Source organism: Coenobita brevimanus, chromosome 11, assembly GCF_032717465.1.
Source record: "Coenobita brevimanus isolate Jiangsu-jjx chromosome 11, ASM3271746v2, whole genome shotgun sequence".
NCBI classification, from domain to species: Eukaryota; Metazoa; Arthropoda; class Malacostraca; order Decapoda; family Coenobitidae; genus Coenobita; species Coenobita brevimanus.
In genome coordinates, this window is record NC_136964.1 from 5,124,254 (window position 1) to 5,268,432 (window position 144,179).

Sequence of the window (144,179 nt, forward strand, 5' to 3'; positions counted from 1 at the left end):
GATATACTTTGAGATACTTTAATATATAAAATCTGCCAGAGTAACCTAACAGCTGCTGCCATTGCTACTTGTATACTTTGTAAATGTATTGTAATTGTAAACTCTTGTAAAACACTAAAGATAATAAAAGAATCAGCTGTATATCAACTTTACTTTGCCCTTTATGGTATTACAAATGACTAAAATACAATATCACAGAAAAAGTAAAGTATGCAAAGAAAGCATACATTGCTATACTCTAGTTCCCAAAGACACGGAACAGAGTCCACAGTAGACTCCAGCACAAGTTAACTTGCTGGTATAAACTCTTGGGTATAAAAACCCACAATTCAACTTTGACTTTATACCAGTTCCACCATCTCGAAAAATCCTAAGTCCAAAAAGCACTCCAATTTGGACTTAGGATTTTTTCGAGTGACTGGATCTGGTATAAGTCTTAAGGGCACCAAAACCCTTACTTCGGACTTAGACTTTATACCCACCAGAGAAGTGGGTATAAAGCCTAGGGATATAAAAACCCCTACTTCAACTTAGAAACTGTGACCAAAAGAGGGGGGGGACCTACTTTACCTTTAAAAACTCTACGGATGTTAAAAAAACCCCGTTTCAACTAAAAACTCTACGGATGTAAAACCCCTATTTCAACTTACAATATTTTAGGGCTATTGTGTAAAATCTACGGATGCAAAACCCTTATTTCGGACTTAGACTGTGCAGACCCCTCCCCCAGGTAAAGCAAAACCAGTACTTTGGTCAGCTATGGTTTATTGATGGGTAACTACAGTATTTGTACAAGACTGACTAGCTTCATTACTTAGTGCAATTAGCACTGCCTTGACTAGCAGTAATAGCCTTATTTCGGCTGTTTATAATCCTCCAGAGTTATTTCCTCTGGTGCCTGCAGTTTATTCATGTTACTGCCAGACTGTTTTATATATACTCTGGTGCTGAAGCTCCTGTACACTGGCCCTCCAGGTCATCTTGCTGGTTGGTAGTTTTCATAGTACTTCTTACCTTAGTGTTCTCCATTCAGGTTTTTTCCCATGTGTACTTAAGGTATCTTGATAAGGAAACCTGCAATGAGTGTACTACAGACACACTGCATGTAAGTCTGACCAGCTATTGTATCCAGTGTAGGTAATGGTGTTCTTTACCCATGCCCTATTTCAGAGTAGATCCAGATACTCCTATGTATCCCTTCACTAGTGCTGTTATCAAAGCCTTCTTGCCAGCCTGTCAGTGAAAGTTCTAAGTCTATTGTGCAGTCAGGTTTACCCCTTCGTTAAAGTCCAAATGAGGTACTGAAGTGGGTATACTGCACCTTTATCAGAGTTCATCAAACCAGATCTAAGGACTATCAGTTCTCAAAGCAGCCAAGTTAAAGTATGAATGCTTGAGTGCCATAGGTGATGCTATGTTAACATGAAGGCCTGAATGCCATAGGTAGTGCTAAGTTCATATGAAGGCTTGAATGCCATAGGTAATGCTGTTAAAAATATGAAGGCTTGAATGGCATAGGTAATGAAGGGAGGTGCAACTCACTGGGTACTGATTCACTATCCTTTGGTCCTATTCACCCCTATTTAGTAACCCATGTGGTAGGTAAGGTCCAGGGATAATAGGTAAAGTATCTGGATCTCCTATAATGGGTTGAATAAAATTACTATAATTTACTGCATGTGTATAGTGTATAGATAAGCTGGTCAGTTACAGTATTTGTACATGGTTAAGTGTCCTATTCAGAATAAATTTTCAAAGTAAAACATCAGTGGGAAATAAGCTTTGTCTCTGGATCCTAACTCTGCAGTTCATATCACATTGTTGTTTGTTGTCAGCCTAAGTAGGTATTTAACAACAGTCCAGTCCTTTATTTCGTCAATCTTTACAAGGTGTTTTCCTCTTTAGGATAAATAGCGTCAGCAACCGTAGTCCTAACTAGTTGGTTCATTATTTCCAAGTGTCATTTATCCGATGCAAATTCTTGTGTTTCCTCCAAGACCAAGGATCTTTCTGGCCAGAACAGGTTTCTCATCAGGTGAAAGGCGAAGAGAGGCAGTGTGTGGAGGTCCAGTTTTATTGTACCCATGTCATATATAATCTGGCCAAAGTTCTTCAAAGTCTTATAATCCAAGACTTAAATGGGCATCTCTCAGGGCAGGGTGGCGAATTCTGATCGGCTGAATGGCGAAGAGGCGAGTAGTGGTGGTGTCATCGATGGAGTGGCTAAGACAGGCGAGAAGTGGAGATGTGGATGGAGTGGCGAGAAGTATGGCCTCTGGAATGTCGGTCTGGCTGCTGTCTTCCCACGCGACCACACCTGCGGGAGAAAGTCTGAGGAGATCACACTGCACAGGTACAGAGTTTGTTTTTAGTTATAATGTTTTCATCAGTGTCTGCTTCCTCCACCTGTACTGAAGCCAACTGGGGATTAATATTCCAGGAGAAAGTGTTTAAACTGTGAGAAATTTTCAGAGTAAAAGGAAAGAATCAGTTATAATAGTCCTAGAGAGGGCCCTGGGGTGTGGTGAGGGGTAGGGTGAGGGGGGTGGGTTGGGGTGAAGAGGGGGGTGGGGTGAGAGGGGGTGGGGTGAGAGGGGGGTGGGGTGAAAAGGGGGGTGGGGTGAAAAGGGGGAGTGGTGGGGTGAGAGGGGGGTGGGGTGAAAAGGGGGAGTGGTGGGGTGAAAAGGGGGAGTGGTGGGGTGAGAGGGGGGTGGGGTGAAAAGGGGAGTGGTGGGGTGAAAAGGGGGAGTGGTGGGGTGAGAGGGGGGTGGGGTGAAAAGGGGGAGTGGTGGGGTGAGAGGGGGGTGGGGTGAAAAGGGGAGTGGTGGGGTGAAAAGGGGAGTGGTGGGATGAGGGGGTGTGGGGATGAGGGGGTGTGGGGGTGAGGGGAGGGGGTGTGGGGGTGAGGGGGGAGGGGTGGGGGGAGGGGAGGGGGACGGTGGGGTGAAGGGGGAGTGGGTAAGGGGGGAGTGGGTAAGGGGGGAGGTGGGGTGACGGGGGAGGTGGGGTGACGGGGGAGGTGGGGTGACGGGGGAGGTGGGGTGATGGGGAGGTGGGGTGACTGGGGAGGTGGGGTGACGGGGGAGGTGGGGTGACGGGGGAGGGGGGGTGACGGGGGAGGTGGTTTGACGGGGGAGGTGGGGTGACGGGGGAGGTGGAGTGACGGGGGAGGTGGAGTGACGGGGGAGGTGGAGTGACGGGGGAGGTGGGGTGACGGGGGAGGTGGGGTGACGGGGGAGGTGGGGTGACGGGGGAGGTGGGGTGACGGGGGAGGTGGGGTGACGGGGGGTGGGGGGGTGAGGGGAGGTGGGGTGACGGGGGAGGTGGGGTGGGGTGAGGGGAGGGAGAATAGGGAAAAGGAGAGGGAGGGCAAGGGGTGGGGGAGTAGGAAGAAGCCAGCAGCTAGACGAAAGAGGGAGAAGGGGAATAGGCATAATCCATTCCAGTACAGTAATACACAGTCCAACCCATCCACTGTATCCAATCCAGTCCATCCCATCCCATCCCCACGACACTCAACCCAGCCCAACCCAACCCCACGACATCCAACCCAGCCCAAATCAACACCACGACATCCAACCCAACCCAACCCAACCCAACCCAACCCAACCCCACGACACCCAACCCCACGACACCCAATCCCACGACACCCAACCCAGGCCAACCCCACGACATCCATCCCTACCCAACCTCACGTTAACCATCCCAACCCAACCCAACCCAACCCAACCCAACCCCACGATATCCATCCCAACCCAACCCAACCCAACCCCACGATATCCATCCCAACCCAACCCAACCCCACGACATCCCTCCCAACCCTCCACAACATCCAATTCTTCCTTCAGTATAAAGCCCTTTCAACCAACCCCACCTTATATAACCATCTCAACCCCACAATATCCACACCAACCCCACATCAAATAGTTTTCAGGTATAAAGACAAAGATATTTGAGGTATGATAAAAGATTTCCAGATTTTATTAAACAAAAGTAAGTTTTATTTTGAGCTGGCTTCATCAATCGAGTTGTCAGCGATCAGCAAGGCTCTGGTGGGTTGGTGGGTTGGTGGGTAGGTGGGTGGCGGGTGGTAGTTGGGTGGCGGGTGGTAGTTGGGTGGCGGGTGGTAGTTGGGTGGCGGGTGGTAGTTGGGTGGCGGGTGGTAGTTGGGTGGCGGGTGGTAAATGGGTGGCGGGTGGTAAATGGGTGGCGGGTGGTAAATGGGTGGCGGGTGATAGGTGGGTGGCGGGTGATAGGTGGGTGGCAAGTGGGCGACAAGTGGGCGACAAGTGGACGACAGGTGGCAGGTAGGTGGCAGGTGGTAGGTAGGGGGCGGGTGGGTGGTAGTTGGCATGTGGCAGGTGGTTAAGTTACATGTGGGTAGTTGGGTGGTAGTTGGCATGTGGCAGGTGGTTAAGTTACATGTGGGTAGTTGGGTGGTAGTTGGCATGTGGCAGGTGGTTAAGTTACATGTGGGTAGTTGGGTGGTGGCAGGTAGGTGGCAGGTGGTAGGTAGGGGGCGGGTGGGTGGTAGTTGGCATGTGGCAGGTGGTTAAGTTACATGTGGGTAGTTGGGTGGTGGCAGGTGGGTGGTGGCAGGTGGGTGGGTGGTGGCAGGTGGCAGGTGGCTGGCAGCTGGTTAAGTTACATGTGGGTGGTTGGGTGGTGGGTGGGTGGTGGGCGGTTGGGTAGTGGGTGGCAGGTGGGCGGTGGGTAGTGGGTGGCAGGTGGGCGGTGGGTAGTGGGTGGCAGGTGGGCGGTGGGTAGGGGGTGGCAGGTGGGTGGTGCATAGTGGGTGGCAGGTGGGTGGTGCATAGTGGGTGGCAGGTGGGTGGTGCATAGTGGGTGGCAGGTGGGTGGTGCATAGTGGGTGGCAGGTGGGTGGTGGGTAGTGGGTGGCAGGTGGGTAGTGGGTGGCAGGTGGGCGGTGGGTGGCAGGTGGGCGGTGGGTGGCAGGTGGGCGGTGGGTGGTAGGTGGGCGGTGGGTGGTAGGTGGGCTGTGGGTAGTGGGTGGATAGTGGTGGGTAGTGGTGGGTAGTAGTGGGTAGTGGTGGGTAGTAGTGGGTAGTGGTGGGTAGTAGTGGGTAGTGGTGGGTAGTAGTGGGTAGTGGTGGGTAGTAGTGGGTGGCAGGTGGGTAGTAGTGGGTGGCAGGTGGGTAGTAGTGGGTGGCAGGTGGGTAGTAGTGGGTGGCAGGTGGGTGGTGGATGGCAGGTGGGTGGTGGATGGCAGGTGGGTGGTGGATGGCAGGTGGGTGGTGGATGGCAGGCGGGTGGTGGGTGGCAGGTGGGTAGTGGGTGGTGGGTGGCAGGTGGGTAGTGGGTGGTGGGTGGTGAGTGGCTGGCAGGTGGGTGGTGAGTGGCTGGCAGGTGGGTGGTGGATGGCAGGTGGGTAGTGGGTGGTGGGTGGTGAGTGGCTGGCAGGTGGGTGGTGAGTGGCTGGCAGGTGGGTGGTGGATGGCAGGTGGGTAGTGGGTGGTGGGTAGTGGGTGGTGGGTAGTGGGTGGTGGGTAGTGGGTGGTGGGTAGTGGGTGGTGGGTAGTGGGTGGTAGGTAGTGCGTGGTAGGTAGTGGGTAGTGGGTGGAAGGTAGTAAGTGGTAGGTAGTGGGTGGTAGGTAGTGGGTGGTAGGTAGTGGGTGGTAGGTAGTGGGTAGTGGGTGGTGGGTAGTGGGTGGTGGGTAGTGGGTGGTAGGTAGTGGGTAGTGGGTGGTAGGTAGTGGGAAGTGGGTGGTAGGTAGTGGGTGGTAGGTAGTGGGAAGTGGGTGGTAGGTAGTGGGTAGTGGGTGGTAGGTAGTGGGTAGTGGGTGGCAGGTGGGTGGTGGGTGGCAGGTAGGTGGTGGGTGGTGGGTGGCAGGTGGGTGGTGGGTGGCAGGTGGGTGGCAGGTGGGTGGTGGGTGGTGGGTGGTGGGTGGTAGGTAGTGGGCAGTGGGTGGTAGGTAGTGGGCAGTGGGTGGTAGGTAGTGGGCAGTGGGTGGTAGGTAGTGGGCAGTGGGTGGTAGGTAGTGGGCAGTGGGTGGTAGGTAGTGGTCAGTGGGTGGTAGGTAGTGGGCAGTGGGTGGTAGGTAGTGGGCAGTGGGTGGTAGGCAGTGGGCAGTGGGTGGTAGGTAGTGGGCAGTGGGTGGTGGGCAGTGGGCAGTGGGCAGTGGGCAGTGGGCAGTGGGTAGTGGGCAGTGGGTAGTGGGCAGTGGGTAGTGGGCAGTGGGTAGTGGGCAGTGGGTGGTGGGTAGTGGGTAGTGGGCAGTGGGTGGTGGGTAGTGGGTAGTGGGCAGTGGGCAGTGGGTGGTGGGTGGTGGCAGTTGGTGGTGGGTGGTGGGTGGTGGGTGATAGGTTGTGGGCAGTTGGTAGTGGGTGGTAGGTAGTGGGTGGGTGGTGGGTGGTAGGTAGTGGGTGGGTGGTGGGTGGTAGGTAGTGGGTGGGTGGTGGGTGGTAGGTAGTGGGTGGGTGGTGGGTGGTAGGTAGTGGGTGGGTGGTAGGTAGTGGGTGGGTGTTGGGTTTTGAGTGGTGGGTGGTGAGTGGTGGGTGGTGAGTGGTGGGTGGTGGGTGGTGGGTGGTGGGTGGTGGGTGGTGGGTGGTGGGTGGTGAGTGGTGGGTGGTGAGTGGTGGGTGGTGAGTGGTGGGTGGTGAGTGGTGGGTGGTGAGTGGTGGGTGGTGAGTGGTGGGTGGTGAGTGGTGGGTGGTGAGTGGTGGGTGGTGGGTGGTAGGTAGTGGGTGGTAGGTAGTGGGTGGCGGTAGGTAGTGGGCGGTAGGTAGTGGGCGGTAGGTAGTGGGCGGTAGGTAGTGGGCAGTAGGTAGTGGGCAGTAGGTAGTGGGTGGTGGGTGGGTGGGTGGTGGGTGGGTGGTGCATAGTGGGTGGGTGGGTGGTGCGTAGTGGGTGGGTGGGTGGTGCATAGTGGGTGGGTAGTGGGTGGGGGTGGGTGGGGGGTGGGTGGGGGTGGGGGGGGGTGGGTGGGGGGTGGGTGGGGGGTGGGTGGGGGGTGGGTGGGGGGTGGGGGGTGGGGGTTGGGGGGGGGTGGGGGGGGGGGGGTGGGGTGGGGTGGGGGGGGGTTGGGGGGGTGGGGGGGGGGGGGTGGGTGGGTGGTGGGTGGTGGTGGGTGGGTGGTGGGTGGGTGGTAGGTGGTGGTGGGTGGGTGGTGGGTGGTGGGTGGGGGTGGGGGGGTGGGGGGGATGGGCGGGGGTGGGGGGGGTTGGCGGGGGTGGGGGGGGTAGGTGGTGGGGGGTTGTGGGTGGGTGGTGGGTGGTGGGTGGGTGGGTGGGTGGGTGGGTGGTGGGTGGTGGATTGTAGGTAGTGGGTGGTGGGTGGGTGGTGGATTGTAGGTAGTGGGTGGCAGGTGGGTGGTGGGTGGCAGGTGGTAGGTGGCAAGTGGTGTGTGGTAGGTGGCAAGTGGTGTGTGGCAGATGGGTGGTGGGTGGCAGATGGGTGGTGGGTGGCAGGTAGTGGGTGGGTGGTGGGTGGCAGGTAGTGGGTGGGTGGTGGGTGGCAGGTAGTGGGTGGGTGGTGGGTGGCGGTTGGTGGCAGGTGGGTGGCGGGTGGTGGCAGGTGGGCTGTAGGTGGTGGTGGCAGGTGGGCTGTAGGTGGTGGTGGCAGGTGGGCTGTAGGTGGTAGGTGGTGGTGGGTGGTGGTGAGTGGCAGGTGGTGGGTGGTGGTGAGTGGCAGGTGGTGGGTGGTGGTGAGTGGCAGGTGGTGGGTGGTGGTGAGTGGCAGGTGGTGGGTGGTGGTGAGTGGCAGGTGGTGGGTGGTGGGGTAGTGGCAGGTGGTGGGTGGTGGGGTAGTGGCAGGTGGTGGGTGGTGGTGAGTGGCAGGTGGTGGTGAGTGGCAGGTGGTGGGTGGTGGTGAGTGGCAGGTGGTGGGTGGTGGTGAGTGGCAGGTGGTGGGTGGTGGTGAGTGGCAGGTGGTGGGTGGTGGTGAGTGGCAGGTGGTGGGTGGTGGTGAGTGGCAGGTGGGGGGTGGTGGTGAGTGGCAGGTGGTGGGTGGTGGTGAGTGGCAGGTGGTGGGTGGTGGTGAGTGGCAGGTGGTGGGTGGTGGTGAGTGGCAGGTGGTGGGTGGTGGTGAGTGACAGGTGGTGGGTGGTGGTGGTGAGTGACAGGTGGTGGGTGGTGGTGGTGAGTGACAGGTGGTGGGTGGTGGTGGTGAGTGACAGGTGGTGGGTGGTGGTGAGTGGCAGGTGGTGGGTGGTGGTGAGTGGCAGGTGGTGGGTGGTGGTGAGTGGCAGGTGGTGGGTGGTGGTGAGTGGCAGGTGGTGGGTGGTGGTGGGCGGCAGGTGGTGGGTGGTGGTGGGCGGCAGGTGGTGAGTGGCAGGTTGGGCGGCAGGTGGTGAGTGGCAGGTTGGGCGGCAGGTGGTGAGTGGCAGGTTGGGCGGCAGGTGGTGAGTGGCAGGTTGGGCGGCAGGTGGTGAGTGGCAGGTTGGGCGGCAGGTGGTGAGTGGCAGGTTGGGCGGCAGGTGGTGGGTGGTGGGCGGCAGGTGGTGGGTGGTGGGCGGCAGGTGGTGGGTGGTGGGCGGCAGGTGGTGGGTGGTGGGCGGTGGGTGGTGGGTGGCAGGCGGTGGGTGGTGGGTGGCAGGCGGTGGGTGGTGGGTGGCAGGCGGTGGGTGGTGGGTGGCAGGGGGTGGGTGTAGGGTGGAAGGGGGTGGGTGGAGGGTGGGGGGAGGTGGGTGGTGGGTGGCAGGCGGTGGGTGGTGGGTGGCGGGGGGGGGGTGGTGGGTGGCAGGCGGTGGGTGGTGGGTGGCAGGTGGTGGGTGGCAGGTGGTGGGTGGTGGGTGGCAGGTGGTGGGTGGTGGGTGGCAGGTGGTGGGTGATGGGTGGCAGGTGGTGGGTGATGGGTGGCAGGTGGTGGGTGGCGGGTGGTGGGTGGCGGGTGGTGGGTGGCAGGTGGTGGGTGGCAGGTGGTGGGTGGCAGGTGGTGGGTGGCAGGTGGTGGGTGGCTGGTGGCAGGTGGCGGGTGGCTGGTGGCAGGTGGCGGGTGGCGGGTGGTGGGTGGCGGGTGGCGGGTGGCAGGTGGTGGGTGGCAGGTGGTGGGTGGCAGGTGGTGGGTGGCAGGTGGTGGGTGGCAGGTGGTGGGTGGCAGGTGGTGGGTGGCAGGTGGTGGGTGGCAGGTGGTGGGTGGCAGGTGGGGGGTGGCAGGTGGGTTGCAAGTGGGTGGTGGCAGGTGGGTTGCAAGTGGGTGGCTGGTAGGTGGGTTGCAAGTGGGTGGCTGGTAGGTGGGTTGCAAGTGGGTGGCTGGTAGGTGGGAGGTGGGAGGTGGGAGGTGGTAGGTGGGTGGTGGGAGGTGGTAGGTGGGTGGTGGGAGGTGGTAGGTGGGTGGTGGGAGGTTGCAGGTGGGTGGGAGGTTGCAGGTGGGTGGCAGGTGGATGACAGATGGGTGCCAGGTGGATGGCAGGTGGTAAGTGGCAGGTAGAGGGTAGGAAGCTGAAAATAATTCAATACATGGTTTAAATAATCAAACATTTCACAGAGTTGTCTCTCCGTGGGCGTAAAGCTTAACTGGACCAACTGAATCAGTAAATATAATGACAGTCAGTTAACGTATGCAAGTACTAGGCCTGTACTGACAAAGGTACTGACTAACTGGTAAAACGAATACTGACAGAAGTGAAGACCGAGGATGTGGTCTACCTGAATCAGCTAAATGTGTGGACTGACTGACTTTGGGTGTGGACTGACTGTGTGGAATGACGTAGTGGATTAACTGATTAACTCAACGACTGGACGATGGGTCTGGATTAACTGATCTGGACAGGAGTGGACTGAGAATGTGGACTGAACTGGACTGAACTGGACTGAATTTTGGGTGTGAATTTACTGAACTGAACTGGAGTGGACTGTGGATGTGGATTGACTGGATTGGACTGAGGGTGTGGACTGACTGACTGACTGGACTGAATGGGGGTGTGGACTGACTGTGACTGACTGGACTGACTGGGGGTGTGGCCTGACTGGCTGGACTGGACTGGGGGTGTGGCCTGACTGGCTGGACTGGACTGGGGGTGTGGACTGACTGACTGGACTGGACTGGGGGTGTGGACTGACTGACTGGACTGGACTGGGGGTGTGGAATGACTGACTGGACTGGACTGGGGTGTGAACTGACTGACTGGACTGGATTGGGGTGTGGACTGACTGACTGGACTGGCTTCTGTGCGTGGGTGTGGATTGGCTGGACTGTGGGTGTGGATTGGCTGGACTGTGGGTGTGGATTGGACTGGACTGTGGGTGTGGATTGGACTGGACTGTGGGTGTGGACTGGCTGGACTGTGGGTGTGGACTGGCTGGACTGTGGGTGTGGACTGGCTGGACTGTGGGCGTGGACTGGCTGGACTGTGGGCGTGGACTGAACTGGGCTGGACTAAAGGTGTGGGTATAGGTGTGGAATCGATTGGACTGCAGTGAGTGGCTTGAACTGTGGACTGAGTGGCTAGGACTGTGGACTGAGTGGCTGGGACTGTGGACTGAGTGGATTGAACTGTGGACTAAGTAGACTGCACTGTGGACAGAGTAGACTGGAGTGTGGAGTAACTGGATTGGACTGTGGACTGACTGGATTGGCTGAATATTGACAAATGACTGAAGGATTAAAATGCCTGATGCTGACTGCCTGATGCTGACTGCCTGATGCTGACTGCCTGATGCTGACTGCCTGATGCTGACTGCCTGATGCTGACTGCCTGATGCTGACTGCCTGATGCTGACTGACTGATGTAGCTATGGTATGGACTGTGACGGTATGGACTAAGTGACTGTGTGAACTGAGTGACAGGGTGTGGACTGTGACAGGGTGTGGACTGCGACAGGGTGAGAACTGCGACACGGTGTGGACTGCGACAGGGTGTGGACTGTGACTGGGTATGAAATGAGTAACATGGCGTGGACTGAGTGACAGGGTGTGGACTGAGTGACAGGGTGTGGACTGAGTGACAGGGTGTGGACTGAGTGACAGGGTGTGGACTGTGACAGGGTGTGGACTGAGTGACAGGGTGTGGACTGAGTGACAGGGTGTGGACTGAGTGACAGGGTGCGAACTGCAACAGGGTTTGAACTGCAACAGGGTGTGGACTGCAACAGGGTGTGGACTGAGTGACAGGGTGCGAACTGCAACAGGGTTTGAACTGCAACAGGGTGTGGACTGCAACAGGGTGTGGACTGCAACAGGGTGTGGACTGCAATAGGGTGTGGACTGCAACAGGGTGTGGACTGCAACAGGGTGTGGACTGCAGCAGGGTGTGGACTGACAGGGTGTGGACTGACAGGGTGTGCACTGATTGAGACAGGGCACAGACTGACGATCTGACAGTGAAATATAGCTGGGGAGTCTGATTGGCTAAGGGGTTGGACTGATGGATCATAAAACTGGACTGACGGGGTTTACAAGGTCGTGGACTGACAGGGGTTTACAAGGCCGTGGACTGACAGGGGTTTACAAGGCCGTGGACTAACAGGGGTTTACAAGGCCGTGGACTAACAGGGGTTTACAAGGCCGTGGACTGACAGGGGTTTACAAGGCCGTGGACTGACAGGGGTTTACAAGGCCGTGGACTGACAGGGGTTTACAAGGCTGTGGACTGACAGGGGTTTACAAGGCTGTGGACTGACAGGGGTTTACAAGGCTGTGGACTGGTGGGTTTACTAAGCTGTGGACATATGGGTATACAAGGCTGTGGACTGATGGGTTTACTAAGCTGTGGTCTGACAGGGTTTGCAAGGCTGTGGATTGACCGGATTTACAAGGCTGTGGACTGAATCAGTAAAGGTATGTAGTGATGGAGGCTGTGGACTGAATCGGTAAAGGTATGTAGTGATGAAGGCTGTGGACTGAATCAGTAAGGGCTTGTGGTGATAGTGGGTGTGGACTACCTGAGTTTTTGAAGTTGGGGACTGTCCATGGGTGTAGGACGACTGACTAGTTGTGGGTGTGAATCACTGACGTGTTTATTGATTGAACTGACCTACTACCAATGACTGACTGATGATGAGGACTAACATAGGGTGTGGACACACGAGTCAGCGGGGGCTGTGGACTGACTGGGTCAGCTGTGGACTGACTGGGTCAGCGGGGCTGTGGACTGACTGGGTCAGCGGGGCTGTGGACTGACTGGGTCAGCGGGGCTGTGGACTGACTGGGTCAGCGGGGCTGTGGACTGACTGGGTCAGCGGGGCTGTGGACTGACTGGGTCAGCGGGGCTGTGGACTGACTGGGTCAGCGGGGCTGTGGACTGACTGGGTCAGCGGGGCTGTGGACTGACTGGGTCAGCGGGGCTGTGGACTGACTGGGTCAGCGGGGCTGTGGACTGACTGGGTCAGCGGGGCTGTGGACTGACTGGGTCAGCGGGGCTGTGGACTGACTGGGTCAGTGGGGCTGTGGACTGACTGGGTCAGTGGGGCTGTGGACTGACTGGGTCAGTGGGGCTGTGGACTGACTGGGTCAGTGGGGCTGTGGACTGACTGGGTCAGTGGGGCTGTGGACTGACTGGGTCAGTGGGGCTGTGGACTGACTGGGTCAGTGGGGCTGTGGACTGACTGGGTCAGTAGGGCTGTGGACTGACTGGGTCAGTAGGGCTGTGAACTGATTAAAGCTGTAGACTGACAGACACTAAGAGTTTGGAGTACTGGAAGATGTGGAGTGAATCAGTAAGGGTTTGTAGTGATGGATTTGGGCTGAATCATAAGGGTGGAGTGATAAAGTGTGTGGACTGACTAGAGTGAATGTGATCGACTAGAATGTAGACTGACTGACTGTGCCGACTGCTGATCAGCGAGTCAATTAGTTAAAGGTACTGAGAGGCAGAATCAGTGAGTGTGGAGTGACTGAGCCTGTGACTGCCTGACTGACTGGGGGTGCAACAAAGAGGGAAGATGGTTAAGTATTCAGGACGGGGCGTGATATGAATTATAAAGGGCCAGTGATGAGGTAGGACTTAGCTAACCAACTGACAGGAGAGGCAAACAGTCTGAGTTATTTTTTAAAAAAAGCGCAAAGGTGTAAGCGAGGCCATAATGTTGTACACAAATTTATGAAACACCGTTAAAGCCTGGATTCCACAGTATAGTGTAGTCAGCAACGATACAGAAAAGCCAAGCATTTGTTACATTTCAAGAAGTAAATAATATGGGTCATGTCTACACCTTGGCGCTCTTGTAAAATGATACGACCCTATGACAGAACTGACGACGACTAAGGGGTGACCAAAGCCAAGATATGATTAACTGAAGGCCGAGTGTTTGGAGGTATACCGAGTCGTGAACTAAATTTACTATATCCTGACTAACGATTGATTGGTGTAAAGTCAACTAAAATATTGTGAGGTTCAAAGTCCTCGTACATTACCGGATAAGAAAGATGAGGATACTTCTGGGTAGGCAGAGCATCCTCGGAGGGGTAAATTCAAGACGAGGTTATCAATGGCACCGAGCAGTATGTTGAGGTGGTACAAGCTGGATGATTTCCCTCCTGTAAACGCCATATAAAATTAGCAGGACTTACAACAGTGTATTGGTTATTTCTGACTGTTTCTTTGTTGAAAATATCCACACTTATTTTATCGTCAAATATGTTTACATTATTTAGGCTTTGTCAATTACTGTACCAGATATTTTGCCCTTGTTATATTGTCTCATCGTACGTAGTGTTTTGCGAAGTACTTACCTAATCTTCCCTTCAGATGAGGTTCTTTGTTGAGGTCCCTCCCACGGTCACGGTCGCATCATCCCTCGCACGGTCCCGGGCAGCCTAGTCTTTCCCACGGTCAGCATCACCAGTGTCCCTCCACCATCTGCTTCTCTCCAGCATCCCAGCCTTCACTCCACCTGCCAAGTAGGTATCTTATTTATTTCAACAGTTCATTCGTCAATTTGGGAGATTTTTTTTTTTTTTTTTTTTTTTTTGCGGCCATATTACGTAGCTCAGACAGACTACGACAGTACTACGGTGTTACACATCAATAACACTTTTTCTTAACTGGCACATAGTTCTGTGTTAATTATGCTGCAACTTATCAGTCAAGACGGGGATTCAATTTTGAGCCAAACTAAAATTACTGTATCGTCTCCATAAATTAAACATGTCAGATGCAGCCATTCATTATGTCAGCTTGATTCCAATATTTGTCTAATACATTAAAAACTAGAAATTCAAGAAACTAACAGTTTAGTTTAAAGGTAGCAATGGAAACTTGACTGAAGCAAAATCTTCCTAAATAACTGCAATGTAACAACCAAGAACGTTGAAAATGCTCTCTATGGCGAGGACTTCCAGTTCTTTAATAACTGTACTGAAACTATATCTTATTTAACTCAGGAAATTTTCAAGGCCGAGACATGTAAGCATTTTGGAGACGAAACTAAATTGCTGATCAACGTATGCAACGGTATAATCGTTATATTAAACAGTATAATGAATCAAATGCCATACCTGTATCAAAAGCCATAACTAAACTGTACTTGGCGTGATGAAATGCCAGCACTGCTCTGGCATCCCGGTTCAGTTATCCTCTCATTTTATCTCTGACCTCTTGTGTCATAGGCATGATATCTTGTATTCTTTGCTCATCTCGTCCTCTGGCTTCCTCTCGTAGTACCTTCTTTGCTGTTCTGGCCACCTCAGTAAGTGCACTTCTGCTCACACGTCCCTCCCTGTAATACCAGTGTCGATGAATAGACAGATCTTTAGTCCGATAAGCTATTTCAGAGTTATTTCATCTGCTACATAAACTATTTTTTCCCATAATTATTCGCCATCTATGACTGGACATGGAATCTGAGCGGTAATCTTGTTGGTCTATTTCATTAACACCTCTTATGACAATAATGATATCTTAAGGAAATTGTTGCAAATTACTTAATGACACTAACAGTTTCAGTTATGCTGTAAATATATCTATTTTGCACATAAAAGTATTAAAGTGACAAGTAAATCACTTGGGAAGAGGCACCAAGTCCATTAGGCCAACAAGATTACCTCTGTCAACAAAACTGTTCATCATTGCAACTGTAAGCAATACCACAGCTTCCATAGGCCCCGACGACGCCCCTACAGGCCAGACGTATTTGTAACAGACATCCAAGTTATTTTTCTACATGGCTGTTTATTTTCACTGTCGTGCAGATATTTAATGACCAAGACATGTAAATAGAGTCAGATAACACTAAAACACATCTTACCATTTACAGCTTCCACAGTTCCCCACGCTGACGCTTCATCTCCCGCCCTCATCTAATCCTGGCGACATCACAGCTCTGTCTCGGCAGCTCCTCACCCCCTGCAAGATGAACGTACTCTCAGCAGCAGTTCTCTTAAGGTGTTTGTATGCACATGAATGTTTTAGTTACACATGCAGATATTTTAAGATGTTCTTAGGTCATAAGTTAATTTAGTGAAGAACATCAAATCATACCATTGCAGCATACGAAGCTTACGCACACGCCATAGACCACGCCCACTCCGACGTCGTACAGTAGGTGCGCCGCCTCCGTCCCTGTGGAACAATAACATTGCCACATCATTTCTTCCCGTAAGTTACTTTATTTCAGTAAATTAAGTCATTACTTCATGGGAGTGCCTTTACGTTTTTCTGCAAGGCCCTTAGTTTTATGCAAAGATTGTACATGTGGTCTTTAGCTGACGCATTTGCAAACATAACTTTTGAAAACTTGTCTCCATAAAAGTGAATTTATGCTAATTTATGGTAGTTGCTCGTATTTTTTCTTCACCAATTTTCGCCCTGGTTTGCCAAGTGTTTGGTACCTCAAGTTGAAGGTATAAACAAGTAGTCTTAATAAACTGAAGCTCAAGACTGAATACAGTGTGATTTCTTACCACTGCAGCTGCTGTCGACGTATTTGCCGAAGTTCCACACACGCTGCAAGTCCCACGCCCACGCCGACGCCGACACAACGACCTGACGACGAGGCCACAAGTCTCACTCCGAAACAACAACCCCACCACGCCGACACAAGCCACCACGCCGACACAACAAGCCACCACGCCGACACAACAAGCCACCACGCCGACACAACAAGCCACCACGCCGACACAACAACCCTACGCCGACAAACATCCCTCGTCGCCGCTCCCCCCTCTCTCCGACGTCGTAGGTGCGTCGTCAGCATCACTGTGGAAGATTAACATGGTGAGAGCAACAATTCTCAGTTATAATTCTCTATTGTTTGTATTTTTTCAGTATATTTCAGTGACAGCATACAGGGACGTTCTCGTGAGCTTAGAGTTCTTTATGCCTTTTAACGATTTTGCATGATTATTGCACATTAAGAGTTCCCTAAACTTTGTCTTATATATATACATAGCATGCCTTGGTAATTTATCAGAATATAATGTTCCTTATCTAAAAGTAACATGGTAAGTAGAGTTATTATAGTCTGTTTTCACCCGACAGAACTGGACCACTCCCGCAACTTGATCCGTATGTCCTGGTTGCATCAAATTCTAAGTTACAGAACAGGAATGAGTATCGATTAAAAACAGAATCTCCAGTTTGGGCACACTTAGCTATCAACCGACCATATCGAGTCAATGTCAGGTTAGGGTAAACTCTATAAACTGCTGAGCTGACGAGAATAGGGTCAAAAATGAAAGGGTTGCCAACAGCTTACTTACCAGCATCCCGTTGAAGTAATGCCTGGGCTTGGTTTCGTCCTTGCTTCCCTCTTCGTCCTCGCCTTCTCGCCCACCCTCATCCATTCTCTCGCATTCTCGCCCACCCTCTTGCGTCCTTGTCGGTCCTCGCCCCCTCATCCGTCCTTACTCGCTCAGCACTTCAGGTCCAGGGAAGCTGGGTGGTCCACGCTGTGTCTCCGCTCCTCTGTGCTCGTCTGTCATAACAGAACCACTTAATTATCAAAACCTAATCTGCTTTAAGTGCTGTTTTATAACTAGCCCAGTAAAGCCACACTTGTTGAGGAATGCACCATATCTGACATGTATGTTAGCTGTTGAGGTAGTTACTCTTCAAATATTTAGTCATTATTGAAACTCTGTTGGTATGTTACATTTGGCTAATTTCATTTATATTTCAGAAATATCCAGTTACCTCTCTTGTTGCTGAAGTTGCTACTGCTGCTGCTGACGACGACCACGACGACGACAACCACGACGACGACAACCACGACGACGACAACCACGACGACGACGATGCTGCTGCAGATGCTGTCGCTCCTTCGGTGTTATGTATCGCCGCTCCAACAACCTGTCGTGTCTCAACAACGTCGACAACCACAGACATGACCGGCCGGACAACCATACAACACCAACCAAGTAAGCTAAACAGATGACCTAAGACCTCACTCCTAACTTCACCTAGCCTAGAAAGCCAACCTAGATGACCATAACTTTGCTGCCTAACCCACCTAAGCTTGCCCCGTGACCCTCCCTGCTCCTGGCTACCCCCCACCCCCACCCCCACCCCAGCCAGCCCTCCACCCTACCATCACTACACACCAGCGAGGTAACCTGTGGGGAAAAAGATTAAACCATATAAGTATAAAAGGTTAGGGCATATTATTATAAGAGATTATTAATAAGTGCACGTAAAGGATAAAGTAGTGCATTCAAGAGTTTACTCGTTTGTTCATATAATTATAAATGCCCACTTGCAACAACGATTATCGCAAAATTATAAGCAAATATAATAGCAATTTACAAAATTATTGCATATACCTGTTGCTGAAGCTGCTGTGTTGACCCTTCAGTACGATGACTCCTGTATAATTGTATTCTGGCTGCCTCTGACGGATTAATTCAGATCAAGAAGGGTGTCCAACAGAAGGGATTAAAAGCAGCCTCCATCCATCCATTTTGGTGCTGGAGAGGGACACCATGTGGTGGCACTGATAGTACCAAAAGGATGGTGGGCTGCAGGACGGGTAACTTCATGGTTCATAAATGCATCTCTCGTAGTGAAGGTGTTAATTCTTGCTTGACATTCACTCCTCACTGCTGCTGAACATTGTGCCAGCGAGCGAAGTAGAGCCTGGAAAAAAATGCAGAGTTTAGCTAATTTGTGGAGACGAAGATTGAGGCGAAATACGAATATGTCATTTATATTACTGAGCCTTATTTAGCCATAGCATTTTCTATTTCTGCCACTGAGCTTGGTGACAGAGGAAGTAAAAGAACGATATTGTGGACCAGATTAATGAGAGAACTGTTATAAAAACGACCCAGAAATCAAGGTATTATTGCCAATTATTACAGTCAAGTCCGTCGGGTATTCTAGCCACTTCTATGACAAACTCCTCAAATTAGAAGAGGAAGGGGGGTCTTCTCTATGACACATCCTTCGCAATCCTAGGTTAGGGGTTAAGTTTGATTACGTTAGGTCAGGTTAGGTTACGTTAGGTTAATTTAATAAAGAAAGAAATAGGCGAGAATTAGCCTCAAAATTATTCGAAATATGGGTAAATTCTGCCCCTAGTGAAAAAAAATGGAAAAACTTATCTCGGTCGATTTCAAGGATTTTATATCGCATTTGACATCAACCCTAAATAGGTGTTAGGCATCACTTGTGGTGGAAATTAATCTAAATCATTCGAAACAGGGGTAAATCCTACCCCTAGTGAAAAAAAAAAAAAAAAATGAAAATACACCGACTGTAATAAACGACAAAAAATCCGAAATCAGTTTCAACCTCTTCAGTTCTATGACAATCTTTTTTGTTTGGAGCATGCTGGCTTCAGACGATTTTATTGAACATAGGACTTGTAATAGTGAAGGGGTTAAGGCTGTATCAGACCCCATTAGACCAAATTCTCTAAGCTGATTTAAAGAGTTTGGAAATAGAGGGAATAATAGGCAAAATACACTATCTTAAAGGGAAGCATATCAGTGGCAGAAATTGATTCTTTAATAAACCCATCCAGTCCAATAACCTATCAGGCAACTACAAGACGCATTTATTCAGCTTAAGGGATGTCTCGGTTTAAGTGTTAATGAAGGCTGTGTCCAACCCCTCCAGTTCGAAAAATGTCTAACTCGTAAAATTAAGGTAAAATTATCCTCAGATGCGAGGAATAAAATAGGATAATTAGTCATCGGTTCACTGGGGTTAACGGAAGGATTTAATCACGATCAGGCACCAACATACGTGGCCTATTGCCAGCCTTACTGTTTGTGGCAGAGTAGGAAAAATTCTTACTATAATAATATGTATATTAAAATGAATTATGGAGACAGCAGGCAGTAATGAGGACAGTCTTGGTGTTGAGAGCACTGATATTTCACTAAGTTGGAAATACAGTCTGCCGGCTTCCTTCATCTCACTGGCAGACATATTGCAAAGACCGGTAAAATTCTTAGGAATATCTGGCTATTTCTTAAAAAAAAATAATATAAATTAAATTCGAGCTTCTTTTCCGCCGAAAGCCACCAAAAACTTGGAAAATAAGTCACACTTGAAATAATACACTTTTAAATTCCCTTAACAGACCTGAAATGGAGAGGAAAAATCGCCAACGTCATCAGCTGGGCAGGTGGAGCCAGGAGGTCCGTCCTGTAGGGCGTCTGGGGTTCAAATGAGAGACAGTGGTCGCCGCCATAACGTCATCAGCTTGGTTAGTTCACCACACCGCCACCAAAGCCACACCCGCCTCCCCAGCACCACCTCCGCTTGTTTTCCGCCATTTTAAGGTCAGTTTATGCTTTTATTACTACTTCTACTGCTATATTCCTATATTTTATCGTAGAACTAATACAGCTGACTTAGATCTCGTGCAAATCATATCCTAGGTTAAATAATGGGATTACATATTGCCTTGAAACCAGTGTTACGAGTCGAACTCCATCTTGTACACTTTTCCATTCGTATATTAATTCCCAAGCTCATGATTCTTCTTTCTATATTATTTGCTGTTGAATATGCCCTACCAACTTACTGATACTAAGTTAAACAGATAAAGTTAATAAGCTTCGTTTCACCTTATCCTTCGAAGCCTCATATTTGGATCGTTATTTCGGTACCGTTTTACTCTTTTGATCTCCATTCCTAACTCTGTATAAAACTAGGCCATAAGAGCATATTTCTAGAGCATTCTTCTAGAGCATACTTCTTCCCGTACTGTCATAAGGTGTGATTTTAATATATAGATTATTTTGAAACATTTTTAGGGAGATAGTACTATCTTAGATATTTTATACAAGCATTCCTATTGTGCTGGGCCTTCTTTCCTTTATTCTAGCTAACTAAGACTATTTCTAGAGCTTAGATAGAGTCCTAGGAGCCTGATAGTGTTAATACTGGTACCATTAACCATGTCATGGTCGGGACAGCTCCTATTCTAGTCAACATCAGGTTATTTTATTAAGCAGAGTGAGTGAATGTGGTCTAACAGTGAGGGTGTTTGTGGGTGCTTGGTGAGTGTGTGGGGGTTGGGTTTGTGTGTTTGTGTGTGTGTGTGTGTGTGTGTGTGTGTGTGTGTGTGTGTGTGTGTGTGTGTGTGTGTGTGTGTGTGTGTGTGTGTGTGTGTGTGTGTGTGTGTGTGTGTGTGTGTGTGTGTGTGTGTGTGTGTGTGTGTGTGTGTGTGTGTGTGTGTGTGTGTATGTGTGTGTGTGTGTGTGTGTGTGTGTGTGTGTGTGTGTGTGGTTGTGTGTATGTGTGTGGTTGTGTGTGGTGTGTGGTTGTGTGTGGTGTGTGGTTGTGTGTGGTGTGTGGTTGTGTGTGGTGTGTGGTTGTGTGTGTGTGTGTGTGTGTGTGTGTGTGTGTGTGTGTGTGTGAAGTCATGGTATAGATGTGTTATGTTTATACTGTGTCGATGGAATTTCACATGATCTTTATCCCCAACAGCACCAGGGCCTGAACCACAACACAGCCAGCAACACCACCAGTCTCATCACCCAGGGAGGTATGCGCTCCAGGAACACATCCAGTGGGGGGAGAAGTAGCTTGTTTGGAGGGCCTTGTTCTCGTCACGCATACCATCTCACTCAACGGATGGAGGTATAGTGTATGTTGTTTTTGTGCGTGTGTGTGTGTGAGAGAGAGAGAGAGAGAGAGAGAGAGGGAGGGAGAGAGGTTGGGAGGTGCATATGTTAAAGAATGATACAGTATATAATTATGTCAATGGTGTAAATGACGATGGTATGGTGTAAAACAGTGTTTGTGTGCGTGTATGAGAGACAGACAGTGCGATAGAAATAGAGATAGACAGCGACAGAGATAGAGACAGAGACACAGCGAAACAGAGCCAGTGAATTTGGCAGAGTAGAGCTGCACACCAGACCCCACACCACGGAGGTCTGGCTGCAACTGATGTCTTTCTTGCTGCCACACTTCCCCCGACTCCACTCTGACCCCAGCTCAGAGGATTTTCCAGTCTATTCTCCTTAATTTGTTTGTAATTCCATCAGATTTTCTACTATAAGGTAATACACTAGCGATAAATTAATGTTTTTAGAGGGATTTTGATAATTTGGTAAAGTTATTGCGTTATGTATGCTGTACGATCAAGTGCCTGAAAGATTGGTTTGCCAGACGTACAACGGAAAGTTGGATCAATAATTGACGTATTTTTTACTGTTTATATTTATTTAATGGGTAGTTTTTGTCCCAGCACAGCACACCATATCACCACACACACAATACATGCACCACAACACACCCCAGCGCGCCACAACAGGCGGTACAGCTGCCAGGTCACATAACCATCCTTAAACGGCCCCTGTCTCCCTACAGGAGGACGGTGGACTTCAGGAAAGGGAAAATTCAGCCTGCAGTCCACTGGGATCACGTACAGACCAACCCACGACCACAAGAACAGCAGTAGCAACAGCAACAAGGGGTGATTAAAAAGAAGTCTACGAGTGTGTAATTGATTTTATTGCAATCTAATAAATGGAATACACCACAGAGTAACATTCATTGCACCCTCAGTAGCGTAGGAACCCGAGGAGAGGCTTTTAAAAACAATAAATTTATTCTAGTTACACCTTTCTTAATCATAGAAAACGGCTGAGTTGGAAATTTTAGGGGTAACAAAAAATATTTGGGTCTCCCCTCATCATCATCATCATACGACACATGATATCCGAAGCAGTGTCCACCATAGTCAACGATAGGTGTGTGTGTGTGTGTGTGTGATGACGTCTCGGTTCAGAGGTTATGACAGTGAAACAGCTGGCCTGGCAGCTTAGTTCTTTGTCTGACGTAGACCAGATTACTTGGCCTGTCACTCTGGCCTGGCTCCTCTCTATCGAGGCAGGTAGTGTTCTTATGGGATTATACAGTGTCCCAGGATTTATTTTGGGGCGTTTTATTTTTCCGAGACCCATCAGTTGTGCCCCGTATATTCTATCAATCCAACTTTGTCTTGACTTTAGTACAGTTAGTCCTTTTGATTATTATTGATAAATCTATAACTTTTCGTGTTTTCGTAAAATCTAGCCAATCTGACCTTTTTTCGATAAATCCAGAAAGTCGGGTATTCAAAGACACCATTTTGTCGTACATGGGGGTCAATAACATACTCAGAACTCGTAACATAAATTTTATTGGTTACAATTACTCGTACATCTGAATGTAATGACTTAATAATTACATGTTGAATTATGGCTCACGTTTTCACTAAGTAATTAATAGACTTAGATCTGTACCTAACAACTGAGGCTCACATAGGCTTCAGAGACTTGAACTGAGTGAAGACTAGCATAAGTTACCTCTTTCCTGATATAAAATACATCACTATAACTAAGCCCTTCTAGCCTTGGGTCCCTAAATGTTAGACTTATTCACTTGGTTTAGTGTGGATATAAGGTACATATTTCCGTTGTCTGAGACTCCCTAGCACCTCTTTCTTGCCTTGCCTGTTTTGCATATTACACATTAAGATACACTAATAACGTACGTAGAAATAATCTTAAGAAAAAGATGCTACAAGGAACAGTGCCAAGATGAAGTTTCTGCAATGTAAGATTAAATAACTAAAGCTAACACTGATTTGAACTAATACACATCTGGTCCACAGGTCGTGCTGGAGTCTGCTGCCTTGACGCTGCTTCCTTGCCACACTGGTCATACCCTGCTGAAGTTTGGTCTGCCCTGCCGTGAGAAGCCTAACGGCGGTGGTGTGGTGTCTTCCCCTACTCTGAGATGCCTGGTGGTGGTGGCGGCGGCGGCGGCGGCGGCGGCGGCGACGGCAGGGTGTCGTGTCTTCCCCAGCCGTGAGATTACTTGCTCCTGCTGCTGGTGATCTGCCCTGACCTGCCGAGAGAAGCCTGGTGGTGATGGTGTGATCTGCCATGCAAGTCGGGTCGCTCCCCTCCAGGATGTTCTGTGGGCAAATGCTACTTTTGAATGCATATTTTATATTGCTGTCTCTATTAATGTATTCTATACTGAAGTATTAATAATGAAAACTCAAATTTTCTGTCTTGTTTCCTTAAATTTTTAACTTTGGCTTTGACTTAATATACTGTAGGTGATAAGTATATTGCGCTCTGCAGTCTTGTGTGTTGTGGGGACGGCTTTTGTGATGTGCTAAGACATTCTGATTGCTTCACCAAATTACTGGTCAGCCGTGTGATCAGTGGACATAAAAGATTATACAGTACAATGATATACAGCTAAGCATAAAAAAGGTTATGGGAATTCTCCACCATGCAATCAGTGGACCTAAATTAAAGCCTACACAGTATTATAAAGCTAAGCCTGAAGAGGGTTAGGGGAAGTAGATAATGATGCAGGATAGACACTGGTAATGTTCACTGAGCCGTGCCCGCAACACACAAAAACTGGGTGGCGTAATATATGGACCACCTTGTATAATGAGAGGCCGTAAGTGTGTGCTGACTCACAAACTTGCCATCAATGCCCCGTCATAACTATTATTGTGTTTTGTAGGAAGCACAAAGAAAACAGGCCACAGAATACCTCCTTGTCTCTTGTTCTTCCTACACAAACATACACGCCTTTCACTTTAACTTGGCACAGAGTTTCATTTAAAACATGCGAGAATGTGAGAGACTGACGAGGAGAGTGTATGTGAGTGAGGTGGAGGGGGAGAGAGGGAGGGGGAGAGAGGGAGGGGGAGGCCGAGGATGAGATGGAGGGATGGAGTGGAGAGGTATATGAGAGAGGGGGGTGTGAGTTGGGAGCAGGGCAGTGAAATGGCTGGGGACAGGGTGACGTGGAGGCGATTTGTTTCTGGCCACCCCGTACGGGATTGAGACGTCCGGCAATAGATAGATAGATAAAGAATGTCACGCAGATCAGTAACAGAAATAGACAATACTACAGCCCCACATCCTTTCCACAGTACTCATTCGTGACTAGCATCACATTCTAGTGATAACTATCGCTACTACTCGGCAAACAGTATGGAAACTATTTATAAGCTATCTGTCTATCCATCTATCTATAGCCAGATGCCTTAATCCCTTAAGAGGTGGCCACAAACAAGTCGCCTCTATGCCACCCTGTCCCCTGTCATTATGCATCACTCCCCCTAATTCACATACACCCTCTCTCATATACATCCCACCTTCATCCTCCACTTATAAGTAATCAGTTAAAACAACCGTGAATTACTGTCGCACAAGTTGAACCCTAATCTTACCCAACACAAATACGAAGAAGCTTTAAAGAACAAAACAATACCTTGATAGCAGAAGACACTAAGCCCACAAGTACTGACATCCTACACCAAGAAACATAACTAATTTCAGTCAGAGACCAAGTGAATATGAGAGGCAAACAGTTCATCACTTCAGCTCAAGATCCGTCCCACCCTTGTAACCTTATGTTGCATCATCCTCTTCACAAAGAAACAAAATTGAACAACCGCCCAACATTACACAGATTATCTTTGCAACATGTCCCCTTCTCCACCCGACTCTACACTTCCCAGACACATACATAAACTCACAAACACCCCAGCCAGCCAAAACTTTCTATACCAAGCATATATAAACACACAGACACCCCAGCCAGCCAAAACTTTCTACCAAACACATACAGAACACATAGACACCCCAGCCAGCCAAAACTTTCTATATCAAACACATACACAAACACACAGACACCCCAGCCAGCCAAAGCTTTCTGCCAAACAGCATCCTTCATGTGCCACCACCAGCCATACACCCTTCAGACACCACCGAACCCAGAGACACGAGTACACCAACCTTCCCTGCTACAATACTAATACAAAATATAACACACATACAATCCCCTGTGCTCATACTGCAAAGTGGCACCCCCACACCACAGCACACCCACTCACTTCCTGCACCACACTACCACAACACAGACAGTCCTTCAACATAGCACTGGGTTCACATCCAGAGGAGCCTAAGATGTAACAAGAAAAACAACAACAACTCATGCCAAGTTAAAGTGAAACGAGTATAGTTACGAAAGGAAAATTATTGCAAGTTATTTTGTAAGTGCTTCGGGTACAAAAAGTTACAAGGTCACAGGGAACGGACTGCATACCCAGGGTTATAATACTGTGGCTGCTTAGGGGGCTTTATACCACCTTTTCTCCAGTGCTGTATTATTCAAGCGAGCGAGCGAACAGGGCAAGCGAGCGAGAACACTTTATGACATGGTATAATAGGGTGGCAGAGAACAGCGCCAAGACTGTGTTGTCTAGGAAACTATTAAAGCAACAACGGATCTATGGACATCATTAGAAACCTAGTAAAAAAAAAATAATAGGAGTTACTTGAGGGACTTTTCTCAAAATCTGCCTAGCCAGTTCTCATAAAAGGAAAATAACAGTACCAAACTGAGCACCAGAACCGTGTTATTTTCGAAGTTAAAAGCTACTGCAGATCTGTTCAGACAGCTGGAAAGCTTATGAAGACGCAATTTGTACTACTTAAGTTAAATAGACTTAGTTTTTAACATCAAGCGAGATGGATGGATGGATGGATGGATGGACGGATGGATGGATGGACGGATGGATGGATGTGGAATCGTGGATGCTTGGACCGATGGTAGAGTTCCTGCTGTTTCGTCCTTCCACATGCCGGCAAAAACCATCATCAATATCATCCTAATCATCATCGTCATCATCATCGTAGTTGTCGTCCTCTCTACCACCATCATCATCATCATCATTATTATTTACACCGACATTCTCTTTATCGTTACCATTCACATCATCATCATCATCATCATCATCATCATTATATTCATAATATTATCATCATCACCTACCTATTTATCTATATCTGTTTATCTATAGCCAGACGCCTTAATTCCGTAAGGGGTGACCACAAGCAAATCGCCTCCATGATGTACTGTCCTCTACCATTTTGCTCAAGTATTCCACTAATATGTCTCTACTCTTTCCCTCCATCTCATCATCGGTCTCCCCATCCCCCTCTACCCTTCCAGCTAACTCATATGCACTCATCTACTCATTTTCTTATTCACCATGATCTCTACATGGCCAAACCATCTCGAAGTATTTCTCTTAACGCTTCCAATCTCATCCATATCAGCATCACAACGCTCCTTCATTTGTCTGTCTGTCTTTCTATGAACTCCACATGCTCCACTGAAGTAGCTCATTTCCACTGCTCTCACGTGTGGTGTGGGAGGGTGGTTGATGTGTGGTGTGGTGTGGAAGGAGGATTTTTTTGTGGTGTGGTGTGGGAGGGTGGTTATGTGTGGTGTGTGGGAGGGTAATTATGTGTGGTGTGGTGTGGTGTGGTTGTGGGAGGATGATTTTTTTGTGGTGTGATGTGGGAGTGTGATTTCGTGTCGTGTATAGTGAGAGATTGGTATGGTGTGGTGTGATACGGTGTGGAAGGGTGGTATGGTATGGTGTGGTGTGAGAGGGTGATGGTGTGTGACTTAATGTGTGGGGCTGGTAGAACGTAACTTGGTTTCACTATAATCCTAAAGCCTATATGAGTACAACATCTCTCATCCGAAAATGGTTAGTGAGAAGCAGACGGTCAGGGTCGGTCCTAGAGCTACTGCGATGAAATGTAGACAATCATGTGTTGTATCCTTAAAGCTAAAAAGAATATGTGAGATTAATTCTTCCCATTAAATAAAGACCAAAATATATGTATTACATCACTCATATTCATCCACTTGCTAACGATACATAAAGAGACGGTGATCAGTGACTTATGAAACCCTGTGCTGTGGTCTATGGGATGTAATAAGCTTTTCAGAATATTGCGTAAGTGTCTCGTAATTGTATAGGTAATAGGTCCTATATTCTTGGCGTAATATTTACCCTTGAAATAAAACTATTAATGTGTGGAAATAATTCTGCCATTTGAATAACTATGGTATCATCAACCAAGATATACATACACGAACAGAAGCAAGCGCGCGCACACACACACACACACACACACATGCCCAGTCACCAAAACACGAAGTTAAACAGAAAGGAAAGGGAGAGGTGATTCAGCCAATGACTTGAAGATCGTGGTCGTCATCATCGTCGTCGTCGTCATCGTCGTCGTCGTCTTCGTTGTCATAATCATCACCATCATCATCTTCCTTGTCGTCATCATCATCATCATCATCATCATCATCGTCATCAGCAGCAGCATGTCATCATTGTCCCAACGCTGTTAAAAATGTAGTACAAAAGTTATATCAATATCATCACAATTATCATCAAATACATCACTATCATCTAACCATATTCAAGAGTTTCCATCAACATCATCATCATCATCATCATCGTCATCATCTTCATCATCATCAGCCTGTGACACACCACTGCAGGATAAGGACCCCTCTCACCTGTCTCCACTCCGATTCTTTGGTTGTTAGCTTGTTCCATCCCAGCTCGGTGGATCTGCGAGTATCATCTCTATCTTGTTCTCTGTGTGCCTCATCCTCTCACTCCATCTCTGGTCTGCCATTTAGTTACGCTGGCTGTCCATGCGTTACCTGTTCTGTGGAAGACGTGACCTAAGGACTGCGTGTGGACTGACCTGTAAACAAGAGGACAAATATACGTGTGTTGCAGCATCACTACTATACCCTGTTCACTCTAACTTGGCGTAAAATTGCAATCTCTTTCTTAAATTTTGTGTTTTGACAAGGGGTTAACACTAGAATGGTGCTAGTCACGAAGAAGTGGTATGGAAATGACGTAGAGCTGTAAGTTCAATTCTTTCACTGAACAACGAGAAATAAGCTGCAAAAAAAGACTATCTCGGCCTTGATAAAATGAAGGAACAACACCACAATATACGTGTACGTGTGTGTGTGCACATGTGTGTGTCTGTGTGCGCTTCAGGACAAAATAACTTATGTACAATATTTTTTTTTCCATCACACTGTCCCTCTGAAACCTGATTCGCACTTATTAGTTTACATTCAGGTCCCAAACTGTACTGCAGAGTTGCCGTGAATTGCACACTGGTTGTGACGTCATTATTGCACACGTTCTCGTTTAGTAACCAGGATGACAGAGGATGTATTGTTGGTATAACTACCATAAAATTTGGTATACTGTGATTATTGGAAGAGAGGGTATAATTAACGATGTCAGACCTATTATGATTCAAGTGTAAGGACATTAAATGATTAAGAGAGTTAATAAGTCAGCAAATGTTAATTAATAACCAGCCAAGAGACAAGTTAGTTTATCCACATCCAAGTTTTCTAGTATATTAACTGTACACGATTTACAACATTGTTTCGGTATTTCTTTAATATTACAAAGCAAGTGTGACTGCTAATGGTTGGCACGTGTCTTGTAAATATATATATATTTTTTTATGACATCGTCGGATGGGTAGAGGTAGACTGTTCAACGAAGTATTCATCATTGTTTTAAATGACAGTATTATAGACAAACGCTACATATTCGTTGGTTTAACTGTGAAGGGTCTGAATAACAATACATGTTAATGCCTCCCAATCATGACAAAATCCCCCTTATTCCTACAAAATAACTAGAACAATTAGTGTGGGAAAAATTTCACACTAGTGTGGAATGACGTCCGCCTGCCTACATCCATGCTCGTCGTTCATCTGTTTTTCCACATTAGCAGACGATTTTCCACAAAACGGTAACACTGGACTACAAGGCCTCCTCATCTCCCTCACACGAACAGCCTCCTTGTTTCATCAGAATTAGGTCTAGTAGCCTTATAGGCACTATTTCTTTGGGCCATGATACTTCCCGGCTGTCAATGCGATATCCTTGTGTCCTATTGTAGTCACCTTAATGGCTAAAAACAGCAAATATCCAACACTTACCTCAGGGGAATGATGCAACAGCAACACACACACACCCTCGTCCTTCCACTGTCCGGCGACAACTAGCAAAAGCAGCCAAGTAGCGACGCCTACCAAGACGAGAACCTTGTCCAGCTACTTTTACAACCACTAGATGGCATCAGGGCCCTCTCATGGTACGAGAGACTCTAGTATTTTATTCTAGGTACTGCTTGGCGATAGCATTCAGTTGAGTGAGTCATACTACTATAAGAGTGATAATGCTGTCTCTATTAACTCTCATGATTATACAGCTCTCTTTACCAGCCCTACCCAAAAATAAATTGTGTGTGTGTGTGTGTGTGTGTGGATGTGTTGTGTGTGTGTGTGTGTGTGTGTGTGTGTGTGTGTGTGTGTATGTGGATGTTCTGTGTGTGTGTGTGGTGGGAGGTGCCTGTGTGTTACCATGGCAACCTCCCACATCACCACAGTTGCATAAACACATTTCCCCATCAGCAAGTTCCATCAGAGAGTTTTGTGTGTGTGTGTGTGTGTGTGTGTGTGTGTGTGTGTGTGTGTGTGTGTGGGTGGGTGGGTGGGTGGGTGAGTGGGTGGATGGATATGTTGTGTGTGGGGGGTGGGGGTGAATGGTTTGATGTGGTTGCTGTGTGTGTGTGTGTGTGTGTGTGTGTGTGTGTGTGTGTGTGTGTGTGTGTGTGTCTGTGTGTGTCTGTGTGTGTGTCTGTGTGTGTGTGTGTGTGTGTGTGTGTGTGTGTGTGTGTGTGTGTGTGTGGGTGGGTGGGTGGGTGAATGTGCTGTGTGTGGAGGGTGGGGGTGAGGGTGAATGGTTTGATGTGGTTGCAGTGTGTGTGTGTGTGTGTGTGTGTTTAGGTGAATGTGTTGTGTGTGGTGGGTGGGGGTGTATCGTTTGATGTGGTTGCAGTATGTGTGTGTGGGGGGGGGCTGGGTGGGGGGGTGAATGGGTAGGTGGGTGGGTTTGCATGTGTAGTGTGTGGTGTTGGGGAGATGAGGGGTGTATGGTTTGATGTGGTTGCAGTGTGTCTGTGGGGGGTCAGGGAGGGATGTGTTGTATGTGTGGGGGGTTGGGGAGATGGGGGGTGTATGGTTTGGTGTGGTTGCAGTGTGTGTGTGTGTGTGTGTGTGTGTGTGTGTGTGTGTGTGTGTGTGGATGTGGGTTGGTGGATGGATATGTTGTGTGTGCAGGGTGGAGGGTGGGGGTGAATGGGTTAATGTGGTTGCTGTGTGTGTGTGTGTGTGTGTGTGTGTGTGTGTGTGTGTGTGTGTGTGTGTGTGTGTGTGTGTGTGTGTGTGTGTGTGTGTGTGTGTGTGTGTGTGTGTGTATGTGTTGTGTGTGGAGGGTGGGGGGTGGGGGTGAATGTTTTGATGTGGTTGCTGTGTGTGTGTGTGTGTGTGTGTGTGTGTGTGTGTGTGTGTGTGTGGTGGGGGGTGGGGAGTGTATGGTTTGATGTGGTTGCTATGTATGTGTGTGTGTGTGTGTGTGTGTGTGTGTGTGTGTAAGGGTATTTGTTGTGTTTGGCGGGTGGTGGGTGAGGGTGAATGGTTTGATGTGGTTGCAGTGTGTGTGTGTGTGTGTGTGTGTGTGTGTGTGTGTGTGTGTGTGTGTGTGTGTGTGTGTGTATGTGAATGTGTTGTGTGTGGTGGATGGGGGTGTATCGTTTGATGTGTGTGTGTGTGTGTGTGTGTGTGTGTGGGTGGGTGGGTGGGTGGGTGGATTTGGATGTGTTGTGTGTGTTTGGTGTTGGGTAGATGAGGGGTGTATGGTTTGATGTGGTTGCAGTGTGTGTGTGGGGGGTGAGGGAGGGATGATTTGTATGTGTGGGGGGGTGGGGAGATGGGGGGTGTATGGTTTGGTGTGGTTCCAGTGTGTGTGTGTGTGTGTGTGTGTGTGTGTGTGTGTGTGTGTGTGTGTGTGTGTGTGTGTGTGTGTGTGTGTGTGTTAGTTAAGTACTTGTCAACGAACCTTGGTTATACATAAATATGCTACTAAAGTTAGGGCACAAATATAATGTAGTATGCTATGAAGTCAACTACACTCATAATAACTTCAGGATTCTTCTCCCCTGTCGTGTCTCCGTTCTCTGCATCTGTCTGTCCTCTATCTGTTTGTCTTTATGCCTGTCCCTTTATTTGAAACCACAAACAACTCTCAACTGTCCACAACTTCCTAGAATATCATAGTATCCTGCATTATATATACTACAACGGTAACTTGACTCTGATTTTCGTCCTTTTGCCGCTTACTTCACATGAGTCATTGGCAGAAAAGGGCAACGCTTCGGCTCCTCTTCAATAGCACTTTTTTGTGACTTAAACATTCTAGTATTAATCTATTGCTACAACTCAGTATTCAAGTTCGAGAGATGGAAATTTTAGGTCAAATTAGAGTAAAATGGGTACAGAATTAATAAAGTCAAACAGCATACCTTTGGTGGGTGCAGAGGGAACAAGGCGACAGATCGCAGGCAGGAGGACAATGGCGGGAATATCCAGCAAAATCTAGCCACCAGCTTATGAAGTGACGCCAACAACACTGGCGTCTCACAATCGGTTGAAACGCCCGTCCACTTTATCAATAAACACCTGTGGTTCTGAAGTATGATAACAGAAAATAAAATAATCGTGTAGACGTGATGTACTGATGCACTCTCTCCACGGAGTCTACCTCTGACCTACTGTTTATTGCTTGTTCATCACAGTGCTTCGAAATTGATGAGCCTCGCGTTCGGACATGACGGCTGACTGAACCTTTATCCTTGTCTTGTACCCCTGACCTTTGACTGAATCCTATAAAAAAATAAAAAAAATTACTTAGTCCTAACCTAACTCAAAGTCTAATGACAGAGTTGATCTGCTCGCTTGACTTCTCCGAGCACCTTTTGTGACACCACAGATTAAGTCTGGGTGGGCTTCCTATTCAGAGAAAGCAGTAATATGGATGGGTAACTGCGAAAAATTTGTCAGTCACTGTGCGTTGACTCTTTCTGCTTGGATTCCAGGAAAAACGTTCCGAGTTTGTAAGGGTTTGTATAGAATGGTAAATTCAAAATCAAAATAAAGAAATAAGATAATCTGCTGCCTTTTTCCTATAATCTTGCAAATATACAGGCAGGCAGACAAAGGCAGAGACAGGCAGACAGGCAGGCAGGCAAAAAGGAGGCAGACATGTAGGCAGGGAGACAGGCAGACAGGCAGGCAGGTAGGCAGGGAGGCAGACATGTAAGCAGGGAGGCAGATAGGCAGACAGACTGATGGATTTTTAAACCCAGCCAAACACATAGCTTCATCGCTCTTTATCGGTTGGTTGTAATAACACCTTCCAGCAGAAAAAAAAAAAATTTTTTTTTTTCGCTTTTCTCGTTACCCATTTTTTATTTCACTCTTATTCGTACCGGATCACATTAGTCAGCAATGATGTGCGTATTTGGGGATTAATAAAGCTTTAGTTTCATTTTCTATATGAAGGAAAAATTCAGTGAAAATATCGATAGTATCCCCCCACAGTCTGATACCACAGCCTTCTCCCATTCGCCTCTGTCTACGTTTTTTCCTTTAACCATTCTTTTCCCCAAATGGAGAGTTGTGGCAGACTCCTGTATTCCATAAACTAGCATGTTATTCGCTCTACGTACAGAGTATTATGCGAAAATCTTGCTCGACATTGGCCACGAGATTTTTGGTAAAGAGATTTTAAAGTGATGTATGGGCTGAGAACTCTATGTTGACTGCTTTTGAGCTGGGAGTTTACTGTTAATAGTAGTAGTAATAGTAGTAGTAGTAGTAGTAGTAGCAGTAGTAGTAGCAGTACAGGTAGTAGTAGTAGTAGTAGTAGTAGTAGTGGAAGTAGTAGTAGTGGAAGTAGTAGTAGTAGTAGTAGTAGTAGTAGTAGTGGAAGTAGTAGTAGTAGTAGTAGTAGTAGTAGTAGTAGTAGTAGTAGTTTGAGAGATCAGCATTCCATATTTCATTGACGAATATTATGGAACCTTCAGGCTAGAAATGTCCGGTAGAGTTACGACATCTGAGCAGTGTCTGACTTGATCGGTTCCTTTTAATTCAATAGACGAATTTTTTGAGCATTATTTCAGCTCCTGGTATCACTGCACTTCAAAGCTCTCGAAGTTTTCCGACCAGATTTTCATATAGTAGTTTGTCTTCAGGTGCGTCCACATTGGCGACATTTGGTGGCCAGACAAGTTGAAAACACTGCGCTATACATCGCAGTCGACATTTGGATACATATTTTCAACAATGTATGTAACAGTGCATGTAAAAATACTTGCAAAATGTTGGCAACAAGAGGCGACTTGGTGAGGCCGTCCACACTTGTCTCCGTAGACATGAAGATCATGTGGGCATGCAAGAACGCCTTGGCAACAGCTGCAGCAGTAGTTATTTTGTGTGGGCATCGGAGGAGACGCCGACGTAGAGTCGAGGTGAGACAGTCCTTATTACATAACAGGAACAGTGCGGGACAGCTGGGTCTCGTGCACAGTTTGACAGAGGATGATGCCTGGCTTTTGCCATCTACAGTACAAGAAAAAGGAGTATTCCATAATTTCTTTCGTATATCCAGATCTGAGTTCGAGCATTTGTTGCGCATGATTCGCACACATAGAAGTAAACATGACACAAACTTTAGGCAGCCAATATCGGCCAAGACCGCCTTGCTGCGACATTGCTGTATGCCAGTATTTCCAACTGTGTATTGTTTAAGTAACCAAAGCAGTGTACTGCATATGGGACAAAATATAATAACTGTAGTGCAATGATATACATATTTTCATACCTCGATTCCAGCGTCGTATGTCCTGTGTGGCTTGTGTTTGTCTGCCAGAAACAACATGTTGTTGAATGCAAACCACTGGCTCCTGTACGCCTCATTAACTCCATCACCAGATTTTCTCTCTTTTTTTTCTTCAGTTCTCTTCTTAACTGAGTAATTAAGTTTCATTTTTTTTCGGTCTCACCTTTCTCCACCTTCAGAACTTCTGCAATCTCTCACCACGCATCTGCCCTGTTAAATTTGTGCTTGTAAAGTACATGGGTGGGATCCCAGAGTAGAGTGTGTCCCTGTTAACTATCTATTAATTGTACCGTCTGCTCTCTGGTCCACTCTATAGAGTGCTCCGTAGTCCAGCCTGAGTACCTGACGCCGCCGCTGTTGGTGTGTGTGTGTCTGCTTAGATATCTCCCCCAGCCACGTTGACTCGTCCGCATCAGGGTTGCCAACATATCACCTACAGATTAGTACCAACATGTCTGCAACACTGTATCATTAACAATGTGACACGTTGTTGCCTACTATGTTGTATTTTGTGTTGCCGACGTGTTTTGTCGCCAGTGTGGACGCACAATTAAGGGTACTACTGAGCCTTCACGACTCACAGATAGTGGAGTACCAACATATCCAGTACTCCAATACTAGGGAGGCCATATGGGGTGCTTTTGGTCATGCCTGAGTTCGCTGGCTTTTCTTTGGTTTGTCCTGAAAATATGGTGTCCTCAGTTCACCCATTATGTACTCAGAACATTTTCACAGGATGCTTATCTAATTAGACTTGTTATTTACGGCTAATATTTAACCCTGTTAATATTAGAAGAGGGTAATTATACAAGATTGTGATTATTTGTTTGATTACATGCTCAGGTTAGGAAAGAAACTCAGACGTAATTCTATTTCACGTTTATTTGTATCAACATCTACACTTCGTGGCTTTGTAAAGACAATGTTAGGTCGTTTCGAAGACTGGTGAGTAGAGAGGGACTGGCGGGGATGTGTGATGGTGTGAGGCGGGATATGGTGACACACTGCAGTAAAGAAATGCCACATAGCTCTCTGTTGGCTGCTCCTGTTACTGGCCTCTCGTCATCACTGGGAAAGGAATAATATCTTTGTTAAGCTGCACTGCCAGAGATCTTTCGTATATTAAATAAAATCGTCTTGAGGTAGTAAGAATATAAAATATGATCTAGGATTCATTGGGTTAATAATCATAACACAACCAGGGTCTTCTGTGTCATATTTTATTCCATGTGACTTTCAAGACTTTGACGATGTACCTGTGTGTGTGTGTGTGTGTGTGTGTGTGTGTGTGTGTGTGTACAAAAGGATATTAACCAGCCTTATGAAAATATATCGTTAAGAAAATGTTTGCTTGACTGATGGGAGGTGCCTGTGTCATGTCAACCTCCCACACCACCACAGCTACATTAACATATTTCCCCACTAGCAAGTTCCATTAGAGAGTACTGTGTGTGTGTGTGTGTGTGTGTGTGTGTGTGTGTGTGTGTGTGTGTGGAGGAATGGCTGTGTCTAAGGTGGATCTGCATGTGTGTAAGAGCAGTTCTGTGTGGGACAGTGTGGCCTTATGTGTTCAGGGATAGCTGTATATATGAAGGTATGGCTATGTATATAGAAACAGAACTCTGTGTGTCGAGTTATGGATATGTATGTGTAGATGAATCGACATTTGTGACGATGTAATAGTGTACAAATGAGTGGAGGTGGGGCTACTTTTGTTGAGGTGAACTACGTGTGAGGAGGTCATGTTGGGGTTACGTAGATGTAGGTAGGGCAACGTTTGGAGGTTTGGATATGTAGAGGCGTGGGTGTTTGTGTGGAGGGATGGTGTGTTTTCTTGGAGGCGAGGCTGTGCAGAACTGTTGCTGTGTGTCTGGAGGTGTGGTGAGATACTAGTGTGGTTCTGTGCTAGGTTGTGTTTGTCTCTGTGTCTGTGTTTGTGAGCATGTGCATGTGTGTGTGTGTGTGTGTGTGTGTGTGTGTGTGTGTGTTTGCATGTGTGTGTGTGTGTGTGTGTGTGTGTGTGTGTGTGTGTGTGTGTGTGTGTGTGTGTGTGTGTGTGTGTGTACAAAAGGATATTAACCAGCCTTATGGAAAAATATATCGTTAAAAATCTTTGCTTGACTGATGGGAGGTGCCTGTGTGTTACCATGACAACCTCCCACACCACCACAGTTACATAAACCCCAAGGGGAGAAGGGACAGATCCTCACTGCACCACACCACACGAGGGTCAACTGCGCAGTATAATCAGTGACATCCGCAGCTGGGCCCGACTGCAGAGCTGGTTTACCCTGCCACATCATAATGGACAAGTCATAGTATACAATTTACTTACAACTTTTCACGCATTAAAATGTAAGTAACTTTGTATCAGAACAATAAATTATTTTTTACGCATCACTACACACAGAGCGAACGGAGCAACTCAGTGGCTTTACACATGTCCAAGCCGTGGATGCAACTTCTTTCGTTGCGCAGTAGTTCATTTCTTACAGGTACACAAATATCTGAGGCGGAACTAGAAAAAGGTATACGCAGGGAAATGGTATGCTTTACTACAACGAGGTTCACATGACCCTGCAGTGATTATCAGTGAACCACCATGACCATCCACTGTCATGGTTAATAACCAATCTGTGACTAGCTAGAGAAGGGTGGGTGGTGAACTGAATGAAAGGAAGGCAATGATAGATTATGTGTGTGTGTATGAAAGGATGCGAAGATGTGTAATGGATGCAAGAGCTTATAGAGGTTGGGGGAGTGGACACTCTGACCACTACTTGATGGTGGCCAGAATTAGGATACAAGTAAGATGGAGGAATAGAAGAAGGGAAAGACGAGAGGAAGGAGTAGTTGCAAGGAGAGTGGAAAGGTTACAAGAGGATGAGAAAAAGGCAGAGTATATGAGAGAAGTGGAGGAACGATTGGGCAAATATGAATTGGAGCAGATGGGAGACGTGGAAGGTGTGTGTAGGATTTTTACAGAAGAAATATGCGCAGCATGTGATGTGGTGTGTGGAAGGAAGAGAAGACGGAGGGAGGTGAGAGGAACAGCGTGGTGGACTGAAGAGGTGAGACAGGCTGTGGCACAAAAGAAGACAGCATATAATGAATGGATGAGAAATAGGGGCGTGGAAGAAGTTGAGAGGCAGAAGAGAGAGTTATATGTAGAAAGAAAGAGAGAGATGAAAAGATTAGTAAGAGAGAGTAAGAAGAGAGTGGATGAGGAATTTGGAAGGAATTTGAGTGTAAAGTGGAGGGACTGTAAGAAAAAGTTCTGGAAAGAGGTGAAAAGAGTAAGACAGGGTGGAAGTGAAGTTAGCAGGGAAGTGAAAGATAAAAATGGTAGATTACTAGTGGAGAAGGGAGAAAAAGTGAGCAGATGGAGAGAACACTTTAAGGAATTGTTGAACATAGAGGATGGAAGTAAACCGAGTATAAGTGGTTGGGAAATGGCTGGGTGAAGGAGGGAGGTGAGAAGACAGGAAGAAATCAGTAGGATAAAAGTTGTGGAAGCAATGCAGAAAGTTAAATCAGGGAAAGCCCCAGGAATTGATGAAGTGTGTGGTGAAATGCTGAAGAATGGGGAAGAGATAGTAGTAGAATGGATGTGGAAGATGTGCAGATTGGCCTGGGAGGAAGGTAGAGTCCCGGAGGATTGGAAGTCAGGTATAATTATTCCCTTGTACAAAGGAAAAGGGGAAAAAGAAGTGTGTGGTAATCATAGGGGCATTTGTCTTCTTAGTATAATAGGAAAAGTGTATGGTAGGATACTTATTGACAGAGTTAGAGAAAGAACAGAGAAATTAGTTGGAGAAGAACAGGGAGGATTTAGGAAGGGAAGAGGTTGTGTAGATCAGATATTCATTCTTAGATCTTTAGTGGAAAAGTTTCTAGAGAAGGGAAAGAAGTTGTATGCGGCTTTCATGGATTTGGAGAAAGCATATGACAGGGTGGATAGACAAGGATTGTGGAAAGTGTTAAGAATATATGGAGTAGATGGGAAGTTGTTGAATGCTGTGAAGAGTATGTACGATGGTGCGAAGGCTGCAGTGCGTGTGGATGGTGAACTGAGTGAATTTTTCTCTTTGAAAGTTGGGTTGAAGCAGGGATGTGTCATGTCTCCATGGTTGTTCAATCTTTACATGGATGGGGTAATAAAAGAGGTACAAGGTAGGGTAGTGGATGTTGGAGTGGCCCTGGTGAGAGAGGATAGAGTTTGGAAACTCCCTGTTCTGATGTTTGCAGATGATACTGTGTTGTTAAGTGAAGACGAAGGGGAGCTGCAAGGCTTGCTGGATGAATTTGGGAGAGTGTGTAAGAAACGGAATCTAAAGGTGAATGTAGGGAAGAGTAAAGTGATGGTCTTTGAGAGAGGTGAAGTCAGTGAATGTACAGCGAGGTTGGATGGTGAGGAATTGGAAAATGTGAGTACGTTTAAGTACTTGGGTAGTGTGATGAGTAAGGATGGAGGTTTGGAGGGTGAAGTGCTTGAAAGGGTACAGCAGGGAAGAAAGGTTGCTGGTTCTTTGAAAGCAATGATAAGAAACAGGGAAGTGAGCATGGAAGTGAAAAAGTTACTACATGACAATATTGTGATACCAACTCTAACGTACGGAAGTGAAGCTTGGACGTTGTTGGAAGGACACAAGTCAAGAGTGAGAGCAGTGGAAATGAGTTATTTAAGAAGAGCCTGTGGAGTCACATGGAGAGACAGGCTGACGAATGAGGATATAAAGGAGCGTTGTGGTGTGGGTGTGGATGTGATAGGAAGCGTTATGAGGAACACACTGAGGTGGTTTGGCCATGTGGAGAGGATGGAGGATGAAAGACTGACGAAGAGAGTGTATGTGAGTGAGGTGGAGGGGGGAAGAGGGAGGGGGAGGCCGAGGATGAGATGGAGGGATGGGGTGGAGAGGTATATGAGAGAGGGGTGTGTGAGTTGGGAGCAGGGCAGTGAAATGGCGGGGGACAGGGCGACTTGGAGGCGATTTGTTTGTGGCCACCCCAAACGGGATTGAGGCGTCTGGTGTTGATACAGAATAAGATAAGCCGCGTTGTTGATGCTGACTGACGAGTATAATGGAGAGAGAGAGAGAGAGAGAGAGAGAGTGCTATCTCTGCAATTTACACTGTGAGAGACAACAGTATTCGCGAATTTCATCACGTAGGATTTCAGCGATCAAAGAAAAAGCCATCCTCCCAGTTCTGTCGGAAGAAAAAATACAGTTGGCGATATACAGTGAAAACCCCATCTCAACTAGACTGTGTTGCAGATGGTTTAATATTTCCAGTTATATACTGATCACAGCTTGGGTAAATAGTGTGTCTGTTCTTTATATACCCACCTAATGTAATAAATTTGTACAGAAATATTTTTAAAATGATCATAATCCACTACTGATCAGAATTTAGGATTTCTTAGAGGCGAAACTGAAGAGTGCAGAGAAGCCTGCCCTGCTCAGCTCAAAAGTCACATATAGTTGTGGAGGGGGAGGGGAAGGGGGAGGGGAAGGGGGAGACCAAGGATGAGATGGATGAATGGAGTGGAGAGATACGTTAGTGACGGGAGGCCACATCCTCTCTTGCCCTTCCTCTATCAGCACCTGACAATATTCCATTCACACTTCCAGATTTAGACAATTCTTTCCCTTTCATCTTCGTTTCACTCAAAGCTCTCACATCCAACTTTCTTCTCACAGACATTCTCCCAATCTCCTCCCTTTTAGCCTCAATCGTACTACATCCACACACATTCATAGACCCAATCTTCGGGGTACGGGGGTAACTCAATCCCCCATCCCGTACTATGGCCTGTCTCTTTTTAGGAACTAAAAAACAGAGGAGGGGGTCCCTCGGCCCTCACCTCCCTCCTTTTAGTCACTTTTACGACACGCAGGGAATACGGTGGCAGAATTCTTCCTAACACAACCTGGCTGCAGAGTAGTAGTACCACCCTATAGTGCGGTCAAATTGTGTCCCCCCCGCCACAGGGGGGGGGTACAATCTGGGGTTAATTTAATGGTTTAGAGAATAAAACAGCTAATGTCAAGGTAATACGCCAAGGTCAACTTAGAGTTTTCAACCGATGCAGACTAAAGTTTGCTGAAAAGCTCAAGTACAAAACAAGGAAGGATGTTACAATCAATCAGTGAAAGTTCAAGGACACGGAATGAACAAAGATCAAGGTCAATGGGCAGAGTCAACCCAAACAGGTCTGAATATGAACTAAAACTGATTGAAAGGGTAAATAATAAGCAAAAATGGAATATTTCGAATTTGGGATTAATCACTCGATGGTCAAGATCACAGAACAGAATCAAATATCCGGCTCAAAGACCTGTTAGGGGAAGTGAGTTTTGCTGTCTCTGAGTCTTCACGTTACTATAAATATGCGTGTTATAACGTGGATCTCTCTCTCTCTCTCTCTCTCTCTCTCTCTCTCTCTCTCTCTCTCTCTCTCAGAAATAGCAGATATTTTTAGTGGAACTGTGGCTATATGAATAATAATGTAACTACAGTATATACAAACTACACTGAGTTGGTTTCTTTTATACAGGGATGCCGAGTGTCCCATGTTTATCCGTGTACACAAATGCATCTAGAAGTAGAAGGGAATCATTATTTTCCCATTCAGCTTTAAATTTAATTGAGGGAACCAGTGCATTTACTTTTGTGGGAAAATTGTCAAAGTTAGTGTATATGTCTGACCAGGAGGAAAACACAGCATCAACATTCCTATACCATGTTTAATTTTGAGAGGATATGGTTGTAAGAAGGTTGGATTCGAAATATTCCATGTACAGGTTACTAAGAATGGAAAAGAGGGGCGAGCCCATACCCATACCAAACTTTTGCATGAAAAACTGAGATCCAAACGAGAATGCATTACACTTCACACACAGTCTAATAAATTGGAGAAAGACACCATGTGGCATGCCGAGATCAATGTTACAATTAGGTAATTGTTCCTCCAAGAAACTAATTACATCTTCAATAGAGACTTCAGTAAAAGCGAGTCTACATCAACACTAATCAACCTGCCACTGGAGAAGCTGAGGGACTTAATCTTATGAATAAAATTAGTAGAGTTTTGGACATTGGATTTAGAAAATGTGCCAACCAATGACGCTAATTTGTTAGTCAGAAATTTTGAAAGTTTATGAGTGAATGAGGCACACCGTGAGATGATAGGGCGGAGGGGAATCTGTTGTTTATGGGTCTTTGGTTATCCATAAGTGTAAGGTAGTTATGGATTCATTTGAATGAACTTACTTGCACCAGTGTTTGGCACATGCTTTAAAAGGGTTTGAACTTTCTTATTAAAGTCTGTGGATAACCTCGTGAGAGGGGGTGACACAAGTTTTACTTAAGTAGTGGCATCACTCAACAGGTGACTCATCTTCTCCACATAATCAGGTTTGTCTAAAATTACCACAGAGTTACTTTTGTCATCTTTTATAACAAGAATAGAATAATTTTTCTGGAGGCTTTCATGGGCCAAACGAAAGCGTCGTGGTATGGAGTCACTAGAGTCGAAATTTCTTATGGAACTGCTAGTTATTAAACCAGTAAGGCACGGGATGTCCAGCTTGCTGTTTGTGGTGGAAGAGACAAAATCAGGTGCTTCATCACTTCCTGATTTCAAGGCAAAGGACAAACCTAAACTTAACACTTGCTCCTCGACACGACTCAGTACATACGTAGAAAGATTTAAGATGGAATTTGGTAATATTCACGTACTCCATGGACTTTGGTTACACAGATCACTAAGTTTTTCTTGCAATCGGATACGTGTTAAGAAAGTTTCTCTGCTACAGCTGTCGCCGAAACTGTTTGGAAATACATCTTTTTCGTCTGCCAGTGAGGGTTTTTGTATCCTGTTTCATGGTCACGATAGTGTGACTCTTCAGCTGATATTTAAAGACAGTGACCTTGTGTTAGCGGTAGTGCTTGTGTTAGCGGCAGTGCTTGTGTTAGCGGCTTTGCTTGTGTTAGCGGCAGTGCATGTGTTAGCGGCAGTGCATGTGTTAGCGGTAGTGAGCTTGTGTTAGCAGCAGTGCTTGTGTTAGCGGCAGTGAGCTTGTGTTAGCAGCAGTGCTTGTGTTAGCGGTAGTGAGCTTGTGTTAGCAGCAGTGCTTGTGTTAGCGGTAGTGAGCTTGTGTTAGCAGCAGTGCTTGTGTTAGCGGCAGTGAGCTTATGTTAGCGGCAGTACTTGTGAATTTTAAGTGAGGAGTGTGGAAGCCGTAACGGCACATCCCCAAACATTTTTCTGCAGTAAGCTTCACTAAATCTTCAACTGCTGGCCCCCATGTGATCCATTCCTCCATCCACTTGGCTACCACCTCCCCCAGTGCTAACAAAGATGGTTTTATTGTGCATCTGGCAGGACAAGAAGCTCACACGCCGCCTCAGCAGATGTCGTTGAAAGAGACAGTTGGTGGCGTGCAGGTGCTGAGGGGAGTTGTGTGGAAGGTACTGTGTTGTGAAATATTTAGCCATGAGGGAAAACACACACACACACACACGCGCGCGCGCGCATATTATATACTCGTGTATATGTTTTTTATGTATGCATATATCTAACTATATCTAATCTCCTCATTGTCATATTTTCCTCCATCCACAGTCTACACCACATTCCTAAAATGTTTTTTGTTTCACCATCACACACTATGTCATTTAAATCTCCCAGTACAGTAACTTTATCTGCCTTTCATAAACTTACTCAGCTGATCCCCAAGTATTCTATTGCCTGCCATTCCTTTGCCATTTTCTTTCTTCACAGGTGCAAATTAATGTGTAAATTATCTTTTATCCCTACTTGGCACTCCTACCACATAGGATGCTATTCTCAAAAGTTAAGGAAGGTCCCTAATACCTCTTCCTTAGCGGTTTGTTTAGGATATTTGTTGGTTAATATCCTTTTCTTTGTTATTTACTCAGAGTATGGCGATATTAGAAGGATTTATGCAACACTGAAGAGGACATTAAGGTGTAATAAACAAAATGAATCACTGAGGAAACAGTTTTAGACAGCTTCCTTAACCGACGGGAATACCGGCCATAGCCTTGCTTCAGCACACACACACACACACACACACACACACACACACACACACACACACACACACACACACACACACACACACACACACAAGGAGCTGAACTTGAATATACAGACGAAAAAAACAGAAACACGAACATTTAACATTCACCTCCGAGAAACGTAAGGGTAATAAATGGTGAAATTCTCCAGTGTGATCAATTAGTTTAAGGTCAAATGCAAATGCTCAGAAAAGCATTTAAAAAAACGAATATCGGCTGGATGGAAAAACAGGGCACTGAAACTAAACCGTAGTTATTGTGAAACCGCAGAGTTGTAAATGTATCATCTGAGTTTTGAGCTAATGTTGATACAGAAAGAGATTAAACAGCGTTCTTGATGCTGACTGACGAGTATTCTGGAGAGGGAGAGAGAGAGAGAGAGAGAGAGAGAGAGAGAGAGAGAGGTGAAAATTGCACCTATGTCAAACAGCAATATCAGCGAATTTGGTCCGACAGGCACTCAGTAATCCAAGAAACAACCATCCTCCCAGTTCTGCCTGAAGAAAATATACAGTTGGCGATATACAGTGAAAACCCCATCTCTACTAGACTGTGTTGCAGATGGTTTAATATTTCCAGTTATATACTGATCACAGCTTGGGTATATAGCGTGTCTGTTCTTTATATACCTACCTAAAGTAATAAATTTGTACAGAAATGTTTTTATAATGATCATAATCCACTACTGATCAGAATTTAGGATTTCTTAGAGGATAAACTGAAGAGTACACAGAAGCCTTCCCTACGAAACTTAAAAGTCACATATAGTTGTGAAGGGGGGGGGAGGAGAGGAAGGCCAAGGATGAGGTGGATGAATGGAGTGGAGAGATACGTGAGTGACGGGAGGGGGTGTGAGTTGGAGGGAGGGATGGAGGTGATTTGTTTGTGGCCGTCCCTCACGGGATTAAGGTATCTGGGAATAGATAGACACATAGATGAATAGATAGATAGATGGACAGATAGATGACATCTCTAACATTATGCTTTACAGTAACACTAGATGTGCTGTCTACCATACCAGGGTTTTTTTTATTGCCTGTGTTCCTCTGACTTTTTTTTTTTTTTTTTTTTTTTTTTTTTATGTGTCCGACTCTGGGCATAGGCTTTACAGCCTGCTATCAAGGCCCAGCAGTCCTCCTACATACCATACACCTCTACATGTCACCACTTCGGCGCTAACACCCACCGTCCATATTGAATACATGCTAGGGCTGTCTCATACAGGACTGGTGTATTGGTATTAGCGGGGGTATTTTTACGACATGTCGGCGGGTCTTCTGGTAGATCAGTAAAGCCTGATTTAATGAAATTCAAATCCTTAAACTGTTCCCTGCCCCAGCCGGGATTTGAACCTGGGCCCGTTAGGACCGCACGCCACCACTCTACCTCTGTCGAGGTGGCACGCAATGTTTCAGAACCTGGTCCAGTGTATAAAAATCGTATGTGTTACAGTAATGCTTCAGAACCTGGTCCAGTGTGTAACAGTAACATGTTTTGATTTCCCAGTGTTCAGCATTAACTTTGTACCATTACTCAAAAAATTATCCATACACACCTGACCACAAGACCCCACAATGAGTACAGCGATTCGATTCGAGCAGTGTCGGTATTCCATATTTCGTAGTCCCTTGTTTCAAAATGACCCATGTCACTTTAGTAAGCATACTTTTGTGGCGAGCGTACAAAGTGGTTGGTAAGTAACGCACCACTAGAAAATCACCAGGTGGTAGCCTGTGTGTTGCGGGGACGGTTTCATCTGCTGGTGTGGGCATAGGTGTGGCAGTGAGATTTGGAGATGAGTAAAGGCTGCTGGAGAAACTGATTTGCGCTGACTGAGCCGGCACCGCAACGCTCGAAAACCTGCAAGGCAGAGTGGAGGCAAGGCGTCTTATATGGACCGTCCTGTCTTCCCTATCAGGCCGTATGTATATACCTTGTCAGAATAAAAGAAATAAAAGTACATGACAGAATCATATGATAACCAATATGCACCATCAGGCAACTCGTCTCTTAAGCCCCCCCCCCACCCACCTTCTAAATAGTGGGAGGCCATAGCCTTGAGGCCACGACTTCAGGAAGGGGGCGGAGCTTAACAGACAAGTTGCCTGACGACGGGTATAATTAATGATTTAAACACCTGAAGTTGGGTGGAACCTGTGGTCTGATATCCGACCCTACTTTTCATTCTCCAACTTCGATGTGGACGGTGTATCAGCTTTGCTCATTCTTTACCACGGCTGTCAGACTGGCCACGTAGCTGTTGTTTATCGCAAGGCATATGATATTTTTAAACAGATGAGTAAATGGCTAAGTTCAATGAACTTAACTCTCTTCTTGCATCCCTCCTTCACTAAGGCGAGCGGGTAGCACCTGTATGGCAACAACTCTCACCAATTATTCTGTCCAGCTCTCTGATGCAACAGTTAACCGATACTCCCAGTTCTTCAGGTATGTAACAGGTCATCTCTGGAACTGCCTTTCCCTGTCTACATTTCCTTCTTCCTATGACTTTTAGTCTTTTAAATGCAATGTGTCCAGGCATATCAACATTACTGGACCGTGAATTTAGCTCTGTTGCCTTTTTTTAACAACTTGAGGGCTTATGGCCTTTGGTTTCTTTTTCTTGCATTTGCAAAGATTATGATAACAAACATACTGTACCTCGCCGTTCACTGCTTCATGTCGCGTCACTGAACATTACATAATAAGTACATCCATAACTATCTACCGCCGTCATTTAACTCTTATGTTTGTAACCCTTCTGTCACTAAATTAAATGCCATGCCTCTCTCTTATTATTGGCACTGTGATTCTCAGACTGAGGGTCGCGAGAACTCAGAAGAAAAATTAAGTGACGAACAAGTGTGTGTGTGTGTGTGTGTGTGTGTGTGTGTGTGTGTGTGTGTGTGTGTGTGTGTGTGTGTGTGTGTGTGTGTGTGTGTGTGTGTGTGTCCCGGTGAACTATTGATTTATTTCAGTATTCACGTTCTGTCCCTGCTGCATGCTTGAAAGCACATTTTTCTTTACATCCATGTAATCCGTTTGTTTTTTCCCTGTCTGTCGTCTGGCCGCTTTTCTTATTTTTTCTCTTTAATCAGGTTGTTTTTAGTGAAAATCAAAGCCCACAAGCAAAACGTCCCATTATGTGCAGTAGATGGCCCTCACCCCAAGTAAAGTATAAACGTCCTTCAGCTTCCCCCCATATCTCCAGTAAAAGGACGATAGTGGAATTCAGAAGAAGGGATAATTCAGAGTGTGTTCACTGGGTTAATGTCCACTTGAACCAGCGTCAACAGTGTTACTAATTCGGGAATTTAAGCGTGGGGAGGGGGGGATATGTTGACCAAGGCGAAGGGAAGGCGCGACCCGAAAAAGGTTGAGAACCGCTGATGTAGCATTTTTGAAAGAAAACTACGTAGCAGTATTATTATTATTATTATTATTATTATTATTAATTATTATTATTATTGTCTTCAGCAGATGACCCTGCAAGTTAGCTGGTGAAGAACAAACAAACGCCCCCCCCCACATAGATATATATATATATATATATATTTGTATGTATGTATTGCCTTCCGTTCCGCCCTTCACACATACTGTAATGTACACTGGACCGTAGCAGGTGGTTTAAGTCAGTCCTACATATGTGGTGCCTCAATGCCTCACCTTCCCCCGCCTCCAGCTCTTAGTCACTGACAGTCTAGCACCTTCACCTTTACCAGTAGCAAGTGACAGAGACGAATTTCCGGCGGTAAAACTGAGCCAGCACAGATGTTCTAAGGAGCAAAAGCTGGTGTGTGGACGGATGATCTGAACAGGACGGGGGTTCACTAACTAGGAGTAGCTTTGATCATTTCTAAAACTGGTGCCTAAACCTATTTCTGTACAAAATTAAAGACACGGAATTAGCGATAGCGGTACAGTACATCACTTGCTATCTGCCGTGAAGGGTACTTTTCCAGCGATTTGGTGTATTTAACATTCTTGTTGCAGGGTTTGCCATTTTAGTCTTACGATGCACTTAGAAAGAAAGCGCGAAATTATATGACAATAAGACTGTGTACCATCATTTGATATGTGAAATTAAGCCTCATATTGATGCTTCGTATTTAAGCTTCGTATTTAAGCTTCATATTTAAGCTTCGTATTTAAGCTTCATATTTAAGCTTCATATTTAAGCTTTATATCTAAGTTTCATATTTATGCTTTGTAGTTAAGCTTCACCTTTTAGTTTCATATTTTTCATTCTTCGTTTGCTGACGATAAAATGGTAAATCCCAAGAGACAGCTAAAGAAAGGGCACATTGGCCACATTGCATAATCACTTCCCCCCGACACACACACACACACACACACACACACACACACACACACACACACACACACACACACACACACACACACACACACACACACACACACACACACACACACACATCTCATTGTCACCATCACTCTTCACGTTCAGCACCTGTTACCTCTAAGATCTGGTCCGCCACTCAATAATGGATATACAGCTGAGAGAGAGAGAGAGAGAGAGAGAGAGAGAGAGAGAGAGAGAGAGAGAGAGAGAGAGAGAAAATAATAGGTATGTCAATGTTACCCTGATTTGTTGGATGCTCAAAATAATCTTAAATATACTGCAAAAAGACAAAACTTTGGGCCAGGTTAAAGTAAAACTAGTATAGTCACAATTTTCAACTTCTACTCTTTCTGTTGACACTAAAATATGATGCTAGTCACAAAGAAGTGCTATGGAAAGGATGTAGAGCCGTATATTCTTTCAGCTTGACCTAAAATTATCATCTCCTCATTGTGAATGCAGAATTATAACCATACATTAACACTGACATATGATGCTAGTCACGAAGAAAAGCTGTGGAGAGGAGGTAGAACCACAACATTGTTTTTTTCTGCCACCCAGTTACATAAAGCAAGCTGCACAATGCTCTTAATTTGCCTTTCCGAAGTGTATCATTCTTCTACCTTTTCTCTTTCTTTTTTCTTTATTCTGACCTAAGAACGTATTCTTGTCTAACAGATTAATTTAACTGCACAGCAAATCTAACCTGATACGAAGAACCCAAACCTAACTAACGTAAACTCACTTGGATTACAGGGAAAAAAAAAAAAAAGTTCAATGATGGTACACAGAATGAAATCATCAATATTGATAAAAGTAAAAATGGTGCATATGTGTCTGTACAGTACCATGGGACAGTGACTAATGTGCAGGCAATGAGGCGAGGAGAAGATAGCAGACTACAAAGATAACACAAATCCGCAGACAATGATGCGATGAGAAGACAGCAGACAATAAAAACAACAGCAATCTGCAGACAATGAAGCAAAAAAGACAGCAGATAAGGATAAGAAAATCCGCAGACAATGAGGCAAGGAGAAGACAGCAGACAATAAAGATAACACAAATCCGCAGACAATGAGGAAAGAAGGAAAGAACAGGCACTAAAAACTATACTCAGCCACCGACGTCATTCCTCTGAACAGCTATCAATTTCCCCTGCACTCAAAAGCGTTGGAAATATCAGGAGGAGTTGCTCAGGCTATGGATTCCTTTGCTTTATCAGTACTGAGTTGCATTTCCCACTGTGCCTTCACAAACAACTTCCCTTGTATCATTTGAAGCTGTAAAAATTGAAAGACCTTTGCAATCTAAGCATCCCTCTCAAGCTAATGCGGTAGGTGTGTGTGTGTGTGTGTGTGTGTGTGTGTGTGTGTGTGTAGACATCAGTGTGAGTGTGTGTGTGGGGGGGTGTTCGTGTGCGTGTGTGTGGGGGGGGTGTTCGTGTGTGTGTGTGTGTGTGTGTGTGTGTGTGTGTGTGTGTGTGTGTGTGTGTGTGACATGATGATAAATGCAGAGAGACTGTAAAAGGTGGAAGGACGGGAGCAAGTGAGTGTGGTAGTAGAAGAGAGGTAAAAGGTGAATGAAGTTACGAGCAAAGACCAAGGAACTGCAGTGACTTGCCGTGAATAACTTCTTCCTCTTCTCCTTCTCCTCCTCCTCATCATCCTTCTCCTCCTCCTCCTCATCCTTCTCCTCCTCCTCCTTTGCCAGCGCTCTTCATTACCTAGTGTTTTAACAAGTTTGAGTGAATATCGGTGTGAAAGTGAATAGATCAGTGTATAAGAGTCCAGACATATTTACCCTGCGTTAAGTATAAAATTGCTTGCATGCAAAAGTTTTGGGGCGTGTTCAAGGTGTAAATCGTTCGCCTGTCCGTTGTCTTCATTGACTTACCGCCCTCATTATCGTTTCCCCACCTTTATTTTTTATCTGTCATTCTAGAGTATATTTTTTTCACAGCTCAAGGTAAGTTAGAACAGTATCATAGCACGTAGATTATCTTTTCTTACTAGTAAATTGTGATAGTATATTGAAATTGTATTAGAGCTTTCTTTGTCTTGACTGTGTTTTCCAACAATCAGCTGTTTACGTTTAGCACTGTTAATTCTAACTACTTATAGATGAGTTGTTTGCTGTTTTAGTGCAAGTGGTTAGCTGTCTTGTGTATAGAGATACAACTGTGTGTATACTGTTTCACCAGTATAATAGTTTATATACTGTATAAACTATTGTTTGCTGAGTGAAGCTAGGTTTTATTCTGATTTTTCCCACCATTCTGTTGATGTTATTTTTATTGTTATAATTATTTTCACCGTGAATCAGTTCATGGTCTATTTCTGCAATTGAAGGTAAGTTAAATATCATAGCAAGTACATTTTCCGTTCTTTTTACATGGTAGAAGAAGATAGTATTGTATATAGAAAGTGTGTCTCCCAAGATATTCAATATTTCATTTATAGAGTAAATTATCACTTTGTGCAATAATTACATCCAGTTCTACTGTATTTTCGCTTTCTTTTTTTCTTTTTGTGGTATTTTGGAAATATTACCTCAAAATGCCGTCAGTATTGAAGATCTGCCTGGAGTGTACTGGTCGTTTTGCTCCTTTGTATTTTTCGGATTACTTTTCGACACCTGTGTGCAAACTATGCATCATGAGAGTGATCTAGAAAAATAGTTTAGCTGAATCGCGGAGAAATTACAGGGAACTCAAGGCAGACTTTGAGACACTGAAATATTTCGTAGCAGCAAACGTAGTAGTTAGTGACAACACTCAAGAGGGAAGACGTGTACAAACCGAGCCCGTACCAGACCGCGCCCATCAGGCAGTTACATTTAATAGTGTACCTTCCTCACCTAATGATTCCGTACTTCCCTCGCCAAGTGAAATCCCCCTTACTACAGTAAGAAATGGAGCAAAACCTGTAAAAGGTACGAGGAATCACCTTCCCATAACTACGTACAATTGCTATCAGATCCTTGCTGAAGCGGTTGACGAGACTGAAGAAACAAGACTTATTGGGACTTCGTTGTCCGCGGTCAGCTGGAGAAATATTGTGGACACGCCCCCAGCAGCAGAAAGAGGTACCCTACTGTTTTCCAGGAGGTGGACTATGTGATATTTTAGAAGCCTGGGAGGGGGTCACAAAAGATGCAAATGATAAAACTCTTTATATACGTGATTCATGTTGGTAAAAATGATTTGATGCGCAACAGATCAGAGGAATTGCTATAAAAGTATCATGAATACTCCTAAGGATCAAGGCAGAGAATAGCTTTTACGATAGCCATCTCAAATCTCTGCACACAAGGAGTGGACTTTGTCAATCTGTGGGACCAGTTCTATGAGCAAGATACTCTTTCCCAGAAAGATGGTCTCCATTTGAACTCAGTAGGAGCGGCACAGCTAGGTAGGCATTTACATGATAAAGTTGCCCTCTTCAAATAAAAAAATGCTGAGCGTCTGGGAGCAGTAACCTCAACGTAAATACCTGTAAAGCCAGTTCATAAACTGACTGGGATGAAATTACTTGTAGAGTCTGCTATGTTAACGCATGTAGTCTACGCAATAAGTTTGAGGATTTAGAATCTCTTATCTACATAGAAAATTTTGACATTGTTGGCATCACAGAGTCTTTGAATAACACATCTGACCGTGACTTTTAGTGGAATACTCATTAACAGGGTACAATATATTTAGCTGTGAGCGACCACACTGAGCTGGTGACGGTGTTCTACTCTACATGAAAACTAGTCTCCACCCCCTTGTGCTATCCAAATCCAGTATTACCAACATAGATGCTAGTTACATTTAACTGAGTATTAAATCGCACATAATAAATATATGTCTTCTCTATCGTCCTCCAGCACAGTCAACTGACACAGATGAAAATTTTCTTGATCAAATTGTGGATATTTGTTGTCAAGAGGATAGCGTGATTTTTGGTGACTTTAATCTACCAGTAACAAAGTGGGGTGAACTGCTAACTGCACACTCAGGACAAGAGCTTTTCATGAATCGTTAAGAAAGCGTCCTTTATGAACAAGCAGAATATCCAACGAGAGGAAACAATATCCTAGACATCATCTTAATTACAAATGATAACCTAGTTCCAGTGATCATCGAATTATGCAGTGTAATATTTGTGCTGAAAAAGTGAAAGAAACAGAGAGCAAAGAAAGCCCAGACTATCGTAGAGCGGACTTCACCAGGCTCAGAGTGCCACTTACAACAACAGATTAGAATCAAATGACTGAAAGTGATGACATATACCAAATGTGGGAAATTTCACCAAAAAATTTAATGAAGTGGTAAAGTCATGTGTGCCACAATGTAGCAGGTGTCCGTCTGGTAACAGTAAACCAAAGTAGTGATCCAGTGTATATAAAAGTAGCTTAATAGCCAAAAAACAGGCTTACCATAACTATAAAACCACACAAAATAACGCTGATAAATTAGTGTACAATAATCTGTGCTGCATATCGAAAATAATTATCAAATGAAGCAAGAGAGCACTGGAGATCCACCTCGCTTTATACGTGCGAATCAAATCCTGAAGAATTTTATAGCTGCATCAGAAAGGAAAAGGTTATGACTATGTAGTGCCAGCAGGTTAGGTTAGGATTTAGTATATGTGAAATATAAGTATAATATTATTGTAATTTGGTAATTAAGAACAATTTAGTATAAGTGTAAGTAATTGTAATTTAGTATAGTGTAATATAAGTTTAGTTTAAGTGTGTTTTTTGTATTGTAGAGTTAAGGTAGGAGGTAAACATCTATGTATTATGCAATTCACGTTAAGTATTGCATCAGTAGGTTAGCCTCCCCCCCCCCTTCCATGAGACACGCAGGTAACAAAGATTTGGCGAACATTTAAATTAGCCGAGACTTCATAGTTTTCCGACTGAGTAATTCAAGGATCCTTAAGCCCTAATCCATTTCAGTGATAAAACATTAACTGACGAGTATCAAAAAGGGTGAAGCGATCCACCATACCCTATGAGATGTTAACCTTGAATTTCTGACCACTGCGTACTCGTACATACCCAAGCCGCGTTAACCGACACAAATAATGTCCAAACCCCACAACGAAAACTTAGCATTAAGTGATGAGATCATTATCAATACTTCTCAAATTTGTACCATCGTCGTACAATTTTTGTGAAATACTATAAGCTCAAACGCATCAATTACAGAGCAAACAACTCGTGACGTGCTTGCTAAGGAATAACTGAGTAATCGGGGAGTTGACATCCTCTGATATGTAATCGGACTAGTCCCCCTAGCCTATATAAGCCAGAGCACGCATCGTGCATGTTTTGTATATACAAGGATAGTGGAAAGTGTTAAGAATATATGGAGTAGATGGAAAGTTGTTGAATGCTGTGAAGCATATGTATGATGGTGCTAAGGCTGAAGTGCGCATGGATGGTGAACTAAGTGAATTTTTCTCTTTGGAGATTGGGTTGAAACAGGGATGTATCATGTCTCCATGGTTGTTCAATCTGTTCATGGATGGGGTAATAAAAGAGGTACAAGGTAGGGTAGTGATGTAGGAGTGGCCCTGGTGAGAGAGGATAGTGTTTGGAAACTCCCTGTACTGTTGTTTGCAGATGATACTGTGTTGTTGAGTGAAGACGAAGGGAAGCTGCAAGGCTTGGTGGATGAGTTTGGGAGAGTGTGCAAGAAACGGAATCTAAAGGTGAATGTAGGGAAGAGTAAAGTGATGGTCTTTGAGAGAGGTGAAGTCAGTGAATGAACAGTGAGGTTGGATGGTGAGGAATTGGAAAATGTGAGTACATTTAAGTACTTGGGTAGTGTGATGAGTAAGGATGGAGGTTTGGAGGGTGAAGTGGTTGAAAGGGTACAGCAGGGAAGAAAGGTTGCTGGTTCTTTGAAAGCAGTGATAAGAAACAGGGAAATGAGCATGGAAGTGAAAAAGTTATTACATGACAGTATTGTGATACCAACTCTAACGTATGGAAGTGAAGCTTGGACGTTGTTGGAAGGACACAAGTCAAGAGTGAGAGCAGAGGAAATGAGTTATTTAAGAGGAGCCTGTGTAGTCACACGGAGAGACAGGTTGACGAATGAGGATATAAAGGAGCATTGTGGTGTGGATGTGGATGTGATAGGAAGTGTTATGAGGAACACACTGAGGTGGTTTGGCCATGTGGAGAGGATGGAGGGTGAAAGACTGACGAAGAGAGTGTATTTGAGGGAGGTAGAGAGGGGAAGAGGGAGGGAGAGGCCGAGGATGATATGGAGGGATGGGGTGGAAAGGTATGAGAGAGGGGGGTGTGAGTTGGGAGTAGGGCAGTGATATGGCGGGGAACAGGACGACGTGGAGGCGATTTGTTTGTGGGCACCCGAAATGGGATTGAGGCGTCTGGCAATAGATATATATAAATATATATATATATATATATTGTTACGGAACAGAGAGAGATAATGAGCACTTTAAGTGAGAATACTATAAATCACTACTGTCCCGCAAAGTTCCAGATTCAAAACAAAAGAGTTAGGTAAAATTACAAGTTAAAGTTTAATGCTCAAACTAACAACTAAACATTCAGGATTCATAAGGATAATGTAATGGCAAAAAACAGGTTAGATATATGGTTAACTGCAATAGCCGCTATTAACACGAAATTAGCAAGAGTAAATTTATCTAAGTCAGCCCTGATAAAATGAGAAAACCGGATAATGCTCAGTTAATGCAAGATATATTATTACAGATACAAAATATTATTACTACTGGCTGACAGTAGAAACTTCACACTAATCACAAAAACCTCACTAGGCCTACGAATTAACACCTTATGCTATACAGTACAAGAAAAAATGTAATAACACTTATACTCAAATTACACAGCAGCTAGATGGTTGGAGACTTCCTGACCACTCACAAAAATAATAACAACTGTACAGGGGAGGACAGAGATGTGAACAAAATGAGTAATAGATCTAAGTGGCAATTAATGCAGAGACTGAGCTCATTATATAGGGGCCGGCAGAGCTTGATACAACTTGTAAGAAGGAAGCGCAAATGAAGCGATAGGGGACAAAGAGTTGACAATCCTGCTCTGAACAACAGAAAGAACGACTTACTCTACTATAAGGGAGGAGGGGGGGAGTGAGGTAGAACACGCTCGTGATCAAACATGCAGCATACTGTACGTTAGAATTATACAAAGGATGATGAAATCAAAGGCTATGTAACACCTCCCCACAAAGAAAAAAAAAAAATTACAAAGGAAATTTCTTATTACTCTAAAACAATCTGTCTAAAGTCTAGATAAGCAATCCGCAATAACATTTTCTTTCCCCTTGACATGTTGTATGTCTAATGTATACTCCTGAAGAAGTAGACTTCATCTTGTCAATCTCTGATTTTTATCTTTAAACTTACTAAGGAATTTCAGTGGGTTATGATCGGCATAAATGACTATGGGGTCAAAACCAGAACACAAATAAAATGGAAAATGCTGTAAACCCAAAATCAAGGCCAAAAGCTCTTTCTCAATAGTTGAGTAGTTCTTTTGAGGTGGAGTGAACTTCTTACTGTAATATGATACAGGGTGTTCAATACCCTGATCATCCTCTTGCAGCAAAACAGCCCCAGCTCCTGTATCACTTGTGTCAACAGCCATCTTAAAAGGCTTGGCAAAATTTGGAGTAGCGAGCACTGGCTGACTTAATAGGATAGCTTTAAGTTTGCTGAAAGAGGATTCACAGTTATCGGTCCAGACAAATTTAACTCCCTTTTTCAGTAGGTCTGTAAGTGGTGATACAAGAATTGAAAAGTTAAGAACAAATCTCCTGTAATAACCTACCATTCCCAAAAATCTTTGTAGCTCTTTCCTACTTTTTTGGTCTGGGAAGATCACTTATAACCTGAACCTTAGCTCCTGGTGGTGCAACGTGTCCATCACCAATTACGTACCCAAGGTACTGAACTTTAGCTTGACCAAACTCACACTTTGATAAATTAGCTACAAGATTAGCCTGAACCAAACGCTCAAGAAATTTACTGACATGGCATAGGTGATCTTTCCAGTTGTCACTGAAGATTAATACATCATCAATATAAACAACACACCCTGCCAAACCCTCTGTTACAAAATTCATGAGCTTCTGAAATGTGGCTGGTGCATTCTTCATACCATATGGCATTACAGAACATGCAAAAATCTTTCCTAGTGTTACAAAACATGAGATCTCCCTAGCACGTTCAGTCATAGGTACTTGCCAGTATCCCTTTAACAAATCAAACTTACTTATGTACCTAGCCTTTCCGATCTTGTCTATGCAATCTTCCACGCGAGGGAGAGGGTAAGTGTCTGTTTTGGTTATCTGATTAACACGTCTGTAGTCGATGCAAAGCCGCTGTGACCCACCTGGCTTAGGGACTAGAGTGACAGGAGAACTCCACTCGCTCTGACAGGGCTCAATCATCTTGTGGTCCAACAGGTAGCCAAGCTCCTTCTGGATGAGAGGAACTTTCACTGGGTTCACACGGTAAGGAGGCAGTTTAATTGGCTTTGCATCTCCAACATCGACATCATGCATCAACACAGTGGTTCTTCCTGGAGTGGCACGGAACACTTGCGGGTACTCCTACAGTAATGCCGAAAACTCCTGCTCTTCCTCGGGAGCTAGATGAGAAAGCTTAGTCTGGAGATCATTCATGATATCAGGATTCTTCCGCAAACTATCACTCAGGCTCATGCTGCATGGGAGAACTTCACTTGCAGACTCGGGTGGAACAGCTACAGTGCAGACTGGGTTATTTTCGTCCCGCCTGTGATATAACTTCAGCATGTTGATATGACAAAGTTGCTTGTTCTTTCTACGATCTGGTGTGGCGATGGCATAGTTGACATCACTGAGTTTCTTCTCCACGAAATAAGGACCACTAAACTTGGCTTGAAGAGGTTGCCCATGCACCGGTAGCAGAATCAAAACCTGATCTCCTGGCTGAAAGTGGCGTAACCTGGACTTCTTATCATACCAAGTCATCATCTTCTCCTGAGAAGCTCCTAAATTCTCTCTCGCCAGCTGTAAAGCAGTGGACAGCCGTTCTTTGAACTTCATTACATACTCCAGCAGGTTGACGTCATCTTCCTCCGACAGCCAGCATTCCTTGAGTAGCTTAAGGGGTCCTCTTACTTCATGGCCAAACAGTAGTTCAAAAGGTGAGAAGCCCAGTGATTCATTTGGAGATTCTCTTGCGGCAAGTACAACGAATGGAAGACCTTTATACCAGTCTTTCTGATGTTCCAAACAGTATTTCTTGAGCATCGATTTGAGTGTTTGATGATATCTCTCCAACGCTCCTTGGGTCTGGGGATGGTAAGCTGAAGACGTGATCTGGGTGATGCCCAACTCCTTCAGAGACTGCTTGAAAACATTTGACATGAAATTACTTCCCCGGTCTGACTGTACCTCCTTGGGCAGACCAAACTTTGTGAAGAACCCTAGCATTTCCTTAGCCACATTCTTTGCTGAGATATTTCTAAGTGGAATGGCTTCAGGATAACGAGTAGCCATATCAATCAGGGTCAACACATAAGTAAATCCTGAAGAAGTCTTAGGAAGAGGGCTCACAATATCCACCAACACACGGGTGAATGTCGCCTCAAAAGGAGGAATGGGAACTAGAGGTGCAACCTTTTCTGTCTGATTACACTTCCCCACAACTTGACAGGTGTGACAAGACTTACAATACCAGGAAACATCCCTGAAGATACCTGGCCAGTTGAAGTGTTTCAAAATGCGTGCCACAGTCTTCCTCACTCCAAGGTGTCCTGCCAAACTGGAATCATGAGCCACTCTAATGATATCCTGCCTACAAACACGAGGGATGACAACTTGATGTACAACCTCCCATTCACAGTCGGCTGATGCTGTTGGAGGTCTCCACTTCCTCATAAGTACTCCTGACTTTATATAATAACAAGTAGAAGCACCAGCTGACTCTTCCTCACTGCAAGCAGAGTTAGCCAGACCTTTCAACTCAGGGTCAGCAACCTGCAACTCAGCCAACTCTTGACGAGACAAATTATCAACACTACGGGGTACTGCCTCATCTGCTGAGTGGTCCAAATTAGCAAGAAAAGTGTCAGCTGGGATAACATCATCATCATCATTATCCTCTAAGTCACCAGTAACTTTAGACTTAGCCCTAGTGACAGCACATACAGAGAACACATCAGGGACATCACAATCCTGGGTCGCAGCCACTGGCTCCCTAGACAACTGAGGAGCTGGACACACTTGACTTCCACCAATATCATTTCCAAGTAAGAAAGTTACACCTGACATTGGGAGTGTCTCAACCAACCCAACCATAACGGAACCATTAACAAAACCAGACTCTAAATTCACTCTGCACAGAGGGACAGAGAAGTAATTATTCCCTACACCTTGTAAGATTACAGTTTCATCAGAGGAATTAACATTAGAGCCTAAAACACTGGTCAGCATAAGGGATTGGCAAGCACCTGTATCACGATATATTTTAACTGATTTCCTGTCATTACTGTCCAGAGGACTGACAAAACCATCAGACAGGAAATTAGCACATGAACTCTTGAGAATGTCACCCACGTTACTGCTCAAAAGAGGAGCTTCATCATGAGAATTTAATTTACCCCTCAAAGCAGGTTCAGTTAACTCAGTTAAAGAATTCTGGGAACTCTCAAGGGTGGACACTAGACCAATTGACTGAATATTTAAAGACTCCTTTTTGTTCACATCACGCTGTCTCCTGAAACATTTCTCCGTAGTATGACCAAGCTTACTACAATAAGTACATTTACTTTTCTGAAATCTAGAGGTGAAGCTGGTATTTACTTCCTAAGAAACATCATCTTTATTCTCTTTCCTGTTACCTGTACTCTGAGTAGAGGCAACGTACTTACTCTCAGCTTTCCTTTTTTCTTTAGAATATCTCTTGTGAGTGAGAACATATTCATCAGCTAAAACTGCAGCATCAGACAAATTATCTATTCTTTTCTCATCAAGATATAGGCTTACATCATTATTAATACACCTTTTGAAGTCCTCCAGCAAAATCATCTGCTTAAATTTACCAAAATCAGAATCCACATTCTTAGAATTTAACCACTGCTCCAACAGATCTTCTTTGATTTTTGCATACTCAACATGGGACTGCTTATTTTGCTTATAAGTTGTCCTAAATTTTACTCTATGGGCTTCAGGAACAAGCTCATAGGCCTTAAGAATCAAGCTCTTAACTACATCACAATTATCAGATTGATCCTAAGGCAAAGATGCGTAAGTTACTTGAGCTTTACCGGTGAGAACAGTTTGAAGGAGTACTGGCCAATACTTTTTGGGCCAATTAAAACCTGTAGCTACGCTCTCAAACAACTGAAAATACTTTGTTAAATCAAATTCATTAAAAGGAGGGACAAGTTTAACATTTTTAGCCACATCAAAATCATCAGAGCGAGATGATCCAGTTCCACCTTGTTTCATGCAATACTCATGGTCTGCCTGAATCCTAGCAATTTCAACTTGTGCCTCAGCCTCCTTAGCACGAGCCTGAAACTCAGCCTCCTTAGCATTTGCCTGAAACTCAGCCTCCTTAGCACGAGCCTCCTACAGGGCTAGCTGTAACTTAGCTATTTCAATCTGCGTTTGCTCATTTGGAGGAGTTACATTAAACAAGCTTTCATTAATCATGTCAACAATTTGATCTTTAGAATGATGAGAGTGAACTGCAATTCCCAATTGTTGAGCAACAAGCTTAAGTTCATTCTTTGTTCTGTTTTCTACATCACACACTGTTTGCTCATTTGACAAAAAATCTTTGGCTTCATCAAGAGTAGTAATAGTAGACATCATGAATAAATCACAGTCACAAAATATCAAGCAATATCCTTATGATAATATCCTGAATATCCTGATAAGAGGTCGCCAAATTTATGTTACGGAACAGAGAGAGATAATGAACACTTTAAGTGAGAATACTAAAAATCACTACTGTCCCGCAAAGTTCCAGGTTCAAAAGAAAAGAGTTAGGTAAAATTACAAGTTAAAGTTTAATGCTCAAACTAACAACTAAACATTCAGGATTCATAAGGATAATGTTATGGCAAAAAACAGGTTAGATATATGGTTAACAGAAATAGCCGCTATTAACACGAAATTAGCAAGAGTAAATTTATCTAAGTCAGCCCTGATAAAATGAGAAAACGGATAATGCTCAGTTAATGCAAGATATATTATTACAGATACAAAATATTATTACTACTGGCTGACAGTAAAAGCTTCACACTAATCACAAAAACCTCACTAGGCCTAAGAATTAACACCTTATGCTACACAGTACAAGAAAAAATGTAATAACACTTATACTCAAATTACACAGCTGCTAGATGGTTGGAGACTTCTTGAGCACTCACAAAAATAATAACAACTGTAAAGGAGAGGACAGAGATGTGAACAAAATGAGGAGTAGATGTAAGTGGCTATTAATGCAGAGACTGAGCTCATTATATAGGGGCCGGCAGAGCTTGATACAACTTGTAAGAAGGACGCGCAAATGAAGCCATAGGGGACAAAGAGTTGACATTCCTGTTCTGAACAACAGAAAGAACGACTTACTCTACTATAAGGGAGGAGGGGGGGAGTGAGGTAGAACACGCTCGTGATCAAACATGCAGCATACTGTACGTTAAGATTATACAAAGGATGATGAAATCGCGTTGAGTACACCGCTTCCCGTCCGATCAGCGAAGTTAAGCAACGTTGGGTCTGGTTAGTACTTGGATGGGTGACCGCCTGGGAACACCAGATGCTGTTGGCATCCCTACGTGTCAAGTGGGGTTGGTGGAGGATTAGTGCCCCTCCCTGTAAAACAATTAACTCTAAGCCCTTGACCACCCCGTCTGGGATACATGGCGTCTGGCAATGAACGAATGAATGAATGATGAAATCATAGGCTATGTAACAATATATATATATATATATATATATATATATATATATATATATATGTGTGTGTGTGTGTGTACATATATATATATGGCCTTATTGACCAGGGGCTTCGGCCCCAATGGTCGATAGGCAAAAAAAAAAAAAAAAAAAAGTGCGTGTGATTCCGTGACCATCTGTCGTCTCGTTCACATGTCAGTGCTTAAAGTCCTAATATCCCCCCCCCCCAATTATTTCCACATTAAGTTTGTTATTTACGTTGACCATTCCATTCATATTGTGAGATGTGGAGAATAGAATGAGTATCAGTTGTAATCGTTAGCATAAATCTTGATTTGTGATTCCGTGATCATCTCTCGTCACATTCACAGGCCACAACACCAACCAAAATCTTAGTCTTGCCAGCCACGTTGTCACACACTAATTTACGCTTCCCGCCCCCCTTCTCTGTTTGGGCCAAATCTAGATTTAGTTTGGGATGTGATTGGACAAAACATCTTTCCTTACTTCAATGAGGTATAAGAGTGTGATTGTTTATATAGGACTGAGAAATTTCTTTACTCAAGGGCGGGAAAAGTAATCAGAGCAATTTGTTATTTTTTTTTCCCTTAGATTCGGGAGTTTGTAAACAGTAAGCCTGTTGTAAAATTTGAGTCTTCTTGTCATCTGGACTGGCTGATTTATAGACATGTCTCATTTTTAGTAAGATAATGGTGATTCACAGTTCTAAGCATCGACCCTCCCCGAGTCCACCAGTGACCAAGGAGGACTGCACCCGATGTTGTTCATTAGATCATCCAAGAAGACCATTGTGAGAGGAATCAATAATCAGAATATTGTGAAATAGAATTTATTAACATTAGAGGTACCATTAAAGGAAATGTAACACCATAGCTTAGGTTTTCCAACTACCTTCTCTAATCAGCATGGAGTGGGTGGCCCGCAAGGTGTACTAGGGAGTAAATGGACCGTAAATCCAAACCAACATTAAACTCACGCATCCCCTTTTAAGTGGGAATTCGAGTCTAACTTTTTTTTTTTTTTTGGACACGTCTTGACTAACTAGTTTGGACCTATCAGAGAATAGGCAAATAATTCACTCCAGTTAGGCTTGGATTTCACGGTCAAAGTTAAGCTCAGTACCCCTAGTGGCAACCACGTTGGTAACTTAAAAAAGATATATCAAGGTCAGTACACTGATGACCAAATTGCCACCACTACAACTACGTCTATAGGCCCTCTAGAAAAGCACAATAGCAAACACACAGAAAATGAGGTTGAAATGGTGAACATTTTCAACAATTACTTTGCGTCTGTTTTTACAGTAGAAAACACCACCAGAAACCTACTGTCACCCATAGACCAAGCAAACAGCACCGTCCTCAGTTACTATACTATCCACAATAGCTATATCCCTTCAGACATAAATAGTACAAGCATAAACAAAACTCTTGGCCCTGATAAAATATCACCGAGAATTCTCAAAGAAGCAAAAAAAATGAGTTACTGATGAAACTCTCTATCTTATTCAATAAATCATTAAATACTGAGAAAGTCCCATGTGAATGGAAACTAGCAAATGTTACACCAGTTTTCAAAAACGGAAATAAGTCGCATCCAGGAAATTACAGGCCAATCAGCTTGACATCAGGGGTATGCAAATTAATGAAAACAATCATACTAGACAAAATAGTTAATTATCTACAAGAAAATAATTACAGACTCGCAACATGGATTCAGAGATCGTCGTTGATGCTTAACTAACTTACTGGACTTCTTCCATGATGTTTATGAATATGACGACTGAAGAGCAGTAGGTATAATTTACCTCGACTTTCAGAAAGTATTTGACACTGTCCCTCACAAGTGCCTTCCAGGCAAAATAGAAGCCCTTGGAATAAAAGGAAATATGCAGCAATGGTTACAAGACTAGATTTCAGACCAAAAACAGTGAGTTGTGATAAGCAGAAAGGAATCCAAGTGGTATAATGTGATTAGTGGCATTCCCTAGGGCTCAGTACTTGGACTGATTCTTTTTATTATCTACATAAACGACACAGATGAGGGTCTAAATTGTAAAATATCCATATTTGCAGACGTTGCTATAATAACCAATAAAGTAACTTCAAATTTACAGTGGCAGCTGTTACAAAATGACCTTAATACTTTTGCAAGCTGGGTCGAAAATGGCAAATAAAATTCAACATAGAAAAATGCAAAACCCTCATATTGGACGTAACAATATCGATGCAAATTACAAAATGAATAATATCCAGTTATCAAGTACAGACAATGTAAGGAATCTTGGTGCGATAATAAAAATCGACCTAAAACTGAGTAAGCAGTGCACCGAGGCAGTTAAAACTGCAAACAAGCTGGTGGGTTTTATTGGAAGAACTTTCGAGTTTAGATAGGAAAAAGTCATACTTGCCTTGTACAGCTCACTGGTGCACCCCCCTCTCTAGTATTGTGTGCAGTTCTGGTCTCCATACTCCAGGAAAGACATAGAAAAAAGAGAGAGAACTATGCAGGCTAAGAGGTGACCTTACTGAAGTTTTCAAAATCATAAAGGGATATGACAACTTAGACATGAATAAATATTTTAAAATAGACCAGTCGAGTCAAACAAGAAGTAATGGCTGCAAAATTATGGGAAAGCGTTTCCAATCCCATGAAGCAAAATACTCTCCTTCAACAGTCGTAAACATCTGGAACAGATTACCCTCAGATACCGTGAACAGTATCTCAGTTAAGACATTTAAAAACAAAGTAGACAAGTACTTGCATCTTTTTCTGTCAGAATAACTTACTTCTACCAGCTACGTATAAGTTCATTCCCCTCCTGTCTACAAGACACCCCGTAAAAGTAATGTACCCGTACATAGCATCGCGTCACATCGTTATTTATTTTTCAATTTATTCAATGCAAATAAGGCAATATAAGCACAGATTAGGATCTGCACAGATAACCTTGAGTTAACAGTCACTACTCTTACTTTAGACCTGTGATGGGCTGTGGATCATTGAGGGTCCTTGTTAGCTAAGTGACCACCATGGGTATTTTTTTTAATGTACCAGGGTCACTGCTTCAGGAGGTAACTTGTGAACTTGTCCTGCTTGGAAGAGTTCCTTGTCTCAGTAGAGTGAACGGAGTTGCGGCCTAATTGACTACTTCCTACCTTAAAAGCGTCAGGCAGTGCTGCCCCGCCACCCCTGAACATCCACATTGTTCAGTGTGCAATTTCCATCCAGTGTCTATAGAGGCCCTGTTAACTCAGCGCACGCAAACATGTCATGCCGTAGTTATTTGTTTATTTGATTATTTTTTCTGTCAGGTTATTCAGACTGGTAGCTTACAGATATAGTATTGTGGAATGTAACTTTTCCTTTCCAGACTTTCCTATGAAATTTCCATGTCAGTTTTTCCATGCTGCATGGTGGTTCTTCCCAAATTTTCCTGATGGGTTTGGAGATGGGGGAGCCTTCTTGCTTTACTACCCTTATTCTTGAGCATGTTGTGTTAGATCTTGTAGTCACAGTCTACTCTGTAACATGCAGCCTTGAAAGGACCATAACGTCTGTTGCTGTCTGCTTTTCTTTGTATTTCTTTGTATACTCTGTAACAAGCGACCATAAAACGACCATTAGGTCTGTTGCTGTTTGATTTCCTTTGTTTTCCCTTTGTATTCCTCCTCCTCCTCATCATCATCATTATCATCATCATCATCATCATCATCATTATCATCATCATCATCATCATCATCATCATCATCATCATCCATCTTCTTCTTCTTTTTCTTTTTCTTCTTCTTTTCTTCTTCTTCTTTCTTCTTCTTCTTCTTCTTCTTCTTCTTTTACTTCTTCTTTTTTTCTTTTTCTTCTTTTTTATTTTTCTTCTTATTATTCTTATTCATCCTCCTCCTCCTCCTCCTCCTTCACCTCCTCCTTTTTCTTTCTTCATCTCTATCATCTTCACCTTCGTCTTCGTCTTCGTCTTCTTTCTTACACCCCTCTTGTTTGTAAATTGTAATGCGATCACCTTTTTTTTTTTTTTTTTTTTTCACCGATGGGTTTCATATCCACTGTGTCGGAAGAGCGATAAATGATGCCCGAAAAGGGTCAGAGATAACTGGTCGGGAACAGGTCTACTTTTGCAGTTTTTTTTAGATAACACTCACTAGAAAGGTAAAGGGTGAGGAAAGGATGAAATACTTTAATTTTGAAATCAATCGGTCAATATTTTAGACTACGGAACAGTGTCACACCTTCGGTAGTTTAATTTCAAAAGCGTTATTCAACTCGGATTTAACTGGGCGGAACGATTTAGGGCCAGAAATATATTAAACTGTTCAGTTTTGAGAACAGTAAGTCAAAGGTCAAGGTCACAGGCCTAAGTCAAAAGATAGGTAATGGACGTATCGCAAGGCGTGGGTGGTGTTGTCTCTCAGTGCTACTTGGTATTTTCTCCATAATATTTTATTCAGCTCAAGAGAGACTTTTCACACAGTAGCGGGTTAGCCACAGCCTTCATTAATCCCTTCACCGCTACGACGCTCGTGTGTTAAGTGACTTAGAAAAACCTTCGGAGGTTTCTTACATACAGGCTTTTAAGAACTAGTAAAACCATATAAAATGTATGAAGGTGTAGGTACGGCAGCGGCCCAAAACCTTGGGAACGAGGTCAAGACAGAAAAATGACATGTAATTCCATGCATACATTTTTCTGTGCTCAATCGGTAGAGAGTTGGCCTGCAGTCCTGACGGACCCGGGTTCAAATCCCGCTGAGGCAGGGAACAGTTTAAGGATTTGAATTTCACAAAATCAGACTTTACTGATCTACCAGAAGACCCGCCGACATGTCGTAAAAATACCCCCGCTAATTCCAATACACCAGTCCTGTATGAGACAGCCCTAGCATGTATTCAATATGGACGGTGGGTGTTAGCGCCGAAGAGGTGACATATAGAGGTGTGTGGTACGTAGGAGGACTACTGGGCCTTGAAAGCAGGCTGTGAAGCCTATGCCCAGAGTCGGTCACATTAAAAAAAAAAAAAAAAAAAAAAAAAGATCATTATGGTGTAGTATAAGTACACCCAAGAATGTATGGATAATAATATAACTATAACCTAGCCACGTAGTACACTAAGACATCAACAAAATAAATGTAGGGATGGGATTACATGTAGTTTTACTGCTTCCACCTTGTTCCGATGGTTTGGGGCACAACGCCATACCTACAACTTAATACATTTTATGATTTTTTGTTGCTATTCACTACAACCACAATATATAATTCACCACAACCACACAATATTACTCACTACAGCCTCACAATATATTCACTACAGTGCAAACTATTTCCCTCAGAAGGAGGTATCTTGTGTGTAGCTGTATATGCGCACCTTTTAACATAGTTGTCCTTGTTAAAAAGCAGAGGAATTTACCAGAGAACGTACAGTGCTGGTTCAAAGTAGTGTAATAACTCAGGGATTTGCTCTAGTTTGTGGTTAATAGTCTTTTTTATTAATAAATTAAATGCTACTGCGTTTAAATTTTTATGGACAATTATAATGTAAATTGGTGTATAAATTTCCCATAATTATAGGAATATTCCATGTACATGACTGCACATGCGTGATATGGTGACTTGTAAAATGGAAGAACCTCTTATATATCTTAACGATGATAAAATGAATACTTGGCTTTGGTTTTTATTTAAAACTGAAATTAACTTGTTAAGTCAGACCTTCCATGTAAATTTCATGAAGTAGTTCATTGTATTTAAGTAATTTTAATTAAATAATATTTAGCATCTCTGAATCCATCTAGAAAGCACTCAGTGAGCTCATATCTCTACTCATGCCGTTGCCACTAAAAAGGATCCGAATCCTGATCCGTGGAGACAGGATCCGGATCCGGATCTGCCTCAAAATTCAATCAATTCTTTTTTGGCCCGTGACCCACCCTTCCACAAAGTTTAATTGAAATTCATTGAGGACTTTTGGAGATATCGTCTGGACAACAGACAGACAGACAGACAGACAGACAGGTGAATACATATCCTCCTCCAGCTTCGTTGGCGGAGGTAATGAAGGAGAAGGAGGTACACCATTTTTAGTCCAGTTCAAGTCAGCCAGCTAGCTGGAGAGCACTGTATATACAGCACTTAAGGACGCTTGGATTTGACCCACGCAACCAAACCAAGACCACAAGATTGGGTGTGCTAAGCCGACTCCGCTCTTTCTTTACCCCTGCACAATTGTTGACTTTATACAGGGGTTTTATCCGCCCCTGTGTGGAGTACAACTCTCATGTGTGGGGAGGCTCCCCACATACAGCTCTTCTCAATAGGGTGGAGTCAAAGGCTTTTCGTCTCATTAACTCTCCTCCTCTTACTGACTCCCTTCAACCTCTGTCTCTTCGCCGTACTGTTGCATCTTTATCTCTTTTCTATCGCTACTTTAATGGTCACTGCTCCTCTGAACTGTCTGCTTGCATTCCTCCACCTCTACGACGGGCTCGTAGCACCCGTCTGGCAGCAAACTCTCATCCCATTTCTGTCCAACTCTCTAATGCAAGAGTTAACCGTTACTCCCAGTCTTTCATTTATGCAACAGGTCAGCTCTGGAACTGTCTCCCTCTGTCTGTATTTCCTGCTGCCTATGATCTCCAGTCTTTCAAACGCAGTGTGTCCAGGCATCTCAAAATGATCGGATCTTGAATTTGGCTCTCTATTGTATTATGTTTTTCTCTTGGAGGGAACTGTTACTGCGGGCTCATGGCCTTTGGTTCCTTCTTCCTCGCGTAAAAAAAAAAAAAAAAAATTATCTGTCAATCCGACTTAGCCAGCTAAGTATCCTGTTAGATTTGGCCAAATCAAGGGGAGCCAGGTAGGATAAAGGAGATATTAATAGGTGAGTTTGGGTGTCAGTTTATACCCCACTCATAAAAAGAGACTTCTATTACTTTAATTTTAACATTTGTTGTCGTGACAGAAGAATACCCTCAATATTTTATTACAACTATAACCACACAAGTCCACCGCAGCCACACCATATTATTCACTAGTCACAATATAGTCAGCTCAGAGAAGACATGCCACTGAAAGGCATATTGGAGTTAATAATATCTTTCAGTTATATATTTTGTTTCATTGATTTCTCCTACCTCTGTTCTGTTATTTATAAAAAAAAAAAAAAAAGTGGTATGGACGGATTCCTAGCAACTCCTACTATGCGATTTATTTTACATACTACCACTGGCCATGTGGAGAGGATGAAGAGTGTGTGTGAGTGAGGTGGAAGGCGGGAGAGGGGGGGGGGTGATGCTAAGGATCAGATGGAGGGTTGGAGTGGAGAGGTGTGTGAGGGAGGGGGGAGTGAGTTGGGGGGAGAGCAGTCAAATGGCGGGTGACAAAGCGACTTGGGGGCGTTTTGTCTGCGGCCACCTTTTGCCGGATTAGGGCGTCGGGCTATAGATAGATAGATTTTTCCTACCTCTGTTCTATTATTCAAGAAAAAAAAAATGGTATATATGTATTCCTAGCACCTCTTACTAAGCAATTTATTTTGTATATTACCCCTTAACAGTCCCTTCTGTGTTGTTTTTGTCGTTTTTATATTGTTAAACTTTCCAACAGTGACATACAACAGAATGCTAACGTGGCAGGGGCAGGTTAAATCCCTAAGTGAAGACGTTTGGACACCTACAATACCCTTCATTCCTTCACTATGTTCCTTTTATTCTAACTTGGCCTAAATTTGCCATCCTTCCATCTTGAATGAGGAGTTGTAACAGGAAGCCAATTGTAGATTACGGTGCCAGTCACGAAGATGTGCTATGGAAACGATATCAAGCCATCCCACTGCCCTTCCCTGCCACTAAGCTTCGTAAGATAAGCTGCAAAAGGACCAGGTTAGAGCAAAGTAGAATAGAGTGGTAGAGTAAAGGAGTAGTGGTAGAGTAGTTGTCAATCTCTACCCTAAATAAAGAAATATTGTCTTCCCGCAGAAAGAAAAAAAAAATAATAATAATAATAATAAAGTATAAGTCATCGAACTGGAGTCAAAATGAACTACTTACGGAAATATTACGGATTACGGGAACGGTGCAGTCTGCTGGTGTGGACGCAGGTGTGGCATTGGGCGTAAGAAATGAATAAATGTTGCAAGTTAGACCCTGATAACGCTAAGCCGTCCCCAGAACACACGAGAGGAGCGCTATACATGATCTGGCTTTTACGTGTTTCTTTAATTTTTCAGGTGTCTGTGAGAGGCAGGATGGCAGGAAGAGAATTAAGCTTCAGGTGGGTCACAAAAACCTGGTGTCAGGGGTACCAGCTGGGCCCGTGTTCTCGTAGGTAAGGAGGCCCCCTAACACCTCTTCCCTAGCGATTTATTTGTGCATTTGGCTGGTTAATATACTCCTGTACGTTATGCTATATATGTAGAGTGTGGCGATATTAAAAGGATGTTTTTATCACAGAATATGACAGGTGTAACAAGCAAAATGAGTCGCTTAGGGAAGGGTGTTAGGGGTACGTAAATACGAGCCCTGGAGTCTTGGTTCCTGTTCCGTCCCTGTACTTTTTGTTTATTTCTTTTACTGTTACTTGGCCTAAAATTACCCTGTCTGTTTCTTGAATGCTGATCTGCAACAACACATTAACACTTGAATATGATCCTAGTCACGAAGAAGTGCTGTTGAAAGGATGTACAGCCATATACCCTTTTTACTCTAACTTGTCCTAAAACTGTCCTTCATCTTGAATGTTGACCTGCAACAATAGACTGACACTATGATGCTAGTCACGAAGAAGTGCTGTTGCAAGGATGTACACTACAGCTTTTTACTCTAACTTGGCTTAAATTAGCCCTCTCACTGTCTTTAATCCTAAGTTGTTACAATAAATTAATACGATGATGCTAGTCACGAAGAAGTGCTATGGAACGAGTAGATTTTCAGTACCATCCTTTTTCTTTTTTCTTTATTTTTTGCCTCTGAGCTATGTGAAATAATCTATAAAAAGAAAAAACTAAAATCTGGCCCAGGTTAAATTAAAAGAACTTAGCGGAGTGAAAAACATGTCGTGCATGAGGCTTGAAGTCCTTTGGGTCGAAGAATTACCAAACTTTTACACAAGATTCTGAAAAGTTTGACGGATTTCGAGGATAACATGGCTAAGTTTCAGAAGTCATTGCTCACCGTCATGCTATTTATCGTTAGGCAGTGGATCGATATTTGAGTCCTCAGTAATACATGTGGTTGAGAGCTTTAAGGATAACACTGAGAGTTGGTTTGGCCAGGTATGGGGATTGAGAGACTGACTTGAAGATTGTGAGTGAGGTGGAGGGATTGAGGGGGAAGGGAAGACCAAGGATGAGATGCAAGGATGAAGTGGAGAGGATGGGGATTGAGCGACTGACCAGAAGAGTGTATGAGTGAGGGGAAGAGGTAGAGGGGGGAGGGGGAGACCAAGGATGAGATGGAGGGATGGGGTGGAGATGTCGGGGTCGTACAGTATTGTACTGTAGGTATCTAGATAGGCAGATGCCACCACTGTCAATAGGTACATTACAGCTGCTGCCAAATGTAGACAGTAGTCATAGCTTAGGAGGTAGAGAATATAGTTACTGATTGGCAAGGCACCTTTGTCACCAGTATGGGCTGCTGCCAATGTAAAATCGTGAGGCGTTGGATAGCGTGGAGATTATAGCCTATATATCAAGGTAGGTCTTTCTCTGTCTCACTCTCTCCTCTGTCTATCTTGTAAATGAAGGTGAGGTAGAGACACCCTGGGGTTTAAAAGGTTTTATTGTGACACAGTTATATTTGTGCACTGCCTACCCCTGCACTTGTTTGACGAATTATCAGAGTGACAGCTAATCTCTTACTGGCTGCCTCTCTCAGCTCTCTCCAATATCCTTCTGCCTCCTTGTCTTCTAATCTACTACTTTTTCTGACTCTTACACCTGATTTCTGGGTATGCATTACTGCCTGGCCTCCTGCTGGATGACGTGTGTGTGTGTGTGTGTGTGTGTGTGGGTGTGTGTGTGTGTGTGTGTGTGTGTGTGTGTGTGTGTGTGTGTATGATGTTTAGCACGCTTCCTTCACGTGGCTTGCTGGCTTCCATGAGTTGCCTTGCTTGTTTATTACCTATTGTGCTATGACTGTATTAATGCCTATAGAGAGGTATACGAGAGATGGTGGTGTGAACTGGAGTGAGGGCAGTCATATGGCAGGGGACAGGACGACAAGGAGGCGATTTGTTTGCGGCCACCCCTTACGGAATTATAACGTCTCTTATGGTGATGCTCTTTGTACTGTAGAAAAAGACATGTGACCATACGTAGATTGATAGCCTATCTGCCTCTCTAACTATCTACTTCGAGATGCACTAGTACCGTAAGAGGTGGCCACAAACAAATCATCTCCACGTCGCCTTATCCTCTGCTTTGGCTGCCCTCCCTCCAACTCACACACCTTTTTCAATTATATCAATCTGCTTCATTCCTCCATCTCATCCTTGGTCTCCTCCGTCTCCCCCCTCCACCTCACTCTCATATACTCTTCTAGCCAGTTTCTCTTTCTCCATCCTCTCCACCCCATCCCTCCATCTCATCCTTGATCTCCCCTTCTTCGTCTCCCCCTCCACCTCACTCACGTACACTCTTCTAGTCAGTCTCTCATTCTCCATCCTCTCCACATGGCCAAACCATTTCAAGGTACTGCTCTGTCTCACGTATCCCCTCACGTCATCGTTTCATCTCATCCTCGGTCTCCCCCTCCCTCTCCCAAAACCATTTATTTTGCTTATTAAATCTTACTGTACTCTTCTGTGTTACGTAGACCCTTCCAATATCGCCATACTCTGCATACATAATGTAAAAATGTGTACTAACCAACTATATCCAAAAATAAATCGAGAGGGAAGAGGTGTTAGGATAGTAACCAGCTATATCGCTTAGGAAGAGGTGAAAGGGAGCCTCCTCAACTGACATGAATACTGACTTCTTGGCGAGTGTAAGGCGACAGTAATTTTAATCTTAAGCATTAACCCGCTTGAAATAAATGTGAAGAAATATTACTGATTCCTGTACTACGCTTTGTGGAAATGTTGGTGGGAGAGAGAGACAGGTTAGAGCTAGATTTCTTTATTTTCTTTATCTTTTGGGGCTACACAGAACCCATTAAATCTTCAATTCTTTACTTCCTTTAACGCTTTAGGCTACACAGAAACAATTAAGTCTCCAATCCTTTATTTTCTCTACATTTTAGGCTACACATAACCCATTAAGTCTTGATTTCTTTCATTTCTCTAACTTTTCGGGCTACACAGAACCAATTCAGTCTTCAATTCTTTATTTTCTCTACATTTTAGGCTACACAGAACACATTACATCTTCAATTCCTTATTTTCTCTAAACCTTTGGGCTACACAGAACCCATTAAGGCTTGATTTTTTTTCTCTAACTTTTGGGCCTACACAGAAACCATTAAATCTTCAATTCTTTATTTTCTCTATATTTTAGGCTACACATAACCCATTAAGTCTTGATTTCTTTACTTTCTTTAACTTTTGGAGCTACACAGATCCAGTTAAGTTTTCAATTCTTTATTTTCTCTAACTTTTGGGGCTACACACAACCTATCTTCAAAGTCCCGTGTCTCAAAGAGAGAGAGAGAGAGAGAAAGAGAGAGAGAGAGAGAAATCAAATTGCAACTTGTGTCTCTCTCCCACCCAACATTTCCACTTGCAATGGCTCATCTCCACTTTGTGTCTTCAGAGTGCTGTTGCTGAGTTTGGTGTTGATCAATTCGGCCATCATTGCAGTCATTGTGTGTTTGCAATTGCACGGGAAGGCGTCATTAATGCATCTCTTGACCAAGTACCAAGTCCTCCACTGGGATCACACTAGCAACAATACAAGTCAGGGTGAGTACGAACACCTTTATCTCAGCGACTTATTTTATTTATTACACCTCACTGATCTTTTGCCTCACTTTGCCCAGAGGTTAAGGCCCTTATTTTGATAAAGTAAGGAAGCTCCCTAACACCTCTTCCTTAGCGATTTACAGTATATCTGGAAATGGCTGGCTGATATCATTTTCTTCGTCAGTTATGCATAGTATGGCGATGTTTGAATGATTTATTTAACAAAGAATAGGAGAGTCGGGTGTACTAAGCAAAATGAGTTGCTAAGGAAAAGGCGTTAGGGAGCTCCATAACCGACAACAATAAGTCCAGGGAGGAAAAGACATAACTTTGGGAAATAATAGATGTGGTTGAGGAAGCTCCCTGATGTAGAGGAATAAAACGTCATAACACAGTACATAACAGCTAGAGACACTAATATGCTGTTAATAGGTAACATGGAGGTTTGAGGAAATCGTGCCTAAATTTGAGAGAGGTTGAGGAAACAGCAGTGGAGACTCAAGTAAGGGATTGTCTCACACAACACAATATACGTCATGGAAAGTCATACAACACACCTGATGGAAATCACCATACGTGGCCACACACATGACCCAACCACTAGTATCAGGGGCAAATTGGAGAGACTGGTCAGAAGGGGTTGGGACGCGATAGGAAACAGGAGAGGCACTGTGGAAAAGGCAGGAGTAGAGGGTACGGGGTTAGCCAGCATAAACCACCCTCGCCTTAGTATAACTTTTGTCAAGATAAGTCCCTTGAGAATAAAACTGCAATCAAACCCCAGACTTATCTTCATCTTTCTCCTGCCATCCACGACAAGACTAACTTGAAAATTCTCTCCTACAACAACCCTACAATCTAACATTTTTGGAGACGACTCGGCTGCAGCTACGAGATATTTGGTGGCAGCGGTGGGATGAAATAGCTTCCTTACCCTTGCCTCCAAAGGAGTTAAACCAGACTCATTGGCCCTCATTTTCATAGGGTGAGGAACTTCAGTAACACCTTTTCTTTAGTGATTTATTTTCATGTCGCATCTTACTAGTCTCTTGTAGCATAATCATTCCTTTGTAATATTGACCTAAATTGCATAAAATAAAGATGGATGTGGAAGGGGGGAGCAGGAGGGGGAGGCCGAGGATGAGATAGAGGGACGGATTGGAGAGGTATATGAGAGAGGGGAGATGTAAGCTAGAGGGATGGCAGCAAATAGGCAGCAGACAGGGCGACATGGAGGCAATTTGTTTGTGGCCACCCATTACTGGATTAAGGCGTCTGGCTATACCGTATAAAGATAGATAAAAATTAAAGAAAATATTAAAGTGACACATGTATAAACTGGTAAGGAAAAGGTGTTAGGGAGTTTCTTATCTGACGTGAGTGTCCTTTCTGGTCACACGACAAATCCAGTAAGTGTCTGGCTCTGGGAATAGACTTCAGAGCCCTTTCCCTGAGGCCCAGCAATCATGTCACCACGTCAGAACTAACACTCACCTTTTATATTGAGTACATGCTAGGGCTGTCATATAGGGCTGGTGTATTGGTATTTGCGGGGATGTTTTCTGGCATGTTGGTTGGTCTTATGGTAGATCAGGAAAGTCTGTTTTAAAGAAATTCAGATCCTTAAACTGTTCCTCTCTCCAGCCGAGGATCGAACCCGCGTGCACTGGGATGCTAGGCCACCTCTCTTCCGATGCGGCCACCACCTCCCCCTAAACTGCGTGCTTACAAACGTCGATCCACACGTCAATCGTGTGCTGCATTTGAGAAACCACCCGAATTTAAGCTTCAAGAGACATATGTGGGAATGAAATAAACTCGAAATTTAAGCTTAGAGACATATACAGGAATGAAATAAACTCACCGACAATTGAGCTTCAGGTGACATATACGGGAATGAAATAAACTCCCCGACATTTAAGCTTAGAGACATATACGGGAATGAATTGTTGTTCTTGCACCCGCTGCGGTGACTTGGAATCACTGGTGAACTACACTGATTCAGCAATTATGCCATACTGGATAAAGGACGGTATTTTTTTTCTCCTATTTACTTTTATCTCAAGATTTTATCCTGGCTATGGGGCCACCTTAGGAGAAAAGGTTATATAAACAAACCTTGTATCTAAAAGGAATGATTACCAAGGAGAATATAGCCCATCCCACACTAAAAATATGCTAGTTCTAAACGCTGGGTTCAGTTATGCATAATCCCTGAATGAGATCGCTTTCAGAACTTCATGTAACTGTAACTTATAAAAAAAGAGATTACCATATTTCACTATATTATTGTTTATCAATAAGGGATGTGTTCAGACCAGAGGCAGCTGAATTACGTCAACACAAGTCAGGCTGTACCGACGGAGTGCAAGTGTCGTCTAGTGATGAGGACCAGAGTAGCCCAGAAGACGGTAGTCCAGCTGGACAAGCACCTAGACTGGCTCAACATCACCACCAAAGACCACTTGTTCAAGCATCACCCAAACATCCCCGTTCACTTCATCTACAACGCTAGCAGTAGTAAATCCTGTAGCCTCATACCTACGCTCTCTGGGTAGGTAATGGCATTAGCAATATTACAACTTTCTTCTTCGTTGGGCAAGCTGTCTATTGAACTAATGATACTACTTAAGTCTGAGTAATGGCTTGTTTTTATTAATGCACATAAACAGTAATGGATGTAATGGATAGAGAGGGATACTAATGGGTGAAGAGGGAAAATCCAAATGACCATATGCTTTAGTGATTACAAGGGAGGGATGCATGACAGAAACTATGCAATGTTTACATAGGTCTTAGTGTTTATATTATGTACCTTCTCTCATTGAAAAAAATGCAGACGTGAATTATAAAATGTGCTTGATTTTTTATGCATATGTGAGAGATAACTGGTGAAGCTTCCTGTTCCAGAATAGAATGGAGAAATCGCTACTGGCAAGAGGTGATAATAGACGAGGACACCAAGTTATATCTTTACTCAGCCACCTATGACCCCAATCCAAGTGAGTTATTGATGTGTGTGTGTGTGTGTGTGTGTGTGTGTGTGTGTGTGTGTGTGTGTGTGTGTGTGTGTGTGTGTGTGTGTGTGTGTGTGTGTGTGTGTGTGTGTGTGTGTGTGTGTGTGTGTGTGTGTGTGTGTGTGTGTGTGTGTGTGTGTGTGTGTGTGTGTGTGTGTGTGTGAGTAAATTGGGAGTGTGTCGTCCTGTCTCGGCTACTTCCCTTCCTCTGGGGGAAGCAGCCTAAGTATATAGGTAGATAGATATACAGATCTATCTGAAGTGGCCAGATGTTTGTAGTCCATTGGGTTAATTACAATGTGTGTCATGAGCCGCAATAACAAAAAGAATACAACACTGAGAGCGCATACCTCCTCCAACGCCTGTACTCGACAACTCAGATCATCACCAAAATTTAAGCAACTTTTCCTTGGCCCATGACCCACATATCCACAACATGTCATAGAAAACCATCAATAAAATTTTTAGGTATCTCGTGGACAAACAAACAGACAGAAAAACAGAGGTGGATACATAATAACGTGTGATATTATCAAAGGATCTTTTTTTTTTTTTATGCATGGTTTTAACTGTTTTGATGTTAGACGAAGTAGTGGAAGCGATGAAGAAGATTAAGCTGGGAAAGGCCCCAGGAATTGATGGAGTGTGTGGTGAAATGCTTAGGTATGGGGGTGAGATTGTTGTGGAGTGGATATGGAAGTTGTGTAGATTGGCTTGGGAAGAGGGAAGGGTTCCAGAGGACTGGAAATCAGGTATAATTGTTCCTTTATATAAAGGAACAGAGGAGAGGGAAGTATGTGGTAACCATAGGGGTATTTGCCTTCTTAGTGTGACTGGTAAAATATATGGTAGAATACTCATTGATAGGGTTAGGCATATGACAGAGGAGCTAGTCGGAGAAGAACAAGGGGGCTTTAGGAAGGGAAAAGGGTGTGTAGATCAGATATTTGTTCTAAGATGTTTAGTGGAGAAGTATCTAGAGAAGGGAAGGAAAGTGTATGCTGCCTTCATGGACTTGGAGAAAGCTTATGACAGAATAGATAGGCAAGGTATGTGGAAGGTATTAAGAATATATGGAGTGGAGGGGAAATTGTTGAGTGCTGTGAAGAGTATGTACGAGGGAGCTAGGGCTACAGTGCGAGTGGATGGTGAGCTGAGTGAGTTCTTTGATCTCAATGTGGGACTGAAACAGGGGTGTGTAATGTCTCCATGGCTGTTTAATGTATATATGGATGGGGTTGTAAAGGAAGTACAAGGTAGGGCAGTGGATGTGGGGGTGGCCCTAATGAATGAGGGTGAGATTTGGAAGCTTCCGGTGTTGCTGTTTGCTGATGATACAGTATTGTTGAGTGAAGATGAATGGGAGTTGCAAGGTTTGGTGAATGAATTTGGGACAGTGTGTAGGAGGAGGAAGCTGAAAGTTAATGTAAACAAAAGTAAAGTTATGGTGTTTGAGAGGAATGAAGTCACAGAGTGTGCAGTGAGGTTGGATGGTGAGGATATGGAGAAAGTGAGTGCATTCAAGTACTTGGGTAGTGTGATGAGTAAGGATGGAACTTTGGGGGATGAAGTACGTGAAAGGGTACAGCAGGGAAGAAAGGTTGTCGGTACACTGAAAGCAGTGATGAGAAATAGGGAGGTGAGTATGGAAGTTAAGAAGTCGCTGCATGATGGTATTGTGATCCCTACCCTGACGTATGGAAGCGAGGCGTGGACATTGCAAGAGGGGAACAAGTCAAGAGTGAGAGCAGTGGAAATGAGTTACTTGAGAGGAGCATGTGGAGTGACGTGGAGGGACAGGTTGACGAATGAAGAAGTGAAAGAACGTTGTGGGGTAGATGTGGATGTGGTTGAAAAGATTAGGAGAAATACACTGAGGTGGTTTGGACATGTGGAGAGAATGGAGAATGAAAGACTGACTAAGAGGGTGTATGTAGGTGAGGTGGAGGGAGGGAGAGGGAGGGGTAGACCGAGGATGAGGTGGAGGGATGGAGTTGAGAGGTATATGAGGGGGGGGGTGAGTTGGGGGGAGGGGAGTCAAATGGTGAGTGACAGAGTGACTTGGAGGCGTTTTGTCTGTGGCCACCCTTTGCGGGATTAGGGCGTCGGGCTATAGATAGATAGATGTTAGACGACAGTTTTTATTTAGTGTATTATTATCCATACTTATATATTTATTCTTGTTCTGCTTTTGCTCTTGTTTTACGGCAGTAGTGACCTCTGTTGTGACACTGCCAGGATTTATTTATTTGTCCAACAATAAGTTAGTCTATACTTTCTCTTCTTTTACTCTTGTACAATCAACCAAAAAAGTATAGGCCATCTTACCTCACCAATCATTCTACGGACGAAGCACTGTGGTATATGGGACGACCTGTGATATACACCTGGTTAATTAAGACTCATGTGTGTCAGTATAATTCGCTCATTTTCACATCCTTCGTACCCAAGATGTGCCGTACTTTTTCGGCTGATTGTACGGTAGCAGTGACCCCTGTTGTTAAGCTGCCATGATCTTTTTAATACAATCAGTCAATCAATCACTCAGTCAATCAGTTAATCAATCAATCAGTCAGTGAATTAATCAATCAATCAGTCAATGAATCAGTCAGTCAGTTGGTCAATCAATTATTCAATCAATCAATCAATCAATCAGTCAGTCAGTAAGTAAGTCAGTCAATCAGTCAATCATTCAGTCAACAAGTCGGTCAATCAATCAATAGGATAGTCAATCAGTCAATCAATTAATCAATGAACCAGTCAGTCAATAAGTCAGTCAATCAATAATTCAATAAGTCAGTCAATCAGTCAATCAATTAATCAATGAACCAGTCAGTCAATAAGTCAGTCAATCAATAATTCAATAAGTCAGTCAATCAGTCAGACAGTCAGTAAATTAGTCAGTCAATCACTCAGTCAATCAAAGAACTCCCTGGATTCTAGGCGATAAGCCGTGTCTTCGTGTGCTGGGAGTTAGTATGACGATGGACCCCAAGTATCCCTGGTGTCATGTCTGGTATTCAACTAAGGAGCCTCCAGTGATTACCAAAGTTACCCGAATCAGTAAGTGTGTTCCTGCTTCAGTAAGTGTGTTCCTGGTTCAGTAAGTGTGTTACTGGTTCAGTAAGTGTGTTCCTGGTTCAGTAAGTGTGTTTCTGGTTCAGTCAGTGTGTTCCTGGTTCAGTGTGTTTCTGGTTCAGTAAGTGTGTTTCTGGTTCAGTCAGTGTGTTCCTGGTTGAGTGTGTTCCTCGTTGAGTGTGTTCCTGGTTCAGTAAATGTGTTCCTGGTTCAATGTGTTTCTGGTTCAGTAAGTGTGTTCCTGGTTCAGTGTGTTTCTGGTTCAGTAAGTGTGTTCCTGGTTCGGTAAGTGTGTTCCTGGTTCAGTCAGTGTGTTCCTGGTTGAGTGTGTTCCTGGTTCAGTCAGTGTGTTCCTGGTTCATGTACACTGCTCAGGGGCGAGAGACTCGAACGTACCTACGATCGAGTCCCTGTTGTTACTTTCATTAACTTATTTTTGCAGGAACTGAAAACACGGAAACCTTCTACTGTTTTCTTTTCTGTCCTTCCAACAGGTAACATGTAACAGAAACCACAGCTGTAGTCCAAGTAGTTTGAATTATCTATCTATTGCCGGACGCCATAATCCAGTAAGGGGTGGCCGTTTGACACTAAGTTAGTTGTTTTAGTGTGGGGGGGGGCACTAACCCTCCACCAACCCACTTATTGACACGTAGGGGACACGTGTGAGTTGGTTATATGATTACCACGCAGAGTTGTACATTGTTTCCTGGCTTACTTGAAACCATTAGATTTGTCACTCAATGTAAAGCCACCTGAAAATGATTGACGAGTAATAAGAATGACCGGAAAGATGGGAGAAATAGGAAGACAGGAGGGCAGAAAGAAAGACTGATAAAGGTGAAGGAAGAAGAAGGCAGCACTACATCAAGTGAGTGGATGATGGTCGCCACAACCTACTACCATAGTCTAAAGTGTTTTCTGTTTATTTCTCATCATTTAACACTTCTTTTATGACACTTCTATCACAAATGACCCCTGGAGTAATTAATGACCATCTAGAGGAGAATTACGACCTCAAGGGGAAAAGAAATCCGCGGAGGAAGTATCATAGAAGGAAAGTGTCAGCAAATGGTGAGACATGAAGAGAAAACACTTCAGACAACTTTATTTTCAGTTCTAGTTTCAGCTAAATATTTACCCTTCCTTCCATACAGATAAATGCTATGACAGGCATTAGTTTTCACGAAGGAGCGTAAGACAGGGAAAGATTCTAATGTCGATGGCCACCTGTAAAGACTAATCTGAGATACAACAGGGAGCCTATCGGATATACCTTTGAGAATGCCATCCTCGCTTGTGTATTTGTATTTGTGTGTGAATTTAAGGAGCGTTCTGGTGTAGATGTGATAGGAAGCGATAGGAGAAATACACTGCGGTGGTTTGGCCATGTGGAGAGGATGGAGAAAGTGAGGGAGTGTGTGAGTGAGGTGGAGGGGGGGAGAGGAAGGGGGAGGCTGAGGATCAGATGGAGGGGTGGAGTGGAGAGGTATATGAGAGAGGGAGAGGTGAGCTGGGAGCAGGGCAGTGAAATGGCGGGGGACAGGGCGACAGGGAGCTGATTTGTTTTGCGGCCACCCCTTACGGGATTAAGGCGTCTGGCAATAGATAGTCAGGTAAAGTCATAGACAGGATATGAGTGTGACCACACTATTCTTCTCTCTGAAAAAGTGGGTTGGCTCAGAATCACCACATTCATCATATGTAGTATTTTTTCCCTCCTAAAATTTTCAGAAATATATGTTAAACCAAGTCGTGTGAACATTTATAATAACCAGAAAATTACCGTTTACTATTCACATTTTTGTTTCTCCAGTCTCCCTGTCCCATATTGTTTCATCTATTGTAAATTCAGCATCAGAATTCCTGTCGCCTGTTCTACCTTCCTCTCCATCAACTTTGAAAATTAGTCTTGTAAATCAGGATCAAACGACGCTGGTGACAGTAATCTATGGGAATATCTATCTATCTATCTATCTATCTATCTATCTGTCTATCTCTCTCTCTCTCTCTCTCTCTCTCTCTCTCTCTCTCTCTCTCTCTCTCTCTCTCTCTCTCTCTCTCTCTCTCTCTCTCTCTCTCTCTCTCTCTATATATATATATATATATATATATATATATATATATATTATCAATGTCGTCTGCTTCTTGTTTTCGAATTCCATAAAGAGAAAGTTGGATCTAATGACAATCCTTTTGATGTCACATGTATTTCTGGAGCTCTGGTGGCGCGGTGGTAGTGTGTTCGTCTTGTGTTGCGTCTATCCTGCATTGGTGCCGTACTGAGTCCTTCATTAAGTCTACATTTTCTTAACACCCCGTCTGTCTGTATTAATTTCATACTCAGACTAACAGACAGCCATTCTAACAAATTAACTCTAAGATGCACCATTATCAGTAGTCCCCCAACGCCTTTCGTACTTCCCAACATGAAAAAGGTTCCGGCTCAAACTCTCCCCTGGCAGAGAATATTCCTCCCTCAAGTGATCATAATTAAGTGTTACTGTTAAAGGTAAAACAGTACACTTCCTTTAAAGGTAAAACGGTACACTCCCTAACTTCAAGTGTCTTTCTCAGTGTACATCGACTACCGGCATAGGACGAGTGATAAGCAGTTGCCCTACATGCTGATCTGCCCGTTACCTGAACATAAAATGCAGCCTCCTGTCGCTGTCTCAATCGTGGCCTACCCCTGCACCCCTGCCACCACTCTCCTTAAGGTATATTCTCCCTGGTTTTTTACCCGACATTTCTTTTCCTGAGTCCGACTCTAAGCATAGATTTTAACAACCTGTTCCGAGTCCAAGCACTCCTACGTACCATACACCTCCATGTGCCATCACCTTAGTGCCAACAATCACCGCCCACACTGAATACATGTTAGAGTTGTCTCATACAGGACTGGTGTATTGGTATTAGCTGGGGTGTTTTATGACATGTAGACGAGTATTTTGGAAGACGAGAAAAGCTTCAACGATATTCATATCCTTAAACCGTTCCCTGCCCCTGCCCCAGCCCGGGGGGCCCACGAGAACCACCAAGTCATGGTGGGGGGCTTGCTTCCCTTTAAAAATTATGGGCCGTACAAGCGGGGGGAGATCCCCCCTCCCCTCGGACTCAGCAGGAGGACAGGGTTACCCATGCTAGAGGGACCATCAGTGAGTGGTCAGACTAAGTGTTCCCAGATCCACTGCCTTGTGGATTGCCCTTGGATGGGTTAAGGCTACGGGAGTAAACCCTGAACGAAATATTCGTGAGTGGAGTCCCACGGAACGAGGGGGGGGGGGTGACAGACAGCTTCCAGCAGACTCCTGCAAAACTGCTTAGGAGATGGTCGTCATGATTCTTCATGCCACCATCACGGGCAGAGATGGGCCAAGTCCCGTGTTGATAAGGACTGTACACCCTCACCATCATACCAGATCCATTCATTACACAAGCACACAGCTATACTCACCATCCACTTCATTCTCTCATCAAAATCAAATGATCTATGGTGACAGGATAGGTAACAGTGACAGATCATGGATGTGACTGGAAGTCGCTAGCTTGAATCCTACACATAGGCAGCATTGGCCCAGTAGCCACTGGCATTATGGCATAGGAGCAGGTCATGCTCTTGGCAGCATCGAGTGTGACTAGGTAACGAATGCCCAACTGTTTACCCCTGACAGGAGGGGTTTAGAAAAGACAACCTAAACATTTGCTGCTCCGCACCACCTAGGCAGATAACCGCTTCTGTCAAGGCATCCCACTTTGAGGTCGAAAAACAAAAAGAATCTCTCTGACTCTTGCTACCTGGAATATACAACCCATGATTGATACTGACCATGACACACGACCTTGCAGTAGAAACTCTTATTGCCCATGAACTGAAAAGATATAAGACTGACATTGGTGCCTTGTCCGAGACTTGCCTCTCAGGAGAGAGCAACCTAATAGAAGCAGGAGAAGGGTGCACCTATTTCTGGAGGAAATATTCAGTCAATGTAAGAAGAAACCGTAGCATTGGCTTTGCAGTCCGAATTAGCCTGCTACAGAATATCCAAGAAACACCTGTGGGTATATCAGAGAGGTTGATTTCTTGGTGCATACAACTCTCCGAAGACTAATATGCAACACTCATCAATGTTTATGTCCCAGTGTTTGATTCTGAGGACACCTTCAAAGATTCCTTTTATGACTCTTTGGATGCTACCACTACCACATTATGACAAACTTATCCTGCTTGGAGATTTTAATGCCAGAATAAGAAACGATAATAACTCTGGCAAGGCAGTATAGGCTGCCATGGTGTTGGTAGCATAAACAACAGTGGCCTTAGACTGCTGTCCTTATGCTCAGAAAACAGTCTAGTCAACACGAACACCATTTTCAACTTAAAAATAAACACAAAACCACATGGATGCAGCCACGATCTAGACATTGGGACCTACTGTAATTGACTATGCCATAGTAAGGCAGTGGGATCAAAGAGAAGTTCTTATAACCCGAGCTATGAGAGGTGCTGAGTGCTCAACAGACCATAATCTTATACTCACCAAACTGCAACCAGTCATACGTCCACAAATGCATTGCAGATCATCCACCAAGAAACTAAACTGTAGTACGGTAATTTAAAGGATGTGGCAACTTGTAACACCTTCCACAGACTAACAGACAAGCTCTCTCAATGTCCACCACTTGATCCAAACAACAATGCAACAAACCTAGACACAGTGTGGCTGATCATTAAGACACTGCTCCAAAGCACTGCAGAAGAAACCCTAGGCTTCTTCATTCACTCCCGTGACGGCTGGTCTGATGAAAATGCTGAGGGCATACATGACCTTCTTGCAATGAAGAACAGAGCACATAACAATCGGTTGGCTCATCCCAGCTCCTTATCCCTAAAAACTGAATTGCAGAATCTCAGGAGTGAAACTCAAAGAAAACTGCGTGACATGAAGAACGTGGACTAAACAGGCAAAAGAGCTGCAATGGCTGGATGATATTAATGACCAACATGGGTTCAGTAGGTCCATTAAAACCACATATGGGCCAACCAAACACAACATAAACTCTGTTCAATAGGCTGAAGGAGAGCTAATGAAAGACGAGCAACCAATCATAAAAAGATGGACACAATACTTCAACATCTTACTGAATTGAAGAAACCTGGTGGAGGACAATATCTTTAATATCGCAAACACCCCTCGAGTGGCAGATCTCGATGTCCCATCTACACTTGCAGAAACTGTTCAGGCCATCCAATGTTTTAAAATGCAGCAAAAGACCCAGTCCCTGATGGCATACCATCTGAACTAATCAAAGGTGGCCAGTTACTTCACCAGCACCTCCAAAATCTGATACTGCCTATTTGGAACCAAGACCAAATTCCATCTGAATGTCTTACTTCTGATACTGTAAACATCTATAAAATGAAAGGAGACCGCTCAAATTATGACAGCAGTAGAGATATTATCTCCCTCCTTGTGAATGCTGACAAAGTACTGTCCATGATAATGTTATACAGACTGACAAAACATTTGATCCTGAGTCATCACTTCCTGAAACACAATGTGGATTTCAGAAAGAACGAAGAACCTCTGACGTGATTTTTGTTGCCCGACAGATACAAGAGAAATGACACGAGCAGAACCGTGACTAGCATATTGCATTCATTAATCTTACAAAAACGTTTGACATTGTCAACAGAGAACTTGTATGGAATGCTATTTCAAAAATTGGAGATCCAAACACATTTCTTACCATCCTAATGAGTCTGCACGACAACAAGATGTTCTTGTATCTATAAGTGGGAGCAAATCCGAACCCTGCTATGTGGATGTGGGTGTAAAGCAAGGATGTGTCCTGGCTCCTGTCACTTTCAGCATCTATCTCACTGCAGTCACCCTTTCAAGTCACCAACCAATGAACCCTGATGATGGAATAAAAATCCAGTGCCGTCTAAAGCGGAACTTATTTAATCTCAGACGTCTTCAAGCGCAATCAAAGACTGAAATAGCTCATGTACTATAGCTACAATACGCTGATGCCTGTGCTGTTCTTGCATTTATCCCAGAAGCCCTATAACAGTCTCTTGCCATCATTTCCAACATATATCATACAATGGGGCTCCAAGAAAATTGTCCAAGAAACAGAAATAATATCTCAGAGAAATAACTCAGCACAGCCACTTGCATTTCAGATTAATGGCGAAAATGTAAAACAAGTGGGGAATTTGATAAATATCGGTTTTCAGCCCATACTGCTTTTTCCCAGGAAACCTAGGTTTTTCTGATGGTTTTTGATGTGATTCATTAGATTTTGAGCATCATTTCCGTCGGAAATGACCAGATTTTGAGATACGACCCCCCCCCCGTCCCCCTACAATAATGGGGAATCTTTGGGGACTCGGGGGTTTTACGGAGGGGAGAAACACAGAAAGTGGTCATTTCCAAGTGAAATGAAGCAGATAATCGAATGAATCATACCGAAATCCATTGGAAAAACCTAGGTTTCGTTGGTAAAATACGAAGCTCAAACCTATCCTAACCTAACCGAACCTAACCTAACCCAACCTATCTATCTATCTATCTATTGCCAGACGCCGCAATCCCGTTTGGGGTGGCCACAAACAAATCGCCTCCAAGTCGCACTGTCCCCCGCCATTTCACTGCCCTGCTTCCAATTCACACACCCCTCTCTCATATACTTCGTACCTCTCCACCCCATCCCTCCATCTCATCCTCGGCCTCTCCCTCCCTCTTCCTCCCTCCACCTCACTCACATACACTCTCTTCGTCAGTCTTTCACCCCCCATCCTCTCCACATGGCCAAACCACCTCAGTGTGTTCCTCATAACGCTTCCTATCACATCCACACCCACACCACAACGCTCCTTTATATCCTCATTCGTCAGCCTGTCTCTCCATGTGACTCCACAGGCTCCTCTTAAATAACTTATTTCCACTGCTCTCACTCTTGACTTGTGTCCTTCCAGCAACGTCCAAGCTTCACTTCCGTACGTTAGAGTTGGTATCACAATACTGTCATGTAATAACTTTTTCACTTCCATGCTCACTTCCCTGTTTCTTATCACTGCTTTCAAAGAACCAGCAACCTTTCCTCCCTGCTGTACCCTTTCAAGCACTTCACCCTCCAAACCTCCATCCTTTCTCATCATACTACCCAAGTACTTAAACGTACTCACATTTTCCAATTCCTCACCATCCAACCTCGCTGTACATTCACTGACTTAACCTCTCTCAAAGACCATCACTTTACTCTTCCCTACATTCACCTTTAGATTCCGTTTCTTACACACTCTCCCAAACTCATCCACCAAGCCTTGCAGCTCCCTTTCGTCTTCACTCAACAACACAGTATCATCTGCAAACAACAGTACAGTGAGTTTCCAAACACTATCCTCTCTCACCAGGGCCACTCCAACATCCACTACCCTACCTTGTACCTCTTTTATTACCCCATCCATGTACAGATTGAACAACCATGGAGACATGACACATCCCTGTTTCAACCCAACTTTCAAAGAGAAAAATTCACTTAGTTCACCATCCACACGCACTGCAGCCTTCGCACCATCGTACATACTCTTCACAGCATTCAACAACTTCCCATCTACTCCATATATTCTTAACACTTTCCACAATCCTTGTCTATCCACCCTGTCATATGCTTTCTCCAAATCCATGAATGCCGCATACAACTTCTTTCCCTTCTCTAGAAACTTTTCCACTAAAGATCTAAGAATGAATATCTGATCTACACAACCTCTTCCCTTCCTAAAGCCTCCCTGTTCTTCTCCAACTAATTTCTCTGTTCTTTCTCTAACTCTGTCAATAAGTATCCTACCATACACTTTTCCTATTATACTAAGAAGACAAATACCCCTATGATTACCACACAATTCTTTTTCCCCTTTTCCTTTGTACAAGGGAATAATTATACCTGACTTCCAATCCTCCGGGACTCTACCTTCCTCCCAGGCCAATCTGCACATTTTCCACATCCATTCTACTACTATCTCTCCCCCATGCTTCAGCATTTCACCACACACTCCATCAATTCCTGGGGCTTTCCCTGATCTAACTTTCTTCATTGCTTCCACAACTTCTATCCTACTGACTTCTTCCTGTCTTCTCACCTCCCTCCTTCTCCCAGCCATTCCCCAGCCACTTATACTCGCATTACTTCCATCCTCTACGTTCAACAATTCCTTAAATTGTTCTCTCCATCTGCTCACTTTTTCTCCCTTCACTAGTAATCTACCATTTTTATCTTTCACTACCCTGCTAACTTCACTTCCACCCTGTCTTACTTTTTTCACCTCTTTCCAGAACATTTTCTTACAGTCCCTCCACTTTACACTCAAATTCCTTCCAAATTCCTCATCCACTCTCTTCTTACTCTCTCTTACTAATCTTTTCACCTCTCTCTTTCTTTCTACATATAACTCTCTCTTCCGCCTCTCAACTTCTTCCACACCCCTATTTCTCATCCATTCATTGTATGCTTTCTTCTTTTGTGCCACTGCCTGTTTCACCTCTTCAGTCCACCATGCTGTTCTTTGCACACCCCTCCGTCTTCTCTTCCTTCCACACACCACATCACATGCTGCACATATTTCTTCTGTAAATATCCTACACACACTTTCCACGTCTCCCATCTGCTCCAATTCATATTTGCCCAATCGTTCCTCCACTTCTCTCTTATACTCTGCCTTTTTCTCATCCAACCTAAAACCTAACCAAACCTAACCTAACCTAACCAAACCTAACCAAACCCAACTTAATCCAAATTGAAAGTAACCTACTATTCAAACCTTACGTCTTCTTAACTTACTCGTCAGACAGGGACACTGACCGGACAGGGGCAAAGCACCGTGGGATCTAAGAAATTCAATGGTTTAATCCTTGTTTTCAAAACACCTTTGAAGAGTACGGTCGGGAACAGACGGACACCTGCTGCACTGGACCGCCATATCCACTTTGAAATGAAAGCAGGAGGTAGCGGGGGGAGCAGTGCAAATTCTGCTTGGCTGTAGGTGATCTGGTGGCGGCTGTAATTGCCACGGTTCGCGGTGGCGTTGAGCTCAGCTGGAACCGAATTTCATTGAGCCAGCAAGTCATCCTAGGTGGGTCGAAAGGGGGTGGGGATACCAAAATATTGTTATATCTTCCTTAAAACCAATTTGCAACGGAAGTGTATATGGAAAATGTTGATGAACTTGAAGAGATGAGTGTGGAGAACATAATAAAATTGACGGGAATGAGTATGGGCTGAAAACCAATATTATCCGAAAATTTTACCTACCTAGGAATTGTTACTGATTAACATAACTTTGATGCAGAAGTCCTTACACGAATCAACCACGCCTCAGCCTCGTTTGGGTGTCTCAGATTCAGAGTCTTTGAAAACACCAACTTGACAGTCGAGACTACAGTATCACCATATACAGCTTTATGCCTTTCCACCCTCATAGACAGTGCTGAATCCTGGACTACTTACCAAGCGTCACATCAAACAGATTGAGTCATTGCACATCCGATGCTCACATTGTATCTTAGGACTCACATGGGAGGATAAAGTCCCTCACTCACAAATTCTCCAGGAGGCAAAGTCATACAGCATAGAAACCGTGCTGGCTACAAAACAGCTTAGATGGGTCGGACACGTGTTTCACATGCCTGAGCACCGCCCTAACTGCCAGGTTCTGTATGGCCAACTCCCTGCAGCACGTCGCAACCCAGGGGAACAGAAGACGAGGATGTAAAGATCATATATGGACAACACTGAAAAAATGCAACATCATACCAAAAGATCTTAAAACCAGTGCCTCTGACAGAAAAAAAAGGCGAGCATTCTGCAGCGAAGGAACCATTCATCTAGAATCCAGAACCTGTCCAGAGAAAAGCGTAGACACTGGATGCACAACCAAAACAGAGTTCTCCCAGCAAACCCGGACTTGACATGCAGACTGTGTGACAAAGTTTGCGGATCCAGAATTGGTCTGCACAGTCACACACATTGGCACCAAAGACAGAAACACACCATCTTAGTGAGTACAGTAGCCGTCGACTTCTGTAGTAGAAGGACAGCTTTAAGTTAAATGTGTGTGTGTGTGTGTGTGTGTGTGTGTGTGTGTGTGTGTGTGTGTGTGTGTGTGTGTGTGTGTCACTCAGAGGTATCTTCACTTACACATCGTCATACAGGCGACCCGTAAATAGCGTTCAACCACAAACCTACGTGACTGTGTCTTAATTGTTGCGGGAACGGCTCAGTCTGCTGGCGTGGGCGTGGGTGTGGCAGTGGAAATACGAAATGAATATATGACGCAGGATAGACTCTGATAACACTGACTGAGCTGTCCTCATAGAGCACAAGATATCGTCCAGCGCAGTGGAAGTGGAGAGCTGTACATGAATCACCCGCCATGTTTGGGGACAGGTTCAGGGCAGCTTTACTGCCTCTAAACCACAAACCCTGGATCAAGGTCATTCACTTCAACTTGGCCTAAATTTTCATCCTTTTGTAGTTGGCATCACATAGCTCAGTGGAAGAAAAAGACAATGCTACGGTTTTCCATCCTTTTCATATCACTTCTTCGTGGCTAGCACCGTATTCTAGTATTAATTTACTGTTATAACTCAGCTTTCAAGATGTACGGACGGCAGTATTAGGCCAAGGTAAAGTGAACAGATTATACTTACTACAAACGGTGGTAGGAGAGGTGGGAATGCTTGATGACCTGCTTGTGACTCTGGTGTAACGAGGCTGGGAACCTGATTAAAAAAAAAAATGTTCTTCCCAGGACAAAAACGAACAAAGGAGAGCCAAAACCAAGATTTGTTCATTCTGAGACGGCAAGAGGCAGATGTAAAAGCAGTTTGAAGACAGTTTCACGGCTGAGGAGTCACATGCATGTTTATCTATCTATTTCCGGACGCCTTAATCCCGTAAGGGGTGGCCACAGACAAATCGCCTCCACGTCACCCTGTCCCCCGCCATTTCAGTGTCCTGCTCCCAGCTCACACACCCCTCTCTCATATACCTCTCCACTCCATCCCTCCATCTCATCCTTGGCCTCCCCCTCTCTCTGCCCCATCCACCTCACTCACATGCACACTTCTCGTCAGTCTCTCACTCTCCATCCTCTCTATATGGCCAAACCACCTTAGTGTGTTTCTCCAAACGCTTTCTATCACATCCACATCCACACCACAACGCTCCTTCACTTCCTCATTTGTTAGTCTGTCTCTCCATGTGACTCCACATGCTCCTCTCAAATAATTCATTTCCACTGCTCTAACTCTTGACTTGTGTCCCTCCAACAAGGTCCAAGCTTCGCTTCCATACGCTAGAGTTGGTATCACATTACTATCATGCTGCGACTTTTTTGCTTCCATGTTCACTTCCTTATTTCTTATCAATGCTTTCAGTGAACCAGCAACCTTTCTTGCCTGTTGTACCCTTTCAAGAACTTCATCCTCCAAACTTCCATCCTTTCTCATCACACTAGCCAAGTACTTAAATGCAGTCACATTTCCATTTCCTCATCGTCCAACCTTACTGTGCATTCAGTGACTCAATTTTCTCGAAGACCACAACGTTACTTCTATGATTATTTCACCTTAATTTGTTACGCTTCCTTTTGCGCTTTATTTCACGTAGCTTAATGGCAGAAAAAGACAATGCTATTACTCAACGTCCATTCCATAGTACTTTTTCATGACTAGCATCGTATCCTGGTGTTAATCTACTGTTAGAAATGAATACTTAAGCTGAAGAGACAAAAGTTTTAGGCCAAGCTAGAGTAAAAAGAGTACTGTCTGTGATGATATAATTTAACACATTTTCCTTGTTGATATTACAGGTGGTGGGGGCTAAGGAGAGAGAAGCATCAGCCTATCTCAGTGGCCAGGTACCTCCGGATCCACACAGGTAACACGACTTTTTTTTTTTTTTACCAAACTAATTTTACTCTAACTTCCCCTAAAATTGCCACCTCTCCATCTTGTATGCTGAGGGTTGGTGATAGGACAGAGCCCTGAGGAACACCACTATTGACAGCTCTTGGAGAAGAAAGGTGGCCGTCTACAACAGCAGCTATAGGACGACCAGAAAGGAAGCTAGAGATGAAGGCACAGATAGAATGATAGACACTTTAAGAGTGCAGTTTGGAAATTAAAGATTTATGTCAGACTCGATGGAAGCCTTTGAGATGTCAAGTGCAATGACAAAGCTTTCGCCAAAGTCCCGAAAGGAGGATGACCAGGAGTCTGAAAGGTAGGTGAGAAGATAATCAGTGGAGCGTCCCTGAAGGAACCCATACTGACGATTGGAAAGGTTATGATGAGAATGGTGCTATAATTTGTTTTTATTGAGTATATTTTTAAAATTAAGAAATACAAGACTTCAAATTAATTGGGCGATAGTTAGAGGGCTGGAAATGGTCGCTCTTCTTTTGTACAGGCTGAATAAGGGCAAACTTCCAGCAAGTAAGAAAGGTACAAGTTCAAAGACAAAGGTGGAAGAGGTTACTTAGGCAGGGTGTAACCAAAGAGGCACAGTTCTTAACAGCAGGAGGGACCCCATCAGGCCCATATAACTCCTTGGTATGGAAACCAGTGATGGCAGAAAATACATCACTGAAGAAATTTTAATGTCGGTCATCAGGAAATAAGAGGGTGTGGGGCTATAGTGTGGGTGTGAGGGTATAGTGTGGATGTGGGGGTGTAGTGTGGATGTGAGGGTGTATTGTGGATGTAGGGTCGTGATGTGGGTGTATAGGTGTAACATTGGTGTGGCGGTGTAGTGTGGGGGTGGGGTGTAGTGTGGATGTGGGGGTTTAGTGTGGATGTGTGGGTGTGATGTGAGTGTGGGGAGGGGGGTGATGCAGGAACAGCACCGGAACCTTCTAAGGTAGAACTGGAGGAGAAAGTCTGAACAAAGAGTTCTGTTTTAGCAGTAGAAGAAACAGCTACAGAGCCATCAGAATGGATGAAAAGAAGGAAGGATGATAGAGTAAAATTGTTAGAAAGGTTTTTGGCAAGAGGCTAGAAGAAGCAAGAAGAATTTGAGTTGGAGAGTTCAGAGCATTAGTAGGAATGAAATTATTCTTAAAAGAGTGAAGAACAGACCTGAGCATGGTTCCAGGGAGAGATATTAAAAAAAAAAAAAAATGAAATTCAGAGGTGGGTTGGCTCCGGTACCTTTTGTTGGCTTTCTCGATGTTGTGGACAGCATTAGAGCGAGTGTAAGCCTCTCTCTCTCTCTCTCTCTCTCTCTCTCTCTCTCTCTCTCTCTCTCTCTCTCTCTCTCTCTCTCTCTCTCTCCCCTGTGGTGTTTCTATCCCCCATCAAAGCACTGTAAACATCTAAACATTATTATTTACACAGCTAATTAACAACATATAGAAGCATTTAATAACATTTGAAATTAATTATAGTATTCCCAGTGTTCAAATTACCTCGCCGGGGTGGCAGATGCACGAAAGTGAGATCGTCTAACCTTTACCAAGTTTAAATGAATAGGTTATAGTTCTTTCACCTTGGCCCAGTTTTTCGTCCTCTCGCAGCGCATTTTACGTAGCAGGCAAAGTGATGCTATGGCTCTACATCCTCCCCAGAGCCGTTCTTCGTGACTAGCATCATACTGTCATAAATCAGAGCTCATGGCGGAGAGATGGTAATTTCAGACCACGTATCGAAAGAATCTTCTGTATCTAGACTCCTTTTATTCTAACTTGGCCTAAAACTGTCATCCCTCCTTCTTGATTTTTGAATAGGAACAAGAGATTAACACTAGAATCAGGTGTTAGTCACGAAGAAGTGCTATGAAGATGATGCAGAGTCGTAGGATTGTCTTTTTCTGTCACTGAGCTACGTGAAATAAACGTAAGAGGGCGGAAATCCAGACCAAGTTAGGATTAAAGGACTATAGTGTCATCCAAGCCGTCTTCCCAAGTCTGATGAATATTATCTATCTATTGCCAGACGCTGTAATCCCATAAGAGTTGCCCACAAACAAATCGCCTCTAGGTGGCCCTGTCCCCCACGTCATTTTACTGCCCTGCTCCCAGATCACACCTCCCTCTCTCATATAACTCTCCACCCCATCCCTCCATCTCATCCTTGACTTCCTCCTCCCTCTCTCCCGCTCCTCCTCAATCACATACACTCTCCTCGCCAGTTTCTCACTCTCCATCCTCTCCACATGGCCTGGTGAATACAAAACGGAAAAATCGAACCATCTGAAACACACACTAGCAGAGATAGGGGTTTTTACTGTATTTCGTCCACTGTAAAATTTCTTCAGGTGTATCAAGGAAGAGTTGATTCTTTGACTGTCCATCCCTGAGTAAGTGAAGCATCCACACTGCCATAATTACAGGTAGACAAGGAAATCCATATACCATACACTCACAGGCACCGTTTCATTAGTTCACTCCTAATTCTTACATTTTATCTCCTCAGGGATGATGGTAGGCGAGTCGGTATTGGGATGGACGCGGGTTCGAATCCCGGTTAGGGCTGGGACAGTTTAAAGGATCTGAATGTTTGAGTTTCCTGATCTGCCATAACACCCGTCGGCATGTAAAAAAAAAAAAAACACGCTAATACCAGTACATCAGTCCTATATGAGCATGTATTCAATATGGACGGTGGGTGTTAGCGCCGAAGTAGTGATACGTGGAGGTGTATGGAGCGTTGAACTGCTGGTCCTTAGGAAACGGATTTCCGTGCCCAGTATTTATCTATCTATTCTAGACGCCTCAATCCCGTGAGGGGTGGCCATAAACAAATCGCCTCCATGTCGCCCTGTCCAATGGCACTTCACTGCCCCACTCCCGGGTCACACACCCCTCTCTCATATACCTCTCCACTCCATCCCTTCATCTCATCCTTAGCCTCCCCTTCCCTATCCCCCCTCCTCCTCACTCACATACACTCTCCTCGTTAGTTTCTCGCTCTCCACCCTCTCCACATGGCCAAACCACCTCAAAGTATTTTTCAGACCTGTGCACATAAAAAAATGCAACTAAAAAAATCACTGCCAATGTACTATACTCCTTGTGCACTAACTTGGCCTAAAATTGCCAGCTTTTCCTCCTGAATTCTGAATTGTAACAATAGATCGGTACTTGAATATGCTGCTAGTCATGAGGAAGTGCTGTGGAAAGGATGCAGAGGTGAAGCGTTGTCCTTTTGCCACCGAGTTAATTGAAAAGAGCCACAAAGGGGCAATAAACTAGGCCAAGTTAGTGTGACAGGCCTATAGTTTGATGTGTCGGTAACTACTGGTATGTTTTATGTAGCATGAGGACAGGGTGGGTGCCGGCTGTGTGTGGCCTCGCCCTCTACTACTACGCTGAAGACTTCTCCTGGCGCTTGGTGGAGTGGCTGGAACTCCTGAGGGCCATGGGCTTTGGTCGGGTGTTCTTGTACAACACTGACGTTCATCCCAACATAGCCAAAGTGCTCGATTACTACCAGAAGGACGGCTTTGTACAGGTCACAGACTACGCCTATCCACCACCCTACATAAACGAGCCTGCCATTAGAAGGTAAGTTAAGCTGTTATCAGGCCTTTATCCTAGACACTGATGCATGTTTTATTTATTTTTCTGCAGTGTTTCAGGACTGGAGGTGATAGGAAGCTTTAAGAGAAACACACTGAGGTGGTTTGGCCATGTGGAGAGGATGGAGAGCGAGAGATTGACGAGGAGAGTGTGAGTGAGGTGGATGGGGGGAGAGGGAGGGGGAAGCCAAGGATGAGATGGAGGGATGGAGTGGAGAAGTGGGTGTGAGCTGAGAGCAGGGCAGTAAAATGGCAGGGGACAGGGCGACATGGAGGTGATTTGTTTGTGGCCACCCTTTACCGGACTAAGGCGTCTGGCAACAGATAGACAGTTTCAGCACCTATTTACACATTTGTTTGTCGCTGGAGTTATATGAGCAGGATTTTAAAAAAATCAAGGAAATGACCAAATTCGAGAAATTTTCAGAAGCCATTGTTGCCACCTTGCCCAAATGAAGGAGGGTGTAAAATATATAGGAAGTGGGAGTGATTACCAAATGTGAAAGGAGGTACATAAAGCCAGCAGCCATCTACATACTACAGGTATCGTGCTAAAAAGGCAATGATGTAGTTCTTCCAGGGATGTTTATGCTCAGACAGACTCTCGTTAAAGATAATTCATAGTCGTTTAAAGTTTGTATCTGGCATTAGGAAACATTAGAAAATTGACAAAATAACACCATGATCTAATTTCTTAAAGTCTAGATTATCCTTTACAGCTTCGTGTCCAGTTATATCTGACCATTTTGTAGAGAGTTTCTTGTCTAGTTTTCATCGTACAATAATTTTCTGTTTTTGTCTCGTAGCTTACAATCTTCTTGCTTGCTCTTTTTTTCCTAGACTATGTTCCTTTGACTGCACTTGTGAGCAGTTTTTACACCATATTGTTATCAGGAGGCAGACCGAAAAAGACCTGGGACGGGGTTATAGAGTATGACCTAATGGATAAGTGACTGGACAGAGCGGCTGCTAGAGATCGTGCATTGTGGATAGCCGCTATATGGTGACGAAAGCCGATACCTGAAAGCAATTAGGAGCCTTTATAAACTAAGGAAAATTCCATTGTACGTCAGTTTATCTAGCAAAAATAATATATACAACATAATATTTACAGGCTAAGTCATGACGCCTGATTTTGCTTCATATCAGGAGTGAATACAATCATTATCATAAGCACCATCTCAGCCCTCATTCACTATTACCTGAGGAAGAGAAATGAAAAACAGAATATATGTAAATGAAACTACTAGTGAAACTGGTCTACACAAACATTTATTCATTTACAGCCTTCGAAACGCTTGGTACCATCAAACAGACCAAAAGATCCACACAATACTCACCAGATTTGTTGCACGATAATTTCTACAGGAATGTACAGTAGATCAGTTTTATTTTTGTGCACAGGTAACAACACCAAAATTTTGTTTGCCAGCTAATTATCTAATAGACAAGCACATGTTACCCGCGAAGGAAAGTCATCATAAACACAAAACTTCCTCAACTGAGTTCCACAGGACTCTGTTGCTTCACCTACATGTACACTTTCTAACCTATTTGATACTCCCACATCCCAGCTGCCCACAAATATTATCTAATATCCACATTGCATAACTTCATCCACATACCACATCATAGCCACCACCTGGTCCGTGGTTCCCATTTGATGATCTGTCAAGCCAAATCTCCCCCACACTCAACAACAGTATCAAGGATGAACACATGTACATCCCTCACATCACATTTAGTGTACCTGTGTCTCATATCCATTGTACTAAGCTCCTCTGAGATACATGATACTAAACTAACCTCTAGGACCGTATACAAGACCTAAGAGGCGGTGTTCCCCTACTAAGAACAGACTTTAGATAACAAAAAGAAACACTCTTCCTACTCCACAAATAGTATAGATCAGTGATGCCCTGTGCTTCCCCGGCAGGGTTCCTATCCTATCTAACACCCACTACAAAACACTGCAAGCCATACAGAACAACACTTTATACATCAACACCGCTACATCACTCCCAGCATCATTGCTAGTACACAGTACACCTGCCATTATATGACAGCCACACAATACTAGACACAAAACAATCCTCATACATTGATAATCAGATCCTGTCCAACAATATCCCACCACCAAACATCCCAACACTAGTACCAAAGAAGCACCTACATACTCATTTTACATGCAGGGCAATACAACACTTTGATCAGAGCACTATACCACAACCCACTGCTCCAGGCGTCCATCCATCAGAGGTACTGTACCCTTAAACTGAGGTAATGGAGTTCACATAGCTAGGCTTACATCAAGACATCACCCAGCCCTCCTTAGTTATCAATTTAGACTTGGGCTGGATGGAATCACAATTGACACGTGCCCCGCATGTAGAATAGGCCCACACAATGTAACCCACATAATGGAGCACTGCACAGCACATGTTCCATTCGAAATCAGACATATAAATGGTGCAAGGAACTTATGGGACTACCCCAGTAGAGGCATAAGCTTACCAGCGGTCGACCGGTCTCCTGGGACAGGCTGACCGGGGTGGGCTGAACAATGGCATCAGCAATTCCACTCTTTTCTGTATTAATCTTTACGTTTTAGGACCTCAGTACAAATATGATATTGCACTGAAATCCCTGTTATGCTGTGCTGTTTTGTCGATCGCAGCAACTCGGGTTATTATACTCAGGCGAAGTCACCCACACCTATTTAACTGAGTGTTGATGTTTATGTTTACAAGATATCCTGCTTCTGTCATATCAGTTGAGAGTATTGAAATGGAAGACTACGTTTTCCCTTTTTACTGTCGTGTCATAGCTGTTCAGTGGGAGGAAAACACCAGATCAAGTACACAACGTCACAATAGCCATTATTACAAAGATGTACAGTCTGGAAGGTGTTTCAGTATCGGTTCAGAGATTAGTAAAATGAAGGGAAGTCATAACCTCCTCCGTGTCTATCTCTGTGTTGTTGCTGCATGAGTTTGTGGTGTAGTTTGTTATAATCTGCATCCCATCCCATTGCAGAGTAACGTTAAATTATTTTCACTTATTCTTGAACCTGGAGCAAAAACAACTCTTGTGAATAAGATGGAGAAGTAGCTAATTTCATACTAAAGAAATATTGCCCACGTGACCTAATTTTTACCTAAGTAGTTTGTCTTTTCAAGCTATCAAGCATCTCTGGAGCTGGATTCCGTTGAGGTGAGGTCAGTGGCGCAGTGCCGCTAGGGACTGGGTAGTTGCCAGATATTCTTTGAGCTTCTCTGGAATTGGTAATTCCATGGCCGATAGCTCGATCTGAAAATATCCTTGTTATGTAGGAGAATAGGTTTTCTGCTGATGAGTCTAAGTTGGCAGCTTCGATACACCACTAGCTCCGTCTATGAGGTGTTTCTAGCATTATCCCTGTGTATCAATATTCTGTGAGAAGTTTCTAACATTGTTCATATATATCATTATTCTGATATATTAGGAGACAAGATGGAGTAAGGTGTAGCGGCCTGAGACTACCACAGGTGTACCCAGTTCAACCCTGTGCCAGACCACGCACACTCTCCTTCCTTTCCATCCTTTCCACTTCACCTTTGGGTGCCGAAATGGCTCGCTTGGTAGGCTGCTGTACTCAGGCAGTTGCAAGCGCTGGTTCGAATCCTCTTAGCCCAACTGTATGGTGGGTGAGGTGAGTGACTGAAAATTTATACAGTAGGCCCCGGGTCGAGTCCCATAATTGTCATAACCTTTAGAAGCCGAGGTGAAGTAAGGTGGAGCGGCCTGGCACTCTGATAAAGGTGTCTCGAGTTCGACCCCTTCGTCTGGGACGGTTCCTTTATTGGGTTCCTAAATAGTTCACTTGCTAAGCTGCTGTACTCACGCAGATGCAAGCGCTGGTTCGAATCCTCGCAAAATTTTCTCCCTGGGGGTAGGGGGGTTCAAGAATACTCCCCCAGTATCCCTGCTTGTCGTACGAGGCGACTAAAAGGGTTGGTGGTGGGTTAGTGCCCCACCCCGTAAAAAGAACTAACTAAAAAAGCAAATAAAGCGCCTCGGACCCGGACGGACCATACGTTGACGACTAAGGAACGGACAAAGGACATTCTGAGAGTAGGAACGTGGAATGTGAGAGGAGTGAATGATGAAGTGAAAGAGAGAGAGATTGTCCAGGTGCTTGAGGATGCAAAAGTGGATATATGTGGATTGACTGAAACTAAATGGAAAGGTGAAAGGATGAGAGAATGGGAATACGGTGTAGGTATATGTGCGGGAGTCAGTGAGAATGAGAGGGCAAGAGAGGGAGTATGTCTGATGATAAGCAAGAAGTGGAAGGAGAATATAAGAGAGTATGGAACAGTGGGTGCAAGGATTGTATGGGTGAGGATGAAAGTAGGTATACAAGCATGGGCGATTGTATGTGTATATGCTCCAACAGAGGATCGAGTGGCAAGAGTGAAAGATGAGTTTTGGGCGAGAGTAGAAGCATGTATGGACAAGTTTGAGAGGAGCGAGAGAGTGCTGTTGATTGGAGACATGAATGGCAAAGTCGGGAATGTACGAGTGGATGGAGTGGTTGGTCAGTGGGGTGTGCCAGCGGAAGTAGATGGGAATGGTAGTGCTTTGGTGGACATCTGTGCTGGTAAGGGGTTGGCAATAGCCAACACCTACTTTCGTCATAAGATGATCCACCGGTATACATGGAGAGTAATGAGGAGGATGGATGGTGAACTTGTTGAACGAAAGGCAATGATAGATTACGTGTGTGTGGATGAGCGAATGAGAAGACAAGTGTTGGATGCAAGGGTGTGGAGAGGGTGGGGGAATGGAGTCTCGGACCATCACTTAGTGATGGCCAAGGTAGAGCTGCAAAGAAAGTGGTTGAGGAGGCGAAGGGGAAGACAGGAGGAAGCAGCTCCTGTGAGAAGAGTGGAGAAATTGCAAGATAGTGAGAAGAGGACAGAGTATAAGAGCATAGTGGAAGAAAGATTGGGAAGGTATGAGCTAGAGCAGATGGAAGGGTGGAAGACGTATGTAAGATATTCACGGAAGAGATAAGCACAGCGTGTGAGGCGGTTTGTGGAGTGAGGAGGAGATGCAAGGGTGTGCAAGGGACAGCATGGTGGAATGATGAGGTGAAACGAGCTGTGGAACAAAAGAAGAAGGCATATGGTGAATGGTTGGCGAGTAGAGGTAGGGAGAGAAGATGAGAGAGATCAGAGAGAGGTATATGTGAGCAGGAGAAGGGAGGTTAAGAGACTGGTGAAGGAGAGTAAGAAGAAAGTGGATGAAGAGTTTGGGAGGAATCTGAGTGTGAAATGGAGGGAGAGTAAGAAATTGTTTTGGAAGGAGGTAAAGAAAGTAAGGCAGTGTGAAAGGGGAAATAGTAGGGGAGTGAAAGATAGGAATAATAGATTGTTGGTGGAGAAGAGAGAGAAATTGATGGAGATGGAAGGAGCACTTTGAGGATTTGTTGAATGTAGAGAGTGAGAGCAGTGTGAGTATAAGTGGTTGGGGAATGGCTGGGAGAAGAAGAGATGAGAGGAGGGAGGAAGAGATCAGTAGGTCGGAAGTAGTGGAAGCGATGAAGAAGATTAAGCTGGGAAAGGCCCCAGGAATTGATGGAGTGTGTGGTGAAATGCTTAGGTATGGGGGTGAGATTGTTGTGGAGTGGATATGGAAGTTGTGTAGATTGGCTTGGGAAGAGGGAAGGGTTCCAGAGGACTGGAAATCAGGTATAATTGTTCCTCTGTACAAAGGAAAAGGGAGAGAGAAGTATGTGGTAACCATAGGGGTATTTGCCTTCTTAGTGTGACTGGTAAAATATATGGTAGAATACTCATTGATAGGGTTAGGCATATGACAGAGGAGCTAGTTGGAGAAGAACAAGGGGGATTTAGGAAGGGAAAAGGGTGTGTAGATCAGATATTTGTTCTAAGATGTTTAGTGGAGAAGTATCTAGAGAAGGGAAGGAAAGTGTACGCTGCCTTCATGGACTTGGAGAAAGCTTATGACAGAATAGATAGGAAAGGTATGTGGAAGGTATTAAGAATATATGGAGTGGAGGGGAAATTGTTGAGTGCTGTGAAGAGTATGTACGAGGGAGCTAGGGCTTGGGTGCGAGTGGATGGTGAGCTGAGTGAGTTCTTTGATCTCAATGTGGGACTGAAACAGGGGTGTGTAATGTCTCCTTGGCTGTTTAATATATATATGGATGGGGTCGTAAAGGAGGTACAAGGTAGGGCAGTGGATGTGGGGGTGGCCTTAATGAATGAGGGTGAGATTTGGAAGCTTCCGGTGTTGCTGTTTGCTGATGATACAGTATTGTTGAGTGAAGATGAATGGGAGTTGCAAGGTTTGGTGAATGAATTTGGGACAGTGTGTAGGAGGAGGAAGCTGAAAGTTAATGTAAACAAAAGTAAAGTTATGGTGTTTGAGAGGAATGAAGTCACAGAGTGTGCAGTGAGGTTGGATGGTGAGGATATGGAGAATGTGAGTGCATTCAAGTACTTGGGTAGTGTGATGTGAGTAAGGATGGAACTTTGGGGGATGAAGTACGTGAAAGGGTACAGCAGGGAAGGAAGGTTGTTGGCACACTGAAAGCAGTGATGAGAAATAGGGAGGTGAGTATGGAAGTTAAGAAGTCACTGCATGATGGTATTGTGATCCCTACCCTGACGTATGGAAGCGAGGCGTGGACCTTGCAAGAGGGGAACAAGTCAAGAGTGAGAGCAGTGGAAATGAGTTACTTGAGAGGAGCATGTGGAGTGACATGGAGGGACAGGTTGACGAATGAAGAAGTGAAGGAACGTTGTGGGGTAGATGTGGATGTGGTTGAAAAGATTAGGAGAAATACACTGAGGTGGTTTGGACATGTGGAGAGGATGGAGAATGAAAGACTGACTAAGAGGGTGTATGTAGGTGAGGTGGAGGGAGGGAGAGGGAGGGGTAGACCGAGGATGAGGTGGAGGGATGGAGTTGAGAGGTATATGAGGGAGGGGGGGGTGAGTTGGGGGGAGGGGAGTCAAATGGTGGGTGACAGAGTGACTTGGAGGCGTTTTGTCTGCGGCCACCCTTTGCGGGATTAGGGCGTCGGGCTATAGATAGATAGACTGATATATTACTATTCCATTATATTTGTGTTCATTCTGCTATTTTCTGGTTTATCCTATATGTTACTTTAATTCTATTGTTATATATTTTGGAGCATGAATATTGGTTGTAAAGCATTCTGTAATGTTCTGGGGACCTGTACAGAGGTAATAAATAGAGTTGGTCCAGTCAATTGCCGTCCAACGAGGCCCGGCAGTTGCAGAGTTCACACCTTTCCCAACGTTCTCCACTTGGCTGCTTTGCCTATGACCCATTGAGGGAGGCTGTAAGCAGATCACAATGCATGCGTCGCCGATCCAGGGAACAATGGTTTGGTTCAACTGTAGGGCGGGGTACGGGTTCATCAAGTGCCAGGACACTGGGCGCTAAAGTCTTCGTGCACCGCCATGCTGTAGTTGCACAAATCCACGGCATCTTGGACGATCCCTCGGGGATGGCAAGGCGGTAGAATTTGCTATCACTGGGACTCCTAAGAGTCCTGAGGCACAGGATGTTACCGGGTTGGGGGCAGTGTTCTGCCCAGGCATGGCGGTGCCACTTGGCCCGGGGACACCAGGCCAGGGTCCCTGCAAGTCCCGGAGATGGTAACACCATCGTTAGAATGTATGTTGCAATGGCGAGAGCTTTATGTGAGGGTGACAAGGGAGCATTACGGGTTCTTCTTCCCAAGATCTTTGACAAGAACGGGCTTCCTCGCCTTGTTATTCCCTAGTGCTTCGCCCTTGATGTACGTCCTGCCTCCTGTCGTCGTCGAGAGTGTAAGGTCCGATTGCCGCAGCCTTTCTCTTCCCGACAGACACCACGGAAGCAGCAGCAGTTGGACATCCCATAACTTAGCGCAACTGCCCATCTTTGGCTATTGACAGAGTTCAGACCAGACCATAGACACAGCTTTAGATCCTCCTGGGAACCACCACTAGTCGCCAGTGTGCCAGTGCCTAAAGAGGGGCAGAACACTTCTGACTCCACTTCTGTGGCCGAGGATGAGTCGACCGATTCTTTGGCCGAGGAGGCTGTCGTAGAACCCTCCTCTTCTTCAGCTGTGGTGGGCGGCCCATCTCTCCCAATGACCGTCAGCTCAAGGTGTTTGTCTACCAACACCTTCTGGCTCTTGGCTCCCACACCCTGTCGTACCAGTTTGGGGGATTGTACTATAAGACCTTGTATGATCTCGTACAGGCTAATGACCTGGGTGTGGGGGTTCATTTAGCCTGATTGTCAGAGGTGAAATGATCGACCTTGTCGAGCTTTGAGCTTTTAATTTTATGCTACCTGCTTGCTTGGCTCCTTAGACCAGTTTCCTGCCCTGTTCTTCTATTTAAAAGTATTGCTGTTAACTGTCATGTTTGGTCTAATGCCCCTCTTAGTGGGTGATGGCCATTAAGCTCTATCTAATTAACTAACCAATAGCTGACTAGCTCCAGCATTTGTGCCACTTGCACCTTCACTTCTCTTTTTGTCTGTATATACCTGTATAAAGAGTTCAGTTGAAGATCCTGTGCATTTGCTTCACTTCCCAGCCAAGAACACGACTTACTGGTACAGTGAGTAGGACACATCTGGAATCGGCACCTCAACTAGAGCTAATCGACTTTTACAATGGCAGAAATCAAGGCACTAGTCCAGTTATGCAGCAACAGCAAGAAGCGCATCAGAAGCAACTGGGGAAACTACTCAGTCGCACTGCACCAACATCTTTCTGCGCTACAGTAGCTACAAATGCAGTTAGCATCCCCAGTTTCTCTCCTTTCGACTCCATTATGGAACTCTGGAATGATTACCAGGCAAGATTTGACACGTTTGCTGGACCTAACTCGATTCCTAAGGAAATGCTGGTTCAGGTTTTCCTAACCAACCAGACAACCACCACCTACAAGGTTGTGAGCACCATGGCAGGGCAGCAAACCAGCCCAGGGACCTCAATCATCTCACCTAGGAGGACAATAAGTTCATGGAAAGCCAATATGAACCCAAAGCGTTTCACTGTGAGGGAACATTTTAGGTTCTGGTTCGACATGCAGCACAAACCAGATGAGACGCCACAGGATCTTGCTGCACGGATACACCAAGACACCACAACCTGCGATTTTACATCAATAAAGGATCCATAGGACGAAGCCGTGCGGACACGCTTCATATGTTCAATCAGCATTGAGGCAGTTCTAAAGGCTCTCTTCGAGATCAACAACAATGACCTGACTTTCATCAAAGCTGAGGTGGTGGAGATGGAAGATGCTGCGAAGTTTGCAAAAGAGACAGCACATACATCCAAGGCTACTGCTACATCTACACCTGTCCTAAAGGTGGGTCAAAAGGAGTAGGCTCCATCAGGGGAGAAGAAAACCAGTAAGTCAACACCAATGTTTCCCATGGGAACGTGTGCATTATGTGGTAAGACGAATCGCCGGTTGAAGGATTGCTGTTCACCAACACTAAATGTAACTTCTGGGAGAAGAGGACACATATTGAAGCAGTACGTCATAAGAAGAAGCACAGCAAGGAGTCAGTTCACCATATTACAGAGGTACTGCCTATGTTAATTGTCAGAAACATCCCTGGTCAAGACCCAGCAGTACAACAACTCCAGCTGAATGGGATGTCTTTCAAGTCTGAAGTGGACACTGGTGCTAGTGGCAATTTCTGCTCCAGGCAGGTCTGGATATGGCTTGGCAAACCGACGTTACACCCTGCCAAGGCTCACTACGTTACTGCCGCAGAAAAACCCATACAAGTTATATTTTCATTGCAGTGGCTATGTGGGATAGTTCTGCATTACAGGTCTCCAAAGTCATGTTCAGCATCTTGACGCCTCCTCATCTCAACTGGCTGGGCAGGACTTCGATTAATTCACTGATTATTGATGTCAGCAGGCTAATTCAGGAACCCAGGGCTAACACCTGCAGTGATGAAGTACATGCCATCAAAGAAAAGCCACTTAATACCATGCCTCATTATGCCTGCCAGCAGTTGTGCAAGGAGTCTCCAGATTTATTCTGACCAGAACTTGGCTGTCTTACGGATGTTAAATTGGAGGTCAATTCAAGCCAGAGACTAAGCCAGTCTTCTGCAGGCCAAGCACTGTTCGCCATTCTGGAGAACCCTGAACATGCTTACAACGCAGGCATCAGGAAGTGTCTGGGTCCCCACGCAGTTCAACAAGTACGGGACCCCTCTAGTGCCAGTACGGAAGGCATACCTGCCAGCTCAGCAGAAACCAGGGCTATGGGTCTGCAGAGACGATTCAGTGACAGTCAATCCACAAATTGAGAAGCATCGGCATCCACTGTCGTGCCAGAGGACCTGATGCAAATGCTGAATGGTGACTATTACTTTACAAAGACTGATCTGGCTGATGCTTATAACCAGATCATGTTGGCACTAGAAAGCCAGAAATGGCTTGAACTAAGTACAGACCACCCATTTCTACACGACACATCTACTTTCTAGGATTATCTCAGGTCTTGGGTAATTCCAGGAGGTCATGGGCCAGCTCACCAGTGATCTATGTGGAGTTACCTTTAATTTTGACGACATTCTCGTCAGTGGTACCACTGCAAAGGAACATCTACAGAATCTTTGTGCCCTGCTACAATGTCTATGGAACAGGAGCCTGCACTGCAGCTGGGAGAAGTGTTTGTTTGTTCAGCCTATGGTTCACTACCTAGGCAACACTCTTTCACGGGGCAGTATTGCCAAGGGATGGAAGGTGGATGCTGATGCTAAGATGTCACCACCAGTCAATGTCACTGAACTACGTTCATTCCTGGGCTCGGTGTAGTTTTATGGAAAGTTCATACAGAACCTTTCTACACTGGCTGAGCCGCTCACCCGTTTAATAAGGAAAGACATACCATGGAAGTAGGGTACAGATCAAGCAATTTTTCAGTTTCTGAAGAACATTCTGTGCACAGACACTGTGCTTGCTCACTTTGATCCTACCAAGCAGATCGGCATCTAATGTGACTCTTCCAATGCTGGAGTTGGAGCAATGCTGTTTCATTGCTGTTAGGATGGCACCGAACACACGACTGCCAATGCTTCAAAGAGACTGACACATACACAACGTCGTTAGTCAGATGCAGAAGGAAGCCGTGGCAGTCATCTATGAACTACAGAAATATCATTGATTCCTGTATGGACGGAAGTTCATCGTGGTCATGGATCACTAGCCACTGGTTGTGCTTTTCAACCCTGCAAAGGGAACACCAACCCTGGCAGCAAACCAACTGGCTTAATGGGCATTTACAGAGTCACTATGACTACAGCATCGAGTACAGAAGTATGGCGGACCACAGCAATGTTGATGCTCTCGGCCGTCTACCAGTTGGCAAAGGCGCCATCTTCGACATCTCCACTGTTTGCACAATTCATGACAATAGTCAACAGTTCAACCCTTCAGACACAGGATTGTTGGCTAAGGAGTCTAGCAGGAATCGGTCATTTCAGCCGTTAAGCACAACATCAAGGAAGGATGGCCACATGCAATTGACTCGGAGTTGTTGCAGTTTTACAAGAAACTGGCAGATTCCCTCTCCACAGAGAACAGATACCTAGTTTTTGGAGCAAGGATCGTCATTTCGGACAGGTTGAGGAGTCAAGTGCTGGAGCTGTTTAATCTGTGACATATAGGAATCTAAAGGATGAAACAGCTTGCAAACTCCATGGTCTACTGGCCTCAAATTGCTGATGAGATAGAGCATCTGTGCTGAACCTGTACATCTTGTGCTGAACACCAGAACATGATGCCAAAAACGGCAAACCACCCGTGGATGCTACCCGACCTTGGAGCCGGGTTCATGTGGACCATGCCATCAACTTCCTGGAACAAGCTGGTTGGTACTGGAGATCGCTAACACTTAACCCGCGGCGTCCCGTCGACGTACTTCCACGTCCTCACGTTATGTCACTGCCAATCCCGTTGACGTACTTCAATGTCCTGCAATTGCAAGGTTCATAATTTCCACAATTTTCAAAATTCGCGTGAGATTTTCAATTCGCCCACGTACCCAAGCCTCCCCTACCTGCCCCGTGGGCAGCATCCCAGACCCCACGTGACCTGTGCTCGCCCTTGTCTCGGTCACTCACCTGTTAGCAGTGACCCAGGTCAGACATGGTGTGTAAAGGTCTCTCAGACGACGAAATACAATCCGCCCTGGATGCCTTCACTGGAGATAGTGATTCTCCACTTGATGATGATGTGGTGGATCGAGATTATGTGCAGCCTGAGGAGGAAATAACAAGCAGTGATGAGGAGGTCCCTTCGCCCCGGAAAAAGTGGTATGTCACGTATCATAAGGCAAGGGAAGGCCAGCCTGCACCCAAAACACCTGCATGGACCTCTCTCCATCCTCTAGAGAGAGATTCTGATGAGGACGAGGATGAGGACGATGACGATGACGGCGGCTTAGGACGTGATGTTGCCTCGTGGTTGGGGAAGGAAAAAATCTCACCCCGAGGATCAGAAGGTGGGGCGAGAAGGCAAATAAAGTATGGCCTAGTGTTTTGTCTGGGGAAGGCGAAAGTGGTGTGGTGGGAGTGCGGGGTGAAAGGGAAGTGGTGTGAGGGAGGCAGCACGAGCACGTGGTGCACGTAGGCCTAGGGGAGAGGAGGTGGAGCCACTCCCCAGCACGTCTTTCGCCATACAATATTCCCAAACTTCCTCCACACAGCCCCAGGATGTGGGGAAAGGAAGGAAAGGGAAGGGAAAGGGAAAAGGAAAAGGGAGAGGGAAGAGAAGTGCGAGTGATGAAAGGCGCCGCTCTCCACCTCCCCCCCCACCACCAATGTTGCGTTGTGCCTTCAGCCATGTTTCAGAGAGTACCATAACTTCCTACACTACTGAAACTGTGTGGGATGGCGATATGACGCTCAGTATAATTAATGGTAAGGCCAGTCAGTATGTGCCAAGTCTTATATAAACTTGAAACGGGTGTAATGTTTGCAGGAAAGTAATGTATAAGTTGAGAAATAGTGTAAGTTGAACGAAGTGATATGAAAACTACACCCACTGTATAAATCTGCGAAAATATGACGCTCAGTATAACACTCTGGTCAGTAAATATGTGATAGCAAGAATATAAAGTGGAAACGGGTGTAATGTTAGCATGAATAAAACGTATAAGTTGAAAAATAGTGTAAGTTGTAATAATTGATGTCATGAGTACACCCACTGTGTAAATCTGCGAAAATATGACGCTCAGTATAACACTCTGGTCAGTAAATATGTGATAGCAAGAATATACAGTGGAAACGGGTGTAATGTTAGCATGAATAAAACGTATAAGTTGAACAATAGTGTAAGTTGTAATAATTGATGTCACGAGTACACCCACATTCTGGTCAGTAAGTATGTGATAGGAATTATATAAAGTGGAATTTGTTGTAATGTTAGTAGTAAGGTATTTTATAAGTTGAATACTAGTGTAAGATGAAACAAATGATATCGCGATAACACTCCCTGTGTAAGTACGCGCTAATATGACGCTCAGTTGCATCGTAAGTTCTGAAATTATGTGATATCAATTATATCAAGTGTAAATATGTGCAATGTTAGTGGAGAATTATTATATAAGTACAAAAATAGGTTGTAAGTTGAAATAGTAGTCATAGCGACTTCACCGTGTGTGTTATTATGCGCTATTATTACGCTATATATTTACGTAAGGCCTGAAATTATCTCAAAACAGTTCTATAAAGTTGAAAAGTGTATAATGTTATTAGAAAAGTATTATGTAAATAGAAAAAACACAATACGAGTTGAAACAACAGTCACAGCGAGTTCACTCACTACGTAAATAAGCGCTAACATTACGCTAAATGTTATCAAAAGGCCTGTGAATACGTAAAAACAGTTCAATAAAATGTAAAATGGTATAATGTTATTGTAGAAGTATTATGTAAGTAAAAAAAATGATATGTATCATGATTTTCGAATGTTAGCGATTCATCGTGACCAAGTTGCCCAATTTTGCTCGTTTCGCACGATGGTACAATGCTTATTTCTGCTTTATTTTTATATAAAATCCAATATACTCTTTTATCACATGTTTTTATGTTTGTAATAAATACATATCTACTTACTTTCATTGGTTTTCCAGACTTATAATACCATAGAAAACGTTAGAGGCTCAGACCGCCTACGGAGAACACGGGGCCAGGTGGGACCAAGGCATACCTGTTTAAGGTAATTATGGACCCCGGGGAACAATTTCTTTGCCACTGACCATTGTTTCTGACCAAAAGCGAAAGTTTTAGCAAAAAAAAAAAAGGGTCGAAAAATGGTCGGGATTGGGGGGTACCAGTGGTGAAAAAGTGGTCGGGACGGAGCGGGTTAAGAATCTCTGTATACACCCATCAAGTTCCACGTCCACAAGTGCCACGACATACGTGTTGGTGGAGAATTTCGTCCATTTTGATTATCCCCACACCATTCTTATGGACAATGCAACTACTTTCATGTCGGAGAAATTCTAGACATTTTGTGAAAGAAGGATTCCACTCCTCACCGGAGCCCCATATCACCCGCCGAATGAATGGAGCTGCCTGGCATAATCATTCAAGCAGTCTCTGTGGAAGACTACAAAATCTCCCAGTGCTGCATTACAGGAGTCCCTACTCCAGTACCAACATATACCACTGGATTCTGGCTATTCACCCAGCTAGCTGCTCAATGGACAGCAGATTCGGTGCAGGCAGGATGCACTCTTCCTCGCTCCCGCTCTTGCTGCACAAGGAAGAAAGCAGAAGCAGCTAAGTTCCAGCAGCTGGAACACAACCAGGTGGGTTCGAAGGTGGTGCATTAATACAAAGTCAGAACACCTTGCTATGCCCTCTATTGTGGTCCCAAGCATAACAAGTAGCCACGATGGGTTCCAGCGGTGGTTACAAAGGTTTTCGCCTTCCACACAGTCAGTGTTCACGTTTATTCAAGAGACCCTACCTGGCGTCGACACACTGACCAGCGACGCCCTCGCCACGGATCAGAGCACGACATGGGTCCAGGAAAGGCATCAGCAATTACTACAGAAAGCCAGGAGGTTGGAGACAACCTTAGAGGCAAAGTGTGTCCAAGGGACTTATCTGCAAAAGGCCAATACGGACCAAACGATCTGAGATGTTCAGGGAGACTTTGCAAGAAGACGACAAGTCAAGACATCGTTTCGGGCATCCTTCACCTGGCGGGGAGCTGTTATGTGAAAACCTCTCCTTCTGGTGAGTTGAAGCTGCCGGCTTCGAAACACATTGGCTTCCTATGAGATGTTTATAGCATTGTCCATGTATACCATTATTCTTCTTTATTATTGTTCTGTCATAGTTTAACCATCGTACTATTTTCTGGTTTATGCTTTATGTTGCTTTAATTCAATTGTTACTTATTTTGGAGCATGTATATTGGCTGCTATGCATTCAAGAATGTTTCAAGGACCTGCATCGAGGTTATAAATAGGGCTGGCTCGTGCTGCTCAGGTCAGTTGCTGTCTACCTCCAGTGCATGTGCCACTTGTACCTTCACTCTCTTATTGTCTGTATATACCTGTATATAAAGAGTTCAGATGAAGACCCTGTGTGTTTGCTTAATTTCCCAGCCAAGAACGCAACAGTTATGGAGTGTCATATCCTTAGGCAAGAGCATACCGGTACATTTTTGTTCGTTACTTCTTGATAAATAACAAAAATCCTTGAGCTAACTACATTTGCTCGAGTGCTTTTCATAACTACAGGTAGGCGGCTCTTAATAGGTACTGGAGCCATCTTCCTACTAAATCACGTGGAGTTCGAACAGATCTGGAATTGTTGAAAATCTGACATTTTTTTAATGTACTTTCTTACCTCCAAGATTTGTTTTTCCTGGTATTAAAATTATTTCTAACATTTATAATCCGCTTTCGTCCTGCTGTGGCTGAGTGGTTAGCATCGCTGGCTGTGAAGCTGCAGGCCCGTTAACGCCAGGGTTGGAATCCTGGTGCGGGCAGCTGGGGTCACTTGATTCAGGTGTCCATCCAGTCTTTGTGGGTTGGTAGGTAAAATGTGTACCTAGGGTAACACCTAGGGGAGGTACCTGTGATGACCTGGATGATGCATGGCCTTGTATTCCGGGTTATTGGTGAATAACCCGCAACGGGCTCAAAGGCCTATGTTACGGAGATGAGCACCGCGGCTAAGCGCCTCATGGCGTATGCTCCCACCTTTGCCTTTACCATTTTGTCCTCCTTTCTAGAGAAGCGTATGGTGCTGAGGGAGTCTCATATGTTGTTGTAAACTACCTTTGCTCAATGAACTTTAGGGTTTGTCCGGTTGTCAATATCTATTCCATAGTGCTGGAACTCTGTTGTTCATAGTGTACCAAACAAGGCTGACCCTTCCTAGTCCATTTAATTTCCTTAGGGTGCAGTTACATTGAGGCTAGAATGTACTTCTGACGCAAAACTGTCCGAGCGTGTTGGTTGACATAAAAAAGGGGCAAAGAATAGTTCATCTTATTGCTTCACTTTCCGGCCATTCCATTTCCTTTTTCTTTTCTTTTTTTTGAGGGGTGGGTGGGTGGGGAGGGGTGACAGCTGCACTGCGTGTGGCAATCAAAAACAGTTTGCGCAAAACATGGCCCATGAAACGAAACATAGTACTTACAAGCTTTAGCCTGACCTACACGATTGGACAGTTTGCATCTAAATATACAGTATTAACATCAGTGTGAATGTAATCTAAATCTCACATTTTTTACACTCTGCATCCATTCTGTTTGAAAATCTGAAGCAGCTTTTCTTTTAAAAATTTCTTTCCGACTGTGGGTAACGGTATCGTGACCCACCAGCGGTTTTCCACAGGCATTCTTACACTCCTTTAAAATTGTTTTTCATCTTTATAATGTTATTGCAAGGGCGTCCGGAGGGGGGGCAAGGTGGGGCGGTTGCCCCCCCTTGGAATTCCAAAGTGTGTTTCAGTTCTTGTTCAAGGATGATTGAGTGATTTGAGCAGATTCATGCATTCTGTCACTTTATGTATTTGATGTAAGTCAAGTAACTCATGTATATATGCCTATGCCTATTTGGAGTGTGTGTATTTTTGTATATTATAGCCGCACATATATGTATAATTTCTTTTATTTTGCCCCCCCTTACAAAAGTTCCTGTGGACGCCCCTGTGTTATTGTAACTTTGGTCTTGTCCTAGTCCGTGTAGTAATATTGTCTGTGTCAGTTCCAGTCATTCTAAAGGTGATGTGGTAGTCACTGGTCTCCTTTGGTGGAGCTCCTTTGGTTTCTGTTTTTTTTTTTTTTTTTTTCTTCCAAAGGCCACTGAATTCACGAGCTGTGCATCTACATCTCGCCGCTACAGTACTCACTACAACATTCACTTGATATGGTTTAGGCATTCCTGGCTTGTGAATTTTATGCATCTGGTGGCTTGGCAAAAGGACATTTATTATTTTCATTTTCTGTTCTTTTTTTTTAATGTCCCAGATTTAGTCACTTATTAATTCTCTTCAGACCAACGAAGGCCAAAGTTTTCGACGGAATTCCACAACACACATGAGCACCCACTGTGTGTTTTTCCTCGTGGTTTGTATTGGAATGATTGCATCTCCCCTCTTAAAAAAAAGAAAAATCAGCTCCATAAATTAATGACACGCCGAAATTGCTGTGCTCTCTTTGTGCTGCACAGTTATTGGGAAAATCTTCAAGAGGACATAGGAACACCTTATTCTGATCATTTTATTTGTTCTTCATGGGATTTTTGAGTATTGTCTGAGTGTTTTCAAGCCTTTATTGGTGCCTATTTACCCAGACCTAACTTAGACTATCGTAACTTATCACATTCAAATTTGTCGTAACCTAACTTAATCTAATCTATATCTAACCACACATCCCATCCTAGCTTAACCAACACCTTATATAATCATAATGCCTTGGTCTATTGAGGGATCCTACTCATGCTCTAAAACGCACCTCTGTACACATCTAGAAAGTCACTAAATCATATCAAAGGTAGGTAGAAGTTTTTGTGAAATTTTACTAGGTGGTCCTAAGTCTCCCCAAGGATTACCATTATTGACTCTCTCTGGCGTCGATTCATCTCGCATACTAAGTTGCTCACCACATGCAGTACAGACCCACCTGCTTTTCATCAAGTCGCCTTTCACATAACTTGTCATTATAGTCGGCCCCCCCACCCTTTTTTTTTCTGAGGGAACTGGGTCACTCTTCAACTTGAACACTAAGCTATGGTTGCGTGAAATTCGGTGAGGCTTAGCTGTGAAGTAGGAACCAATTCAGATGGGCATATTTTGTGTAAACAGAATGAAAGGTGCCAATGGAAAAGTCTCTTCCGAAGAATGCTGAAAGGAAAAAGAAGGAAATGTGAAAAGAGAGGTAGGGGAAAATAATTAGACGGAAAGAGAGTCGTTCGGTTTGCTTAGCTGGGATTAAAGAAAAAAAACATACTCTTTTCATCTTAACTCTGCCCAGATATCCATCCTTTTGCAGCTTATTTCACGTAGGTTCATGGAGGAAAAGATAGTATTATGGGTTTACATTCTTTTCATAACACTTTTTCATGACTGGTATCATGGTTTACTGTTACTTTACTGAGCACTGTAAATGGAAGGATGGCAATTTTAGGCCATGTGAGAGTAAAGGCTGTATAATAAGTAATGGCTCTGAGTGGGAAAAGGTCGAGAGAAGCCTTTTTCACCGATTATTATGGCATTACAGTTTAGTAAGCTCTACAGGCAACTGAAATTAATATCTGCTCTTGAATCATCAGTCCAGAAGTTAGTTTGAACATTATATGCATCCAAAACTTGCAGTAAATTTGTAGTGAACTTTTTGCTGCCTAACCTCACTTTTTTTCATTTTCAATGGTACAATGTGGTGTGGAGGATGTGGACGATGGTGGAGAGGAAAAAGATGTTCTCACAAGAAATAATATACCACACGGACTGCGTGCTGCGCCACATGCATCTCTACCGCTTCATTGCCCACCTGGACCCTGATGAGATGCCTATCCTTCCACTTCACAACAATGTAACTGATTTCCTCGATTACCTTCTCACCAAGTAGGTTTCTCACTCATTCCTGGTGGGCGCTGTTTACATTTTAAGCGATTAATGATAAAACTCTTATACATCAATTTGAAAAGTTGGTTGGGTTCTGAATATCAAGCCACAGAATTTTCGAAAGTTATAGTTCACTTTATCATATTATTTCGTGTTGAAGTGGATCGCAATTAATGTCCACAGTCGAATTATCATGCACAAAAGTTACTTCCACACAGTCATACTGAGGATCTAAATACCCTGCATCCACAAACAGCTATATGAAAATCCAGTAGATGTTTTGTGGATTAAAATCCCCTATGAAAATTTTGGACAAGCTGTGTTGCAAACTATTGGAAAAATGTAATAGTATTTTGTGCGGTTGGTGGAAATGACTTTCGAGAAATCGTGAAGTTAAATCGCCAGCAAGCTACACTGTCCAATATACTTAGCCAGAGATCAGTGTTATCAGTGTTGGTTGCTGTGAAATTACCAATGATCGTCTGCTTAAACATGAAACTGCAAAGTGGAATGCAAGCTCCCTATTTTTGACACTAATTTCTGAAGCGTTTGAGTCAGATGGACCGTGTTTAACCCTCCTGTGTTGTTGCTGACTGCACTATGTAATGTGGGATGCAGGCTGACCATACCTAATAACCACAGGTGTTCCAAAAATGACAATAAATAATTATTGGTTTGCATTCCCCTTTGTGATCCAAGATTTAAACATACAACCCTAACTTTTTATAGGCCATGGAGAAAGTAGGAGAGGTGACACTACCTTTGTCACACACACACACACACACACACACACACACACACACACACACACACACACACACACACTTGAAGACGAGGATAATACAAAGAATGACACAGGGTGGCTCTTACTTCACTCTAGTCCTCCACTCCACTGGGCGATATCTCGTGTGTGGCAGGGACGGCCCAGTCACGTTGTCTATGTCTATGCTGCATCATTTATACATTTCCTATTCCCACTGCTACACCCACGCCCACATCAGCACACTGAGCCGTCCCTACAACATATAAAATACCATAAGGCGAGGTTCTGGTGGCATGATACTTACAGGTCACCCTTTGCATTTACAGCACAGGGCTTCACGTATATCACAATCCATCGTTCATATTTCTCATATGTAAGTGCAATATTGTGGTCTGATATATTTATTGGTCGATATTACGTAGAGTGAGGAAGCTCCTAACATCTTTCCCTTATCGGTTTATTCCTGCATAAGCCATTTCAATACTTGCTTTTATTTTATTTATGAATCTTTGTCGATAATAGAAAGGGGTAATTATAATGCAAGAGACTGGTAAGGTGTTGACTTGTAAGCTGTTATAGGCAAAATAAATCGCTAAGGAAGAGGTGTTAATAAGCCTCCTCTCCCTACGAGTGTACGGGCCTAAATCCTTTGTTGGTTTAAGCTGACTCGTTTGATAAGCTGATGCTTATGTTGCTACAGTCTTTTGCCTCACCTGCTCCTATCTCTTTGAACTTAGATGCAGTGTGTGAATCCCAAGCAATCGACATGGATGCAAGGATGTCAGTGATGAACAGATGACGCGGATGACACGGATGTCACTGTTGACATAGATGACACCAATGTCACTTCTGACATAGATGGCGCGGATGACACGGATGTCACTGCTGACATAGATGACATGGATGACACGAATGACACAACACTAATGACACGGATAACACATGGCATGGATGACATGTAACAAATATGACACGAATGACACGGATGACACATGGCATGGATGACATGTAACAAAAATGACACATGACACGAATGACATGACGCAGATGACATATGACACGGATGATTCACGGCACGGATGTCACATGACACGGACGAGATAACATGGATGACAGATGGCACGGATGACACAGATGAAACGGATGACACTGATGACATGTATGACACATGACAGATGGTATGGATGACATGACATTGATGACAAATGACACGGATGACAGATGACACATATGGCATGGGTAGTGACGGATGGCACAATGTTATGGATAACCCAGATGACACGGATGACACGGGTGACACGGATGACACGAACTTCTGACCAAATTAATATCAAATCTGCACTTTTGGGGGTGATTGCTTTGGTAGGATTCTTTTCTTTAGTATCGAGGCTTATCACTTCGAAAACTGTCTCAAAAATTTTTTATATATATTGGTAGTCACTGATGGGGGTGTGAATTTATGTTTCTATGGATCCTCTACTCTCCTTTCCAAAGTTCCTGGGAAAGAAAGCAAATAAATCAACAGGACTCTTGCTTTAAATCGTTCGAAAATTTAATATACATGTCCATTGAAGGCAAAAATTATCTCTAAATTATCTGCCAAACCTGGACCACAATTAAACACCCCCGGATCCTCCATAACCTGGCCCAGTATTACCATCTCTCCATATTAAGTACTGAGTCTTTGCCAGAGATGAACATTAATATTATGATGCTAGTCACGAAGAAGTGCCATGGATAAAATGTCAAGCCATAGTATTGCCTCCTGCCAATTAGCTACATGAAATTAGCAGCCATTGGACAAAAAACTGGACCAAGTTAAGGTTAAAGAAGTATATTACACATAGCCGATATAAAATGATGTTTGGCTGTAACAAGTGAGGCATTAAGTTGGAATTTTCTTTGTCTATAGTGTCTGAGAACTGTCCCTTCCTACAGGTATGGGGTGAGACATTCGGCTTATAGGTTACGTTGGAATTTCTTTTACAATCGTTTCAAGCCAGAAGGAGAGGCGGCCCTGCTTCCAGAGTACTTGTGGATGCTACGTCACACTCGCAGACTTGCCTATCATATAAAGCATTACCCTGGCCTATTCAAGTCCTTCTACGACATGGATATCACGCGAGGGGTGGGGTCCCACGGCGCGTATATGTGCATAAAAGGTCAGTATTGTATGTGGGGTCCACTGGGGGATCCCCTATAGGCCTGAGTAACATTGTATTGATATGGAAGGGAAAACGGGAACATATCATCAGGTGAGACCAATCAGGATAAGTAGGTAAATATGTTTATCCACCTGGAGAAGGGTATGTATTCACCTGTGTTTGTTTGTTTGTCCACACGATGTCTCCAAAATTCTCAGTGAAGTTCAATGAAATTTTGTGGAAGGGTGAGTCATGTGCTAAGAAAGAATTTATTTAACTTGAGGGTGGATCCGAACCCGGATCCTGCAATGACATTGACGGAGGTATGCTCTCTGAGTGCTTTCTAGTTCAAAATGGTATATTCTAATATGGAAAACATGCACAACCAAACCTTCTTCAGAACACATAACTGGAGTAGCGTATGTCACCATCAATTATCTACTGAGAAGTATGAAATTATATCTGCTTATCTCTGTCTAGCTATCTCTATCTATCTGTCTAAACTGGACGGAACTGGAAGACGGAAAATCAACCCCTTCCCCCTACGGACCGCTTGTTAATTAGTAAGTACAAAACGAAGCATTTGCGATGGGAAATTCAGCGAGAGGACCCCTCGTAACTTGCATTAAGAATAAATAAACAAACATACCTGCTTAAGTCCACAACCTGTCCAATATCCAAATAAATAATACCTCTCGCCAAAGGTGCCATCCAGCTTTGAGAACAGGTGTGTGAATGGTCTTTTCTGTTGGCAGGTTCGTGTCACAAGCACAGGATGATGAACGTAAACCCCACAGTAGGCTTTACTGGACACTTTAGACAGTGCAGACTGGGGTGTCATCATCGTCACTCAACCATGGAGGATCTTTGGCTGCAGAAGTTTGCCCCGCAGGTGTCGCACGCCGTTGAAAAGGTTCTCCACGTACTTCGGCTTCTATAGGGCATGTAGGGCTTGTTCTTTCTCCCTTTGTATATCTGCAGGCACTACTTGTAGTCTGAGTCTCAGTAATTAAAATGTGTATAGTGTGTGTGTGTGTGTGTGTGTGTGTGTGTGTGTGTGTGTGTGTGTGTGTGTGTGTGTGTGTGTGTGTGTGTGTGTGTGTGTGTGTGCGTGCGTGCGTGCGCGCGCGTGTGCGCGTGTGTGTGTGGGGGCTATAACTCGAAACTGGTTGAAGAAAGAGAAATTTATTATTATCAAGGTATAGGACGTCGTCTCACATGGGCTTTCATTTGGCACCATGACCCTTGACCTTGAGTAACCCTAATAGGTCAAATGAAAGATCACGATTTTCAGAGGGCTAGAGCATGAAAACGTTTAAGATAGAGATATGTACTGTTATCAAGATAAAGGAGGTCTCATATGGACTCGTTTACTCTACGTATGATTTATTTGAACACCTTTACCGTAAGCAGACATCGACTCACCAGAATCCATATCATAATGTACTGTACAAAATACATCCTCATTGATAGAAGTATCTGCCATAATTTTCAACTTTTCCTTCCCTTTAAAAGGCACGGGAAGGACATCTTTCTCTGAATCGGTATTTTTAAAAGCATCCTTCTCATTCTGAGCTGCTCGAAGGGCAAGGTGTTCCCTTCTAGCAGCCGAAATTATTGGAATTTGACGGAATCATTGGACCCGTCTCTTAAAAATTCCTTCCGCAGTTTTTGTGCGGTCTTTTGTTGTTAACTGTCTTAAACATATTTGAAATGTTGAAGGAAGCTACTGTATATTTTTATTAGTACATTTTATAACGATATACTGATTTTTTAAAGTGCTGTTTTTACCTCTTTGAAAGTGTTACCCGTGTCGGCTGAGATGTTAAGCCAGACTAAACAGCAGACGACGTGCTGACTGGTGGTGAAGCCAGTTCTTCAAAATTCACAATAAAACCAATAAAACCATGTGTGCAAGCTGGGAGAGGTTAAAGCAAGAGCCTGGTTTAGTATTACTGTTCCAGGGTGAATTATTAATTGTCAGGGGGCAACAAGAATCGGCGCCGTAAGCCGGAAAAAGTTAAAATTTGACTGATTTTGTCAGTCAAAACTTACTTATATCTTTTTCCCGCTTTGACAATTGGTGACTTGCCTTCAGCCCATGGAGCAATAAATTTAGGAGACAGAAGGAAAAGAATGAGGACTATTTTGAGTAATAGTTGACAATCAACCAGAGTCAGCTCATGCCATACTTTCATCTGATACACATTTCATTTGTTGGGAATAGTCCTTTCTGGGATAATAGATCACTTAAACTGTTTAATGTTCTGAAATAAAACACAAGACCTAAGTTTTTGCCTCGTGAGTCAAATAAAGATGAAATATATTACACTGCATAGTTTACGTAACCCATTAAACAAAATATTTTTCTTACCTCAGATTTCTTGTCTTGTATATTTATATGCTATAGCTTGTGGGTAGCACTGTTCTAAGCAACTGTGACTTGTACATCTCCGCATTTGGGATGAGGAGACAGTCTATGAGAAGCTGAAGTGAAATGCTTTTAATTTGAGTGTTATAATTGTAGCATGAAAAGATAGTTTGTATATTTAAGCACCATCATCTCACTTACACAATACCTCCACTACCAACGTAAGAAAAAAATCCCAGGGATGAGTAGCACACCAACAGCCAGACAAATCCAAACACATCAGCCCCACAACTACAATACTACAACAATCAATCTGCCTCGTCTCAGAACTTGAACATATTTGAGGAAAAAATGTCCTCAAGAGTACACTCGCGGAAAAAACAATCTTTACACTGGTGAGCTGCATATATATTTGTGTGAACAGAATGAATCGGGTGAAACATCAGTCTGTGACGCTGGCAGTGCTGTGTCAAGGACAAATCAGATCTCCAACAACTAGCCCTGGCCTGAGTAAGATTCACTCATATAAACGTGTCATTGAGAAACTCCTGCATAAGTCTATAGATAACTGATATAACCATCCTACTTTAAGGGTGCGACATGAACACATATCTTTATTACAAATATACATATTACATTGTTATATTTTACATCGTGATTATTACAGGTATTTCCTATAATATTACTGAAGCATTTTGTAAAAATGGCCGAACTGTCTCAGGATTCATTGTGCTCAAAAGTGGGTCAGTATTGAAGTAAAACATTGCTGGAACAGTTGTCAGATGCCGAAAAGGTGCAATTATGTTTTAAGTGCAGGAGGCTCATACAACCTTTACTAATTGTGTAAAAAAAAAAAATGGGGGGAGGTGTCAATATTACTACTCTCCTGCAGAATATCCTTTATATGGATGTTGGCACAGCGTAATTGGGCCGCAGATAAAGATAAATGAGCGTGTATCTATCTTTATGTAAATATAAATTATTAAAAAATACCAATATATGAAGAATATACGATAGAGCGAGAGAGAGAGAAGAAATATTAAAAATACAAATATATGGAGAGAGAGGGGGGAGGGAGAGATACGTGACTTCACTTAATCTCTATTTACCGCCCCACAGGGTGGATGCGGGCTGACAGTAATACATTTCAATGCGACAGTTATTTGTGATACAATAAATCAGTTACAAATGGGCACAAAATGTCTACGTCTTGGCCATGTTCAACATGGGCCTGTTTGACTCGTCATAGGATGAATACAGACACTACAGTTTCTTGAGATGAGAGACCAAGATAAACCTCGTTCAAGAGAGAAAGAGTTTTCACGTTTATGTATTTGTGTGTGTTGAGTTAATCAAAATAAAATATCAAATTTCACTGAGGTGTTTATTATCATATACTATTATTTTTAGACAGTATGTCAGAAAATTATTTATACACTCCTTTGTCTGACGAATATTAGTCTAACACGACCTTCAGTATATTCACATAAGTCTCTTAGGAGGATTAGGTGTAACTGATACTCCAACTCACCTAGTTATTATTCCCCTATCTCCTAGCTAATTCCTCATTGAATTGGCCAACTCGTAAAGGTTAGTTAGCTAGAAGGAGTTGGACAACAGATGATGAGCCTGATGTTTAGGTCGGTTGCCTGGGCTTCCAAGCATCCTTGAGGTGCGTATTTACAACGTGCTGCTTGTACCAGATCTAGGAGCAGAAGTGATTAACATGGCAAGCTTCTTCTCCCTCATAGGATTTGAAGAGGTGCCAACTATTTATTAATTACAATGCTAATTAAAGTTAGATTACATCATGATATTTACAAGGCGAATCTAACTAATCTTAGTTTTAATTAAACTAAAGCCAAGCCAAATATTCCCTCTATGTAAATATGTTAAACACACATCTGCTTTCCATGTGAGGGCTTTTCATCCTCAGGACACGTCATCTACCACGCAGATGCAGTTTAGATCAATGGAACTTTCCAAAATAAATACATGTATTTGCAATATAGTTGTCCACAAGGGTTAAACGCAGTAGCATTTAATTTATTAATAATAAGTATTATTAAAGAGAAAGTAATCTCTGGGTTATAAAAACAGCTTGAATAGTTATTAATGTTCTCCAGGTTTTCCTCTGCTTCTAACCAGGGAAGACCATTTTAAAAAGTAAAGAGCACAACCACTCTGGTGGAAAATATTTCCCAGAGTTTTGGGGCCGGGTGAAATATGATACGCTGTATCATATAATGTGACCCTTAGCCAGGAGTTCCCTCCATAGGTCTCGAGAACACTGTTCTGCAGCCCTTCTAGGTTGTGCATCTTGACCCATTTGGTCTCCACCATTGGCTGTCTCCGGGGTAGCTGTTAACTCAAGGGGTACCAGTTTATCAATAGTTTTTATGTTGGTATTTCCCCTACATTTTATTTTTACGAGTCTCAGCACCCTCTCTGAATCTGGATGCGTGGAGACCACTTTAGCTAATGGCCACTGGGATATTGGTTGTTCTGTTTTTACTAAGACCACATCTCCTATGTTTATAGCAGACTTGTTGCTGGCAGCCTGAACCCCATAAAATCTTTCTTGTAGGCTCAAAATATAATCTTCGCTCCAATGTCTATTCCAGGTGTCCAGTACTATTCTCGGACGTTGATATCCCTCCTGCAGATGTTGTCCTAATTCATTATTTTCTATGGTGGGATCATCTACTTCCTGGATATCCACACAAGGCACCGGATGGAGCTTTCTGCCATATAACATATGAGCTGGTGTAAGTGCCTCAGTCGAAATGCTAGTGTCATCTAGATAGGTTAGGGGTCTATCATTAATCTTGGCTTCAATTTCAGTTACCATTGTTCTTAACTCTTCTCTTGTGATCTTAGTTCTGTGTAAGGTTTTCCTTAAGCAGTTCTTCACAATAGCAATCATTCGTTCGGTAAATCCATTATGCCATGGTGCTCTCGGAGCTATGAACTGCCAGGTACAATTTCGGATTCCCAGCGCCGTCTTAACCTTTGGGTCATTCATTATATTTAAAAGTAGAGGTGCTGCTTCAACGAAGTTCGTGCCGTTGTCACTTATTAATTTGTCAGGACAAGACCTTCTAGCAACAAATCTTCTAAATACGTTCAGGAATGTCTCTGAACTCAAATTTTCCGCCATTTCTAGGTGGACTGCCCTTGTGTAGGTGCAAGCAAACAGACACATGTAAACCTTATGGGAAGTTCCCTCACCCGTAACAGTTATAGCCCCTGTGTAATCAACTCCAGTTACCTTGAAGGGCCGACATACATTTACCCTATCCCTTGGTAAGGCAGGTGGTCATGGATAGTCATATGGTCATTGTTCATACCTCCTACATGTAATGCAACTTTAAGATATTTCTTTATGACCTGTCTACCATTAGGGATCCAATACCTTTCCCTGGTTCGGGCCAAAGTCAGCAGCACACCTCCGTGAAGAGTCAAATTATAGACTTCCTTTACAATTAACTGTGCAAAATAATCGTTCTTGGGTAACAATACAGGCTGTCTAGTTTGGAGAGGCAAATCAACCTTTATTATTCGGCTCCAGCATCTAATTAGACCCTTTCCGTCTAAGAACAAGCCTAAATCTCTTATCAGCTTATTCTTGTTACCAGTGCCTTGGCCTAAAAGGTCATATATCTTTCCATAATAATTACTTTGTATCCTTTTCAGTCAACATTCCATGGGATCAAACTTCTGAAACCCCACTTTCTTATTTAAAAATTCAACAACTAATTTAGTAGTGTTAATAAGTTGTCTTATTGATGATAATCTGCTAATGTCAGTTACTTCTGGCTCAGGCACTACAGGATCCAAGTTTACTACCCCAACCTTGGCAATACTATACCGTTTCTGCTCAGGCCAGTCTTTAGTGAGTAACCATTTAGGACCTTTAAACCACAAGTTATCTTTGATCAGTCTCTTTACAGTCGAACCTCTCGAGAGCAGATCAAATGGGTTTTGTTTGGAGGATACATGCATAAATTTAAATTTGGAATACAGCTCTTTAAACAACTGTACTTTATTCTTCTTGAAAGTCCTATGTAGTAATCTTCCACAATAATCTGAACCAATTATCATTTTTATGGGACCCACAGAATCTGATTCCACATTCCGTTTAGCCAATTTTATCGTTGAGCTTTGTAGATGGTCAGAGGTTTCCTTCAGTCCTTTTATGTATATACTTGTCTCCATATTATCCAGTACAGCTGCTGTTATACGGCGTTTGTATCTGCCTAGTTGCCATCACACTCCTCTGCACCCTCTCTAAAGTCACTGAAAGACTGGTACTACAACTAGTCACACCTCACATTCCCCTAGCCCAGTCACAACATGGCTTTAGGCCACTACACTCCACAAACACCCTTCTTACAGATCTTACACAGAGAGTTTTTGATGGCATGAATTAAGCTAGGCCACCACACAGAACGCTCTAGTAACACTAGACATTAGCAAAGCTTTTGATGCCATCCCCGGCCACAACCTCACAAACAAAATACTCAACACAAACATGCACAATAACACAAAAAGATGGCTGGCAAACTACTTAGCAGGCAGATGTGCACACGTAACATTTGCCGGTCAGTCTTCTAACATCAGAAACTTCACAAACGGCATCCCCCAAGGATCTGTTTTGTCCCCTACACTCTTTAACCTATACATGCACGACGTACCCACACGCCACCCACCACAGATACACATAGCTTCCTATGCAGATGATATAACACTTACATGTACGCGCCAAAACGCAAACACAGCTACACACATCATTCAACCTTACCTCAACACACGACACCGATTGTTCACCACAAACAGGCTCAAAATAGCCCCAGCCAAATCTACAGTGACTCTTCTCACAAACTGGACAGCAGAAAAACAGTCACATCCCACACCTCACCATAAACAACACTCCCCTACCACACACACACACACACACACACACACACACACACACACACACACACACACACACACACACACACAAAATCTTTGGTGTAACATACAATACATCAGTGTCATTTAAACAACACATCACAAACATTAAAAATAAAATAACACCAAGACTCAATGCTTTGAGGTCACTTGCCCATACAACATTCGGACACAACAAAGAAACCACCACCATAGCATACAAACAATACATACGTTCAGTGATGAAATATGCAAGCCCTGCCTGGGCTTCTAACCTCACCAAAACACACTACAACACTCCACAGACCTTACAGAACAAGGCCCAAATAATAATCACAGGCTGAACAGCTACTACACCCACAGAACACCTACATCAAGAAAACAAAGTCCTCAAAGTCAAGGATCACCTAGACATGAGAGGCACCCAGTTTCTTGCTGCAGCCTCCACAAACCCACAACATCCACTACAGTACATGGCAGCACATCCACCCACACCAAGGAACATCAAAACAACACCCAGTTCACGATATCATACACAAATACTGTCATCTCTCCCCCCTCGCCCACCTCAGACCAGCTTCCCGAAGCATATCCACACTCAGATCATTAGCCACTCCATTCAGTCACTTAAAGACAACACACAGCTGCATGCACGGCTTCCTGACATCCACCCTTCTGAATCCTATCTTCCTCGTGAGGACAGGGTCCACCTGGCCAGGCTGAGATGTGGGCACCATCCAGCCCTCTTAAGATACCAGAAGAGGCTGGATGACTCCGTCGCTGATGCCTGTCCAGGATGCAACACAGCACCCCATACTATTAAGCACATTATGGAAGATTACATTGCACACCATCACCTACGCCAACAACACAACATACACTCTTTGAGAGCTCTGTGGGAAAGCCCGATCTCGGCCATGGCCTTCCTAAGGGACTCAGGGCTGTTCGGCCAGACTGCCTAGGGAACAACTACTACTACTACTACAGGTCTAACTGAATCAAAGGTCTGAGCTTCCTTAGTAGTTAAGAATCCTGTAATGGCTAGATTTACTTTGCCAATAATAGGTAACTTTAATTTCTTCACAATGTCTGCAGAAATTAAGGTTTTCTGAGCACCTGTATCAAAGAGAGTACATGCTAATAGGATTCTATTTTCAATCATTACCTTCACATCTGCTACTGGAACTGCAGCTGACGTTACTACTAGAGTATTCCCCTTTCCAATTGTCATAGTGACACTTGCAGGTTTAGTAACATCATTTTTCATCCTTAGCACTACGATGATGATCCCTTTTATATTTAAAACAAAGATTTAATTTAATCTTGCAGTCTGCGGAAGTTTGTTCGGAATTCATGCAGATTATACAACACCTCAATGCCTGAAGCTTTCCTACTCTATAAGCATAATCAGGATAATGTTGACAAGACTGATGGTTCTGTAGCTATTTCTTCTACTGATAAAGCAGATCTCTTCGCACAGACTTTCTCCTCCAATTCCACCTTAGACGATTCCGGTGCTGTTCCTCCATCACTTCCCCCCTCTGACTTCCTCATGGCTGACATTAAAATTTCTTCAGTTCATGTATTTTCTGCCATCACTGGCCTCAGTACTAACAAGGCATATGGGCCTGATGGGGTCCCTCCTGTTGTTCTCAAGAACTGTGCTTCTGTGCTTACACCCTGCCTAGGCAAACTCTTTCGCCTTTGTCTGTCAACTTGTACCTTTCCTTCTTGCTGGAAGTTTGCTCTCATTCAGCCAGTCCCAAAGAAGGGTGACCACTCCCAACCCTCCAACTATCGTCCAATTGCTTTAACATCCTGTATTTCAAAAGTTTTCAAGTCAATTCTCAATAGAAAAATTTTAAGACATCTTTCCTATCACAACCTTCTTTCCTATCGTCAGTATGGGTTCCGTCAGGGACGCTCCACTGGCGATCTTCTCACCTACCTTTCAGACTCCTGGTCATCCTCCTTTCGGGACTTTGGCGAAAGCTTTGCCATTGCACTTGACATCTCAAAGGCTTTCGATCGAGTCTGGCATAAATCTTTAATTTCCAAACTGCCCTCCTACGGTTTCTATCCTTCTATCTGTGCCTTCATCGCTAGCTTCCTTTCTGGTCGTTCTATAGCCGCTGTTGTAGACGGCCGTCGTTCTTCTCCTAGATCTATCAACAGTGGTGTTCCTCAGGGCTCTGTCCTATCACCAACTCTCTTCCTTTTATTCATCAGTGATCTTCTAAGCTGTACATCTAACCCTATCCACTCATACGCTGATGACTCCACCCTTCACCTTTCCATTCTGTTCCCGCAACGCCCATCTCAACAGTTACTTCAACAAACAAGGGATGAGGCTATGGCACACCTAATGTCTGACTTGGCTCGTATCTCTGACTGGGGTAAAAATAATATGGTTGTTTTTAATGCATCTGAGACTCAGTTCTTACACCTATCAACCCAACAAAATCTTCCACAGGTATATCCACTAATATTTAATAATATTCAGCTTAATCCTGCATCATCCTTGAACATACTTGGGGTTTCATTTACTCGGGACTTATCTTGGAAAGTTCATATTACATCTCTTGTAAAATCTGCTTCCAAGAGATTGGGTGTGCTAAGCCGACTCCACTCTTTCTTTACCCCTGCACAATTGTTGACTCTATACAGGGGTTTTATCCGCCCCTGTGTGGAGTACAATTCTCATGTGTGGGGATGCTCCCCACATACAGCTCTTCTCAATAGGGTGGAGTCAAAGGCTTTTCGTCTCATTAACTCTCCTCCTCTTACTGGCTCCCTTCAACCTCTGTCTCGTCGCCGCACTGTTGCATCTTTATCTCTTTTCTATCGCTACTTTAATGGTCACTGCTCCTCTGAACTGTCTGCTTGCATTCCTCCACCTCTACGACGGGCGCGCAGCACCCGTCTGGCAGCAACCTCTCATCCCTTTTCTGTCCAACTCTCTAATGCAAGAGTTAACTGTTACTCCCAGTCTTTCATTTATGCAACAGGTCAGCTCTGGAACTGTCTCCCTCTGTCTGTCTTTCCTGCTGCCTATGATCTCCAGTCTTTCAAACGCAGTGTGTCCAGGCATCTCAAAATGATCTGATCTTGAATTTGGCTCTCTATTGTATTTTGTTTTTCTCTTGGAGGGAACTGTTACTGCGGGCTCATGGCCTTTGGTTCCTTCTTCCTCGCATAAAAAATATATATATATATATAAATAAAATGCACAAACCTTCCTGTCCTTTACCAGGGAACGTTTTACTTCCTTATTTTCATCAGCTTGTCTATTCCATGTCTTTAATATTTTATCCTCAGGCTTTAAGGAGCTAAGGAAAGTACTTATCTCTTCTTTAGGCACATACTTAGCCTTCTCTGACTTAGATTTCCCAACCAGTTGGTTTGTGGCTTTTTTCTTTAGTTCAGTCTTCTTTTTAATCTCAGCAGGCTTTACTGTTCCTTGCAAATGTGTGCAGAGTTCCATTAAGCCTTCCTCAATCTCCTCACAGGAAAAATTATCCTTTTGGTACCTACCATACAAGGCATCCTTGGTTTTTGGTGGAAGCTTTAAGGACATAATTCTAGAAAGCACCCAATCTGATGCCTTAATATTTTCGTAAATACCTAAAGCCCTTAAATTACAACTCATAGCAATTCTAAAATTTTGCAAGGAATCAAAATCATGTTTAGGCATAGGTAATTCAGTTAAAGCCTTCAGTAATTGTGTGATAACCTGCTGCCTGTCTTTGTAGTTTTGTCTAAGGATACTCAGTGGCACCTCATAATTGTTTTCTTCCACTGGTAATTCTTTTATCACCTTGTATGGCGTTCCCTTGACCTGTCCTAACAGATATGTGAGTTTGCTCACATTAGGGAGATCTGTTCTATCATGAACTAAGTATTTGAATTGGTCCCAAAAGGATTTCCAATTTTGCTCCCATCAAACTCCGGAAGTGTAATTTGTGGTAGTACAGCTTTACTCCGCTGTTCCACAACTTGTATTTCCACAGCAGTCTCAGCCAATTTTGACTCAATAACTTCACTATGGTCAGACTCAAATATGAAGTCCGTTTGGGTGGGGCCCGAGGGGGATTTCCCTCTCTACAGCTCTGCCGCATCAACCCCAGTACCTATCTCTCTCTGTCATATGTCAGCTATTTACTATTTGAAATTGTATATTAATTATTCTGTACTTATTAAATATATCAAATAAGGCTATATAGTGCTATGAATGTGTCGCTTTTTAAGATAATAGCAATGATTTGTATAAATTCCACACCACGTGACAACGCCGCTTTCCGTCGTTGCCAGAGGTCAAGGACACCCACCTCAGACTACAGGTGACCGGTCACTTCCTGCCTGATCCCCATCCACGATGGCAGCTACTTCGACTCGCTCTCGTGTGCTCCACAGTCGGGAGAAAGAACTTATTTACAATGTGAACAAGTATTTTTTAGAAGAAAGATCAGAGAGAGGACTTATGGCTACTGGGGAAACCTCTATAAAAAAAAAAAACGCGCCAATACTTTTACCTCAGTGGTGGTGTGGAAAAAAGGTTGAAACAGTACAGAAGAAAACACAACTTATAAATATATAAAAATTTTCTCAATCAACTGAGAGAGAGAGAGAGAGAGAGAGAGAGAGAGAGAGGAGGTTTGGCAGAGCTGTAGAGAGGGAAATCCCAACGCGGGCCCCACCCAAACGGACTTCATATTTGAGTCTGACCATAGTGTTAAATATTCCTCTAATTTACCTTCAAATTTAGTAGTCGCCGACTCTAAGAGATCTTTATCATCAGCTTTTACTATGGCCGCTTCCAATTTTACATAACCTTCTTCATACTTAGTCCATTGGTCTTTTAGTTTATTCAGGAGACTATTTAATTTCTAGCTGGACAAGGATGTTTCATCTAACAATTGTTTGCAGTCATTTATGGCTCTCGTTACCCATCCTGCCTTACTACTAGACGATCTCTGTAACAAGGAAATAGACATGTTGACTGATTTCTAATTTAATACCATTAATTTCAACCACAAATTTACCCCAGTTCAATAATCATCCAATTATTTTAAATTTTGAAGAGTGTAGGGTTTGGGTTTATGGTATTAACCTATCCCTCTGGGTTGTTAAACCTCTAGGGTTATATCTTATCCCCACACCCAGTTCCCAAATACCCATTAAAATGCGTGACTTAAAGAACAGTGCCCCCGAAATATACCATAGTACCCCCGACGACAGGACAAGCCAAACACAGCTCAGTATGCCCAAGGATGCGCCGACACCCCCACACGGACCCCACGGGGTAGCCACCACCAGTCACCACCACTCCCGGCAACAGCGACATACGTCAGCCCGGGCAGTGCGCCCCTGTGTCACGCAGCCACCACGCCGTCGCCGCCGTAGGAGAAGGACACTACCTTCACAGAGTGGAATTGTTGAGTCAGCTGGGGGTGGAGTTGTAAAAGACATTCCAGACAGCGCCCCTCTGGTAGAGACGATCAATGGTCGCTCCCATCCTCGTGAGACAATCTATGGTCGCTCCGAAAGTGCTCCGGTAGAGACGATCTCTGGTCGCTCCCATCCTCGTGAGACGATCTATGGTCACTCCGACAGTGTTCCGGTAGAGACGATCTATGGTCGCTCCCATCCTCGTGAGACGATCCATGGTCGCTCCCATCCTCGTGAGACGATCCATGGTCTCTCCCATCCTCGTGAGACGATCCATGGTCGCTCCCATCCTCGTGAGACGATCCATGGTCGCTCCGAAAGTGCTCCGGTAGAGACGATCTATGGTCACTCCCATCCTCGTGAGACGATCCATGGTCGCTCCGAAAGTGCTCCGGTAGAGACGATCTATGGTCGCTCCCATCTTCGTGAGACGATCTATGGTCGCTCCGAAAGTGCTCCGGTAGAGACGACCTATTCTCACTCCCTTCCTCGTGAGACAATCTATGGTCGCTCCGAGGGTGTGCAGAGAGAGATAAGGAGAGAGACGTCCCTATGGCAGGAGACGGGAGCCCAGGCTTCCTGTCCCAGAATGACCCAGACAGGCCTCACAGCCTCCTTTGGTCTCTGTTCCCTACGCCTGGCTCTAGAGCAGACGCACCTGACGGACCCCAGTGGAAGTTGCTGCCGCAGCCCTCCCCTGTCGGCGCCCCTAGACGCTGGAGACTGCAGCCCACAGTCTCTCTCAGTTCTCCCCAGGACACCCGGGTGCAATCTCCCTATGCCCCACAATGCCGTAAGGCCCTCACGACAGGCCGGGACTTATCACAGAGGTTCCTGAAGCTGTTCGGCCCCAGTCCCGAGGGCCACACTCATGAGCCAAGCCCGGAAGTCACGGGAAGCCCAGGACTCGAGAGGACGCCCTTACGAGTTATCCCGTGCCCTCTCGGCACGCCTCGCATTGGCGGTGCCCCTAGCCCGGCAGGATCGCCGACGACATGTTCCTGCCTATCCCCCTGATGAATACGTGTGATACTGTAGTATGAGTGATTTAGGTTAAGTGTGATTTCCCCTAATGTAAGTATTGTGCAGTGATTTCATATAGTGAATATCGGGGTAAATAAGATCACAGTGAGAAGTTAGAGGACGAGTGTGTGGAACACGACCTGATTGACTATACTTATGAGTGACATCCCTGTTCTACAATTAGTAAGCCTGTGCCACCTGGAGATTCCCCTATAAAGACATACCCCCATTACTGTGAAGGAATATTGTGAAAGGGAGTATTAATGGTATTCTCTCCCTCCCCCACGCTACCCATAAATCTTGTTTATCACCCTCTCTCACTCCAATATCCCGAGTAAGTGTGAAACAAGAATAAAATCAATTACCAAAGTCCCTTGGCTAGTGGAAACCATATAAACTTCACGGCTAATATCTGCCGCTCTCCAGTATTACCATAACTTTCCCCTAGCCATCACAAGTCACTCCCTGCACCTCCCCTATCTCCTCCTTGTGAGATTCAACACATCTCCCACGCCCCTGTGCACGCCTATATTTATTGCACTCCTGATACACTAGGATTGATTGTGTTGTAATTACTATCAGAGAAGCAAGTATCCTGTGAGATACACATATCCTAGATAAGGTTTTATATTGCTATGTATTGTGCTGTAATATCTGCTGATTTGTCCTGTGTCTGATTGTGGTAATATACGTGTAAAGGTTGTTGCCTAGAGTTTTTGTGTCCTGCCTCTATTGCACTAAGCTCCGGTCTTGAAAGAGGACCCCGCTCCACGTTAGGTGAAATAGGAACGAGAAGTCGAGCCTAATTTCACCTAGCATTACACTGGCGGCCAGCGGTGGTTCTAGACCCGGGCGTAAAAGAGAGGTAATCAGGAAATATTTGGCAAAATGGCAACTAAACCACACGTTCAGTTACCCAAGTTTGACCCCGACCAGTATGATATACACACATATCTAGCAATAATTAAACCCTTACTGGATATTGGCTTTGAAAATGACCAATAAAAAATTGCAGTCACACTAGCACTATTGTGGAAAGTGGCGGCGAACATAGCGCCGAAAATCGTCCCAGAACTCACCTGGCAGAACTTTACAAAGTTCATTGTACAAGCCATCACCCCATCATTGGGGAAAGTAGTGGCTCTATCCAAATTGGATAGTTTTTCATTCGATGGGGATTTAGATAATACCCTGATACAGGCAAAATGCCTGGTTACTGCTGCCTACCCGGAGGCAGATGAGGAAACCCGGGATCAGCATACATTTAACACTCTGCTCAGAGTACTCCCAAGTGTTGTGAAACAACACTTCACTATCCATGACTCAACAGGAGACATGGATAGAGATATCAGTTAAATGAGGCGCCTTTTAGCCGTCCATGCCACCCCTCAACGCATCGGCGAAATAAATCAATTCCCCGTTGACCTCATCACCGTCAGCCCGTGGGAATTTTCTCCGTGCTACCACGGATGCCCGATCCACGACATCCGTGAGCAGCTAGAAGCTGCCCAGTGCAGCCGAATGACTCGAGGGCGCTAACAAACCTCCCCACCATACGCAAATTCCCCTAAGCCTCAGGGGAAGAAAATACAAAAAAGGAAACACAAAAAGCGCCACCCCACTGCCCCCGCATCCCACCGTAATGGCGGGGGCCATCTCACATCTCCCCCAGTCTACGATAGGGGGGAACGTTATCTTTCCTTTTCCTCCCCCTCACTATCTCTTCTTTTCTACCTTCCCCTATTCCTGCCCCTAACCTTCCCACCCCCTGCACCGCCCCATCCCCGAACATTCAGACAACCCCGCGAGGCCGCATCTCCCCACCACCACCAGCTCCCTCTCCCCCTACACCTCACCCCACCTGCCTCCGACGACACACACTACCTGCCACATCCCTGCCAAGCCACCATAGTTCCAGCACCACACACCGTCCGCCATCACCCCCACACCCACACCATCCCCTAGCTTCGTACCCACCGCCCACCCCACACCACTAGCACAGAACCCTGGTACCGCCCAAACCACCCCACCACCAAACACCAGGATGGCGCCACAAGATCGCACTCCCTCCTCACCACCTACCCTCCAAGCCAACTTTCCTGCCACCTCACCACCGCTACCAGCCTCACACCCCCAACCTCCCCCTGCTCCAGCACCACCTGTCACTTCCACATACGAGTGCTATGTTTCCTCCTCGCCATCCCCCTCCACCTCCCCTACCACCTCAGCCTCCACCGCCTCCACCACCCCCCGCACCTCACCTGACATCACACCCGCCACACCTCGCTCACCCTCACCCCTTCCCTCTGCCGCCTCACCCTTTCCACCCAAGTCCACGTGCCCCGTCCACCCCGCCACCCCCACAGGACAACCCACTACCACCGCCCTCTCCCCTCCACACCTACGCACGCCCACTCCGACGATCTCACCTTCCACCGTGCCCCCAACACGCGCAACAGCCCATGCTAATCGACCCCGCCCACCCTGCATGCCTACTTCCCCACCCACGCCCACCCTCAGAACCACCACCACCACCCCCTCCGGCCAACTCTCATGCCCACCCACCCGATACACCCACACCCCTACACCACCCACCTCTCCACGACTTCACACCATCAAGCTACATCAGGCCCAAATCTCCTCTACCTGTACTCCCCACAGATTCAACGCCGCATTAGCACGGCACAAAACCCGGCCCTTACCCTCGGTATCCAGCATTCAGCTTCCAACCACAACGACAGCCTCACCAAGCAAGATGAGAGTGAAGCGGGCCATATGGGCACCTACCTTTGGCAGGAACCACAGACTCCGCGGGCCACACCACCTGCTAAACCTCCTCCAGTCTACCACTGCCACCTCCACACTCTTCCTCACCTGCGACCCAGAACAAGAAGAGAACTGCTACACTATCGCCTGGCAAACTGTGCTGCAACACCTCCAACCCGTGTACACCACCTCCAACACACAAGCGTTCCACCTCCAGCCACGAGGACGTGACTTTTTACAGGGGGAGAGTGTTAAATGCGTGGCTAAAAGAACAGTGCCCCCGAAATATACCATAGTACCCCCGATGACAGGGCAAGCCAAACACAGCTCAGTATGCCCGAGGATGCGGCGACACCCCCACACGGACCCCACGGGGTAGCCGCCACCAGTCACCACCACTCCCGGCAACAGTGACATATGTCAGCCCGGGCCGTGCGCCCCTGTGTCATGCAGCCACCACGCCATCGCCGCCGTAGGAGAAGGACACTACCTTCACGGAGTGGAATTGTTGAGTCAGCTAGAGGTGAAGTTGTAAAAGACACTCCAGACGGCGCCCCTCTGGTAGAGACGATCAATGGTCGCTCCCATCCTCGTGAGACGATCTATGGTCGCTCAGAAAGTGCTCCGGTAGAGACGATCTATGGTCGCTCCCATCCTCGAGAGATGATCTATGGTCGCTCCCATCCTCGTGAGACGATCTATGGTCGCTCCCATCCTCGAGAGACGATCTATGGTCGCTCCCATCCTCGAGAGACGATCTATGGTCGCTCCCATCCTCGAGAGACGATCTATGGTCGCTCCCATCCTCGTGAGACGATCTATGGTCGCTCCGAAAGTGCTCTGGTAGAGGCGATCTATGGTCTCTCCCATCCTCGTGAGACGATCTATGGTCGCTCCGAAAGTGCTCCAGTAGAGACGATCTATGGTCGCTCCCATCCTCGTGAGACGATCTATGGTCGCTCCGAGAGTGTCTTGGTAGAGACGACCTATTGTCGCTCCCTTCCTCGTGAGACAATCTATGGTCGCTCCGAGGGTGTGCAGAGAGAGATAAGGAGAGAGACGTCCCTACGGCAGGAGACTGGAGCCCAGGCTTCCTGTCCCAGAGTGACCCAGACAGGCCTCACAGCCTCCTTTGGTCTCTGTTCCTTATGCCTGGCTCTAGAGCAGACACACCTGATGGACCCCAGTGGAAGTCGCTGCCGCAGCCCTCCCCTGTCGGCGCCCCTAGACGCTGGAGACCGCAGCCCACAGTCTCTCTCAGTTCTCCCCAGGACACCCGGGCGCGATCTCCCTACGCCCCCACGACGCCGTAAGGCTCTCACGATAGGCCGGGACTTATCACAGAGGTTCCTGAAGCTGTTCGGCCCAGTCCCGAGGGCTACACGCCTGAGCCAAGCCCGGAAGTCACAGGAAGCCCAGGACGCGAGAGGACGCCCTTACGAGTTATCCCGTGCCCTCTCGGCACGTCTCGTATTGGAGGTGCCCCTAGCCCGGCAGGATCGCCGACGACATGTTCCTGCCTATCCCCCTGATGAATACGTGTGATATTGTAGTAAGAGTGATTTAGGTTAAGTGTGATTTCCCCTAATGTAAGTATTGTGCAGTGATTTCATATAGTGAATATCGGGGTAAATAAGATCACAGTGAGAAGTTAGAGGACGAGTGTGTGGAACACGACCTGATTGACTATACTTATGAGTGACATCCCTGTTCTACAATTAGTAAGCCTGTGCCACCTGGAGATTCCCCTATAAAGACATACCCCTATTACTGTGAAGGAATATTGTGAAAGGGAGTATTAATGGTATTCTCTCCCTCCCCCACACTACCCATAAATCTTGTTTATCACCCTCTCTCACTCCAATATCCCGAGTAAATGTGAAGCAAGAATAAAATCAATTACCAAAGTCCCTTGGCTAGTGGAAACCATATAAACTTCACGACTAATATCTGCCGCTCTCCAGTATTACCATAACTTTCCCCTAGCCGTCACAAGTTACTCCCCGCACCTCCCCTATCTCCTCCTCGTGAGATTCAACACATCTCCCACGCCCCTGTGCGCGCCTATATTTATTGCACTCCTGATACACTAGGATTGATTGTGTTGTCATTACTATCAGAGAAGCAAGTATCCTGCGAGATACACATATCCTAGATAAGGTTTTATATTGCTATGTATTGTGCTGTAATATCTGCTGATTTGTCCTGTGTCTGATTGTGGTAATATACGTGTAAAGGTTGTTGCCTAGAGTTTTTGTGTCCTGCCTCTCTTTATTGCACTAAGCTCCGGTCTTGAAAGAGGACCCTGCTCCACGTTAGGTGAAATAGGAACGAGAAGTCGAGCCTAATTTCACCTAGCATTACACTGGCGGCCAGCGGTGGTTCTAGACCCGGGCGTAAAAGAGAGGTAATCAGGAAATATTTGGCAAAATGGCAACTAAACCACACGTTCAGTTACCCAAGTTTGACCCCGACCAGTATGATATACACACATATCTAGCAATAATTAAACCCTTACTGGATATTGGCTTTGAAAATGACCAATAATTGCAGTCACACTAGCACTATTGTGGAAAGTGGCGGCGAACATAGCGCCGAAAATCGTCCCAGAACTCACATGGCAGAACTTTACAAAGTTCATTGTACAAGCCATCACCCCATCATTGGGGAAAGTAGTGGCTCTATCCAAATTGGATAGTTTTTCATTCAAAGGGGATTTAGATAATACCCTGATACAGGCAAAACGCCTGGTTACTACTGCCTACCCGGAGGCAGATGAGGAAATCCGGGATCAGCATATATTTAACACTCTGCTCAGAGTACTCCCAAGTGTTGTGAAACAACACTTCACTATCCATGACCCAACAGGAGACATGGATAGAGATATGAGTTTAATGAGGCGCCTTTTAGCCGTCCATGCCACCCCTCAACGCATGGGCGAAATAAATCAATTCCCCGTTGACCTCATCACCGTCAACCCGTGGGAATTTTCTCCGTGCTACCACGGATGCCCGATCCACGACATCCGTGAGCAGCTAGAAGCTGCCCAGTGCAGCCGAATGACTCGAGGGCGCTAACAAACCTCCCCACCATACGCAAATTCCCCTAAGCCTCAGGGGAAGAAAATACAAAAAAGGAAACACAAAAAGCGCCACCCCACTGCCCCCGCATCCCACCGTAATGGCGGGGGCCATCTCACATCTCCCCCAGTCTACGATAGGGGGGAACGTTATCTTTCCTTTTCCTCCCCCTCACTATCTCTTCTTTTCTACCTTCCCCTATTCCTGCCCCTAACCTTCCCACCCCCTGCACCGCCCCATCCCCGAACATTCAAACAACCCCCCGCGCGGCCGCATCTCCCCACCCCCACCATCTCCCTCACCCCCTACCCCTCACCCCACCTGCCACTGACGACACACACTACCTGCCACATCCCTGCCAAGCCACCACGGTTCCAGCACCGCACACTGTCCGCCATCACCCCCACACGCACACCATCCCCTAGCTTCGTACCCACCGCCCACCCCACACCACTAGCACAGAACCCTGGTACCGCCCAAACCACCCCACCACCAAACACCAGGATGGCGCCACAAGATCGCACTCCCTCCTCACCACCTACCCTCCAAGCCAACTTTCCTGCCACCTCACCACCGCTACCAGCCCCACACCCCCAACCTCCCCCTGCTCCAGCACCACCTGTCACTTCCACATACGAGTGCTATGTTTCCTCCTCGCCATCCCCCTCCACCTCCCCTACCACCTCAGCCTCCACCGCCACCACCACCCCCGCACCTCACCAGACATCTCACCCGCCACACCTCGCTCACCCTCACCCCTTCCCTCTGCCGCCTCACCCTTTCCACCCAAGTCCATGTGCCCCGTCCACCCCGCCACCCCCACAGGACAACCCACTACCACCGCCCTCTCCCCTCCACACCTACGCACGCCCACTCTGACGATCTCACCTTCCACCGTGCCCCCAACACGCGCAACAGCCCATGCTAATCGACCCCGCCCACCCTGCATGCCTACTTCCCCACCCACGCCCACCCTCAGAACCACCACCACCACCCCCTCCGGCCAACTCTCATGCCCACCCACCCGATACACCCACACCCCTACACCACCCACCTCTCCACGACTTCACACCATCAAGCTACATCAGGCTCAAATCTCCTCTACCTGTACTCCCCACAGATTCAACGCCGCATTACCACGGCACAAAACCCGGCCCTTACCCTCGGTATCCAGCATTCAGCTTCCAACCACACCGACAGCCTCACCAAGCAAGATGAGAGTGAAGCGGGCCATATGGGCACCTACCTTTGGCAGGAACCACAGACTCCGCGGGCCACACCACCTGCTAAACCTCCTCCAGTCTACCACCGCCACCTCCACACTCTTCCTCACCTGCGACCCAGAACAAGAAGAGAACCCCTACACTATCGCCTGGCAAACTGTGCTGCAACACCTCCAACCCGTGTACACCACCTCCAACACACAAGCGTTCCACCTCCAGCCACGAGGACGTGACTTTTTACAGGGGGAGAGTGGTAAAATGCGTGGCTTAAAGAACAGTGCCCCCGAAATATACCATAGTACCCCCGACGACAGGGCAAGCCAAACACAGCTCAGTATGCCCAAGGATGCGCCGACACCCCCACACGGACCCCACGGGGTAGCCGCCACCAGTCACCACCACTCCCGGCAACAGTGACATATGTCAGCCCGGGCTGTGCGCCCCTGTGTCACGCAGCCACCACGCCGTCGCCGCCGTAGGAGAAGGACACTACCTTCATGGAGTGGAATTGTTGAGTCAGCTAGAGGTGAAGTTGTAAAAGACACTCCAGACGGGGCCCCTCTGGTAGAGACGATCAATGGTCGCTCCCATCTTCATGAGACGATCTATGGTCGCTCCGAAAGTGCTCCGGTAGAGACGATCTATGGTCGCTCCCATCCTCGAGAGACGATCTATGGTCGCTCCCATCCTCGAGAGACGATCCATGGTCGCTCCCATCCTCGAGAGACGATCTATGGTCGCTCCCATCCTCGAGAGACGATCCATGGTCGCTCCCATCCTCGAGAGACGATCTATGGTCGCTCCCATCCTCGTGAGACGATCTATGGTCGCTCCGAAAGTGCTCTGGTAGAGACGATCTATGGTCTCTCCCATCCTCGTGAGACGATCTATGGTCACTCCGAAAGTGCTCCAGTAGAGACGATCTATGGTCGCTCCCATCCTCGTGAGACGATCTATGGTCGCTCCGAGAGTGTCTTGGTAGAGACGACCTATTGTCGCTCCCTTCCTCGTGAGACAATCTATGGTCGCTCTGAGGGTGTGCAGAGAGAGGTAAGGAGAGAGACGTCCCTACGGCAGGAGACTGGAGCCCAGGCTTCCTGTCCCAGAGTGACCCAGACAGGCCTCACAGCCTCCTTTGGTCTCTGTTCCATATGCCTGGCTCTAGGGCAGACGCACCTGACGGACCCCAGTGGAAGTCGCTGCCGCAGCCTTCCCCTGTCGGCACCCCTAGACGCTGGAGACAGCAGCCCAGTCTCTCTCAGTTCTCCCCAGGACACCCGGGCACGATCTCCCTACGCCCCCACGACGCTGTAAGGCTCTCACGACAGGCCGGGACTTATCACAGAGGTTCCTGAAGCTGTTCGGCCCAGTCCCGAGGGCTACACGCCTGAGCCAAGCCCGGAAGTCACAGGAAGCCCAGGACGCGAGAGGACGCCCTTACAAGTTATCCCGTGCCCTCTCGGCACGCCTCGTATTGGCGGTGCCCCTAGCCCGGCAGGATCACCGACGACATGTTCCTGCCTATCCCCCTGATGAATACGTGTGATACTGTAGTACGAGTGATTTAGGTTAAGTGTGATTTCCCCTAATGTAAGTATTGTGCAGTGATTTCATATAGTGAATATCGGGGTAAATAAGATCACAGTGAGAAGTTAGAGGACGAGTGTGTGGAACACGACCTGATTGACTATACTTATGAGTGACATCCCTGTTCTACAATTAGTAAGCCTGTGCCACCTGGAGATTCCCCTATAAAGACATACCCCCATTACTGTGAAGGAATATTGTGAAAGGGAGTATTAATGGTATTCTCTCCCTCCCCCACGCTACCCATAAATCTTGTTTATCACCCTCTCTCACTCCAATATCCCGAGTAAGTGTGAAGCAAGAATAAAATCAATTACCAAAGTCCCTTGGCTAGTGGAAACCATATAAACTTCACGACTAATATCTGCCGCTCTCCAGTATTACCATAACTTTCCCCTAGCCGTCACAAGTTACTCCCCGCACCTCCCCTATCTCCTCCTCGTGAGATTCAACACATCTCCCACGCCCCTGTGCGCGCCTATATTTATTGCACTCCTGATACACTAGGATTGATTGTGTTGTCATTACTATCAGAGAAGCAAGTATCCTGCGAGATACACATATCCTAGATAAGGTTTTATATTGCTATGTATTGTGCTGTAATATCTGCTGATTTGTCCTGTGTCTGATTGTGGTAATATACGTGTAAAGGTTGTTGCCTAGAGTTTTTGTGTCCTGCCTCTCTTTATTGCACTAAGCTCCGGTCTCGAAAGAGGACCCCGCTCCACGTTAGGTGAAATAGGAACGAGAAGTCGAGCCTAATTTCACCTAGCATTACACCCATATTCTTTGAGCTCAGAACTATTTATCTCTTAGTATACCATAGGCCCATCCATAGCTTGTATAGCATAGAACTGTCCTTTCTTCAGTTCTATGTAATTTATAAATTTCTGCAGAACCGCTTCTCTGTCATGATGATTCCAATGTATGTCATCGGCCTTTAGTGTTGCTTGGAAAGGCTTTGCATTCAAGTGGATAAAATCCTTCCCCTTCCTAATTCGTTGCAACTTCCTGTTCACGGCTCTGCTAATTAATTTATACGTATCATATCAAACTGGTGAACCATATGGTAAGTTTCTAGGCTCAAGAAGGGTTATGGTTACCGAGGATTTACATGAACTTTTTATGGCTCCTACTATGGCTAGAATGTTTTCCACAATTTCATTAACTTCTGCATCTTCATGAATATCATTTCCCCCCAGGAAAAGGATGGTGCAGTCATGTTTCCAATCTATTACGGAGTTTAGCCTTTCATCATCGGAAAAGGAACTTGCCCTTCCACCAGGAGCTCGGTATATACGTATTTCCACGTCATCCACTTCAACAGAACGTGGTAGTTGGCTACGCCCAACTAACGAAACCTTAAAATTGTTCAGTGCTTCAGCACACATCTGTTTTCCTCACTCGGGGCACAAAAAAATGTCAGAAAATTATTTATACACTCCTTTGTCTGACGAGTGTTAGTCTAACACGACCTTGAGTAAATTCACATAAGTCTCTTAGGAGGATTAGATGTAACTGATACTCCAACTCGCCTAGTTATTATTCCCCTATCTCCTAGCTAATTCCCCATTGAATTGGTCAACTCGTAAAGGTTAGTTAGCTAGAAGGAGTTGGACAACAGATGATGAGCCTGATGTTTAGGTCGGTTGCCTGGGCTTCCAAGCATCCTTGAGGTGCGTATTTACAACGTGCTGCTTGTACCAGATCTAGGAGCAGAAGTGATTAACATGTCTTGAGTATTCTTAGAATTTTTCAGTAGTGGTGGTCCTAAATGGGCAGGAGAATGTGTGTACTTTATAAGATTATAACCTAGACTTTAATAAGATGTAATTTAAGGTAATTAATTGTTATATTACCCTTTTTCCTCATGCATGCAATAGCGGGAGTTAAGGGGACGGGTTGTGCTTTTCCTTGGTATTCTGGTGGCAGTCGGCATAAAAGGGAAAACGACCCGTCATCATTAACCTCCACACCCGTTACACCTTAACCGACGAGAATAAGAGCCATGGCCACAACCCAAGGACGAGCAGAAAGGAAGAGGTATGGGATGGAATGAAGGACGAGTGGAAGCAGAAAAAGACCAAGAACGATTAAAAAAAAAAAAAAAAGTAGGAACATGACTGAACCGAAGCAAGCGAGATATTCGTCTGGGATGGAATGAAGCAGCACAGAGAGGAGAGTAAGAACTGAGGAGAATGAAGTAAGAGGTTGGGATGTAATGAGGCAGCAGAAATGAAAATGGAAAGTGAACAGATTTTGGGTTGGGTTGGAATGGAAGAAAGAGATGAGAGTGGAAATTAAAAAGAACAAAACGGAACTTGAGTCGGGATAGAACGAAGCAGCAGAAATTAAAAAGAATGAAGTAAGAGGTTGGGTTGGGATGGAATGAGGCAGCAGAGATGAGGGAAGGAGATGAATAGATTTCGGCATGAGATACAATGAAGCAGGGAGATGAGAGTGGAAACTGAAGAGTAACAAGAGCTTAGGATAGATGGAACAGTAGTAAAAGGTGTGGATAGAATAGGTGTTCTGTTGACTGTGGGGGCGGCAGGAGGTAGGTGGATAATTGTTAGGACTGTGTGAGGTACACCCACGAGTAAAAGTTCGCCGACAATTCCTGCCAGGCATACGTTTGCAAACACAGCCCACAGAGGGCGCAGCGCTCGTCCACCAGAGTAAGGGAGAAGGGAGGACGCGAAGAGTGGGAGGGAGAGGGAGGCAACAATACGGGATGGGGGTGGAGAGGGAGGAAGCAAGACGAGGGAGGAAGAGAGCCTGTGGAGATGGTTGATGACACGTATCGGGTGTTTCATTATTATTATTATTATTATTATTATCATTTTTATTATCATTATTAGTTGGAGAAGAACAGGGAGGCTTTAGGAGGGGAAGAGGTTGTGTAGATCAGATATTCATTCTTAGATCTTTAGTGGAAAAGTTTCTAGAGAAGGGAAAGAAGTTGTATGCGGTTTTCATGGATTTGGAGAAAGCATATGACAGGGTGGATAGACAAGAATTGTGGAAAGTGTTAAGAATATATGGAGTAGATGGGAAGTTGTTGAATGCTGTGAAGAGTATGTACGATGGTGAGAAGGCTGCAGTGCGTGTGGATGGTGAACTAAGTGAATTTTTCTCTTTGAAAGTTGGTTTGAAACAGGGATGTGTCATGTCTCCATGGTTGTTCAATCTGTACATGGATGGGGTAATAAAAGAGGTACAAGGTAGGGTAGTGGATGTTGGAGTGGCCCTGGTGAGAGAGGATAGTGTTTGGAAACTCCCTGTACTGTTGTTTGCAGATGATACTGTGTTGTTGAGTGAAGACGAAGGGGAGCTGCAAGGCTTGGTGGATGAGTTTGAGAGAGTGTGTAAGAAACGGAACCTAAAGGTGAATGTAGGGAAGAGTAAAGTGATGGTCTTTGAGAGAGGTGAAGTTAGTGAATGTACAGCGAGGTTGGATGGTGAGGAATTGGAAAATGTGAGTACATTTAAGTACTTGGGTAGCGTGATGAGTAAGGATGGAGGTTTGGAGGGTGAAGTGCTTGAAAGGGTACAGCAGGGAAGAAAGGTTGCTGGTTCTTTGAAAGCAGTGATAAGAAACAGGGAAGTGAGCATGGAAGTGAAAAAGTTACTACATGACAATATTGTGATACCAACTCTAACGTATGGAAGTGAAGCTTGGACATTGTTGGAAGGACACAAGTCAAGAGTGAGAGTAGTGGAAATGAGTTATTTAAGAGGAGCCTGTGAAGTCACATGGAGAGACAGGCTGACGAATGAGGATATAAAGGAGCGTTGTGGTGTGGGTGTGGATGTGATAGGAAGCGTTATGAGGAACACACTGAGGTGGTTTGGCCATGTGGAGAGGATGGAGGGTGAAAGACTGACGAAGAGAGTGTATGTGAGTGAGGTGGAGGGGGGAAGAGGGAAGGGGAGGCCGAGGATGAGATGGAGGGATGGGATGGAGAGGTATATGAGAGAGGGGGGTGTGAGTTGGGAGCAGGGCAGTGAAATGGCGGGGGACAGGGCGACTTGGAGGCGATTTGTTTGTGGCCACCCCAAACGGGATGGAGGCGTCTGGCAATAGATAGATAGTTTATTATTATGTATGAGATAATAAGAAAGAAAGACGTAATCCAGAGTTAGCCCGTAGAAATCGAATGACATTTATTTTTTCTGACTAATTCTAGATAATTTTTCTTGTGTGACGGGAGCGCTAGCGATATCCCAAGGCTAAAGGTTTGATAAAGTCTAGCAACCCTTAACCAACGGTTTGAATTTGATCCAGACGATCAGAGCCCACAAGAAAATCCCCAGCGTTTAAGGGTTAAGGGAGTAAGAAATTATTTAGTCGTGTCAGGTAATGTGAAGGTAGACTGCGAGGTAGAAGGATGTAAACTAAGAGGCAAGGAGAGAGAGAGAGAGAGAGAGAGAGAGAGAGAGAGAGAGAAGAGGGGAGGCAAGAAGTTTGTGAATGAAACACGTAAAGGGCAGTGTCTAGTTTGGTGGTAATTATCTGTGAATCATATAATTACACACTTCATAAATGGCAGGGTGATAGGTGGCAGAATAGTTTTATTGTTGATAGGCATTATGTATTATTGCCACTCCGACTGAAGGGGACTGATTGATCACTTCGCAGCATGGCAACGCCATTGGTCGCATGGAGATGGTATATATGTGTGTAACATCATTAACTTAAAAATTAAGCACTGGCCCTGCCTTTTCGTCATCAAAATAATAAGGGTTATTAAGTTTAATACCTTGTAATATTATTATCATAACAGTGTATTTATCAGCTTCTTACATTTCTGAAGTATGTAATTATATGATTAAAAAATACCGCCAAACTAGGCATTGCCCTTTACATGCTCCACTTGCTAACTTCTTATCTCTCTCTCTCTCTCTCTCTCTCTCTCTCTCTCTCCTTGCCTCTTAGTTTACGTCCTTCTACCTCGCAGTCTACCTTCACATTACCTGACACTACTAAATAATTTCTTACTCCCTTAAACCTTAAACGATGGGGATTTTCTTGTGGGCTCTGATCGTCTGGATCAAATTCAAACCGTTGGTTAAGGGTTGCTAGACTTTATCAAACCCTTAGGCTTGGGATATCGCTAGCGCTCCCGTCACACATGAAAAATAATCTAGAATTAGGCAGAAAAAATAAATGTCATTCGATTTCTACGGGCTAACTCTGGATTACGTCTTTCTTTCTTATTATCTCATACATAATAATAATAATATAGTAATAATAATAATAATAATAATAATAATAATTAATAATAAAACACCCGATACGTGTCATCAACCATCTCCACAGGCTCTCTTCCTCTCCTGTCTTACTTCCTCCCTCTCCACCCCCATCCCGTATTGTCGCCTCCCTCTCCCTCCCACTCTCGTCTCCTCACCTTCTCCCTTACTCTGGTTGACGAGCGCTGCGCCCTCTGTGGGCTGTGTTTGAAAACATATGCCTGGCAGGACCTGTCGGCGAACTTTTGCTCGTGGGTGTACAGGCTATAAAAAAAAGTTTCGGCACCCTTACGACACGATACATTATGATACACCACACGAAGCATTTTGAATCATCTCCTGAATTTCGGTGTGTGCTTGGTATCCCTGGCCCTGTGTTGC

At 44.8% G+C, this 144,179-nt stretch overlaps 1 protein-coding gene and 1 pseudogene across 1 annotated transcript; both read left to right on the forward strand.

Moving 5' to 3' along the window:
- Positions 1-33,457: 33,457 nt before the first annotated feature.
- LOC145410757 (uncharacterized) lies at positions 33,458-117,052 on the forward strand. The gene is made up of 16 exons (XM_080280863.1): positions 33,458-33,607; positions 41,892-42,027; positions 42,257-42,453; positions 50,428-50,536; positions 68,685-68,778; positions 72,210-72,358; positions 74,663-74,912; positions 75,269-75,360; positions 77,254-77,256; positions 78,319-78,438; positions 81,031-81,173; positions 90,332-90,399; positions 93,776-94,024; positions 113,029-113,205; positions 115,919-116,130; positions 116,868-117,052. The coding sequence occupies exons 1-16, from the start codon at positions 33,458-33,460 to the stop codon at positions 117,050-117,052; spliced, it is 2,334 nt and encodes a 777-aa protein (XP_080136989.1).
- Positions 60,176-60,294, forward strand: LOC145412250 (5S ribosomal RNA; annotated as a pseudogene).
- Positions 117,053-144,179: the final 27,127 nt, after the last annotated feature.

Coding starts and splice junctions, on each gene's coding strand:
- LOC145410757 (XM_080280863.1), top strand. CDS start 33,458: ATGTTGGCAACAAGAGGCGACTTGGTGAGGCCGTCCACACTTGTCTCC. Junction 42,454..50,427: donor TGAGGGGAGTTGTGTGGAAG/GTACTGTGTTGT, acceptor AATTGCTATCAG/ATCCTTGCTGAAGCGGTTGA. Junction 113,206..115,918: donor CTCGATTACCTTCTCACCAA/GTAGGTTTCTCA, acceptor GTATGGGGTGAG/ACATTCGGCTTATAGGTTAC.